The sequence below is a fragment of the Capricornis sumatraensis genome, chromosome 11 (genome assembly GCF_032405125.1).
Source record: "Capricornis sumatraensis isolate serow.1 chromosome 11, serow.2, whole genome shotgun sequence".
NCBI lineage: Eukaryota > Metazoa > Chordata > Mammalia > Artiodactyla > Bovidae > Capricornis > Capricornis sumatraensis.
In genome coordinates, this window is record NC_091079.1 from 24,150,599 (window position 1) to 24,294,777 (window position 144,179).

Sequence of the window (144,179 nt, forward strand, 5' to 3'; positions counted from 1 at the left end):
AGCAGACCATTCAATGGAACAGAATGGAAACCCCAGAAACAGAATATCAGAGTTAAAAAGTGGTATTTTAAACTACATGAGAAAAGATGGATTATTTCAGATACGTGAATGATCATTTTTTTTTTTTAAGTTCTCAAGTGTTACACTATGCTCCAAAATAAATCTTGGGTTTGTTAGCTAGTTAGAATAGAGGAAAGGAGCCCAAAATGGTGGTGGCTAAAAGACAACGGAAAAGCCCGGGAAAATAGAACAGAGGAAGGTCAAAGGAAGGTCCGAGGACCGGGGTGAGGACTTCAGGTAGAACAGCACTCCTGACTAAGCCCAATTTGCATAGGGCAGGCCCAGGGGGAAGAAAAAAACAAAAACAGCCAAGGGCAGAGAGCTGTGACACTAAGGGGGCCTTAATGTCCCTCACTCCAAACCTTTATTGTGACGAGACTAAGAACCGAGGAGCATACACTCGCCTGACAGGCTGATTAAAGATTTGGGGAAAATTAAAGCAAAAAATTAAAAATGAAGAAAATGTGTAGATTGAGGCTGGGCCACCGGAGGATCAGAGGGATGCGGAAATGCGGTTTCGTTTCGCCTGGAGAACCTGAGTTGGTTTCCCCTCAATTTGCACTTGATCATACCTGTTACCACAATTTCTGGAACCATGAAAACAGTTTTCTGTAGTTACACTTGCTAAATTTCGCTGGTTCAAGAATAGAGGAATAAGCTGAGGGATAAGTAGATTTAGAGTTGTTGTTGTTTAGAAGAGCCCTAAAAAAGCTCTGGGGGACAGGCTTTCAGCATCCTGAAGCTCCTCGCTGCTCCAGCAAAGATGCCTTTCTCACCTGCTCTAGCTTTTGTTAAGCATCTGGTAACGCTTAGCCAACTGGCACAGTTGATTGAAATGTGCCTAGCACCGCCCACAGTCAATAGCACAGGCATACTGGGCAGTATGGCCCGACAAGTCTCTGTGCTTACACGCGAGAACGCCCGCTTCCGAGGGGCGCAGGCGCACTGTGTTTAGCGGCGTCGCTTAGCGATGACTCTTCCAGGCTGAAAGATTGGAAAACCGCGGAGCTTCCCAACTGGGATATTGTGGGGGAACTGCTTAGGCTTATCTGTAGCATTAGTGTTGGGTTTCGGGGACAGTGAAGAGCCGAGGGAGAGGTGAGGTGTGTTTGAAGCCCATGGGCTCTGTGATGAAGATTTTTGGCTTCCGGAATAAGAAAGGCGAGTCGCCCTTAGGCTCCTCCATCAGTCTGGGGAGAGATGGCGGCCGTAGAATCCACTTCCAGCCCGGGTATCGCATCCAAGACAAGGACCTCAGAAAGATCCACAAAGCTGCCATTGTAGGGAACGTAGCCAAAGTGCAGCACATTCTGTTGCTGGGAAAGAATGGCCTGAACGACAGGGACAAGATGAACAGGTAAGCGGGGTGGAAGGGCCTGGCAGAGGTCCCTCCTGTGAGTTTCCTCTCCAAGGCTCGCAGACACCTTCCTGGGATCCAGCGCTCTGCAGACTTTATAGGCAGCAAAAAGCCTTAGCTCATTTCGGACCCACTTATAATTTCCATTATACAGCACTTTACTGATAAGTTTTGAAGTCATTTAACTGAATGTCGGGAATACATTTTGGCTCCTTCTTCTGCCCACTTTGAAAGGTACCACCTCAGAGCTGAGTTAAATTAGCTAGTTCATTTGAGAATTTAGGTTTAAAATAAAACTAAGGCGCTAGCATTTATATTTTATGATATTTCTTGAGAAATTTTTACTTTCTCTGCAGTGATTAAAATAGTTGTGAATTGAAGGTGTCAGAATTAGATGAAGAGTTATGGACAGTTACTTGCTCCTTTCTTGAAAAAAAACAAAAACAACTAAACTAAAACTAAAAATTATCTGTCTTAAAAAAAAAACAAAACATGTTCGGTTGCGCTGGATCTTTGTTGCCATGAGGGCTCTTCTCTAGCAATGGCAAGCAAGGGCTCCTCTTTGCTGTCGTGCACAGGCTTCTTACTGCAGTAGCTTCCCTTGTGGCAGAGCACAGGCTCTGAGCACATGGGCTTCAGTAGTTGTGGGTTGTGGGCTCACTAGTTTTGGCACACGGGCTTAGGTGATCTGCAGCTTGTGGAATCTTCCTGGACCAGGGATTGAACCAATATTCCTGCTTTGGCAGATGGATTCCTATCCACTGGGCCACCAGGGAAGTCCTCTCTGCTTTTTCTGTGTGAAGGTGAGTATCCTGCTTTCTCTCCGTGAAGGTGAGTATCCTGCTTTCTCTCCTATGCAGGGTAAATAAATCATGTTACGACACAGTCTGTTTTTCCTAAGGTGATGGGTCTTCCATCTTAGACGGGGTCAGAGGAGCTTGTTTGGGTCACCTTTTTATTCCAGTTAGACTCTTGCTAATGGGAACATGTGAACCCTTCATTTGTTCTGAGACCATTATGAATGGCCCTGGACAGCGCACATTACGCAGTTTCCCTATATCACATGCTGTGTCTTAGATGGCGATGAATTCTGGGGGCACACTGATGAATTCTCATCATTTCCACTGTTGCTGCTGCTCTTCCCTAAGTCCCCAGTCAGCTCAAACAATGTGTTTACATCGTGGTTGTGAAGGGTGCATCTCCTCCTGCTCATTTTCTTGCAGCATCGCATGAATCTGGGACTCTAGGGTCAGTCCGGAGGTTAAGAAATGGAACCAGAGGAAAATCTGATGTAGGGAAACTTTTTGCGATACATACCCAGGACAGCCTGCAACTCCGACCTCAGCAGCCAAATCCTCCATTCTCTAATTCCATCCTTAGACATCCCACCCCTCCCACCTCCACCCACTGCACTTCCCCCACCCCAACCCCGCCCCTTGCTTCAGTCAGTGGAAACATAAGCTTGCTTTCAAAAGTTGCCAGGGAATCAGTAGCACTCCTAAGTGTTCAGCATCTCTCTGGTTCAGTATCATGGTGTTAATGGGGCCTCTGGGGATGTCTTTGGCAAGTTAGAGCATCCATCCCCTTATCTGGCAGGGTTCTCTCCACACCAGCCAAGAACATTTTCCTTTCCTTTTTTCTTCCCTGCTGGGAGAGTGTAACAATCAAAACAAAAGTTGGCTATTTTCTTCTCTCAGCAAGTCCCGTCCCTCGGGACTGCGACCCAGACTGACCCACACATATATCAATCCGACCTAGAGTGTCATGGGACTGACGTAAAATCTGTGGAAGACCTCCTGTCATCTTTCTTTTTTCCCTTTTTAGAGTTGGGAAGGATGGTGAGGGAGGCGCCATCCTCATCAGGCAATCAGGATTGGCTGTACCATTTTCAGAGGTGTGACCCCAGGCAGAACCCTTAATTTCCCAAAACTTCAGTTTTCTCCTTCCCTGATAGCTCAGTTGGTAAAAAAATCTGCCTACAATGCAGGAGACTCTGGTTTGATTCCTGGGTCAGGAAGATCTGCTGGAGAAGGGATAGGCTACCCACTCCAGTATTCTTGGGCTTCCCTTGTGGCTCAACTAGTAAAGAATCCCCCTGCAGTGCAAGAGACCTGGGTTCGATCCTGGGTTGGCAGATCCCCTGGAGAAGGGAAAGACTGTCCTCTACAGTATCCTGGCCTGGAGAATTCCATGAACTGTATAGTCCATGGGGTCACAAAGAGTCGGACACCACTGAGCGACTTTCACTTTCAAAACATATAAACTGTCTCAGGTTGTCCTAAGGACCCAATTAGATCATAGGTTTGAAAGCACTTTGTCAGTTGTAAAGAGTAATGGAGGGGTTTATGACTATAAATGGATAGTTAGAAAGTATGGCTTTAAAACTTAAAGATGATGCAACTTTTAAAAAGCTTCCAGTGTCTCCCCAGGGCAGTGGCAGTGGGAGAAATGGTGCCAGGGTAGGTGGTGGAGAGGGGAACAGATGATGGGTACGCTCTCATGTGTGTTGTAATTCATTCAACAGATTTTACTGGGTTCTGGTCACAGAGCACTTAAAAATTCACGTACTGAGTTATAAACCATGTTCATGTGGATTCCCAAATCTGAAAGTATAAAATGGTAGTCGGTAGAGTTTTTTTCTCCCACCTCTGACACCCATCCACCCAGTTCCCACCTACCGTCCAAACGAATAGCCACTGTTAATAGTTTTTTGTAAGCTTCCAATGAGTATTCTCCCTCAACAAAAAATCCAGTCAAGATTCACTGTCTTCTTTAAGGGCATGGCAGCCCACGCCTATATTCCTGCCTGGAGAATCCCATGGACAGAGGAGCCTGGCAGGCTTCAGTTCATGGGGTCACAAAGAGTCGGACACAACTGTGTGACTAACACACACTTTTGGTTCCAATGGCACTGCAATGTGCACACGTGGTTGTGCCTTGCTTTGTTCACAAGTGGGTACATGTAAGTAGACATGTCAGTTGCTATATCTAGACGTGTAAGTTGGTGTAAACAGCTGCGTCGTATTCCATTGTACTAATGCCTTCCTGTGTATTTAATCAAGTCCCCTGTGGATAGGTAGTTACACTGTTTCCAGTCCATGGATATTACATGGAGTGTGGACATGTATGACATTATATCAGTACACACCTCATTTTGTAGAATTGTTGAGTCCAGTCTTTAGCAAGTGACTGTTGAGTGATTGCCATGAGGCAGCTGCTATGTTAGACACCAGAGTTTCAATGTTGAGAAAAAATTTTAGAATATAATAATAATATATGTATAAAAATACAAATTTTAGAGTATAATTATTGTTAATAGTTTATCTAAAAGCTCATATCACATTTACATTTTTGCCTGGAGAATCCCATGGATGGGGGAGCCTGGTGGGCTCCCGTCTATGGGGTCGCACAGAGTCGGACATGACTGAAGTGACTTAGCAGCAGCAGCAGAGGCACTTTCTTGTTGACAAGCTTGTGACAGATATACCAATATAGCAATTTTTAACTTATAATAAACCTAGGCACTATGAGAATTTTGTGCTTAATGTTAATGACTCTTAGACATGTCTATAGTAGAGTAGTGAAAAAAAATACTAGATATTTAATATTGACTATTTCCCAGTTCACATGAATCAGAAATTCACTTAGGTCAATGTTTTCTTGTATTTCCAACTGTTTGATTTGTAAGGGCTGCCTTTTCTTGAGACCATTTAAATAGGAACTCAGAACTTGAGCATTATTATCAAAAAACAGAAGACTCGCACTGAGACATACATAAATCCAGACAGACAGACAAGGGATCTTCTAGTTTTCCGCCTGAGATTTAAAATATTTCTTTGAGCCGCTTTTTTTGAGGGGGGGGGGGCGGGGGAGGCAGGTGGCGGCAAGAATACTGGAGTGGGTTGCCATTCCCTTCTCCAGGAGATCTTCCCGACCTAGGGATTAAACCCAGGTCTCCTGCATTGTAGCCAGACGCTTTACTGTGTGAGCCACCAGGGAAATTGTTGAATTCTGTGGCAAGGATTAACTTCAAGCCTTGCCCTAGGCAGGTGTTTGTAACAAGCTAATTGTTTTTAATTGCATATGCAAAAAAACCAGCTTTTTGGTTTCCAAGAAAAAAAGAAGTTTCCTTGTAACCAATTTTGTCTGGCTCTATAGAATATCATGGCTGTCCTAGGTCAGGTCATCTTTCCTTTCTGTAGTCATAGTTTTATCCCTGAATCATAGACAGATCAGCTGATAAAAAGCTTGGATTTTGTCTGTGGGGTGGATTTGCTCGTCCTTGTGTTTCACCTGGCGGCAGTAGCGAGGCCCGCGGGCCTCTCCTGGAAGTGGGCGTGGGGGCGGGGCGCACCAGGAGCAAGTGGTGGGGGGCGGGCAGGGGACGCACCAGGAGCGCTTCAGAGGCGGGGCGTCCCAGCTGTGCTCTCAGGGGTCGCTATTGCGGCTGGGAACGCCCATTTCGTGTGCTCCTGGGTCTCCATTGATTGGCATCCAGTGAGCGGAGTGGAGGGGTGCGGGCTTCAGGTAAGGGAACTGGGACTGGGTAGAGCAGCGAACCACGTTTTCCGCACTCTCTGTTGGCACAGTCTCAGAGCCCCTTAAAGTGGCGGTTGCGGAAAGGCCTCGCCTTTGGGGTCAAGGCCTTGACCGCTTTACCCCTTCGCGTAAAGCTCAGACCTGGGCAGGTTTTCCCAAGCAGCCTAGTGCCTGCTGGAAGTCCAAGGGATTTATCCTGCCTGGTGGTTTCACCTGCAGGGACTTCATAGCCCTTACTCTGGCCGGCTGGCCCAGCCCTGCTTCTGGCACTGTGCAGCCCAGCAGGCCCTTGACCACCTGCTGGGATGGGAAAGGAAAGGGTCCACGAGTTGCACCCTAGAAACTTAGTAGGGTGCATGGATTTAAACACCTGGTGGCCACCCAGGCAGAAAAGAAGGGATGAGGGCACCTTGCTGCCCTTTCATGGTGAAATCTGTGGCTGTCCTGCTGAGAGGGGGCCTTTCCATGGGGACCCTGTGCAGTAAGTTTGGTGTTTTGGAATTGAATAATTAGAACGTGTAAAAACTTTATGTGGTGCTTTAATTTAAAAAAAAAAAAAAAAAACAAGCTCCAAGTTTTTTGCAAATTGAGCTCTAAAAATTGAAGGCCCATTTTCCTTCTGCTGTGGCATTCTATGAAGAAATGTGCATTTTTTTAAGAAAAGAGTCAGAAAAGTGAGGGAAACCGAAAGCCCAGAGGTGCCCCTGTAGTTTGGCGAAGGCCTTATGAGGTCACTTGTAAATGCTGCTGGCTGTTGGGAGGCAGTCTCTTCCTGTGGCTGATGGGCACAGAGCTCTCCAGGCTTGTCCTTTGTATGGATGTTCTTGTTGGTGGAAATCCAGCTTGGAGCCATCTCCTGATGTGTAAGAATTTCCCAGACTAGACCCCTAGGCAAATCCTGCAGGGCCAGGGGCTCCTTCCTTCATTGTGTCTGTCTGTTTGACTGAAAACCAGCAAAGACATATTTTTCTTTCAATCTGGTCTCTCATCCAGGCCTTGGAGTAATATGTCCCCTCCCCCTCAATAGGCTTGGGTTCCAGGGATGAATTACAGTCAGTTGTCCATGATTTTGCCAATGAGGAAACTGAGAGCCACAGAGGGTGGAGGACTGTCCAAGGGACGATGGGATATCCTTCCAGGAACCCTGGCTCCTGGGTTTTTCATGAGCTTCCCACCCAGCATGGTCATTAATTGGCAAGTGTTGACATTGAGAATAAACTATTTGTGGAAATGTAAAAGGCTTTTTTAAAGAAAAAGCTGTGCATCTACCAGCTGTGCATCTTACGGAGTATTTTCATTGTGCTCCCCAACCCTGGGAAAGTGCTGGGCACAGGGCAGATGCTTCATCATTCTTATTGAATAAGTTCAATTCCACATAATTATATCCATAGCATCAGCAAAACTGTGAGGTGTGTTAGAACAGTGATTGTCACAGTTGGTACTTCACAGATCAGTAACGAAAGAAAACTTTATTAGGAAGACTGTAAGAGCATTGCTAAGTTTTAAGTTTATCTCACAAGGATATTTTTATTTTTATTTTTTTTAAGGATATATTTTAAAAAATGAAACAAATCTCTCCCTTCATCACCAAGGCTATCGGAGGCCTGCTGAGGGCCCCACGCAGGGGAGGCTCTACCTCCTGGGACGCCCCTGCTTCAGGATCTCCCTAAGCCAGCAACGTGGGCCAGTCGAGTACACTTGACGTTCCTTCCTTGACCTCGGGAGTTGCTTCGGAAGACAAGCTTTTGACAGACGGGTGGGGGAAGGTTTGGGGATGTTTCCAGTGCAGTCCATTTATTGTGCCTCTATTTCTATTTCTGTTCCCTGGTGGCTCTGTTGGTAAAGAGTCTGCCTGCAGTGCGGAAGACCCGGGTTCAGTCCCTGGGTCGGGAAGATCTCCTGGAGAAGGAAATGACAGCCCACTCCAGTATTCTTGCCTGAAGAATTCAAAGGACTGAGGAGCCCGGTGGGCTACAAAGGGTTGGACATGGCTGAGTGACCGAACACTTATTTATAGTATGATTTCATCAGCTCCAGCTCAGATCCTCAGGCATTAGATCCTCGAGGTTGGGGGCCCCTGCTTTAGCTCCCTCTTTCATCTTCTACACAGCTCCAGCCTGCTTCCTCCCCTCTTCCACCTGCAGAACTACCTGCCGGGCTTCTCTGAGTGTGACTGAGTCTCCTTCCCTCACTTCCTTTCCCCTGAGTCCCTTCTCCTAACTGAGTTTCCCTCATCTCCGTTTAGGCCCTTTTGCCCCCGGTGGTGCTAGTGGTAAGGAACCTCCCTGCTGGTGCAGGAATCCGATCCCTGGGTTGGGAAGATCCCCTGGAGGAGGGCACGGCAACCCACTCCAGTGTTCTTGCCTGGAAAATTCCCATGGACAGAGGAGCCTGGCGGGCTCTGACAGTCAGACGTGACTGAAGCGACTTAACACAGCACACCAGAGGACCTTAGAACTGCAAACTCATGTGATTGTTCTGGCTCTTTGGAGTCCCTTGTCATTCCATGTGTATGTTAGGGTCAGCTTGTGTATTGGTTCCTGAAGGCCCCGAGAGGGCAACAGGCAGGAAGGCGGGGGGTCTCCAGACAGAGGGAATAGGCTGCAAGTATCAGACCTTTTCTTCTCTCTCTCTTAAGCAGCCGGAGGAACCAAACTAGTGTTACATTTTTTCCCCTTCTCGATACAAATTTCAAAGGAGGTTTCTCTGAAAATTCTGTGTTGCCATGATGACTCCTGGCTCCACCTGAACTTAAGTTTTCTCAAACCTTAAGCTAAGCAATGCATTTTTTCGTAAGGAAATGTTTGTCTTAAGCTATGTTAAATACTGTGTATTTCCGCTAGACTCTGTCTTCAGGTCAGTTCCCCCTAAAGGCTCAGAACTGACTTGACAAATCAGTATGTCTTACTCATACCTTGTTCCTAATCTATGTTAATGAAACAATATATTTGCCTGGAAATCTGCCTTTCTTCAAGATTCATGTCAATCATTTTATGGCCCAGGATGACTCACCCGCTGCCAATGTTATCTCAATGCATGTTGTGGGTGAAGGGCCTGGTGCCATTCTCTGAGACATTGCCTTTCTTTCCTTAGCAGACTGCTAGTGGCTGGATAACATCTGGCTAAGGAGATCAGCCGTGGAATTTCTTTGGAAGGAATGATGCTAAAGCTGAAACTCCAGTACTTTGGCCACCTCATGAGAAGAGCTGACTGATTGGAAAAGACTGATGCTGGGAGGGATTGGGGGCAGGAGGAGAAGGGGACGACAGAGGATGAGATGGCTGGATGGCATCCCTGACTTGATGGACGTGAGTCTGAGTGAACTCCGGGATTTGGTGATGGACAGGGAGGCCTGGTGTGCTGCGATTCATGGGGTTGCAAAGAGTCAGACACAACTGAGCAACTGAACTGAACTGAAAGACCAGCAAGGGGTACTCTTACTGCCCCTGTCTGAAGTCTATGTCAGCAGCTTTCACTATCTCTTTTATACTTTAATAAAACTTTATGACACAAAAGCTCTGAGCAATCAAGTCATATTGGATCTTCATTTCAGATTGAAATACTCTATGTGTTTTATCCAAAATGGGCCACTTCTCCTGCAGAACCAGCACATAGCCTCCAAAATCAGGAAATCATATGGTTTTTACATTATAATGTAATCCACAGCCCCACTTCCCTTTCAGCAATTGTTCAATTGTATGAATATGTCTTTTCTTCCCATGGTTTTCCTCATCCTTTTTTTTTTTTTTTTTAAGAGTGTTACTGAGATTCTCAGTTATTTGGACAAACTTGATGGATTTAAAGCAGACATGGTGAATATTGGATCTGGGTGGCCTTTTCTTTTTTTTCACTAAAGATGGTTTTCATGTTTATTCATGTTGTAATATGTATGAATCCTGCATTCTTCTTTTCCCCATAGTAAGTAAAAATAAATAACATGCCATTTACCATTTAAATATTTGTAAGCATACAGTGTTGTAGTATGAACTACCTTTACATGTTTTGCAAACCAGTTTAATAATGTGTACCTTGTGCGTGCTTTAGAGAAACTCAGGAAACCGAGTCAGTGACTGAAATGCCCCAAGATATCACCTTAGATACCATCTTCATCTAAAAACAAAAAACACGGGCTTCCTGGTGGTCCAGTGGCTAAGACTGGACACTCCCAAAGAAGGAGGCCCAGGTTCCTGGCCTCCTTCCGAGATCCGAGAACTAGATCTCCCATGCCACAATGAAGAGTTTGCATGCTGTAGCTAAATATCTGGCTTGCCTCAACGAAGGTCAACCTGGCGCAGCCAAATAAAAAAACAAGTAATATTTTTAAAATAAAACCAAAGGAAAGGAAGGGTATGGTTGTTGTACAGATTTACGTCTTAGCTTTCCCTATTGATTAAAAAAAAGAGTTTCACAAGACTGTCATCCTTCTGTCTGGTATATACCGAGGATTCCCTTGAAATGAGATTTCTCTTGTAAATGTGACTCACAGAAGAGCCGTCTTGAACTTGGGTGTCAGAGATGATCATGTGTCCTCTTAAAAAAGTTAATTAAGTTCCACTAACTCTCATGCTGAAGAGGTATATTTGGGGGTAGCATTTGCTCCCCTTCACTTTGGATGTATCCCAATTTGCTTACACAGTCATCTACCGAAGACATCCTGATATTTGAAAGTTTTTAGCTGTTACAAGTAGAACTGCTGTGTATAACTGTGTGACACTTTTTGTCTGGACACTTTTTGAAAGCTGTTTAGTAAGTGCTAGACGTGTAGTGTTCAGGTCACAGGTGAGCCTTGTTTAGCTGTGGAAAAATCCAGCTAAGTTCCTCTGGCATGTGGGATCTTCCTGGGTAAGGGATCGAACTTGAGTGTCTTGCATAGTCAGGCAGATTCTTTACCACTGAGCCTCCAGAGAAGCCCCACTCCCCCCCACCCCTGCTTTTTTGAGTTTACTGTATCTAATAGGTGTGCAGTGCTCCTTCACTCTTGTTTTAATTTGTAATTTCCTAATGATATATGATTTTGAGTATTTTTGATATGCTAACTTACTATCTGTGTCTTTTCTTTGGCCAGGCGTTCAGATTTATACATTTTAAATGAGGTTGTTTGTTCCAGATTTTTTGGTATAGTTGGAGTACAATCCTTTATCAAATATGTATTTTGTAAATATATTTTTCTGTGGCTTGTGTTTAAGTTTTGTGAATAAGGTTTTTCACAGTTTAAATTTATAATTTTTTAAAGTTCATGTTATAAATTTTAGGTCCTTTTTTGGATAGAATTTGGTGGGGTGTTTTGTTTTGGGTTTTTGTTTGTTTGTTTGCTTGTTAAATTTCATAAGCAAAACTAAGGTACTGTGGATACAGTTTTAAGCAAAGCTGAGGTACCATGGATACAGTTTTGCTTTTTGTCTGCTGAGAAGTTTGAGTGAGGTTGGTGTAAATTGTAAAATTATGTCTACATTCATTTGACTGGATATGGCTTCCAATTATTTGTAAAATTGGTTTTGGAGATATCACAGGAAGTCAGTTTCCCAAACTGGGTGGGTTCCATGAAACATGAACTGTCTTCGATTCCGGAATCACTTTCTGCTTCTTCTGGCTTTGGATTTGACTTGTTTGGATATCTCATACTAATGGAATTACAGAACGTTTGTCCTTTTTTGGTCTGGTTTATTTCACTCAATATAATGACCATAAGATTCGTCCACATTGTAGCATTGTCAGAATTACCGACTTTGAAGGGCCGAATCAGATTCCATTGTGTTCATACCAGTTTGTTTATGGACTTGGCTGTCCGTGGACACTGAGATTGCTTCTGTTTGTTGGCCAGTGTGAATCACGCTGTTGTGACTATGACTGCAGAAAGATGCATTTTTTCAGCCCCTTTTCCAAAACTTTGGCTACATAGCATGAATTGGAATTGAAATATCTGTTTATTCCGTGTGTTAGTTTTGGAGTAATTTCTGTAATGTCTCGCGCAGTGGCAGAACCATTTCAGTTTATCTTTTTGTATGGTAGAATACTGTTCAAGCTTTTGAATGTACTCTGTGTTGCATATTCATTCACCCACCGATGGACACTTGAATGGGTTCTACCTTTGGGCTATTGTGAATAAGGTCTCTATGAATATTTGTATAGTAGTTTTTGTTTGAATTATTAACAACTGCATAGTACTATATATGAAAGAAACCACAAGGACCTACTGTATAGTTTAGGAAACTGTGTTGAATATCTTATGATAACATATAATGGAACAGAATCTCAAAAGGAATGTATGAAAAGGACATAATACCACGATAATTATTGTGCTAACACTATGAGTTATCATAGCACTAGTCAACATGTATTTATACACGCCACTAAAATATTCACATCCATAAGTATATTTCACTGCTTGATTATATAAAAATAGAGAAGTCAAACAGAGAAGAAATAAACTTCCTGTCATTGCTCATCATCATTTATGCACTATTACTACCTGTAACACTCATTGTATAAGTGCTGAACTAGGAATTGACATTGGTGTAAACCAAGAGATTGTGAAGGTGTAAGGAAGTATAACTTACTGAATTTCTTAACGAAGAATTATAGAACTCTATGTACATGAAGTGAATGAAAGTCAGACGGTTTAATTGAGCCACGTTCTTACTGGAGTGATGAGCTTCCACCCCACCCAGTGTTAGCTCACAATTAAATGCTGCAGTCATCTGGCCTCAGTGTCTGCTTCCTGCCATCCAGAAAGAAAAGGTGAGGAAGTCCTGACAAAATCGTTGCTGTTTTTCCTTTTTTGATTTGTATTTTATCGCAGGGCTTGGCAAAAAGAGGGCCTAACCTGTTTTTAGAGTTGCATCCCAAGGCTTGCTCTGGTATGTTAAATATGTTGACAAACTGCTGATCATTTTCAACAAAGGACAATGCAGTATCTGTTGCTTGAGCTGGAATAGTAGGCATCCCTTTAAGTGCAGTCCTTCATGCTGAAGCAGGCATACCTGAAGCAGTAGCATAAGATGAACACGTTTATCATGTAGACATCGCATCCCATGAATTTGTAAGAATTTTTCAGGTATATCTATCATCATTGGAGGAACTGACTTGTCCCAGTAATAACTGGAGTACCCAGCATAACAGTTCCTTGACTAAATAATATGCTTATGAGTACTTCTTCCAATGTTCTTTCTCCTACTTCGGTCCTGAACAGAAGAAGCTGATGGCAGTGGTTCTTGAAATGTATATCGATTCCTAGGTGGCACAGTTGGTAAATAATCTTCTTACAATGCAGGAGATGGAAGTGATGTGGGTTTGATGCCTGGGTCGGGAAGATAACAATTCATACACTCGTTTTATGTGAACAAATTTTATACTCATGAGTGTTTTTTTTTTCTGTATACAGAATAGATAGGTGGACTATAAAGAAAGCTGAGGACAAAAGAATGGATGCTTTTGAACTGTGGTGTTGGAGAAGACTCTTGAGAGTCCCTTGGACTGCAAGGAGATCCAACCAGTCCATCCTAAAGGAAATCAGTTCTGGGTGTTCATCGGATGGACTGATGATGCTGAAGCTGAAACTCCAACATTTTGGCCACCTGATGCGAAGAGCTGACTCATTTGAAAAGACCCTGGTGTTGGGAAAGATTGAAGGCAGGAGGAGAAGGGGACGACAGAGGATGAGATGGTTAGATGGCATCACCAACTCAGTGGACATGAGTTTGAGTAAACTCTGGGAGTTGATGATGGACAGGGAGGCCTGGCGTGCTGTGGTTCAGTGGGGCCACAAAGAGTCGGACACGACCGAGTGACTGAACTGAATTGAACTGAACAGCAAAACAAATGCTGTTCAAGGACACTGAAAGAACCTTGATGTTAAAAATCAGATCTCCATTGTGAGCAATGCTTAGAAATCCCTGAGTTGAAACATAGTATTATGCCTATCATCCTTGTATTTCCCTCAGTGAAATATGTTGAGACAAGCTCTTCGTTCATGGTATAGATTCATGAAGAAGCTAAATGGCATTAATCCTTTATGTTGACAATGGTGAATTTAAATCTGTGACTCCTATGTGACAACCACACATACCAACATGATTTATTAGTATTATATAAATATTTTTAGTTCTACTCTATTTCAACTAAAAATATCAATATACAATTGTACATGAAGTCAAGACATAAAATCAGGGCAAATACAAAATATACCATCCTTGGAGAAAGGGAGTGAGAAAATAATGTGCTTTGCCTATTGCATTTTTATGTATTAGATCCTTAAGTATTTTATTCACCACACCCAACTGAATGGTTCACAAACGTTTCAGAGAGGAAAGGATCATTTCTCTTTAACAATGAGTAGTTCAACTCCTCTCAAAGCAAATACCGGACAGTAATAACTGTGAAGGACGAAGGACGAAGTTGATTATTCGTATTTATATTACTCATTCGTTAGCTGGACAGAGGTACTAGATCTTTTACCAAATTTGCCGGGGTCCAGCCCCGGTGGATCCAGGGAATTCGAAGCAGGGATGGAGTCGGCGAGGAAAAACATTTATTTAGAAATATAAAGAGAGATTAGGGAAGAATAGTGTAGTAGGAAAATTAGTGGAGAAAATAGGCTGAATAAGTTGGTTTACATGGAAAACCAATAAAGTTCCAAGACAAGGAACTTGCACCTTCTACATAGGCCACCGGCGCCTGCTCGAATAGTGGAGGGTGCCCCGCCTTGGGCTCCCTCTCCCGTGGGTCTTAGAAGCCAGGGCAAATAAGTAGACTCAGTGAGCCTCCATGCTCCAGATGGGAATTCAACCAGAAAAGGGAGAAAAGAACGACATGGGGGAGCCAAGCATCGGTGCCAGACCCAAGACCCTATTTTCAAAAGCAGCTTATACCCCAAATTGTACATAAAGAAATAATGGAACATGCAGAGTTATGCAGGGGCAGCAGTCCTGACCCTTATTGAGACCAGGCTTTCCTTTTGCATACCTTCCCGTATACAAAAGGTCTCAGGTGGTTTACATTATCTTCTGGCCAAGAGGCCTGTTAACATTTTTATGGCTCACTTCCTAGATAAATGTCTATCAACCAGAAAACCCATTTTCCCCTGAAGTGTTTTTCCTTAATCTTCATCATCCTCAAAATACTAAATAAAGTTACATTCCTGTAGAACAAAGGTGCAGTGGGTTATAACAAAGAAAGTACTTAACTCAAAGATCTAATGTTGCTAATACCAGGGCTACCACCTGTTTTTTTCTATATACCAACTATATCTACAAATAAAAGATATTAAAACTTGGCAGCAAATATTGGCTCAACAAATGAAACCTTTAATCAGTCCTATTCTAATGATTTTGACTCCTTGGAAGCCCCTACATTCCTAGGATGTTTTAAGCCTCCTGTGCCTCTCGTGGTTGGGAGGCTGCAAACAATCACATGCGCAGCCTGTAAGAGTCTGGCAGGCAGGCTAGAAAGCCATCAGAGGGGTTTTTGCATGGAAACACTCTTATTATGCCCAGGAGACTTATTATCTAAAAGTTCTAAATTAACTTTTTCCAGAAAAAGGTTGGGGGGGGGGGAACAGCCCCCTGTTAATGTTAGAAGAGTAGGTGGAAAGCATAAGACAGTAAAGCAGGCAGACTCTGGTTTTGGGGGTAGATGCTCGGGAACAGGGGTTCTCCTGAGGCTCAATCCCGCCTTTGCGTATGCCTTCCTCATGACCTTTGCCACGGGCGGAGTTCCTCACCCTGGCTCCCAGCAGTCTATTGCCTATTCAATAGACAAATGTCAACTCGGATATAGTACAATGTGTGCTAGATATTTTAAACGTAATTGATACAAGGTTCCCTCTCACCCTTGTCTTCTTCCTCTTCCAACTTCCCGCTGCGACCCTGCAGAAAAAATCCTCTTCACACCTCCACCTCCAGGACTCACAGCCAGCATTTTCTGAGCTTTCCAGAAAGGAAGCAGACTCGCTGGTGTGACAGCTGGCATCAGAGCCGGGACTTGGACTGCCTCACAGAAGACCATGGCTTCCCAAGGGTGAGTGCTGGCAGCTCTGATGGTGTCTAAAAAGAATCAGCCTTTTCTAAAAGCTCACGTGAAGAGGACTTGGTATGCAACTCACTCTCCTCGTTTGGAGTGGAAATACTGCAATGATTAGCATCCTTTTCATACAGTGCAGGGTTGCTTAATGAACCCATCTGCCAGCGTAGTCTCTGTTCGCTTCCTCTGGTGGTTCTGGATTCGTTAGCTCCTTTGTCTCCTCCTTCTGACAAATCAGCCATGAACGCTTTCTGTTTTTCCCACTGGAAGGTGGTTGTTTTTTGTTTGTTTTCCTATTAATTATATAACAGATTCAGCTTCTGGAGACTCAAGTGAATTATTGTGTGTGAAAATGAGAGGAAGCTGGTAGATACAGCACTGAAAATAGGAGCTTTGTAGACGGGGGCACCTGACTTCAAATTCTATCTCAAACCACCTTCTGCTGCAACAGACTGTGGGAGGAACATCTCGAGTCTAGCTTTCTCCTCCACGAAACATGCCCTTCCCCTGCTCTTCATTTCCCTCCTCAGAGACTGCCATTAGTCTGTTAGGACTATTGTAATGATTTTGTAGGAAGCTGGACCTTGTAGAATAAGAAGAGATTCTACCTCTCCTCCGTTTTCTGTCTTATCATCTCCTCTCTCAAGGTAATGTACTCCTTTCTTCTTCCTTTTGTCATTGTTAGAAAATTATTATTTCATCATCACTCATCACAGTTCCTTCAAGATTTCCTCCTGTTTTTCCCTTCTGCTCGCCTTAGTCTCTTCCCTCCTTCTTCCCTTTCTTCCTTCCTCCTTCCTTCTCTCTCCTTCTCCTTTGCTTCCTCCTTCCTCCTTCTGTTCCTTTTCCTTCTCCGCCTCTTGCTTTTCCACTTCTCCGAATCCTCAACCTCTAACACATTACCATTTCCTGTGATTGTCTCCATCATTTGAGAGAGAGCAGAACTATCGGTATGGATTTATTTCCATATTTATTTCCATGCTTTATTTCAAAAGAGATTAAAAAAAAAACACCCTTGGTAATCTAAAGTATTCCCTGAGAAGAAAGAAGGTACACCTAAGAACCTTCTTCAAGGTTTATATTCATCACATTCTTACAAAGGACCGTCAAAAACAAATGGACTGAGACTGTTCTTAGCAAGATTCTATGCTTCATTTGGTGATGACATAGACCTAAAATGTGTGGTGTAAGTCAGTGTAGGACAGATAAAGCTGGACCAAGGCAGTCACTCTAGATAAAGTAATAAAATTGGCTTCCCTGCAAAGCAGGCATCCTGTAATTTTATTTGAAGCAGAGGCTGAGGACTTAGAGAAGAATTAAAAAGAAGGATCTCTGCAGGGGCGGGGGGGAGGGAGAGCTCTTCTGGGGTAGGGCAGGCATTTCTTTCAAACTTGCTGAGAAAATGTTGTGTTAAAGAATTCAAATTATCACATGGGGCTTGTTTATTTTTCAGCACTTATTTATTAAATGTCTACTATGTCTGTGGTCTACTTCTAGGAGCTTGGAATGTGACTGTTAATACAAAGTCATTGTTCTCATGGAGCTTAGATTCTAGTCGGCAAGGAACAGCAAACAAAAATTGGGCATAGGTACAAGAAATAACAATGGATGGTAGGAGTTAATCCCAAGGAAAGAAAAATTAAATCAGTAAAAGGGGGGTAAAGAGTAAGGAAAGATGAGATTCTAGACAGGCTCAGTGGGAAAGCTGGTGAATAAGCAACCTTGAATAAAGAAGGGGAGTGAAACACAAAAATAGGAAGGAAAAGCACATCACAGGCCCAGAATACAGCAGATACAAAATCCTTGGTATAGCAGAGCCCTTGGCACGTGTGAAAAAGAGGAGAGGAACAACAGAAGGAAAAAAATTAGCAGGAAATCAGGTGAGAGAGGTAGCTAGGGTCCAAATGATATTGGCCCTTGAAATCTATGGCCGCAGTTTTGAATTTTATTCCAAATATGGAAAAAAAAAACCACGAAAGATTATGATTAGAGGAGTAGAAATGGGCTGACTTACATCGTGAAAGTCCCACATGGAGCACACAGGGAAGTGAGTCAGTTCTGTGTTGGCCATAGTGTCAGCAGTGCATGTGTGTCAATCCCTACTCAATGCTCTGGGGTGACTTAAATGGGAAGCAGAGCCCCCAAAGACAGGGGATATATGTAAACATGCAGCTGATTCCCTTCATCCTGCAGCAGAAACTGACAGAACATTGCAAAGCAACTTGCTGCTGTTGTTCAGTCACTCAGGCGTGTCCGACTCTGTGACCCTATGGATGGCAGTGCGCCAGGCTTCCCTGTCCTTCACTATCTCCTGGAGGTTGCTCAGATTCATGTCCATAGAGTTGGTGAAGCCATCCAACCATCCTGTCTTCTGTCATCCCCTTCTCCTCTGTACTCCAGTAAAAAATCAACTATATTCCAGTAAAAATTAATCAAAAAAAGAAGATCAATTCTAGAAGTAGGGGGACCATTTAGAAGTTATTTTACTAGCACAGGCTAGAAATGATGGTAATTTAGTCTAATTCAGATGGGGTGGATTTGAGGTTTATTTTGAATGTATGAAATGGCAGAAATTTAATTTTTTGAGTTTATATCTCAGAAAGAGGGTAGTCAAAGATAATACTAAAGATTTTAACCTAAGCACCTGGAAAATGGTATTGCCAATAAGGAAGAATTCAAGAAGAAGATTGAGCATTGCGGAAAGAAGAATCAAAATGTATGTTTTGTCCATGTTAAAGTTGAAGATGCTTCTTATATATTCAGATAGATAGTTCAAGTTAGATACAGAATCAAGAATTTATAGGAAGATATACATATATTTTATATAAATGTATATTATATATATAATGCTAGAGTAAATTACATATGTAGTTTATTAAAATCTCTACATATATAATTATAAACTATATAATTTATTTTATATATTATATAATTTATAATATAAATAATATATATTCTATATTTATAATATATTATTTATTATATATAATCTATATATAATAATAAACTACATATATAGCTTATTGAAAGTTCTACATGTAAACTATACATATGTAGTGTATTGAAAACTCTAAGGAGTTCTGCAGTAGCAAGCTGCTTTATCATTATTTGGCCCAGACTTTCTCAAGGCAGTTTGGCTGAGAAACCTTTTTGTCTTATGATACACATATATGTGCCAGGGAACTACTGTCCCACAGAACACATTTTGAGAGTTGCTGGCAGAAAGCACAGAGTAGAGACCAAATAATTATGTCTGGGAAATCCACTGCTGAATTAAAAAAGAAGAAGGAAATTGTCCTTGCTCCCCCAGAGACAGGACGCTGCAGAGTCAGTGCTCAACACATTTGTCTCCTCATTGTGCTCATCATGCTGAAAGTAGTGACTAGTCATTGTTGGAGGTAAACTATGCTTAAATCCGATTCAGGCTCAACAGTCGCTTTTTGTTGGCTACCTTATAAATATGTCACAACTCTTAAGAGCTGAGGCAATTGGTTCTGAAAATGGGGGTGGACCTAGAAGGGAGCCCTTGGCCATTGTGTTCAATCTCTCATGCTGATGGAGGTGCACAAAATATATGGGCATGGCCTTTGGCAATATTTTTTTCAAACAATGAGTAGAAAGTCGCTAGTGACTAGGATACAGTGAAGCCTGTTTAGGTTTGAAACACTATTGTTAATTTAACACAATGGAATGCTATGAGACAGAAATGGGATGAAATGGATTGAAGTAAGAATAAACAATATGAGTGTACATCCCAGTTCAGTTCAGTCGCTCAGTCGTGTCCGACTCTTTGCGACCCCATGAATTGCAGCACACCGGCCTCCCTGTCCATCACCAACTCCCGGAGTTCACTCAAACTCATGTCCATGAGTCGGTGATGCCATCTGGCCATCTCATCCTCTGTCGTCCCCTTCTCCTCCTGCCCCCAATCCCTCCCAGCATCAGAGTCTTTTCCAATGAGTCAACTCTTCGCATAAAGTGGCCAAAGTATTGGAGTTTCAGCTTTAGCATCATTCCTTCCAAAGAACACCCAGGGCTGATCTCCTTCAGAATGGACTGGTTGGATCTCTTTGCAGTCCAAGGGACTTTCAAGAGTCTTCCCCAACACCACAGTTCAAAATAATCAATTCTTTGGTGCTCAGCCTTCTTCACAGTCCAACTCTCACCTCCATACATGACCACCGGAAAAACCATAGCCTTGACTAGATGGACCTTTGTTGGCAAAATAATGTCTCTGCTTTTCAATATGCTATCTAGGTTGGTCATAACTTTCCTTCAAAGGAGTAAGCGTCTTCTAATTTCATGGCTACAATCACCATCTGCAGTGATTTTGGAGCCCAGAAAAATAAAGTCTGACATGGTTTCCACTGTTTCCCCATCTATTTCCCATGAAGTGATGGGACCAGATGCCATGATCTTTGTTTTCTGAATGTTGAGCTTTAAGCCAACTTTTTCACTCTCTTCTTTCACTTTCATCAAGAGGCTTTTTAGTTCCTCTTCACTTTCTGCCATAAGGGTGGTGTCATCTGCATATCTGAGGTTATTGAGGTTTCTCCCGGCAAACTTGATTCCAGCCTGTGTTTCTTCCAGCCCAGCGTTTCTCATGATGTACTCTACATAGAAGTTAAATAAGCAGGGTGACAATATACAGCCTTGACATACTCCTTTTCCTATTTGGAACGAGTCTGTTGTTCCATGTCCAGTTCTAACTGTTGCTTCCTGACCTGCATACAGGTTTCTCAAGAGGCAGGTTAGTGTGGTCTGGTATTCCCATCTCTTTCAGAATTTTCCACAGTTTATTGTGATCCACACAGTCAAAGGCTTTGGCATAGTCAATAAAGCAGAAATAGATGTTTTTCTGGAACTCTCTTGCCTTTTTGATGATCCAGCAGATGTTGGCAATTTGCTCTCTGGTTCCTCTGCCTTTTCTAAAACCAGCTTGAACATCTGGACGTTCACAGTTCATGTATTGCTGAAGCCTGGCTTGGAGAATTTTGAGCATGACTTTACTAGCATGTGAGATGAGTGCAATTGTGTGGTAGTTTGAGCATTCTTTGGCATTACTTTTCTTTGGGATTGGAATGAAAACTGACCTTTTCCAGTCCTGTGGCCACTGCTGAGTTTTCCAAATTTGCTGGCATATCCCAGTTGCTGCTAAGTCACTTCAGTTGTGTCCAACTCTGTGCAACCCCATTAGGAAGGTTAAATATTGTTTCCTGCCTTTGTTCAAATCTGTGTGTGCATGCCATACCTCTCTCTCTCTTTCTCTCTCTCTCTGTGTGCATGCATGCATAAACTCAGAGATTTTTGAACAATAATGTACTGATTTACAATATTCTTACAAAAAGCCATGACTAATACCTTTGAAAAATAGGAATATAGACAGATGTTTTCAACCATGACTTAAAAGATGGAAGAGATAAAAAGATTAAAGAAATCCAAATTCAAGAGGCTGTCAGTGTTTGCTTCAGGATCTCGGATCCAATTACTAAACAGTTTCAGCCATTCCTCCCCTAGTCTTATCCATCTCCTATGGTAAGCAATGTAATTGTTTAGAATGAAGTATCATGGTAACTACCTAACTGATCTTTCTTCTTCTGTACTTGCATCTTTCAATTCATTCTCCAATTAAGTTTAAAAATATAGATATCATAACATCTTCTCTCCCCACTCTCTCTCTCTCACACACAAACAACACAAACCCACACATCTTGATGAGCTACTCATCACCTTTAGAATAAAATTCAAAATACATAAACTAACACAAAATTCCAAGCTTCAGCCTCCAATTTGGATTCATTGATTTCTACTGTCTCCCTGCTCTTTCAACCTTATGTACATCTTCAGTTCAGTTCAGTCGCTCAGTCGTGTCCGACTCTGCGACCCCATGTATCGCTGCACACCAGGCTTCCCTGTCCATCACCAACTCCCGGAGTTCACTCAGACTCACTTCCATCGAGTCAATGATGTCATCCAGCCATCTCACCCTCTGTCATCCCCTTCTCCTCCTGCTCCCAAATCCCTCTCAGCATCAGGGTTTTCTCCATTGAGTCAACTCTTCACATGAGGTGGCCAAAGTATTGGAGTTTCACCTCAGCATCAGTCCTTCCAATGAACACCCAGGACTGATCTCCTATAGGATGGACTAGTTGGACCTCCTTGCAGTCCAAGGGACTCTCAAGAGTCTTCTCCAACACCACAGTTCAAAAGCAGGAATTCTTCAGCGCTCAGCTTTCTGCACAGTCCAACTCTCACATCCATACATGACCACTGGAAAAACCATAGCCTTAACTAGACGGACCTTTGTTGGCAAAATAATGTCTCTGTTTTTAATGTGCTGTCTAGGTTGGTCATAACTTTCCTTCCAGGGAGTAAGCGTCTTTTAATTTCATGGCTGCAATCACCATCTGCAGTGATTCTGGAGCCCCCCATAATAAAGTCTGACACTGTTTCCACTGTTTTCCCATCTATTTCCCATGAAGTGATGGGACTGGATGCCATGATCTTCGTTTTCTGAATGTTGAGCTTTAAGCCAACTTTTTCACTCTCCTCTTTCATTTTCATCAACAGGCTTTTTAGTTCCACTTCACTTTCTGCCATAAGGGTGGTGTCATCTGCATATCTGAGGTTATTGAGATTTCTCCTGGCAATCTTGATCTCAGCTTGTGCTTCTTCTAGCCCAGCGTTTCTCATGATGTACTCTGCATAGAAGTTAAATAAGCAGGGTGACAACATATAGCCTTGACGTACTCCTTTTCCTATTTGGAACCAGTCTGCTGTTCCATGTCCAGTTCTATCTGGTGCTTCCTGACCTGCATATAGGTTTCTCAAGAGGCAGGTCAGGTGGTCTAGTATTCCCATCTCTTTCAGAATTGTCCACAGTTTATTGTGATCCACACAGTCAAAGGCTTTGGCATAGTCAATAAAGCAGAAATACATATTTTTCTGGAACTCTTTTTCTTTTTTGGTGATTCAGCGGATGTTGGCAATTTGCTCTCTGGTTTCTCTGCCTTTTCTAAAGCCAGTTTGAACATTTGGAAGTTCATGCTTCACGTATTGCTGAAGCCTGGCTTGGAGAATTTTGAGCATTACTTTACTAGCGTGTGAGATGAGTGCAATTGTGCGGTAGTTTGAACATTCTGTAACATTGCCTTTTTTTTGAGACTGGAATGAAAACTGACCTTTTCCAGTCCTGTGGCCACTGCTGAGTTGTCCAAATTTGCTGGCATATTGAGCGCAGTACTTTCACAGCATCATCTTTTAGGATTTGAAACAGCTCAACTGGAATTCCATCACCTCCACTAGCTTTGTTCGTAGTGATGCTTCCTAGGGCCTACTTGACTTCACATTCCAGGATATCTGGCTCTAGGTGAGTGATCACACCATCGTGATTATCTGGGTCGTGAAGATCTTTTTTGTATAGTTCTTCTGTGTATTCTTGCCACCTCTTCTTAATATCTTCTGCTTCTGTTAGGTCCATACCATTTCTGTCCTTTATCGAGCCCCTCTTTGCATGAAATGTTCCCTTGGTATCTCTAATTTTCTTGAAGAGATCTCTAGTCTTTCCCATTCTGTTGTTTTCCTCTATTTCTTTGCATTGATCATTGAGGAAGGCTTTCTTATCTCTTCTTGCTATTCTTTGGAACTCTGCATTCAGATGCTTTTATCTTTCCTTTCCTCCTTTGCTTTTCACTTCTCTTCTTTTCACAGCTATTTGTAAGGCCTCCTCAGACAGCCATTTTGCTTTTTTGCATTTCTTTTTCATGGGGATGGTCTTGAACCCTGTCAAGTGTACAATGTCACGAACCTCCATCCATAGTTCATCAGGCACTCTGTCTATCAGATCTAGTCCCTTAAATCTATTTCTCACTTCCACTGTATAATCATAAGGGATTTGATTTAGGTTGTACCTGAATGGTCTAGTGCTTCTCTCCACTTTCTTCAATTTAAGTCTGAATTTCACAATAAGGAGTTCATGATCTGAACCACAGTCAGCTTCCAGTCTTGTTTTTCCTGACTGTATAGAACTTCTCCATCTTTGGCTGCAAAGAACATAATCCATCTGATTTCGATGTCAACCATCTGGTGATGTCCATGTGTAGAGTCTTCTCTTGTGTACATCTTACATGTCATCGAATGTTCTGTGATTTCCTTTGACTCTAAAATTTCTTCCATTTAATTTTGTCAATCCCTGTCTTTCAACTTTTATATTTAGATCTTTTAATTTCAAGGTGATTATTGAGAGGCAGGGTTTGAGTTTGCCATTTTATTGTCTGTTTGTAGTATGTTGTCTTTGTTTCTCATTTCTTTCTTTCCCCTTTTTTGCCTTTCTATGGGTCATGTTTTTTTTAAGAATTCTATCTTGACTAATTTATAGTATTTTAACATATTATTGGCATATTTTTATTAGTGTGTAGTGGTTATTGTAATCACATGCCCAGGTCTGCTAACCTGTTTCTATTTTACCACTTGAAAGCTCACTCTCACGTAAGATCTTTTGCTCTCTGGACCTTAAAATACAGTCACATTAAGTATTTCCTCTAGATACATTGAACACCATGTCTAATGGTGTTGTAACTTTTGCTTCAACTATTAAATAAGATTTAAGAAGCTCACAGGATGATGGTCAATTACATTTACTCACTCTGATGTATTTTTGTTTCCTTTCTTTAGTTCCAAACTTCTCTTAACATTCCTTCCTGTTCAGAGAATATTCTTTAAGGATATGCTTATTAACAAATAATTCTCCTAGTTTGCCTTCATTGGAAAATGTTCATATTTTCTTTTTTATTCTTCCTTTCTTGTGTCCATGGTTTCATATAAGCGATCTGCAGGATATAATTTATCATTTCTCCCTGACTGCTTTCAAATTTTCTTGTCTTTAATTTTCAGAAGTTTAATTATGATACATGTTGGCATGGGTTTCTTTGTGTTTGTCCAATTTAGGGTTTTCTTATATTCTTGAATCTGCAGGTTTCTTTTGCCCCTTTGGGAAGGGTGCAGTTCAGTTCAGTCGCTAAGTCGTGTCTGATTCTTTGCGACCCCATGAATCGAGCATGCCAGGCCTCCCTGTCCATCACCATCTCCTGGAGTTCACTCAGACTCATGCCCATTGAGTCCGTGATGCCATCCAGCCATCTCATCCTTGGTCATCCCCTTCTCCTCCTGCCCCCAATCCCTCCAAGCATCAGAGTCTTTTCCAATGAGTCAACTCTTCGCATGAGGTGGCCACAGTACTGGAGTTTCAGCTTTAGCATCATTCCTTCCAAAGAATTCCCAGGGTTGATCTTCTTGCAGTCCAAGGGACTCTCAAGAGTCTTCTGCAACACCACAGTTCAAAAGCAGGAATTCTTCGGTGCTCAGCCTTCTTCACAGTCCAACTCTCACCTCCATACATGACCACAGGAAAAACCATAGCCTTGACTAGATAGACCTTAGTCAGCAAAGTAATGTCTCTGCTTTTGAATATACTATCTAGGTTGGTCATAACTTTTCTTCCAAGGAGTAAGCGTCTTTTAATTTCATGGCTGCCGTCACCATCTGCAGTGATTTTGGAGCCCAAAAAATAAAGTCTGACACTGTTTCCACTGTTCCCCCATCTATTTCCCATGAAGTGATGGGACCAGATGCCATGATCTTTGTTTTCTGAACGTTAAGTTTTAAGCCAACTTTTTCACTCTCCTCTTTCACTTTCATCAAGAGGCTTTTTAGCTCCTCTTCACTTTCTGCCATAAGGGTGGTGTCATCTGCATATCTGAGGTTATTGATATTTCTCCCAGCAATCTTGATTCCAACTTGTGTTTCTTCCAGCCCAGCGTTTCTCATGATGTACTCTGCATAGAAGTTAAATAAGCAGGGTGACAATATACAGCCTTGACATACTCCTTTTCCTATTTGGAACGAGTCTGTTGTTCCATGTCCAGTTCTAACTGTTGCTTCCTGACCTGCATACAGATTTCTCAAGAGGCAGGTTAGGTGGTCTGGTATTCCCATCTCTTTCAGAATTTTCCACAGTTTATTGTGATCCACACAGTCAAAGGCTTTGGCATAGTCAATAAAGCAGAAATAGATGTTTTTCTGGAACTCTCTCGCTTTTTCCATGATCTAGCGGATGTTGTCCATTTGATCTCTGGTTCCTCTACCTTTTCTAAAACCAGCTTGAACATCAGGGAATTCATGGTTCACGTGTTGCTGAAGCCTGGCTTGGAGAATTTTGAGCATGACTTTACTAGCGTGTGAGATGAGTGCAATTGTGTGGTAGTTTGAACATTCTTTGGCATTGCCTTTCTTTGGAATTGGAATGAAAACTGACCCTTTCCAGTCCTGTGGCCACTGCTGAGTTTTCCAAACTTGCTGGCATATTGAGTGCAGCACTTTCACAGCATCATCTTTTAGGATTTGAAACAGCTCAACTGGAATTCTGTCACCTCCACTAGCTTTGTTTGTAGTGATGCTTTCTAAGGCCCACTTGACTTCACTTTCCAAGATGTCTGGCTCTAGATTAGTGATCACATCATCATGATTATGTGGGTCGTGAAGATCTTTCTTGTACAGTTCTTCTGTGTATTCTTGCCACCTCTTCTTAATATCTTCTGCTTCTGTTAGGTCCATACCATTTCTGTCCTTTATTGAACCCATCTTTGCATGAAATGTTCCCTTGGTATCTCTAATTTTCTTGAAGAGATCTCTAGTCTGTCCCATTCTGTTGTTTTCCTCTATTTCTTTGCATTGATCGCTGAAGAAGGCTTTCTTATCTCTCCTCGTTATTCTTTGGAACTCTGCATTCAGATGCTTATATCTTTCCTTTCCTCCTTTGCTTTTCTCCTCTCTTCTCTTCACAGTTATTTGTAAGGCCTCCCCAGACAGCCATTTTGCTTTTTTGTATTTCTTTTCCATGGGGATGGTCTTGATCCCTGCCTCCTGTACAATGTCACGAACCTCATTCCATAGTTCATCAGGTACTCTATCTATCAGATCTAGGCCCTTAAGTCTATTTCTCACTTCCACTGTATAATCATAAGGGATTTGATTTAGGTCATACCTGAATGGTCTAGTGGTTTTCCCTACTTTCTTCAATTTAAGTCTGAATTTGGAAATAAGGAGTTCATGATCTGAGCCACAGTCACCTCCTGGTCTTGTTTTTGTTGACTGTATAGAGCTTCTCCATTTTTGGCTGCAAAGAATATAATCAATCTGATTTTGGTGTTGACCATCTGGTGATGTCCATGTGTAGAGTCTTCTCCTGTGTTGTTGGAAGAGGGTGTTAGCTATGACCAGTACATTTTCTTGGGAAAACTCTTTAATCTTTGCCCTGCTTCATTCCACATTCCAAGGCTAAATTTGCCTGTTACTCCAGGTGTTTCTTGACTTCCTACTTTTGCATTCCAGTCCCCTATAATGAAAAGGACATCTTTTTTGGTGTTAGTTCTAAAAGGTCGTGTAGGTCTTCGTAAAACCGTTCAACTTCAGTTTCTTCAGCGTTACTGGTTGGGGCATAGACTTGGATTACCGTGATATTGAATGGTTTGCCTTGGAAACGAACAGAGATCATTCTGTCGTTTTTGAGATTGCCTCCAAGTAGTGCATTTCGGACTCTTTTGTTGACCATGATGGCTACTCCATTTCTTCTGAGGGATTTCTGCCCGCAGTAGTAGATATAATGGTCATCTGAGTTAAATTCACCCATTCCAGTCCATTTTAGTTCGCTGATTCCTAGAATGTCGACCTTCACCCTTGCCATCTCTTGTTTGACCACTTCCAATTTGTCTTGATTCATGGACCTGACATTCCTGGTTCCTATGCAATATTGCTCTTTACAGCATCGGATCTTGCTTCTATCACCAGTCACATCCACAACTGGGTATTGTTTTTGCTTTGGCTCCATCCCTTCATTCTTTCTGTGGTTATTTCTCCACTGATCTCCAGTAGCATTTTGGGCACCTACTGGCCTGGGGATTTTCTCTTTTGGTATCCTATCATTTTGCCTTTTCATACTGTTCATGGGGTTCTCAAGGCAAGAATACTGAAGTGGCTTGCCATTCCCTTCTCCAGTGGACCGCATTCTGTCAGACCTCTCCACCATGACCCGCCCGTCTTGGGTTGCCCCGCAGGCATGGCTTGGTTTCATTGAGTTAGACCAGGCTGTGGTCCTAGTGTGATTAGATTGACTAGTTTTCTGTGAGTATGGTTTCAGTGTGTCTGCCCTCTTGCAACACCTACCATCTTACTTGGGTTTCTCTTACCTTGGGCGTGGGGTATCTCTTCACAGCTGCTCCAGCAAAGCACTGCCGCTGCTCCTTACCTTGGACGAGGGGTATCTCCTTACTGCTGCCGTTCCTGACCTTCATCATGGGATAGCTCCTTAGGCCCTCCTGTGCATGTGTAGCCACCACTCCTCGGGTGCTCCTCCCGGCCGCCAGCCCTGGCCTCGGGCTTTGGGTGGCTCCTCAGGGTCACCGTCCCTGGCCTCGGGCACAAGGTGGCTTTTCCCCGCAGCCACTGACCTCGGACGCGGGGTAGCTCCTCTCAGCCGCCGCCCTGACTTCGGACCCGGGTTGTTTCCTCCCGGCAGCCACTGACCTCGGACGCGGGGTAGCTCCTCTCGGCCACCACCCCTGACCTCGGACGCAGGGTGTCTCCTCCCGGCCGCAGCCCCTGACCTCAGAGGCGGGGTAGCTCCTCGCAGAAGGGTGCAGATATTTATTTACATAAATTTTCATCCTTCTCTCTCTCTCTCCCCTATCCTTATGACACTCCAGTAATATGAATGTTAGGCCCCTTTGTTATTATTTCAAAGGTCCATGAAATTCTGTTCATTTGTTTTTCCAGTGTATTTTCTCTCCATTGTTCAAATTGAATTCCATTGATCTGTCCTTAAATTCATTCCAAATGTGTGTATAGGGTTTATCAACCACTTAAGCAGCTTTATCCACCAGATTTTATGTTATCATTTTCTTAAATATTACCTCTATTACTTTTAAGGAATATTTTCTTGTACATATTATATGTCAGATAGTGCCACATGCTTCACTCAGATATTCTTATATCCATTTCATAAAAGTGTTGGTCATACTTTTGTAGATGACTATTAACATTATTTTCAACATTTTTATAAATGCAGAAACTGATTTAGAGACTTCATATGTTTTATCTAAAGTTAACACTGTTGAATGATTGGGTCAGTTTGTCATTCAGGTGACTTACAGTTTTAAATTATAGAACCTTAATTCTGCATTATTGTCCTTTTCAATATAGAACTATTCAAAGATGCCACTAAAACTGGGGAGTTGGAAATTCTACTGGCCACAGACAGGAAACTTGGGATCCAGCCTGACTCTGCCACAGCAGTGCTGAATGTGGACAAGTTCTTGCATTAACCTGGAGCTCATACCTTATCTGCAAGAGCGAAGGTTTACATGCAATGATTTCTACCATACTTTGCATCTCAGGCCCTATGAACTAAATGCTGGTCGGTACATTTAGTAACGACTATTTTAGTTTTAATATGAGATTAGAGATACTTGCGGAGAAGGCAATGGCACCCACTCCAGTATTCTTGCCTGGAAAATCCCATGGGTGGAGGAGCCTGGTAGGCTGCAGTCCGTGGGGTCGCTAATAGTCAGACATAACTGAGTGACTTCACTTTCACTGTTTACTTTCCTGCATTGGAGAAGGAAATGGCAACCCACTCCAGTGTTCTTGCCTGGAGAATCCCAGGGCCTGGGGAGCCTGGTGGGCTTCCGTCTATGGGGTCGCACGGAGTCGGATACGACTGAAGCAACTTAGCAGCAGCAGTAGCAGCAGAGATATTTGTGTCATTGACAAAATCTATTCCAAAGAGCTAAGTGTTAGTGGGTTTCAGGAAACATTAACCCTAAAAGATGATGCACACAGGATTGGAAGTCCTGTAGTCAGTTTGATGGGAAGAAAACACATTCCCCTTTGGAAAGCAAGTGAGAGCAAAAGCCACTCAGTTATGTCTGACCCTTTGTAACCCCATGGACTATGCAGTCCATGGAATTCTCCAGGCCAGGATACTGGAGTGGGTAGCCTTTCCCTTCTCCAGGGGATCTTCCCAACCCAGGGATGGAACTGAGGTCTCCTGCATTGCAGGTGGATTCTTTACCAGCTGAGCTATCAGGAGAGTCAAAATGTGCCTTACTCCACAGCACCCTGGGAATAATAATCCTCTTTAATTTATGCTCACCTAGCATTTTTCCAAACGAGTCCATTTTCAAAACACACCCTTTTAAGCTACTTTGGGAAAACTTAGATTAGATTTATTCAGCTTGATTGCAGGGGCCCAGACTTACAACTGCTTAAATTGTATGCATCATAAGACAAGACATATCATAGACCTTACTTTATTAGGTGGAAATAAAAGGGACTGCTGTTAGATGGCTATTTCACTTTTGCCTGTTTCATTTACCAAGAGGAGAGAGGCTGTGATTTGTATAATGGATGATCATTCCTTAGGAGCTGTTTGTGAGATAGTCATTAGGACACACTTCCTTTCATTTTGATTAATGATAACCTGCTCTGTGTACCTACTACGTTTGAGCTTTCTGCTCATAAGAAAGTGAGAGGAAAAATACTCAACGCAAGAGTTTGCTGAATCATTACAGTCCACTGGCTTTCTTTTCATCCTCAGAACCAGAAGTTTTGTTCCCTATATTCTGGGAACTAATTAGGAGCTTTCACATGTACGAAAGTATGATATATTCATTCAAACTAATAGTTATAGCCTGCAGCTCTGAGTTATTGATATGGTTTGTAAGAATACCAACATCTAGGACAAATTCTCGTCTCTTTAAGTTCCAGCCCATTTGTGAAAAGTAATGTCTCCTTTCCAGTGGTCATGGTTTCACACTAAAAATACTTAGAAATGGTATATAAAGGTTAGAGAAGCAGTTTTCAGATTTTCTCCAAGTTCCTGACAATAAGGCTGTGTGTAGGTATGTGGCTGATGATGGTGGCTTGGAATAGGTGATGAAGGGGATGGAGGTGGGGAGAATGACTTTGACAGCTTCTTACCACTAGCGATTTCCTGGTGGCTCAGATGGTAAGGCATCTGCCTGTAATGCTGGAGATCAGAGTTCAATCCCTGAGTTGGGAAGACCCCCTGGAAAAGGAAATGACAACCCACTCCATTACTCTTGCCTAGAAAATTCCATGGATAGAGGAGCCTGGTGGTCTACAGTCCATGGGGTCGCAAAGAGTCAAACACGACTGAGTGACTTCACTTTCACTTTTCTTTTATCACTTGCAGCCAGAAAACCTAGTCCTAGCCCCCACCATCTATCACCAAGTTAACCGAGTTTGCCTCTTAATGGGCTTCCCGTCTGATTGCTCTGCCATCTCTTGCCCACATATGACCCAGAGGAATATCTCCTTTTGAACTTCATATTAACATATAATACAAAAAGAGTACACATACAACAAGCCCCCAGCTTGATGAAGTTTTACAAATGGAACAGCTCTTACAATTGGCTTCCAGACGAAGAAGGAGAACCTACTTCTCGGTCCTCAAACTTCTTCCTGCTCCTGCCAGACACCAGCTATTCTCCACAGCAACCAGCACCCTGACTTCTGAGAGCAAAGAAGAGTTATGCCCACTTTGAAAGAAGGAATTTAGCACTTATCCTTTGCCGCTGTGATTTTCTTCCCTGTACAATGTAGTTGTCAGATTCAGACATACTGTTGTAAGTGAAATCTTTTAAAAACATAGATCATACCACACCACTCTCCTACCCCAAACCTTTGGATGCTTTTCTGTCACGTTCAGAATGAAAATCTTACGTTGAGGCACAGAAGTCCGTTTGTTCCGTCTCCCATTCCTTTCCCACCTGGCCCTCCTTCTTTATCTAACACCTCCTCCTTGCTGCTGTCCCTGGATTTCACCAGGATGTTCCCCATGTCAGAAGCCACCGTCTGAGTGTGGGGTTCTGATGCCCAGTTGGTAAATGCCCAGTTTATCTGAGGTCCTAGCTCCTGAAAAGCCGATATGCAACCTTGAATCCACGCCTCAGTCTCCAGTGCCCCTCCCCTCCCCGCAGAGCCTGACCATCAGGACTCTGCAAACATGCCTCCCATTCTTCCTGCTACATCAGTCTCCATGGGACCTAGTGACACGATCACCCTTCATCAGCAGCCACCCTTTCCCTCAATCACTGTTTATTTCTACAGCCATATTTTACCCAGATCACTTCCTCCCCATGGAATGTAACTTCACTTCCAAACCAGTCTCACCATCTCATCTGCTCACAATTATATCTTTAGATCTGATCCATTGGCCATGGCTGGGTTGAACAAATGTAGTTTCTTTCCTATGAAATCATGGAATTTGGAGTCAAGAACTTGGATGTTAGCTTATCTCAATTTCTATCTTTAATTTGAAATGCAGACTGCTATGCAGTGAGCTTCCCTGGTGGCTCAGATGGTAAAGGGTCTGCCTGCAATGCGGGAGACCCGGGTTCGATTCCTGGGTTGGGAAGATCCCCTGGAGAAGGAAATGGCAATCCACTCCAGCACTCTTGCCTGGAAAATCCCCATGGATGGAGGAGCCTGATAGGCTACAGTCCATGGGGTCGCAGTGTCGGACACGACTGAGTGACTTCACTTTCACTTTCACTGTGCAGTGGAGACATTACTTTGCCAACAAAGGTCCATCTAGTCAAGGCTATGATTTTTCCAGTAGTTACGTATAGGTGTGACAGTTGGACCATAAAGAAGGCTGAGTGCTGAAGAATTGAAGCTTTTTAACTGTGGTGTTGGAGAAGACTCTTGAGAGTCTCTTGGACTGCAAGGAGATCAAACCAGTCAATCCTGGGGGAAATCAGTCCTGAATATTCACTGGAAGGACTAATGCTGAAGCTGAAACTCCAATACTTTGGCCACCTCATGTGAAGAACTGACTCATTTGAAGAGACCCTGATGCTAGGAACTATTGAGGGCAGGAGGAGAAGGGGATGGCAGAGGATGGGAGGGTGGGATGGCATCACCGACTCGATGGACATGAGTTTGAGTAAGTTCCAGGTGTTGGTGAAGGATAGGGAAGCCTGGTGTGCTGTAGTCCATGGGGCTGCAAAGAATCGAACATCGACTGAGCGACTGAACTGAACTGATGCAGTTGGTAGAAGCTACCATTTATTGCTGAGTGCATAGAAGTTGAATGTGAGAGTCAGACCACCTGGATTTGAAGACTAGCTTTCCCTAGGTACTCACTGTATTTTTGTGAAGATTAAATGGGTTGGTACATGCAAAGTATTTAGAAGAATGCGGGGCCAGCGCAGTGCACAGTACTTGTTGTCTGTATTATTGTGATCTGCCATCTCCTCCAGGAAGCCTCAATCACTCCTCTAAACACATTTCCCCAGTGAGTTGGAGATACTTTTCTTGAAGCTTTCCTGGCTTCTGGGCTTCTCTTTCTCTATTAGCAAGCCACAGACCTGGACTTCTCTCCCAGAAGGATTTTACTTCTTGAGGTCAGGGGGCTGTTTTTTGGTCTGTATCTTGCGTCTCTGCAGAGAGGAAGCCTTTACCTTGTTAGACTTTCTAGTCTGGAGAAAGAAAGGGAAAGTCCACAGATGCCCACGAGATGGAGCTCTGAGTCCACAATCTTGATGAACAGGGATTCCTAGAAAAGAAGAGCCAGACGAAGACCCCATTACAAATGGTCTCCAAGCCTGTCTCCTGGGGGGCTGGGGGGTTTCCCAGGTGGCACTAGTGGTAAAGATCCCGCCTGCCAATGCACGAGATGTAAGAGACGTGGGTTTGATCCGTGGGTTGGGAAGATCCCCTGGAGGAGGGCATGGCAACCCACTCCAGTATTCTTGCCTGGAGACTCCCATGGACAGAGGAGCCTGGCGGGTTCTACTGTCCATAGGCTCTTAAATTGTCAAACACAACTGAAGTGACTTAGCACGCAGCATGTAAGCCTACAGTGTGTGTTCTATCAAGCTTTCTTTTCAGATGTTAGGGGAAAATTCGAAAAGAACTCTTTTTATTGAACGACTATATGACATTTGTGCATTGATGTAATTTCATTTCATGGTCACTGAATGAATAAATCCTTACAATCACTTTGCAGAGCCTGCGCTATTATAATAAGCACACTGAGGATTCCAGAGGTCAAGTTCCTGGGCCAGGCTACCTTGCAGCACTCATTGGCTGCCAAGTCAAGATCTGATTGTTACTCCTTACAGATTTCGAGCCCACATTATTTTCAGCTCTGGTGCCCTACAATTTCAGAGAGTGATGGCATGAACTTTCATGGGTACCATTCATGGGTGTATTTGTCCCCTCTGTAGAAACGGATCCTGCTCCTATGGGGACTAGGGGATGAATTGGCCACCCATGACCTTGTCTAAAAGTTCCACAAGCTGTCATCACACGCAACATTTATTACCTAGCTTGCTGTGTTGAAATTATTAGTTTAGGCTCTAAATGATTTCCTGTGCTATGTATTATAGTGGGTCTGTCTCTTTAATAGATTTTCCAGTTTTCACTGCAGGCTAGTAAAATACAGACAGTAGAGGGGCAAGGGATTATGTTCCTGGTCTTTTATCTCCCTAATTTACTAGATGACCCCAGGGAAATCAGTTACCATCTCAGAATTTGAATTTGTATACCTCTGAGATCAGTTAGGTTGGTGAGAAAGCTCTTTTCATGGCTGTAACCGTGCTTTGATTTTTTTTCTTAAAATAATAGACCAAATTTCAGGACATCAGATGACAGAGATCAGTCCAAGAGTTTTACCCTCCTCTTTTTACAGGTCAACTGCCCAAATAGCTTTTACCCTTTGAAAAACATTTCTCTGTGCCTCTTGGCAATAAACCGAGTGGAGAGAGAGATGAACTGGGTTCCTGCTCTGTGCTCCTTAATCAGAGAGCCCCACCCCTGCATTCGGCCTCTGCCTAAAGAGGAGCGTCTGGGCTCAGTGAAGTGCATTTCAGCCCAAACCTGGTGATCACAGGCAGTTGACCAACCAGGGCTTGTCCTCAGCCAAACAGCCCAGAAACCACACATCCAACCCAGCTACTTGCAGCAGAGAGAGGGACTTCCCAGTCTCTTTTTATTACTCTTCTACGGTGTTTCCAATATCCTGCTGTAACAAATTTCTGTGAACTCAGCAGTTTGAAATGGCAAAAATCTGACAGTTGTTCAGGATTCTGTTATGGGTCTCAGCGTGACATGGCGTCAGCTGGACCGTGCTTCTTGCTGGAAGCTCTAGCGGAAGACACATTTCTTTGCCTTTTGGATCTTTTAGGGGCCACCTGCATTCCATCATTTGTGTTGCCTTTCTCCATCTTCAGCATACTTCATCTGTCACTGGTGTGTGTGTGTGTGTGTGTGCACTCAGCTGATCAGTCATATCTGACTTTTTGGCACCCCATGGACTGTAGCCCACCAGGCTCCACTGTCCATGAGATTTCCCAGACAAGCATACTGGAGTGGGTTGCCATTGTCTCCTCCAGGGGATCTTCCCAGCCCAGGGACTGAACCTGTTCCTCCTGCATTGCAGGTAGACTCACCCCTAGTGCCACATTGCAGTCGTATCTCTCTGACCACTTCCAGAACAGATTCTCAGCACTTAAGGGAAGATCATGAGGACATCAGCCCATCTGGAGAATCCAGGATAATCTTTCCATTTTAATGTTCCTTAACCACACCTGCAAAGTCCCTCTTGTCCTGTAAAATAACATCTTCATAGGTTCTGGGGATTAGAGCCAGGATATCTCTGGAGCACCAAAATTCTACCTGCTACACCGTTTCAAGGTGGGAATTGTGAGTTTATGGGAAAATCCATGTTCTACTTATTTCTGTCTTATTTGGAATCAAAGGGACACATTTCTTCTTAAACTGTATAAAAATGTGTACATCAAACAAGTTGAGAAATTAAAACAATACTCAAATTTCCTTTGTTCAGAAAGGCAAGTATTTTATGGGAAAGATGGTTGTGAATTTGGTCTGCCTTGCTTAAGAATAGTGATCTTCATTTCTTAATATCCTCTCTTCCCCCAGATAGGATGAAAAAAATCACATGATGGGAGTCAAGGCCTCTGACACACACTCAGGAGAAAAGTTATCAAGAGGGCTAGATATTTTCTTGGGTAGCTTCTGATTTCCAAGTAATAGCTCTCTGCTCCTGCATCCTCAAGAACACTGGAAATAGTTTATATATCCACTTTTATAGTATATAGGAAATGGTAATAGAAAACAAGTGAAAGTGTGAGTCGCTCAGTTGTGTCCGACATTTTACGACCCTATAAACTGCAGCCCACCGGGTTCCTCTGTCCATGGTACTCTCCAGGCAAGAATTCTGGAGAGGGTTGCCATCCCCACCTCCAGGGGATCTTTCCAACCCAGGAATTGAACCCATGTCTCCTGTATTGCAGGCAGATTCCTTGCCGTCGGAGTCAGAGGTGCTAGTTAAATGTAAGGTTTTAACATGGGAAATTTAGACAGCCCTGGGATGCAAGAGCTCTCACATATTCTTGTGTGGGGGAAGAATTTTGGTATCTTTAGACCAGATGTCTGGAGCACTCCCTCCAAGACCAAACGTCTCCAGACATTTCCCAGTGTCCCTCGGGGGCAAAACTGCTTCTTGCTGAGAGCTGAGAACACTTCTCTAGAGTGGACTTCTGTCATTCTCTCTTTTCCCTTCCCTCCCTCTCTCTTTCTGCACACACACACACACACACACACAATCTTTGAGTCCAACAGTTCTCCAGACACTAGTTACCTCTCTGCTAAATATTCTCCTCTTGTATAATACGTTTTCCACAATACTACTATCCATCCATCATCCAAAACACAACTTTGGGATTGTCTCCTAGACTCCTCCATCTACTCCTCTTTCTGTTTCTGAACCAGTTCTTCGATGGATCTTATTCCCTGAAGTCCTATTGTTAAGTGTCAGTCACTCAGTTGTATCTGATTCTGCAACCCCATGGACTGGGCTCCTTTGTTCATTGGATTCTCCAGGCAAGAATACTGGAGTGGGGTGCCATTCTCTTCTCCAGGGGATCTTCCCAACCCAGGGATCGAACTTGGGTCTCCTGCACTGCAGGAGAATTCTTTACCATCTGAGCCACCAGGGAAGTCCTATTACCACCACCCTAACCGGGCCTCACTCATCCCTTTCCTGTTCCCTACTGGCAGTTCAGCCCCTAACAAGTCTCGCTGCTCCTTTCTCCCTTCCCTTCTATCCATCAGCCATACTGCCAGCATACCAAACTTTCTAAAATGCAAATATAACACTTGGAATCTGGCCCTTGTAATCAAAGCTTTGAGCATAGCAGAGGCTCTTCAAACTCAGTCTCAGGTTGTATTTCCAGTCTTTACACTTAGAATTTCTGTGCTTGGGCCTCAATAGACATGGGCAATTCTCGGGTCAAACTTGCCTTCTGGGGACATTAGAGTTGTATTCAGGGTGATATTTTGTCTTCAATACCAGTTTGTTTCAACTCTGCATGTCAAAATTCTAAGAAATGTCCAAGGCTCAGCTCAAATGATGCATTGTTTTGAAAATTATCTCAAAACGGCAACCCACTCTGGTATTCTTGCCTAAAGAATTCCACGGACAGAGGAAACCTGGCAGGCTACAGTCCATGGGGTCGCAAAGAGTCGGATAACACTGAGCTACTAACACACATTCCCCTTCTCCAAGCCTTCTGCTTCCCTGAAGAATCAATCTGTCCCCATTTTATTTCTACATCCATTTGTTTTTATCTTTTTAAATTTCTTTTGATGTGGACCATTTTTAAAGTCTTCATTGAATTTTGTTACAATATTGCTTCTGTTGTTTATGTTTTGGTTTTTTGGCCTCCAGGCATATGGGAAATGAGCTTCCTGACCAGGGATCTAACTCGTACGCCCTGCACTGGAAGGCAAAGTCTTAACCACTAGACCACGAGGGAAGTCCTTGTACATTCATTTATGATTTTATTTGTCATATTAAGTGCTCAATAAATATTTAATTGAGTTGAGTAGTTTGGTCATCATGATTTAAACGGCACTAATTTCTTAAACAGGGTGCTCGTGGCAAAATAAATCCAATGGATGGCCAATAATGTTTAATTGCTAGATGAAAATGTAGGAATTGATGATAGATGAGAATATTATTGATAGGGACTTCTTTGAACAATCTGGGCCCAGCATCAAACAGATCTGGGTTTCATTTGCAACTCACAGTGGTTTCTGTGAGGCTGGGTAAGTCCTGTCAACTCTAATACACAAAACAGGAAATCTTATGCCTACCTAGAAATGTCAAATCTGTGTGTGTAAATACATAAATCACCATACTGACCCTCTTACTGACCATGAAAAGCTACTGATTTGTTTTTAAGCATTGGGATGTGAGTATGGAATGATGGAGCAGAATGGGTTAGGAGGAGAAACAGGCTATTGGGAATATCAGCCAAGAGTAAGCTAATGTAGGGTAAAGAGGAAAAGAGATTCCCTGGGGGGACAGACAACAGGCTTAGCTTTGAACATACTGAAGACACGGCCAGAGCATATCCACATGGAGATGTCCAGGGCTCAAGTCCCACTCAGACTTCGATGGAATAAAGGTACCAGTGACTGTCAACTCACACCATGACTGGTTCCAAGCTCCGTGTTTGGACCACAGCCTTCTTTGCTTCACGTCCCTCACTTGCACTGGATGAGTGACGCTGTTTCATTGTTCAGTTGCTAAGTTTTGTCCGACTCTTTATGACCTCGTGGACTGCAGCATGCCAGGCTTCCCTGTCCTTCATTATCTCCTGGAGCTTGCTCAAACTCATGTCCATTGAGTCGATGATGCCATCCAACCGTCTCACCCTCTGTCATCCCCTTCTCCTCCTGCCTTCAATCTTTCCCAACATCGGGGTCTTTTCCAGTGAGTCAGCTCTTCCCATCAGGTGGCTAAAGTATTGGAGCTTCAGCTTCAGCAGCTGTTCAGGGACTAAAGTTCATCGGTCTCACATGCTCTCAAGTTCCTGGAAGTCTGCCCCCAAGTTCACTGTGTAGATACCAAGTTTGTAATTCTGAAATAGCACTCCGAGAGAGGTTGTCCTTCAGTTTAATTTGATTCAATCAATACTTACCAAAGGTCAGCTGGGTTAATGCAGTTAATATAGTGGATTCCACAAAGAAGAGCACTGAAAATGAAAGGTTGAGCTTCCTGGCTTTTAATAGTTTACAATATAATTGGAGCCAAAAAATAGAGACAGCACAGAAAATAATATCTTTTAGTAGCTGCATTGTCTGTTTATGGGTCATATTTAAAAGAACACTATGCTTTATTTTATGGATTAAAAAGGTCCTTAGAAAACTTCTGTAAAATGGATCAGATTTCACTAGGGGTTTCCATTATAAAATGACAGGCATGTACCATTTGGGGAGAGGGTTCTTGCTGGAATGAGCCAAAAACCTTCAGGAAGATGGAAATTGAGGGGTTGTTTGTTACTCTGTCCTTCTGGAGGCAGCTGTCTTCGCTAGCAGTTCACCCTTGTGCCTCCTCCGGGGAACCTTCCTGCCTCTGATGGCTTTCCCCATGTGCAGTGATCCTCTCTGGGCTGCAGAAGTTTGAGATGTAGTCAGTGAGAGTCAGCACAAGCAGGTTATTAATCAGGCATACTCACAGCACAGAAGAAAACACGTGGGTGTCAGGGCACACTGTGTGCTAGGAAGCTTATGCTGGAGAGCAGAACGAACATCCCGGGGTATGGGAGGCAGGCTTTGCAATATCAGGAGGGGCAGGTGTCCCCCTTTTCTCTTAGGAGGTTCTGATTGGCTTGTTTGAATAATTCCACAGGCTGGCAGAGAACAAAGGCCTTCTACTTAGGAGTAAGCAAGAGGTGTGCCTGGTCCCTCTGATAGAGAGGACTTTTTGTCTGTGAGACGTATCCACAGGAGCAGGGGTGGGGCCATGGAACTTGCAATTAGGTCATTGAAACTCCCTTGGTTTCTCTAGATGTCAATATAACATTAAGGCATAACACTGAGACTTGATTTTAGATCTTACGCAACAATGGAGATTGTGAGTATCCATCCCCTCTCTGCTATTGACTTTATTCTCCCATTGACAAATGGCAGCTCAATTCAGTTCAGTTCAGTTCAGTTCAGTTCAGTCACTCAGTCGTGTCTGACTCTTTGTGACCCCATGAATTGCAGCACGCCAGGCCTCCCTGTCCATCACCAACTCCTGGAGTTCACACAGACTCACGTCCATCAGTCCAAGGGACTCTCAAGAGTCTTCTCCAACACCACAATTCAAAACCATCAGTTCTTCGGCGCTCAGCCTTCTTCACAGTCCAACTCTCACATCTATACACGACCACAGGAAAAACCATAGCCTTGACTACACGGACCTTAGTCGGCAAAGTAATGTCTCTGCTTTTGAATATACTATCTAGGTTGGTCATAACTTTTCTTCCAAGGAGTAAGTGTCTTTTAATTTCATGGCTGCAACCACCATCTGCAGTGATTCTGGAGCCCCCCAAAATAAAGTTTGACACTGCTTCCACTGTTTCCCCATCTATTACCCATGAAGTGATGGGACCAGATGCCATGATCTTTGTTTTCTGAATGTTGAGCTTTAAGCCAACTTTTTCACTCTCCTCTTTCACTTTCATCAAGAGGCTTTTTAGTTCCTCTTCACATTCTGCCATAAGGGTGGTGTCATCTGCATATATGAGGTTATTGATATTTCTCCCAGCAATCTTGATTCCAGCTTGTGTTTCTTCCAGCCCAGCGTTTCTCATGATGTACTCTGCATAGAAGTTAAATAAGCAGGGTGACAATATACAGCCTTGATGTACTCCTTTTCCTATTTGGAACGAGTCTGTTGTTCCATGTCCAGTTCTAACTTGCTTCCTGACCTGCATACAGGTTTCTCAAGAGGCAGGTCAGGTGGTCTTGTATTCCCATCTCTTTCAGAATTGTCCACAGTTTACATAGTTGAAGGCTTTGGCATAGTCAATAAAGCAGAAATAGATGTTTTTCTGGAACTCTCTCGCTTTTTCCATGATCCAGTGGATGGTGGCAATGTGATCTCTGGTTCCTCTGCCTTTTCAAAAACCAACTTGAACATCAGGAAGTTCACGGCCCACGTATTGCTGAAGCCTGGCTTGGAGAATTTTGAGCATGACTTTACTAGCATGTGAGATGAGTGCAATTGTGTGGTAGTTTGAGCATTCTTTGGCATTGCCTTTCTTTGGGATTGGAATGAAAACTGCCTTTTCTAGTCCTGTGGCCACTGCTGAGTTGTCCAAATTTGCTGGCATATTGAGTGCAGCACTTTCACAACATCATCTTTTAGGACTTGAAACAGCTCAATTGGAATTCCATCACCTCCACTAGCTTTGTTTGTAGTGATGCTTCCTAAGGCCCACTTGACTTCACTTTCCAAGATGTCTGGCTCTAGGTGAGTGATCACACCATTGTGATTATCTGGGTCATGAAGCTCCTTTTTGTACAGTTCTGTGTATTCTTGCCACCCCTTCTTAATATCTTCTGCTTCTGTTAGGTCCATACCATTTCTGTCCTTTATTGAGCCCATCTTTGCATGAAATGTTCCCTTGGTATCTCTAATTTTCTTGAAGAGATCTCTAGTCTTTCCCATTCTATTGTTTTCCTCTATTTCTTTGCATTGATAGCTGAGGAAGGCTTTCTTATCTCTTCTTGCTATTCTTTGGAACTCTGCATTCAGATGCTTATATCTTTCCTTTCTTCCTTTGCTTTTCGCCTCTCTTCTTTTCACAGCTATTTGTAAGGTCTCCCCAGACAGCCATTTTGCTTTTTTGCATTTCTTTTTCATGTGGATGGTCTTGATCCCTGTCTCCTGTACAATGTCACGAACCTCATTCCATAGTTCATCAGGCACTCTATCTGTCAGATCTAGGCCCTTAAATCTATTTCTCACTTCCAGTGTATAATCATAAGGGATTTGATTTAGGTCATACCTGAATGGTCTAGTGGTTTTCCCTACTTTCTTCAATTTAAGTCTAAATTTGGTAATAAGGAGTTCATGATCTGAGCCACAGTCAGCTCCTGGTCTTGTTTTTTTGACTGTATAGACCTTCTCCATCTTTGGCTGCAAAGAATATAATCAATCTGATTTTGGTGTTGACCATCTGGTGATGTCCATGTGTAGAGTCTTCTCTTGTGTTGTTGGAAGAGGGTGTTTGCTATGACCAGTGCATTTTCTTGGCAAAACTCTATTAGTCTTTGCCCTGCTTCATTCTGCATTCCAGGCCTAATTTGCCTGTTATTCCAGGTGTTTCTTGACTTCCTATTTTTGCATTCCAGTCTCCTATAATGAAAAGGACAGCTTTTGGGGGTTTAGTTCTAAAAGGTCTTGTAGGTCTTCATAAAACCGTTCAACTTCAGCTTCTTCAGCATTACTGGTTGGGGCATAGACTTGGATTACCGTGATATTGAATGTTTTGCCTTGGAAACGAACAGTGATCATTCTGTCGTTTTTGAGATTGCATCCAAATACTGCATTTTGGACTCTTTTGTTGACCATGATGGCTACTCCATTTCTTCTAAGGGATTCCTGCCCACGGTAGTAGATATAATGGTCATCTGAGATAAATTCACCCATTCCAGTCTGTTTTAGTTTGCTGATTCCTAGAATGTCGACATCCCCTCTTGCCATCTCTTGTTTGACCACTTCCAATTTGCCTTGATTCATGGACCTGACATTCCTGGTTCCTATGCAATATTGCTCTTTATAGCATTGGACCTTGCTTCTATCACCAGTCACATCCACAGGTGGGTACTGTTTTTGCTTTGGTTCCATCCCTTCATTCTTTCTGGAGTTATTTCTCCACTGATCTCCAGCAGCATGTTGGGCACCTACTGACCTGGGGAGTTCCTCTTTCAGTATCCTATCATATTGCCTTTTCATACTGTTCATGGGGTTCTCAAGGCAAGAATACTGAAGTGACTTGCCATTCCCTTCTCCAGTGGACCGCATTCTGTCAGACCTCTCCACCATGACCCGCCCATCTTGGGTTGCCCCGCAGGCATGGCTTAGTTTCATTGAGTTATGGCAATGAAACTAAGCCATGCCTGTGGGGCAACACAAGACAGGCGAGTCATGGTGGAGAGGTCTGACAGAAATGGCAGCTACTTTTTCAAAATATTCAAAGCCAGGTATTTTTGTTGTTGTTGTTGTTGTTGTATTTACTGAACCAAATTTCATTTCCTCCAAGAACCTCCACTTAGTAGCTTTTATTAAAGGCTTTTAAGGATCAGCCACCTCTTATTAAATCAACCAGCCCAGACCCATGCTGTCTTGCCTGGTTCTGTGTAAGTACTTGCTGATTGAACTACATGTGGGTTGGCGGTCCCATCACCCTCCTTTAGAAAGCTCTCAGTCTCACAAAACAGTGGCATTGATAACATCATAAATGAGATCCATAGTCTCTAATCCTATCAGGAAAGGGGGCTATCTTATTAATTTATCAGGTGATGACAGGGAATCCCAAAGCAGTTAATTAGCCTGCCCAAGGCCACATTGTTGGTGAGAGTTGGGTCTAGGATATCTCATGTTATACTTGTGTTTGTTTTTTTGTTTTTTTTCTTTTCTTAATTGGCCATGCAGTAGAACATGTGGGATCTTAGTTCCCCAACCAGGGTTCGAAGCTGATCTTCCCTGTAGAGGAAGCATGGTGTCTTAACCACTGGACCAGCCGGGAGGTGCCTCACATTACACTTGTAATTGCTGAAAAAGATTGAAGCTTATTCATTGCTTATACCCTGTCTCTCTCACTTACAATGTCTTTCCTGGTGAGAGACCATTTCATAATCCTCTTCGCATCTACCACAGTAGCTTCATGCTCAGGGCAAAAATAAATGTCTGATGAAAAGACATCGTGTTGTGCTGTAGTCAGAATGAAAGAGGAAGTTAAGAAGGAGGAATGAAGAAAGGTTGAGTTACTGAATTAGGGAAACTAAGGGGACCCTGAGCATCCGAGTGGGTCCCCTTGGGCAGGTTAGATGTCTTATCTATCTCCTCCTTCTTCTACATAAGTTGGAGGTTTGGTGATGGCTAGTGATTCAGTCTCCCTTAATCCCATAAGTCTTAGCCTGTCCTGGATTGGCTAAGGAGTCAGATCCCAATAGAAATCAAGTGGGCTGTCTGGATTTGGAGAAGGAAATGGCAACCCACTCCAGTATTCTTGCCTGGAAAACAGATTGGAGTCTGAAATCCGTTCAGACTCAGTCTCCCATGACCTTCAGTGAACCTCGACTTTGGAACGCACTTCTGGAGTGACTTGGGCTCATCTTCAGGATCTTTGCTACAGTAGGGCGGACTGCCACCTGCCCTACAGCGTGGCCATCAGAGGAAAAGAGAGCCACAGAAGTAGGATTCAAGGCTGCACTTCTTTCCGACTCAGGGAAACTGTGGAGCAGGGCCCATTTAGTGCCTGGTGCAAACTGTCCCACTAAACCCTCCCAAGGGCTGTCTTAGGAGATGACTGTCCTTCTCTGCAGTTTACAGTTCATAAGTGAATTTCGTGGCTAAATCAGGAGAGGCTGGAGCCCTTGTCTTACTGCGATACCACCAATAAGGAGTCTGCTGAGAGCTAAAGAGATATTCACTGGGCATCGCCGGATACGAGACGAAGAATGTATCAATTAGCCAAGAATGCGCCTCTTCAGGCTCCAGAATCTGATGTCGAGGCTGAGGATCCTCTCCGCCTTCCCTTACGTCTGCTTCTCGAGGCCACGGGCACCAGGAGGTGCCAAACGCCGCACTGTCAGAGCATCACAGCAGCTCGGAGACATTTGTCAGGTACGTCTCTCCCTCTGACAGTTTAATTGGGGCAAATTTTGGAAATTTCAGAAAGATTAGTGAAGAGGTTTTTAAATGTCTCCCAGAAGAACCTGTAATAGCTCTTCCAAATGGCACGGAAGTGAACAAGCAAGGTGGTCTTTCCACAGGTGACACATTCAGAATTCCCTCCTCCCCACCCCTCCACCCCACGCTTTGCTTTTTCACGTACATGACAGGCTGCAGCTTCAAAAGGAAACACTAAAACACAGCCTGCTCTAGACAGGATGCATCCCAAATTCCCTCACTGGCAGCAACTTTCCCTCCTAGTCTTTAACTGCTCACATGGCTTCATTTTTGAGGCTCACTGTTTATTCTGCTGTTGAAAGTTGCTTCATGTCCACTGTAACAAACTTGGCTTGGCTGTGTCAAGGGAGAACAGTGACAAATGGAATTTCCCTTTTAGAAAGAGAGCAGAAGAAAAAACCTCTGAGCTGGAGTTAGGAAATACCTTTTTGCAGCTGGCACTTTCTTAAGGAAAAGACAAATTAATTCCCCCTTTACCCATCCACCAGAAAAAAAGAAAGCAAGATGGTTGCTTTAAGCTCTCCTACAATTAAAAATATCTCCTCTTCTGGAGGATAAATCATACTCTGATTCTTTTGATTAGGATGAGATGGAAAATTCAGAAATTCCAGGGACAGAACCTGGCCAAAGCAATTTGCTTTCCGGAAAAAAGTAATGTTAGAAAGGACATCAACCTACCCCCCTTTCTCACCTCACCAACATCCACCCTGAGTGGCAGGTTCAGTTCAGTTCAGTTCAGTTGCTCAGTCGTGTCCGACTCTTTGCGACCCCATGAATCGCAGCACGCCAGGCCTCCCTGTCCATCACCAACTCCCGGAGTTCACTCAGACTCGCATCCATCGAGTCTGTGATGCCATCTAGCCATCTCATCCTCTGTCGTCCCCTTCTCCTCCTGCCCTCAGTCCCTCCCAGCATCAGAGTCTTTTCCAATGAGACAACTCTTCACATGAGGTGGCCAAAGTACTGGAGTTTCAGCTTCAGCATCATTCCCTCTGAAGAAATCCCAGGGCTGATCTCCTTCAGAATGGACTGGTTGGATCTCCTTGCAGTCCAAGGGATTCTCAAGAGCCTTCTCCAACACCACAGTTCAAAAGCATCAATTCTTCAGCGCTCAGTTTTCTTCACAGTCCAACTCTCACATCCATACATGACCACAGGAAAAACCATAGCCTTGACTAGACGGACCTTTGTTGGCAAAGTAATGTCTCTGCTTTTGAATATGCTATCTAGGTTGGTCATAACTTTTCTTCCAAGGAGTAAGCATCTTTTAATTTCATGGCTGCAGTCACCATCTGCAGTGATTTTGGAGCCCCCCAAAATAAAGTCTGACACTGTTTCCACTGTTTCCCCATCTATTTCCCATGAAGTGATGGGACCAGATGCCATGAGTGGCAGGTGGCTTTGTGCAAAAGCTTGGATGCTTTGTCATACACACATCCCTGAGTTCCAGGCCCTCTCTGCTTCCTCAGAGACTGGGGGTAAAAGAGAGGGAATGGTACCCAAGTTTGATGTCAAAAGGCCACAGGTTCCAGCAGGTGCACCTTTCAGCAAGCGGAAGGTGATTCTCTGGCACCTTGAAATCCTTTCATGGGACAGGAATCATGACGTGTGCTGATTTCCCCTGGAGCTCTCCTGTGCCATGCTTGTGATCTCTCTTTATCTAATCTTATTTGTGGGACAAATATGTCTACAAATGCAAACAGGTAGATGTTTATCATTAAAAAATAAATAGTGCATGGTTATTAGGAGTGAAGGTTGACAGTTTTGGCAAAACATTTAGAGATATGCATTCTGTCTTTACACAAGGGACATGGAGGCTGTGCTCACCTAACTGAGGTGTAATGGGTCCAATATTAAGTCCCATCTATTCCTATGAAAAATGAAATATGTCATTCTTCAGCTAAACCAGGTTGCATTGAGGGACTTTTCAAGGCTGCTCAAAATAATAAAGGATTGTTTTTAAAATAGATATTGCCATGTAATGGCTTGAATCGTTTACCTCTCTTCTGAGAGACAGGCAAATTATCTACACATTTCGGTCGATCCTTATTTCTAAGACAGTCACTGGCCTCATCTGTTCCACACCTGGCTGGGGAACAGTGCAAGGACCAAGGGAAATTCAATTTCTGCACTGAATGAGCAAAGTCTCTGCCCATTGTTAGGATCATTTATCTGTTTCTATCTTGAAATATGCTCTGGAACCCCCGAGGACACCTATATATTAAAAAGCTATTTTTACAAAGTCCTCAGTTCTTGTTTCCATTTTAAGCTAGAGATTGGGATTGTTCAGTCCAGCCAGGAGGTAGGCAGGGTCAGAAGGCCAGACTGGTGATGGCGATTATGAAAGGAGTCCATGTGCCGATGGAGGGTAAAATATCACCTGTCAAATGCCGCTCAGGGTCATTTTGGGCACTAAATTCATGTAAACTGTCTTGAGAGAAATTGGAAAATATACATGAAAGTGGCTACAAAAGTTCTTGACACATAGTAAGCACTCCGAGTTGGTTAGTAACCTCTCTCTAGGGTGGCCCCGGGAATTTCACAGGTAGGTTTTGCTTACAAACCTAGACATCTAGAATTCACCGAAGAGCCTCACTTGCTGGGTTTTTGTTCATATAGCATTTTGAAGACAACTCTGGCCACGTTGATGTAATTTTCTGGTGGCCCATCACATGTTGTCACACTCCCAGGACACGCTAATGGGCTGATGTAGACTTCCTGTGTATACGCTATCTATGGCCATCGTAATGCTGTGTAAGAAACAGCTTCAGATTCTCAGGGCATTCAACCGGAGGCTTTTTTTGCTCTTGTGTCTGGGTTTCCCTGGATGACTCTTGATTCTGGTGCTGCTTACTTACCAGTACAGGGTTGGCTGGCGGTCCCCTGTCCTCTGAGCTCAGTTGTGCTTATCTGCGGCAGCAACTCTGGCTCAATCTGCCTCTCTTCTCACTCATCCTCCATCAGACTGCTCCATTATGCCCTCACGGAAATGACAGTGACCTCAAATGGCCATGCCCATTTGAGCATCTTCCTTGAGTTTGCTAGTATCACATCTAAGAACATCCCTTTGGCCAAAGTTAATCAAGTGATCAAACACAGGGGCCGGGAATCACACTCTGCAAAGATCAACCTAGCTCTGATATTTGAAAGGACACCAGATTCCAGAGGGAATATTCAAGTGAGACCTTTCATTTCAAGGCAGAGGATATGGTGCAGTGAGATAAGGGGAATGGAGCGAAGCATCAGGAATCAAAGCCACCCCCTGCACATCCCATGGGTCTGGGGAGGGACTTCTATCCTCCCAGCAAACACCCAGTTATTCCAGTGCCGCTGGTACCAGCTGTAGGTTAATTGATGGATTGCTAGAATGGGGATGTCAGTTCCAAAGGTACCTGAGACTGAAGATGAGAACCCAAATTAGGGCCAGGTGAGAAAACTAAAAATCATTTTGTTGTCATTGTTGTTCAATTGATAAGTCCTGTCTGACTCTTTGTGACCGCATGGACTGCAGCGCACCAGGCTCCTCTGTCCTGCACTGTCTCCCAGAGTTTGTTCAAACTCATGTCCATTGAGTTGGTGTTGCCATCCAGCCATCTCATTCTCTGTCGTCCCCTTCTCCTCCGGCCTTCGATCTTTCCCAGCATCAGGGTCTTTTCCAATGAGTTGGCTCTTCACATCAGGTAGCCAAAAGATTGGAGTTTCAGCTTCAGCATCAGTCCTTCTGATAAATATTCAAGATTGATTTCCTTTAGGATTGACTGGTTTTATCTCCTTGCAGTCCAAGTGACTCTCAAGAGTATTTTCCAACACCACAGTTTGAAAATACCAGTTCTTTGGTACTCAGCCTTCTTTATGGACCAACTCTCACATCTGTACTTGACTAAAGAAAAACCATAGCTTTGACTAGATGGACCTTTGTAGGCAAAGTAATGTCTCTGCTTTTTCATACACTGAGTTTGTCATAGCTTTCCTTCCAAGAAAAAAATGTCTTTTAATTTCATGGCTGCAGTCACCACGAAAAAATCACTAGTGCCTGATTACTATAAGGATGGCAGTGTTTCTACACTGTTTGGGATTACAGCCTTCTGTAAGCTTTGAAGTTATGTCACCTGCAAAATGTATATATTTACACAAATACATAATTTTAAATACAATTTTTTAGAATTTCTGAAGTCCTGATGCCAATCTAGAGACTCTCCGTGGTATCCATTCATCTCAAATGATGAATTGCTGATGGAGAATGTAGTTCAGAACACTAGGAGAAGGAGGCATCATTGACTGGCATAGGGTGTTAGTTTCAGGCAGTTTTCTTTAGATTACAATCAAGATACACACCTTTCCACTTTTGCAGAAGCTGCAAACCCTAGTGAAGACCTTGGGAAAATCATTTATATTTTCAGAGGGTTCAAACCATTGGTTTATTTGTGTTTTTCTCACCAAGCATGAGAACATGGGAATTTTTGCATTCCTGCAGAAATTTGCTGCGGCAGCTCTTTCTTTCTATACCCGGTACAGGAGAAAGAACGGGTCTTGTTTTCACTTTCCATCTGATTTGTAAGAGAAAAAAAAATCCTTTTATACCTCACCATGTGAGCTCCAAATTAGTTATATATATATATATATATTACCAACCCCACTCTTGCACCTCTCTGCTGATTTCTGTGAGTTCCATTGTACCAGGCATACACCTCTCCCTGGCGTCTCAGTGAAACTATTCCATCCTCCTTTGTTTGGCCCATGCACTGTCATGGGATGTGATCTATCCTTGGAATCTGGATGCGTCCACAGAAATAAGAACAAAAACTCTGTTGTTTGGCTAAGGCACAGGGCGGGGGACGGGGGTGGGGTGGTTCTGTAGTTACTTGTCACAGCCAACGTGACAGTACCTGGTCTTCGTCAAGAGGGGTGGCCAGCAATTCTAGTGCCAAGGCTCAGGAAATTAAACTGCTTATAAAAAGAACTTTGTTCTGTAATGTCTGAGGATGAAGCTATTTATAGGGATTTAGTGAAAAGAATTGGGCAAAGTAGAGTACATACCCTGATTAAGTTTATGATTGTTGTGGTTGAATAATTTTGCTGGGCTCTGAGCGATAAGAATGGTCCAATTGTCTGGTAGCTGGCCCGAGGGTGATTTAGGGGAGGGGAAATTCTGAATCAGTGTGTGACAGTTTGACAAGTAGGTGGTTAGGTGTGTGGGTTCTGAACTGGATGTTTTTTATATCAATGGTATGCTCTCAAGACATCTTTTGCAATCTCTAGGGATTTGCTAACCCTGGGAGGGGCAGTCTCTCCAGGATCATGTTGACAAATGTCAGAGGATCAATAATACAGAAAATAAGAAGATGTAGTCAATACAGGAGTCCTGGTTCTGGTACAAAGCTTGGCTTTAGTTCTTGCTGAAACAGAATTTTAAGCAGACTTTTAAGCAGACAAGTATTGAAACAAAATCTAATTGACTGGATTTCATCTACTCATATGTTTACATTGGTTTTATAATCATCCATAATTTTATGTATTATTTCTGCCGGTTCGATTCTGTATGCCATTGACTGTAAGACACCTCTCATGTGAGAGATGTCACAACATGGAAAAAATGCGTTTCCTGGAATTTTAAATACAATATATTTTTCAAAGCATATTCTGTACTTTTTTAGAAAAAAGGATGGGGGTACTTTTCAAAAGTAAAGTCAGGAAGAGTTAGCATATATTGCTTTATTGACCCAGGGAAACATACTAGTGTTGGTCTAGAATGTGGGTCGCTTTTGACCCCTCTTGTGGTAGATGGGTTAATGGCACAGCTGCCAATTTTACTACGAGATATTTTGGTTGAGCAGAATAAACACAATAATAAAATTGTCAGAGTAGACTCAGAGCAGCCTATGATGAGTCTGACACAAGCCAGGGTGGGACTCACCTGCCGAGAAAACCATACATGTTCTCAGTTGTCTAAGAAACAGGTGGTTCCCATTTGGGTCTTTCTGACTTTTCTATGTCTCATGTATTTGTCTTTCACTTTTAACATGACCTAAGTCAGGGTCTCTTTTTACCCACCTTCACATATGTCCCTGTACTATTTATAGATTTTTCTTTCAAATCATTGACCCAAATTTAAGAGTACATGCAATGACTAATTCAACTGTTCAATTTTCTTTAAAATTAGCAACAACTCAAGTTTTGACTCTGGGAATTTTAGTCAATTTCATGGACATAGAAATGAGCAAAGAACTATGCAACTAGAACATAGGAGAGAAGTCCACACTCTTTCTAAATTAATTCATCTGGTATTTGACATATTACTTGCCAAAAATATTGGGGTGGTGTGCTATGAATAAAAGACACCAATATCCTCTGATGACCCAGATGGTAAAGAATCTGCTGCAAGGCAGGAGCCCTGGGTTTGATCCCAGGGTGGGGAAGATCCCCTGGAGAAGGGAATAGCAACCCACTCCAGTGTTCTTGCCTGGAGAATCCCACAGACAGAGGAGCCTGGTGGGCCACAGTCAATGGGGTCACAAATAATCAGACACAACTGAGCGACTAATACTTCCACTTTTTTTTTTTTTTTCATTTCAGGTTGTAACAAACTTAATTGTTCATATATATTTCCAGAGACTAAAAGTTTCCCCAATTGCTTATCAAGTTTATTCCTTTAAAATAAGATTTTACCCCCAGAATATGTTCTCAGGCTCTTGATTGGGGCTAAGAACCTCAACTCTCCTTTTGCTCTTGTTTAGTTGCTCAGTCCTGTCTGACTCTTTGTGACCCTATGGACTGTAGCCTGCAGGCTCCTCTGTCCATGGGATTTCCCAGGCAAGAATACTGGAGTGGGTTGCCATTTCCTTCCCAGGGGAATCTTTCCAACCCAGGGATTGAACTCATGTTTCCTGCATGGGCAGGAAGATTCTTTACCCCGAGCTACGAGGGAAATCCAACTCTTCTTTATTCTAGTTGAATAAAATAAAATCAAGTGATGTAGTGTGAAAGTGATGTGTGAAATCTAATGAAGATGACAGAGAAAAGGCAATTTCAAAGGGTGGCCCTGTTCTTTAGAGGTATGTCTCAGAAGAGAATTAGTAGTGACTGAACACCAACTCTTTGGAAAATAATTATTATTACATTTATCGTTTAATTTTGACAACAAAATTATGAAATAATCCTCACAATGCCAGTTTTACAACTGTGCAGGTGGAGGCTCAGAGAAGCAAACTGGTTTTCCCTGTCTCACTGAGAATAAATGATAGCAGTGAGATTGAGAACTTTGTCTGGGGAAATCCCAGGTCTCTGAGTTCCTTCTAAGATATCTTACCATTCTCCTTATGATATATATATCTCATACATTCAGTTCTGGACTGACTTGTATCTACCCCCAAGTTCATAGGTGTAAGCTCTAACCTTCAATGTAGTTATATTTGGAGACAGAACCTTCAAGGAGATAGTTAAGGCTAAATGAGGTCATGTTTAACCTTATTCCAACAGGACTAATGTCCTTGACACAACGGAGAAAAAGTCCACATGAGCAGACAGTAAAAAGGCTGGTCAGGAACTGGGGCTTTACTGGAAACCAACTCTGTTGGCACCTTGATCATAAAATTCCGGCCTCCAGCACTGTGAGCAAGTCAGTGTCTGTTGTTTAAGCCACCCAATCTGGGGTATTTTACTATGGAGGCCCTAAGAAGCTAATCCACATATGAGACTCTATTCCCAACGCAAGAGTTGCTAAAAGATTACTTGAATTACTCCTTTAAAGACTAGGGGGTATGTAATTACTAATATTATTTGTAAAATCAATAGCTGTATTATCACTTCAGCTAAATAAATATGATTTTTTTTCAGTGATCTTCCGTTCTGTGTCCAGACCAAAAGGGAAAAAAGTGAATTCATTGAACAGCTCCACAAGGTGCTATCCTGATACATTTGTCATTTGATTCTTGACACAGCCATAATAATTAGCTAAACGCTATCTCCATTTTGCAGGTTTGCTAGCTGAGGTTTACAGAAGTTAAATTACTTGCCCAGTGGTCCCTGACTCCAAGTCCCCACATCGTTACAGCTCATGGCTTCCTGTACACAACTTCTCTCCAGACTTGGGATCACACTCAATGTTTCTTTCAGGCCTATAATGAGGCTGACTGAAAGGATCAGTTTCCTGAATGGTTGGATGACTTCCTGTTCCACCAGCTCTTAACCTCTTGTTCAGCTACAGGTATTTGCTGTTGGCACCACTTTTTTCTGCCACTCCCTGTCCCACTTTTGTTCTCTGAAAATTAATATTCTGCTCCAAGAAATTTTTTCAGGTAACATTAAATTCTTTTTCTTTTTCCAGTCATGCTGCCTGGCATTCAAGACCTTAGTTCCCAAACCATGGATTAAAGTGCGGACTCCTACCCACTGAACCGCCAGGGGATCCCCCAACATTAAATTCCTAACACTGAACTTCTGATCATTTTTTTTTTTTACACTTTCTACTTGTAAGTTTAATAATACATGGTACAATTTTACTAATGACAACTCTTTTCTACGCTGTTGTTACTTAGTTTCTAAGTCATGTCGGGGTTTTTTGTGACCCCATGGACTGTACCCACCAGGCTCTTCTGTCCATGGGATTTTCCAAGCAAGCATACTGGAGTGGACTCCATTTTCTTCTCTGGGGATCTTCCAGACCCAGGGATCTGTGTCTCCTGCACTGGCAGGCAGATTTTTTACCACTGAGCCACCTGAGAAGTCCTTATTCTATGCTAGAATAAGAATAGGAAGCACATAGGAAGCATCTTCCATGGATCAAATCTTGGACAATGGCCTACTGATGCTTAGCTATTAATATATGAGTAGGTATATTTATTTATAAATATGCATAGGTTGCTGGTATGATGCCTATTAAAAATAATTACAGTGAGTATATTCAGGTTTAGTTCTGACATTGCTTCATGATGGTGGAATTGACATAAATTTATATTTTATCTTTATATCTGTCATATAATTCATGACATAGAGTTCACAATTAATAATGTCTTCATGGAACTTAACTTTTAATCTGTAAGATGAGAATGATGAAAGCTGCAAAGTTTGGGGATTGAAGTAAAACATATGCAAAATGTAAGCTTCTTTTAATTCTTAGAGATGTTTAAAATTGTTTTCCTTAAAATAGGTAATGGTATTAAAGTTAAATAGGAGGAAGTAAGAATCTTATTGAAAACAAAAAGGAAGATCTTTCTCTACCTGGTATTGGACCACAGGGCATCAGGGCTCAAAGTTATCACTACATAATGAACAAGATGGGTGTTAAAGGGAACCTCAGTTTATAACTGGTTCATAGGCACGAAAACTAGGCGTGATGTACAAACCATCCACATACAGGATACACGATCCTTTAGGAAACATCAGACTTGGAGAACAGCTTGATGAGGTTCACTGTGGTCAGGGACTGATGTTGCAGTTCAAGGAAAATCAGGGGAAGATTCAGAGCGGAAATATGGTGGCTTCATTTCCTATCCTCCAGCTTCTCTTTAGAAAGGAAAAATATCCATCATATTTTCCCCTATATCAGACCCCGATTGAAAAAATTGCAGATGGTGTGAGAAGAGCGAGTGCAAAATACATGGTGTTTTGATGAGAATCTGGAGCAGATTGAAAGCACTTAAGGATGAGGGCAGGGAAAGTGGACTTCAGAATGAAGGATGGTCCAGGAGGAGATTGGAAAGGCACAGAAGATATTGACTCTCTCCAGGAAGGAGATTGGAACTCTCTCAATGGAACTGCTACAGTGGGTCTCCTAAAGATATTCCATGCATCTAAGTTATCTTTGGATCAGCACTTTTTGTGGGTTGTTTTGAATTAATTACAGGATGCTTGTAGGATTCTGAAAGGCTCTTCAGGCACAGAGAGTACAATTTCTTATATCCGAGGCACTGTGGGATGCTGCACGTACTCTCTAAGGCCCTGTGGGATGCTGCATATTGGTGATTTGGAAACATTTTACTTCAAGGTCACTTTCCAGATTCATCTGTCTTGCAGGGTCCCAGGTGGCCCTGGAAGAAGCATGGGTGTGCCCAGCGGTACAGAGCTGTGTACGATGACAGGGTTAAGGTGACGGGACCATGTAGAGAGGACCCGATGTGATGCATCCAGATGGTGAGCGGGGACAGCTCCACCTTCGCTCCCAAGACTGATGGACTGTTAAGCTGCAACTTGACCAGGTGCCCCCAGCTCAGGGAGGACAATGCTTCCCACCACTGAAGGATGCTGGATTGAAAGAATAGCTCACAGCATGGCAAAATGCTCAGATAGTGTGAAAAAATTAGTATCCATGGTTTTCTATTCGAAGGAGGCATTTTGATGTCCATTTCTTTGAAAATGAATCCAGGCTTGATAAAAGTCTCCTTCAGATTGTTCAGTCTTCTAAACAGAAGGTAGTACTATGCCTACACTCCACAAGTTGTGATGTTGTATGCCATCTACCTAATTATATCAAGTGGTTTCTGGGCATTTAGGATAACATTTTATTCACTTTTGTGCTGTTTTGGTTATTCTGTAACTTTTTTGGTTTTCCAAGTGCCATTTTAGAATCATATTTTGATTGTGATAGTATTTAATCTATAGATCAGTTTAGGAAGAATGAAATCCTAGTATTAATAGTATTGAAACTTCAGATTCATTTATATGGTATATCTCATTTGTTTAGATTTTCCTTGATTTCTCAGCAACGCTTTGTTCTTTTCAGTGTACTAGTTTTTCACATATTGATCAGATTCACCCTTACCTATTTCACATTTTTATGTAATCACTAATATTTTAATATAAATTTCCAGTTGTTCATTGGTAGCATATAGAAATACAATGAGTTTTCCTATATGGTTCTCCTATGCTGAAAAATTAATAAATTAATTTATAGTTCTCAAGTTTGTACATTTGATCAGATTTTATGCACAGTGTTCATGTTCTCTATAAAAGAGTTTTGAATTTCCCTTTTCTAGCTAAATGTCCTTTATTTCTTTCTACAGAACAGGTAGGGGGTGGGCATAAGAGAGCGATAAGTGAAACGCTTTGGATCAGGTCATATATTTTCCTCTTTAATGAACTTCCTCTAGTTTCTCAGTGGACTTAGGGTAAGAGGAGACAGGCTATCAACCTTGGAGACTGTCTGGCCAGGATCTAGTGTGATTTTCCCTTATCTCTCCAAATTCTTAGCTTGGAATATCCTTCTCCTTTTATATTTAGTTGCCTTCTATATATCTTTCAGATATCACCTGAAAAATCAAAGAAAGTTTCCTTTTTTAGTTTTATGCAAAAATGAAAAATAATGGATTACATGTTGAATTTTTTTCTTTCCAGCACCATGTCTGAGGATAAGTTTTCTTTAATATTGCCCTGGCCACATCTCCCAGGTCCTGTTTTACTTACTACTCACTGGACATTCATGTCTAATGGTTTATGATTTGTCTGAATTTCTTCTTCCTTCCACGTTATGTGCGTGCGTGCTCAGTCCCTCAGTGGTGTTGACTCTTTGCATTTCCATAGAGTGTAGCCTTCCAGGTCCCTCTGTCCGTGGAATTTTCCAGGCAAGAATACTGGAGTGGTCTGCCATTTCCTACTCCATGTTTAAATGGTGTGTGCGTGCTAAGTGGCTTCAGTCGTGTCTGACTCTTTGTGACCCTATGGACTGTAGCCCGCTAGACTCCTCTGTGCATGGTATTTTCCAGGTAAGAATATTGGAGTGGGTTGCCATTGCTCTCTCCAGTGGATCTTTCCAATCCAGGGATTGAACCCATGCCTCTTATGTCTCCTGCATTTGCAGGTGTGTTCTTTTACCCCTAGCACCACCTGGGAAGCATTTATGCAGTAGAAAACTTTTCATGCAGGTTTAAGTTTAACTTTTAAGGCATGGAAACCATTTCTCCTCACATCTAGGTATATTAATTTGTGCTATTATTAAAGTTGAATATTTCAGTGTTTGATAAATGTGTATTGCTTTATTTTGTAAATTCTCTATTCATGCCCTTGTACACTTGTCCCCTGGAGACTCTGTATTATTTTGGATATGAAAGCTTGAGCTTTTTGTATAATAAAGCTCTCAACTGTTGGGAAATTATTTACTGAAAATACCAGGACATATTTGCCTTTTTAATTTAAATTACTTTTTTTTCGAAAATGCATTTAAAGTTTTACGTATTCCAGTCTGTCCATTTTTCCTTTTTGATTTATCTTTCTTCTAGAATTTAAAAAGCTGAACCTTTCCCCAGCGATTTAGTAAATTTTCAATGCTATTTTGTTTTTCTATGAGGACTATTTAAATTTTTAACTCTGATTGTTGAGGGATTTATTGTCATTCAAGTGGCGAGGTGAGACCCAGAGTACTTCCTCTAAATAGCTAAATATTTTCCCCAATACCTTCCTTGGAATATCTGTCATTTGCTTTGTCATATTAAATTCTTTTCTATGGAAAAGATGTTATCTGTTTTATATTGTAATAGTCTCTCTTACTTAAAGAAGGATCTTCTTCACAATTTCATTTTTTAAACAGACATCAGAATTCACTAGAAAACGCTAAATTTTGACAACCTCTACAGTTACCTGTTTATAAAATACTCTTATTAAGATGTCTAATTAGGCTACAATTAGTAAGCTTTAAACACATATTATTAGATCACTGTCTAGTCAAAGCTTTGCTTTTTTTCAGTAGTCATGTATGGATGTGAGAGTTGGATTATAAAGAAGGCTGAGTGGTGAAGAATTGATGCTTTTGAAGTGTGGTGTTGGAGAAGACTCTTGAGAGGCCCTTAGACAGCGAGGAGATCCAACCAGTCCATTCTAAAGGAAATCAATCCTGAATAGTCATTGGAAGGACTGATGCTGAAGCTGAAACTCCAATCCTTTGGCCATCTGATGCAAAGAATTGACTCATTGGAAAAGTCCCTGATGATGGGAAAGATTGAAGGCAGGAGGAGAAGGGGATGACAGAGGATGAGATGGTTGGATGGCATCACTGACTCGATGGACATGAGTTTGAGTAAGCTCTGGGAGTTGGTGATGGATAGGGAAGCCTGACGTGCTGCAGTCCATGGGGTCACAAAGACTGAGCAACTGAACTGAAATGAAGTGATTAGACCAGCAATGCATGGTTTTTCTCTGTATAACCATAGAAGTTTAACAACTGAGGCAGAGCATCAGAATATTTCAAGATGCATAAAGACAGGCCTGGATTAAAACAAACTTGCCTCCTGGTTTTTAATCTCACATGAAATTGGATTGGGCAAATGTGAATGGGCCTAAAAGGAGATGTTTTAAGATAACAGTTTGGTCAAAATGGAGAACTATCAAGGATTCTTCAACACTGTTTGGGTGATTCTTGTATACCACAGAGTAGGCTTGAAAACTGATAGATGTTCACATGTCTGCTAATGATTTAGATTCCCAATCCTCCAGTCCTTGCAGGGTTATGGCCACTGTTTTGTTTTATTTTTTTTTTCTTTTAATTTCCTATTTGTGAACGTTCATTACCATGTTCTACACTGAGGAGAGACATGACTGGTTCTGGCCCTGTTTTCATTGAAGACAGGCCTGAAAGCTTTGTGAGGGTCTCTAGAGGCTCTGTCAGTAAAGAATTCACCTACAATACAGGAGATGCAAGTTCAATCCCTGGTTCAGGAAGGTCCCCTGAAGAAGGAAATGGCAACCCACTCCAGCATTCTTGCCTGGGAAATCCCATAGATAGAGGAGCCTGTGCAAGCTACAGTCCATGGGGTCACAAAGAATTGGACATGACTTAGCAACTAAACCACCACCTAGCTTGTAATTATACTTATAATCCCTGGTGAATTGGATGCTGTAGTTACTGTAGGATGAAGCCAGCTGTGAGAGTTGGACTGTGAAGAAAGCTGAGCACCAAAGAGTTGATGCTTTTGTGGTGTTGGAGAAGACTCTTGAGAGTCCCGTGGGCTGCAAGGAGATCCAACCAGTCCATTCTGAAGGATATCAACCCTGGGTGTTCTTTGGAAGGAATGATGCTGAAGCTGAAACTCCAGTACTTTGGCCACCTCATGTGAAGAGTTGACTCATTGGAAAAGACTCTGATGCTGGGAGGGATTGGGGGCAGGAGGAGAAGGGGATGACAGAGGATGAGGGCGGGATGGCATCACCAACTCGATGGATGTGGGTTTGGGTGAACTCTGGGAGTTGGTGATGGACAGGGAGGCCTGGCGTGCTGCAATTCATGGGGTCGCAAAGAGTCGGACACGACTGAGCGACTGAAGTGAACTGAACTGAACTGAACTGAATCCAGGTGACCAGCTATCTATGATCCTTCTGTGTATCTCTCTATATATCATCAGTTTATCTCTCTCATTTACCAATCTACCTAACTTTTTATTTATTTGTGGGGGATTTTGCAACCTAAAATATTGATATTGCCAATACCCATCCCAGGCTTCAAGGAGGAGGATGGTACTTAGAACCCAGAGATGAGTGGGTTCCAGGATTTGCATGCACTCTTGGTCTGTGCTTTAAATTCTATCAAGCCTTTTAGGTATTTTTAGAATTATCAGTTAATTGGTTACTTGCGGATTCCTTGGTGACTTAGTGGTGAAGAACCTGCCTGCAATGCAGGAGACCCAGGAATCAGAGTCGCCAGTTTGATCCCTGGGTTGAGAGGATCCCCTGGAGGAGGGCATGGCAACCCACTCCAGTATTCTTGCCTGGAGAATCCCATGGACAGAGACGCCTGGGGGTCTATAGTCTAATTGGTCACAGAAAGTCAGAATTGACTGGGGTGACTGAGCAAAGAGTAGCTGAATCAAAAAAAAAAAAAAAAAAAAAAAGGAACAAAATGGGTTATAGAGAGTACGAAATGGGCTGGGACCTGAAGGTGAATCACAGGAAACTCCCTAGGAAGCTTTACCATTTCTTTACAATTGGGAAGTGGTTTCCTTAGGTCATTGTTGTTGTTTAGTCCCTAACTTCTGTCTGACTCTTTGTGACCCCATGGACTGCAGCATGCCAGGCTTCCCCATCCTTCACGATCTCCTGGAGTTTGCTCAAACTCATATCCATTAAGTTGGTGATGCTAACCAACCATCCTTTAGGTTAGGGAATACTGAAATACCCACTTTTCCACTAAAATAGCCAAGGTAGCTAATTTTGGTTAATGCACACCTATATTGAGTCAGGCCTGGTGCAAAACATTGTCAGTAACATCTACCTAATTATTGCTTATATTCTTGTTTTCTGACATTAGCTCAGTTGATGACTGAGGATTCTCAGTTGTGATACACTTGCCCAAGTTCATGTACCAACAGTCCTGGGGTTGGGATTTGAACCCAGGGAATTTCTTTTTAAATTATATTTATGTATTTATTTTTGGATGCACTGGGTCTCTGTTGCTCTGCCGGGCTTTCTCCGGTTGTGCCGAGTGGAGACTACTCTTGCAGTGCACGGGCCTCTCACTGTTGCAAGCACAAACTCTAGAGGGTGGGTTTAGTAGTCGTGGTACATGGGCCGAGTTGCTCCACAACATGTGAGATCTTCCTGGACCAAGGATCAAACCCATGTCCCCTTCATTGGCAGGCGGAGGCCAGCCACAAAGTCCCAAGCATTTCTAGGTTGAAAGCATAATTTCCTAATACCTTCTGCCTCTGAGCAGGAAGAGTCTGGAAGCTCTATTCCATACCAGAACTGGGGCTTCTATGATTCCTACATATGTGTTCCATCTGCTTAATTCCCTTTAGGTTTCATATGATTATTGCTTTTTCTTTGCTTGCTTTCTTTCTTTTTTCTTTAGTCCAGACGTTCTTAGCAGTGCCAAGTTGAACCAAAAGATGAGAATTTCTTTTTAATCAACCTGTGGAGGACCTTCTGTAGTATTAATAAATGCAACCCCCCTGTAACTCTTATTTAGCATATGAAGCAAAGATTAACTGATATTTTAAAATATATGCAGCAAAATTTGTCCCCTGCCAGAGATACAAATGGACTTCCACATCTTTTATGATAGAAGTGCCAGAGAGCTAGAGTTCTTTGCTGGTGCTGCTAAGTCGCTTCAGTCATGTCCGACACTGTGCAACCCCATAGACGGCAGCCCACCAGGCTCCCCTGTCCCTGGGATTCTCCAGGCAAGAACACTGCAGTGGGTTGCCATTTCCTTCTCCAATGCATGAAAGTGAAAAGTGAAAGTGAAGTCACTCAGTCGTGTCTGACTTTTAGCAACCCCATGGACTGCAGCCCACCAGGCTCCTCCATCCATGGGATTTTCCAGGCAAGAGTACTGGAGTTGGGGTGCCATTGCTTTCTCCAATAACCCAGAGCACTGGTTCTCAAAGTGTGGTCCCCAAATCATCAGGATAAGTATCACCTGAAAACATAAATTCCAATCTTGGGCACTACCCCAAACATTCTGAATCAGAAACTCCAGAAGTAGGGCCCTAACAATTTTAACAAAATTTCCAGATGACTCTTACACACCCTAAAGCTTGAGAATTACTACTCAAGAGACACAATTACGATACAATTTTAGTGCTGTGATAGCAGTTACACCTGGCACCCTATGACAAATGGACTTGAGAAATGATGACATAACTAACAACTGGCCTGTAGTTTTGACATGAATCGTTCTTTGACCTCTCATTAGCTTATATATTATATACTCATAATTAGCTTGTGTATTATATAATAAATATTTGCATTATTAATGTTAACCCTTCATATGACCAGAGCCAGATCAGAAACTCTTTGAGGGCAAGAGTCTGTTTACTTGAATCCCTGATGTTTAAAAAGAGTTCTTTAGGACCCATTTAAACTCTCAGATGCTGTGCAGGATGAGAAAAGTTTACTGAGTAAAAACCTCATAGTGGAAGGAATTAAATATTTTTGGGGGAGGGTAGTAGAGAAAAGTGTACAAAATCAAGAAACTTTTGTACTGGATCTTAAAGGATGAGTGGGAATTTTAAGACAGGGATCAGTTCAGTTCAGTTGCTCTGTTGTGTTCGCTTCTTTGTGACCCATGAACTGCAGCAAGCCAGGCTTCCCTGTCCATCACAACTCCCGGAGCCTACCCAAACTCATGTCCATTGAGTTGGTGATGCCATCTGACCATCTTATCCTCTGTCATCCCCTTCACCTCTTGCCCTCAATCTTTCCCAGCATCAGGGTCTTTTCCAATGAGCCAGTTCTTCCCATCAGGTGGCCAAAGGATTGGAGTTCCAGCTTCAGCATCAGTCCTTCCAATGAACACCCAGGACTGTTTTCCTTTAGAATGGACTGGTTGGATCTCCTTGCAGTCCAAGGGACTCTCAAGAGCCTTCTCCAGCACCACAGTTCAAAAGCATCAATTCTTCAGCACTCAGCTTTCTTTATAGTCCAACTCTCACATCCATACATGACCACTGGAAAAACCATAGCCTTGACTAGATGGACCTTTGTTGGCAAAGTAATGTCTCTGCTTTTTATTATGCTGTCTAGGTTGGTCATAACTTTCCTTCCAAGGAGTAAGCTTATTTTAATTTCATGGCTGCAGTCACCATCTCCAGTGATTTTGGAGCCCCCCAAAATAAAGTCTGACACAGTTTCCACTGTTTCTCCATCTATTTGCCATGGAGTGATGGGACCAGATGATATGATCTTAGTTTTCTAAATGTTGAGCTTTAAGCCAACTTTTTCACTCTTCTCTTTCACTTTCATCAAGAAGCTCTTTACTTCTTCTTCACTTCCTGCTGTAAGGATGGTGTCATCTGCATATCTGAGGTTATTGGTATTTCTCCTGGCAATCTTGATTCCAGCTTGTGCTTCATCCAGCCTGGCGTTTTGCATGATGTACTCTGCACAGAAATTAAATAAGCAGGGTGACAATATACAGCTTTGATATACTCCTTTTCCTATTTGGAACCAGTCTATTGTTCCATGTCCAGTTCCAGCTGTTGCTTCCTGACTTGAATACAGACTTCTCAAGAGGCAGGTCAGGTGGTCTTGTATTTCCATCTCTTTTAGAATTTTCCACAGTTTACTGTGATCCACATAGTTGAAGGCTTTGGCATAGTCAATAAAGCAGAAGTAGTTGTTTTTCTGGAACTCTCTTACTTTTTCAATGATCCAAAGGATGTTTGCAATTTGATTTCTGGTTCCGCTGCCTTTTCTCAAACCAGCTTGAACGTCTGGAGGTTCATGGTTCATGTATTGTTGAAGCCTGGCTTGGAGAATTTTGAGCATTACTTTACTAGTGTGTGAGATGAGGGCAATTGTGTGGTAGTTTGAACATTCTTTGGCATTGCCTTTCTTTAGGATTGGAATGAAAACGGACCTTTTCCAGTCCTGTGGCCACTGCTGAGTTTTCCAAATTTGCTGGCATATTGAGTGCAGCACTTTCACAGCATCATCTTTTAGGATCTGAAATAGCTCAGCTGGAATTCCATCGCCTCCACTAGCTTTGTTGGTAGTGATGCTTCCTAAGGCCCACATGACTTCACTCCAGGATGTCTAACTCTAGCTGAGTGATCAAACCATCATGGTTATCTGAGCCCTGAGATCTTTTTTCGACAGTTCTGTGTATTCTTGCCATCTCTTTTTAATATCTTCTGCTTCTGTTATGTCCATATCATTTCTGTCCTTTATTGAGCCCATCTTTGCATGAAATGCTCCCTTGGTATCTCTCATTTTCTTGAAGATAGGGATAGGGAAAGATTTTTGAGTTAAAGAGTGACTATGAAAGTATAAAATGAGAATGGTGTGGAGGTTTCATAGAATATTTGAAATTCACTGTGGTTGCAGCTTATTCTTCATGATGCCCCACATCAAGGAGCCAAAGTTTATCCTCTAAGTTGCAAGAACCTAACAATGGCTTTTCTACTAGGCTTTAGAACCAATCATACTTATTAAATGCTCACTTTGCACCAAGAACTATTTTAAGCAATTTACATAAACTAACCCATTTAGTTAGCACAGTGAGAGATGCTTTTATTGTCTCTACTTCTTTATAGTTAAAGAAATTGATGTCCAAAATACTAAATTTTTGTTGTCATTTATTTACTGAGTGTCTGACTCTTTTGTGACCCCATGGACTATAGCCCACCAGGCTCCTCTGTCTATGCAATTCTCCAGGCAGAGAATGCTGGAATGGGTTGTCATTTCCTTCTCCAGAGGATCTTTCCAACCTCCAGGGATCGGACCTGCATCTCTGCCTTGGCAGGCAGATTCTTTACCACTAAGCCACCAGGGAAGCCCAGAAGAATAAATAATCCATCTCACTCAAAGTTTCACTGTATTAAGTGGCAGAAACAGGATTTGGACCCTGAGAGTCTGGCTCTGAAGCCGTAGGCCCTTAATGATGTGTCTTTCTTCCTTGCTGGTGTCAATGTTCCTCTTGCTTTCCCTGATTTGGGGAGCAGGAGCGTGGGGAGGCAGAGATGAAGGGTAACGCGGCAGCAGTCACTGCGGCTCCAAATTGATTTGAACTGTAATGATGGAGAATGCGGTCTTTGTACACTCGGATTCCAAAGCACATCAATCAGGCTACCCAGGACGGGTGCAAGTGACCAAAAGCTAATTTCTTCCAGACAGTTCATTTTCCTTTCCTGTCTTTCCTCTAAGTTCTCCTGGTGTTTTTTGGAAAATCATTTGTGCAATGGTAAATAGTATTCTGTCTATGAGGGTCTAGGCATTTCCCTTCTGTCATCTCAGATTTCCATCACATCCACTGCTACCTTGATCTATAAGAACGGGTGAGATTTGAAAAATGTTAACTCTAGAAAAATGATGGTTTCCTACCTGCTGTTTTGGCCCATTTATGACAAATAGCCAGACAGGGAGGCTGTGGAGGGTCTGTGGGAAATAATACACAGTTCCACCCAAACAGGAACACCTCCTTTGCAGGTCCCTGCCCGGAGATCAGGTGCTGGTGGGGTCTTCACTGTTTCCTCTCCACGTCTAGGTCAGCAGTTTCTAAGTCATTGTACTTTCTTACCTTCTACTCCTTCCAAAGGCTCCCTGGGTTCCCAAACTTGCCAAGAACTTTTTTGCACATCTTTTGAAAACCATGTTCATATTTTTCACCTCTACCTAGACATTGTTGCATGCATGTCTTGTTATCTGCAGGCTTTTATATATTTTTTTGCAGGTAGAGCCGAAGCTGAAGTCCAGAGTTGACAAACTACACCCGCAGGAAAATCCTACCTACCGCTTGTTGTGTGCTTCACAGGTGAGATTTCACATTTTTTAATGACTGGGAAAAAAATAAAGTTAAAAGAATCATGCACTTTAGGACATGTGAAAATTATGTAAAATTCAAATTTCAGTGTTGATAAACCTTTCCGGGAGTGTGGCCGCATACTGTCATTTACGTATTGTCTGTGACTGCTCCCAGGCTGCCACGGTGGACTTGAGTAGTTGTAACAGGTATCTCAGAGCTCACAGCGCCTGATATATTTGCCATCTGACACTTTATAGGGAAAGAAGTATTCCCACTGTTGGTCCAAATCTCTGTTTTGCCTCTCAAGACTCACAGTTGCATGGAGGAAACAGAAGTGTATTTTGCAATAAATTTTGTAGAAGCTTCTGTGTTGCAGGCATAGATGTCTTTTCCTTTCCAGCTCCACCAGGACCCTCCCTCATTCCTTACAGAGTAGCTTCTGGCTGGTGCATGTGTGCTAAGTCAACTTCAGTGGTGTCTGACTCTTGGTGACCCCATGGATTGTAGCCTGCCAGGCTTCTCTGTCCATGGAATTCTCCAGGCGAGAATACTGGAGAGGGTTGCCATACCCTCCTTCAGGGGACCTTCCCAACCCAGAGACCGAGCCAGCGTTTCCTGTCTCCCACATTGGCAGGCAGGCTCTTTACCACTAGAGCCATCTGTCTCATTAGTCCTAATTCTTTGTGGATTTTGCATTATGCACATGGCCCCTCAGATACCCTGCTCACCACACAGGAACTTGTCCATCTCTGGTCCCCCAGCTGACCCCCGATGTCCACTGCCATCATCCAGCTTGCCAGGGACCCAAAGGAAGCCTATGGAAGGGAAAAGAGGCACCTTCTTTCCCCATTTGCTTTCTCTCCCTGACTTCGCTTCCTGTTCTAGCAACATAACCCAAGCAATACTTGTTCATTCAGGCAGTGGCAGTTCCTTCCCATAGGAGCCTGTTATTCCAAAATGCACATACAGATCCAGCTGCTAACTTTATCATGTTTCCTGAGACATCCCGACCAGCTGGCCGCTGTCACTTCTTTGGAAGTCCAGGACCCAGCGCCATCAAGCCCCTCGTCTGAGTTTAGAGATGCCAGCATCAGCTCAGCAGTGCCCTCTCCTGGAATGCCTGAGTTTCATCTCCTTGAGTCCCCTCCTGTTCAGTTCTTAGTCATGTCTGACTCTGCCACCCCATGGACTAGATAGCCCATCAGGCTCCTCTGTCCATGGAATTTCCCAGGCCAAGTTTTGTCCTTTCTCACTGATTGCTCAGAAATGTTCTCCATGTGTATATTTTTCTTCACTTGCTATGATGCAGTTTCCCTGAAGGCACTGAATTTACATTTCTCTTCCATGTCTCATAGCATCATGCAAATATTATTTGATTGATTTAACAAAAAAGCAGAAGTGACAGGCTTCCAGAGATGTATTATGTGATTAACTATTCTGCACAAGCACCATGCTCTCCTGATGTGCGTGTAGGTACACGTGTGTGTGTGTGTGTGTGTGTGTGTGTGTGGCGGGCATGTGTGCTGTATATGTGATGTGTGTACAATATGTGTGATGGGCCTGCTGCGTGGTGTGTATGACTGTGCCTGCACTGAGGTGTGCCTCAAAGAGCAGAAGGCAGAGGGCACTTTAATGTGGGGCCCCGACATTTCTGCTTCCATTGTTCGCTCTCACTGCCGCAGGTTCATGGTATAATGTTGGCCAAAATGGGCATTAGGAATTGAGAATACTGTTTCTAAATGTGTAATTGAAGTGAAGCATATTGTTTACTGAGACTAATGGGATACTGAGGTGGCTCAGAACAGGGTGTGATTGCAGTGTGCGAGGAGGGAGGGTAAGCTTGCCAGTGGAAAGTGGAGGCGAGCAGGGTTGTGGCAGGTGCAGGCAATGTAGGGTGAATAATGAAACAATAGACCGTGTAATTGGATGATGCACTGTCCTGGTTGCTGGAGATTATTGCTGCAGCCCAACAATGCACCATGCTGAGCCTGCCTGCCGCAGGGTACCCCCAGGTAGAGAGAACATAGAGCGGGCCGCAGGATGGAGTTTCAGGGGTCCTGGAAGCAGCTTCCCTTCTCCCACATGCCTACCATAGTCTCTTACTTGAAAAGCTCTTCTTCCCATCTTTCTACTTTGGATTATAAAGATTATAAATGGGAGGCAAACTTCTTGAAGTAACTATAAAAGGTAAATGAGTATGTTTGTTAGGGCTCATTTTTTTTCATTCATTTGAAATGTGTTATATTTTATTTTATATTGGAATTTTATTTAATATTGGAGTTTTATTTATTTTATATAGCCAGTTAACAATATTGGGATAATTTCAGGTGGACAGCCAAGGGACTCAGCCATACGTATACATGTACCCATTCTCCCTCTAACTCCCCTCCCATCCAGGCTGCCATATAACATTGAGCAGAGGGGCCCATGCTGTTCAGTAGGTCCTTGTTGGTTATCCATTTTAAAAGCAGCAGTGTGTGCATGTTCATCCCAAACTCCCTATCCCTTTCCCTCATCCTTCCCACCCCCCGCCCCGGTAACCATAAGTTTGTTCTCAAAGTCTGTGAGTCTGTTCCTGTTGTGTATGTATGTATATACACATATAAAGTAGAAGAAACAACAGGAACCAGCTTAAGCCCAGAAGAGACTCATTTGTGGTGTATTCAGGGTTTGCAAATGAACCAAGAATGGGCATGCAGGTGGTTTCAGGAATCAACTGAAACCAGGGGCTTGAATTTATCCAAAGGCTTTGTCGTCTTCTCTTTTCCTCTCTTTTTGAATTCTTCGCTATGTCTCTCTTGAACAGCTTCCTCCAAGGGCCAAGTCAATTTTGGATAATCATGGCTGTCAGCAGTACCTGAGTTTTGCACATTCCAGCTTTAGGCAGCCGATGAATGAGTCGAGCTTAGCTTTAGTTTCAAAATCATGAGGTAAAGAAAAGTAGAGGGCCTCACTGTGTCACATACACATGAGTGCTGAATCAAGAGTGGCCAGTGTTGTGTCATGCTGGACAGACACTAGTTTCTAGAGGAACCATGTGACTGGTGGGTGGAGGGAGTTCCAAGAAAACAAATATACAGTTTACCCGATATTAGCATACCACTTCAGGCTTAGACTTTTTCTGTGCTTGGTATATATTTTCTGTCCAATTGCTTGGAGCATATTGTGTCTTTACATATAAAATCTTTGAAAGAGGAGATGCTAGTCTATGTTCTGAAAAGATGAAACATTAGCTGTCCACTGAAGTGATATATGCACACTGTATGCTGTGAATGGCAATTTGGAAAATGTGTCAGTGGGTTATGATGCCTGCCCTGATCATTGGAAATCAATAATCCATTCAACAGTCATTGTGGAGTACTTTCACTATATGGACTATAAGCGGACTCTTGGGCTTCCCTGGCAGCTCAGCTGGTGAAGAATCTGCCTGCAATGCAGGAGACCTGGGTTTGATCCCTGGGTTGGGAAGGTCCCCTGGAGAAGGCAACGGCTACCCACTCCAGTATTCTGGCCTGGAGAATTCCATGGACTGTATAGTCTGTGGGGTCGCAAAGAGTTGAACACGACAGAGAGATGTTCACACAAGTAGAATCTCTCCCCTTAGGAAGCTTGTGACTTGGTCAGGAGACTATTCCAAGCCAAACACTCTCTTTTGTAGGTTCTCATTAGTGTGTATTTTATAGCGAGTAGTGTGTGTATGTCAATCTCAATCTCCCAATTCATCTCATCCCACCTTTCCCCCTTGGTGTCCATGTTTGTTCTCTACATCTGTGTCTCTGTTTCTGCCCTGCAAATAGGTTTATCTGTACCGTTTTTCTAGATTCCGCGTATATGTATGAATATACGATACTTGTTTTTCTCTGAGTCTCTAGGTCCATCCACGTCTCTGCGAATGGCACAGTTTCATTCCTTTCGTGATGAAGCCAAGATTCTTAAATAAGACTCAGCCTCAGAAGTCTAAGTCTTCTCTTTTGTCACATCTGTTCAGTTCAGTTCAGTCCAATCGCTCAGTCGTGTCCAACTCTTTGTGACCCCATGAATCGCAGCACGCCAGGCCTCCCTGTCCATCACCAACTCCCGGAGTTCACTCAAACTCCTGTCCATCGAGTCGGTGATGCCATCCAGCCATCTCATCCTCGGTTGTCCCCTTCTCCTCCTGCCCCCAATCCCTCCCAGCATCAGAGTCTTTTCCAATGACTCAACTCTTCGCATGAGGTGGCCAAAGTAGTGGAGTTTCAGCTTCAGCATCAGTTCTTCCAAAAATCACCCAGGACTGATCTCCTTTAGAATGGACTGGTTGGATCTCCTTGCAGTCCAATGGACTCTCAAGAGTCTTCTCCAACACCACAGTTCAAAAGCATCAATTCTTTGGCATGCAGCTTTCTTCACAGTCCAACTCTCACATCCATACATGGCTACTGGAAAAACCATAGCCTTGACTAGATGGACCTTTGTTGGCAAAGTTATGTCTTTCGTCACATAGGAAGGGTGATAATATCGCCCCCCTGCCTGACTCACAAAGCTTTTATTTTTCATTTCTTAATATTTCCAATTTTGAAATATATTTCACTTGATATCAACATACAACTTTAGGCTTACACGTTCTCTGTGCTTGGCGTATATCTTCTGTCAAATTTCTTGGAGCATACTGTGTCTTCACATATAAAGTCTGAAAGAGGTGATGCTAGTCCAGAGGAGCCCCCAAATTTGGCGCTACCAGACCCGCTTGTATTATCGCAGGCTCTGCTGGGAGCATGGCAGTAGACAAAATGCAGCCAGATCTGGGGCAGGTAAGTGCCCACTTGTGGGCATTTCTGGGCATGAAAACACATCAAACTTGACTGAGATTACAGAGACTGGATGTCAGGATCAGGGGAAAGGTGGTTGAAGGGAATCAAGAGAGAGAAGAATGAATTAGAGCTTCTGGAAAATCAAGAACTGTGTGCCATTCCACGTAGAATGGAATCAAAATGGAGAGTGAAGAGGGGATGGAAGCATGAGGGCGTGCAGATACAAGGACCCAAAGAGAATCTGCAGGGAAGTTGGTGTGCCTTCAACTACCTTTTATTTCTGCCTATTTCATGTTTGAATAACTCCAGGCTTTCTGACTGGAGGCAAAAAATCTTCTATTTTGGAACTTGCCCATGCAGAGCTGCTGTAAAGAAGAGGTCTGAATACATAAAGAAATTAGTTACAGGCATGGGATGTAACTGTGGATGTTTTATTCATTCCTGAGCCAACACTTACAGAACATGGGAACGAACTATTCCATAAAGAAAGGTAAGGCTCACAGCCGGTGGCTCACAGCAAGGACTGCGCTCTCTCAGATACTCTGTCTGCAATTAAAGAATTCATTCATTTGAGACATAACATCCAACACCTAGCATATGTTAAGCCCTTGCTAGGTACTATGAATATACTGTTAAATAGGAAAGACATTAACTCTGCCCTGTAAGGACCCATGAAATGGCACCCCACTCCAGTACTCTTGCCTGGAGAATCCTATGGATGGAGGAGCCTGGTGGGCTGCAGTCCACGGGGTTGCTAAGAGTCGGACACGACTGAGCGACTTCACTTTCACTTTTCACTTTCATGCATTGGAGAAGGAAATGGCAACCCACTCCAGTGTTTTTGCCTGGAGAATCCCAGGGACGAGGAAGCCTGGTGGGCTGCTGTCTATGGGGTTGCACAGAGTTGGACACAACTGAAGTGACTTAGCATTGAACCTTAAATACCTGAAAGTTATGACATATAGAAACTTCAAGTTCAATGATGCTATGATTAGGGGAAACAACGTGGTTTGTGTGAGGGATTTCTTAAACAAATTGAGTGGTAGACAGACATTGAAGGGGCCTCTCTGATCTCACTTCCTGGTAGTCATACCTTGGTGTAATCCCAGGATGGGGCTATTGACTTGATTCTAACCAACAGATTGCACAGAGATGACAAGGCACCACTCTCGTGATTATGCTGTGTTATGTAAGACTGCGGTTTGTCCCCTCACCACTTCTATTCAACATAGCATTGGAAGTCTTAGCTACAGCAATCAGATAAGGAAAAGAAATAAAAGGTATCCGAATTAGACTATGACTTGTTACCCGGTTCTCTCTGGAGTCTTTTTTTCCTTGACAGCTTTGAGGGGAAAAAAGTGATCTTTTTTCTCTTATGACATCCATAAGTCTTACAGATATAAGGAAATTAATTCTGCCAACAACCCCATGGTGAGGGGTGGGATTAGAAGTAAGTGCCCCTCCAGCGGAGGCTTTGATGAGTCACCAGCTCTAGATAATAGCTTGGGAGACTCAAAACAGAGGATATAACTCCCTGCCTACACCTTTCACCCTCGGTCACTGAGATTATGTATGTTATTTTAAGCTGTAAAGTTTGTGCTAATCTGTTATGGACCAATAGAAAACAAAACAACAGAAATATTAATATGTTAAATGTCAAACTCTGTTCTCAACCCTGCACTTGGGACATGAATGAGTGATAAAGAATTCAAGAATCCCCACCAACCACACCTAGCTATGCTTGTGGGTCACAGTCCAGTCGGGGACATATGCTTGTAAAGGCAATGACAAACCCTGTGAGAAGCAGCCATGGTTTTGTGGTCATTCAGAGAAGCAAGCTTCCAGCTCTGCCTTGTGGGAATCAGCGAAGATCATGCTCTAGAAAAGAGGGGAGCTGAATCTTGGACAGTGAGAAGATGGTCACTGGCCAGAAATGCCAGGACCAGCCTTATGGGCACTGAACAGATGGCAGGGCATTCGCTAAGGCTCAGAGCTGTCAAAGATCACACATACCATCAGCTCTTCTCATCACTTTAAGGCGAGAAGAAACCCTTGAGATCTCAGAGAAAGAAGAGGAAACACGGCCTCTGTTTATTGAACAACTGTTAATCAAACAGAACTACTTGATTATTCTCCATTCCAGCTTCTCCCCCTTCCCTGAGTTACACACCTCTTGCCAATTTATGACATGTCGACAGAGTTATTATCTAGCGAAAATTACCACCACCCATGATGGGAATTTCTGCTGTTATAAAACAAAAGCAAACGCCAAATCGGGAGGAGAAAGTGTGCATATGAAAGAGGGCCTTTTGCATCTCTTTTCTGGCAATGTTCTTTTTATGCTAATATCTCATAGTTTCCTACCTTAATGACTCCATTAAATGGCATGAGAGTATTTGCAGGAGAAAAGTGCTACCTGGAGATGAAGACGTAAAGTTACTAAGTGTGTTTTGAGGAACAGAGAAGATTTCTCAGTAAAGGAGTTAATGTTCCAAAGAAAGCTTTGTTTATCCGACAGACTTTATGACTGTGCTGTTTCCTTCACTCAGCACCTTAATTCTCAACCACCATAAGGCTGTCCAGATGTTTAAAATAAAAAGCCCATTTGGGTATTATCAGAGATTACTGGGAAGAGATAGACAGACATGATGTTTAGCTATGCAACATAAATTCCCCACGTATGTGTCAGACAGCACACTCTGTATTCTCACCCCGCTGGAAGACTGAACCGATAAATCACAAGAACGAGACACAAGGCCCCGAACACAATTTACCTCTAGACAGCTGCCATTGCTGGGAAGGAGCAGGAGGGGCAGAAATGAAGAATGGGAGCAGGCCTGGTGCCCAGGGCTTCTTACTCTGCCTAACTTGGAGAATCTGTGTTCTTCTCCCGACCTCCCTCGTCAGATGTAGCATCAGCCTTGTGAGATGCATATTCTATTGGAAGCAGCCTTGTCAATTTGTCAATAGCTTGCCAGCTCCCTTTTCTCATTCTTCAGCTTTGATTTATTTCATTCCTTCTGCCTGCTGTGCCTGTCCTTTTTATCTCTGCCAATTAACATTCTCCTTCTCCTTCAAGGTCTTGCTTGAGACCTCAAGTGTCTTGACACCTCTAGAATCATACTAACCAAAGTGAGTCTTGCTCATGTTTGCGCGTTCATTAGTCTGTCACCTCTAAGGCGTTCAGCATGCTGCTCCTTGAGTACGTGGGCATCCAACCCCTCTACAAGACTAAACGTCTTGAGAACAAGAAGTGTGTGTTTTATTTTGTGTAGTTCTAATGATAGCAACAATTCTGTATTCATCTTTGTAGCACAGTACTGCCCTGCAGTCTGTGCGAAATATTTGCCCCATCGGTGCATTTAGAGACCATCTGTGATACTGCGATTATCACTGTGATTCCAAGAGGTAAGAGCCATTGGTTTTGCTTTCTAGATAGGGAGAATGAAACCTGTACGTGGGGAGTGTTTTCCTCAAGGTCACATAGCAGGGACTTGAGCCAAAGATGTGACTGACTGCACTTCCGTTATATCAGATTTCCCCAAGCCAAGCACATAGTGGGTGGTCAAAAAAAAAAATTTATGAAATGAATGAGAACGCAAGGCAAACATGAATGAATACGTATGTGGAAACTTTATTTACTCTCCTTTGGGGCTGTAAAACTCACCATCGATTATTTTGTCTTTGCATGTTTTTATCTTTTTTTTATCACTGTTTACATGCCTTGTTTGTGCTGATAAGTGAGTGGCTTAGTTGACCATATTCTGACTTTGTTATTACCTTGGGCAAGACCCTTAACTCCTTTTTGCTAGTCAGGAAGCTAGGGACATCAATCACTGGCTTACCTGACAATCGGTACACATTGATGCCAATCATAATGGTATGCCAATGACCTTAAAAAAAGCTAGATAAGATCCAAGAGAGGAAAAACAAGATACTATTTTAATTTTTTAAGAGGAAAAATAAGATAAATAAGGGGCATTGACCTTGACCTTCATTGAAAAGGAACACTGTTCTCAGAGCAGAACAGAGGGACTTATTTTTCAGTACAGTGATGCTCTTCTCCAGAAACAACAGTGGACAGGTCTTCTCCTTAATCCTTAGTTCACCCACTCACAAGGCTGGCTGCTTACTCACCTGTCAGTCATTTACTGCACATGCCCAGAAGGGCAGAGATCTCTTTGGACACTTTAAAAGGAATAGTTCTAGAAAGAAAATAATTGCGTGTAGGTTGGCTGACAAATCAGGGTTCTAGCCCAGGTCTATTATGAACTATTAATAGTTGTGTGACTTTTTAATTCCTGAGCCAACATTCATTTTTCTAAGCAGTGAGGGTGTCCCTTCAACTCTCATATTCCATGTGTGTGTATGTACACTCACAGGCATTCCTGGGAATTTTGCTCCTGCTATTTCCTTACAAACAGATGGCCAATAATGAGGATGCTCCTGTCCCTCACCTGTAATTCCTAATTACACAGCATAAATACAAATTTAGTTTTAATTCAATTAACTGGTAATGAGGTGAGGACATAATACTTGAATATAGGATATCAGTTTGGGAGTGGTAAGCCATGGACAACAATATTTGTGTTCCATTATATTCTCTGTGGTATTTTCAAAATCTTTTAAAATGCCCTCAAAATACTCTGGCTGGAATAGCCATAGAAGCAGGAAAAATGTTACTGGAGAAAAACAAATATATACATGTTAGAGACCTAAATTTAAGTCACTGTATCAATTACCTCTTGAGGGATTTTCCCAGAAGTCCAGTGGTTAAGACTTTGCCTTCCAATGAAGGGGCTGCTTGTTAGAGCCCTGTTTGGGGAGCGAAGATCCCACATGACTTGGGGCCAAAAAATCAAAACGTAAAACAGAAGCAATATTGCAGACAATTCAGTAAAGACTTTAAAAATGGTCAGCCTCAAAAAAGAATCCTTGCAAAACTCCAAATCCACAATTACTTTCTGAGCCCCTATGAAGAGCAAGACTCGAAGAATAGTATATATTCTTCACATCTTCAAGGCCATGTCCCAAGCGGTGTTAAAGCGTGTCACGCAGCTCACGGGTTCAACTCTGTTCCTGACTTCCAACCGCAGTGAAGGAGACTCCCCTTTGTTTGGGCCACCTTCTCCCCCTTGGACCTTAAAGTCTGCGGTCATCTAGCACTACTATTACTGGAATGTTAAACCAGTCTCCCTCCCTCCCTTTGTCTGCCCTGGCCCTCCCCTCCCTCCTCACCCACGACGCCTGCGCTGAGACACCCAGGCCGGCCGCGTCACATCACCTCCTCCTGGACGCCTGGCTCCTTCCTCCCTCGCCTGAAGCCCAGGGCTGCCCATCTGCAGTCTTTTCCTATTAGCTCTTTTCACTTCCTTAGCTTCAGGGGCTTTCTGGCTTAGCTACCCTGAAAAATTCCAAACACAGATCAGTGGATCAGAACACCTTTTCTTCCTGTGTATTTGCCCTCGAAAATAATGAAATTCTGGATGCTGATGTCAATCACAGCATGTATTATATCTTAGCACAATCCACAACCATGCATATTTGAATGGGTTCCTATTCTCCGTACAGATTCTTAATAAAGCTTTGCTACACTTATTTTGAGATGAGCAGAGATCATCTGATCACAGCGAATAAAGTGAGTATTTCCTGGTTCTTTTTCTCCTTCTCTCATAACCAGTCTCTCAGCAAACTCTTGAATTCCTTCATTTATCTTTGCGTAACAACACTGTGTTTTCTAAACCACCATGACCTCCTGCTGGAATACTATAATATCCTGCCAACTAATTGCCCTGTTTCTACTCTTACCTACCTAAAACCCATTACACCCCTACAGCTGTAAGAGTGGCTCTGAAACAAAATAACACAAGGTCACTCCTCTGGCTCCGCTATACTCCATTGGTTTTCTATTATGCTATTTTTTCCCCATAAAAGTGCTTTTTCTCTGACCTAAAAAGCAATACATTTCTATGTGATTGGTTCCCAATGTATTCCTTAAACAACTTTTCCCCCCCATTAACTCCTTTGTTTACTTTGTTCCAAACCCCTTATTTTAATTAAATATGACTATATTTCTCATTTTTGGAACATTATTGTTGCCATCCCTTGGTATAAATCCCAGTTCCTTACCCTTGGTATCACCTGTTCTTTCTTGTATTGTAAGTTTCAGTTCCCATGTTATTTTCCAGAGAGGGGTCTTCCCAGACTACCCTGTATAAAGCGTCTCTCAGACTGATATTCTCTATCTGAACTTCTTCTGTGCATTTTTAAAATAGTTATTTCGTGGCATTTATCTCTTCATCTGTTTTAGTTTCCTAACCTAGTAGAATGTAAACTTCTGAAATAATACGGAGAAGGGTAATTCTTATTGCCTTTGTTTAGGGCACTGCTTGGCACACAGTAGGATTTTGATGTACATTTGATGAGTGAATAAAAGAAGAGGGAGAGAGGACAGGGAGAAGGAGCAGAAGGAGCAAGAGGAGGGGAGGGTGAGGAGGAGGAGAAAGGGGAGTGGGCGGCCGGGAAGGAGGGAGGAGAGGAGGACAAAGACCTCTGCCCTGTGCAGGAAGACGTTTGGAGACAGAGAGATGAGATGACTTATTTCCAGGACAGGCGAGAGACTCATGGTCTTTACGCCACTGGTGTTTCAGATCTTGGATGTTTGAGACAGGAAATCTTCAGACAACTTGACTTGTATTTGTCTACATGGCTCATACAAGACAATGAGAACATCTCTGACTGTAGTGAGGTGATTTTCCCAGACCCTTCCCCTTGCCCCTGATGACCTCAGGCCGTAACGCGTAACAAGGTGGGAGAAATGGAGCCTGACTCCAAAAGCATGCCTTTGTCTCAGCATCTTCTCTCACCAGTGATGCATGAGGCCAGGGCCAGAGTCTGTCTGGATGCCCTTTCCCTCAGAATCTCTGCTCTTCCAAGACTGTGCCCATGAAGCATCCTGCTTGTGTCCTGCTCCCTACCTTTCCCCTACCTAAGGGTCGCCTTTTTAAATTTTCTGTTTTTTGCCAGGACTTCCTTGGTGGCTCAGTAAAGAATCCACCTGCCAATGCAGGAGACTCAGGTTTGATCCCTGGTTCGGGAAGATCTCCTGGAGAAGAAAATGGCAGCTCACTCCAGTATTCTTGCCTGGGAAGTCCCATGGACCAAGGAACCTGGCAGGCTGCAGCCCATGGGGTCGGAAAGGGTTGGACACGGCCTAGAGACTAAGCAACATTTTTGGTCTATATGAGGCAACACCACGACAAAACCTGGGCTTCAGGTGTTCGTGTGTTTGGCACATAACCCCAGCACTGTTCTAGATGCTGGGACATAGAGTGGTCCAGCCTCATGCTGCTGCCACTTCTTGACTTCTTCACCCGAGTGGAGGGCCTTGGGATGCCTTCTTTTAGATAACACTGGGCTTTCACAAAAGAATCCAAGTAGGCAGCTTGCTGCCTTATGAAGTTAGCTTTATTAGCTATTAGTCTCGCCATATGTCAAGACAGAAGGATTGTTTGTACAGGATTGCTATCGAGTTCGCTGTCACTAGAATAAATCACTATTGACCTTTCCACTTTTAAGAGTTTAATGAACTTAGGAATGGAAATTACCCCCAGAAGTAACAACTGTAACCTTGGCTTCTATAATGAAGACCCATTGTCATTAATGTGAACTCTTTGACATGTCGGGGGTCACTGCTGTTAATACTAATGAATCAGACCAAGGTAGAAAAACTGACAGAAAATCGAAATGGTCCCAATTCAAAGTCAAACAAGAGATTCTAAATGAAGATTCTATGTAGATAGGAAATGCAAAAAGACATGGAATCATATGGCTTGTGGACAGTCAACTAACATGTATTGCACAATGATTGCTCTTTAGGCACTATATATACTGTATACGGGCTTCCCTGGTGAAGAATTCTCCTGCCAAAGCAGGAGACACAAGCTTGGTCCCTGGGTCGGATGATTTCCTGGAGAAGGAAATGACAACCCATTCCGGTATTCTTGCCTGGAAATCCCATGGACAAGAGAGCCTGGCAGGCCACAGTCCATGCAGTTGCAAAAGAGCTGGACATGACTTAGAGACTAAGCAACAGTAACAACAAATACTGTATATAATCTACTTTAATCATTATTGTATATCTGTGAGTCAGCAGTCATTATCTCTAACTTCAAATTATTGTCATGACTTCTTCATGCTACAGATGACTTAAAGATAAGGAGACTAAAGCTCAGAAGCAAATAATAATAATAATAATATTCTAAAATAATTTATTCATTTAACAGTATGCATTTCGACTCCTTTATCGAAAGTCTTCAATATTCTAGGAGTCAAACATACAGAGACACCTAAGATGGACTTCCTGGCTCATCATTCTAGAAAAATAACATGCAGCTTTTCTTCTTTTTCATTTTTTTAGCCAGGCCAGGCAGCATGTGGGGTTTTATTTCCCTAACCAGGGATCAAATTTGCACCTTGCCCTCCTGCATTGGAAGCATGGTGTCTTAACCGCTGACTGCCAGTGAAGTCCACATGACTTTTCAGTGATATAGGTTGAACTTTTGCTAATTTGCATTGAGCTAGCAAAGCCATCCAGCTGTACTCCTACCTGCCAATCCAGGTTTCTGGTGCAATCTCATCGTCACCTGTTGAATCCCCTGAAATGCAATCTATCATTTATAATAATGAGACCATAGTTTATCTGGACATTTCACCACTAAGATAGTTTACCATTTAGACAAGTAAGGTCTTTTGATTAACTTGTGGACATTGAGTTGAAAGCTCACTCTGACATGCTAACATGGTTATTGGATAATCTGGGGTTGGATTCCAGGTATGACTGGTTCTGAAGCTGATTATTTTCTGTATGTTAGTTCCCTTTCTCAGACACAAAGCATTTAATGTGTTTTTGAGAGACAGATAACTCCATTTCAAATCCAAGTAAGCCAAGACTAGTATAGAACCCTGATTAAGTTATTCATCCTTTGTGAAATTTAATTGTTTCAAACTTTTAAAAATTAATTTATTTGTAAATGAAACAAAAATAAATAGTTCAATGATAAAAGGTACAATTCACAAAGAAGAGAGATATCATAAACCACTGGACACCTAACAAGTAAGAAACTAAGGTACATAAAGCAAAAATCAGAAGAACTATAAGGGAAAATAAAAAAGAAACATAGTCATAGTGAGACATAGTAACATTCCTCTGAGCTTCTTTTATCAAGTGCAGAAAAAATAAGAATAGGAACATCTTGAATGACATCATTAATAATTTAAGCATAATATATATTTATACTAATCTTATATCCTACACAAATATATTTAAAATTTTCTATCTCATACATCTTTATTAGATGTCCATAGGACATTTAGGAAAACTGGCAAAAAGATAAACAATACTAAATTTCAAAAAATAGAATTTTTTTGATTCAGTTATACATATATACATATATTATTTTTGAAATTATTTTCCATTATAAGTTATTATAAGATATTGACTATAGTTCCCTGTACTACACAGTAAACCTTTGTGGCTTCTTACATACATATTTTTAAAAATTAAAACTCTAGTATTCTACTCACACCAAGTCAAACAAATGGAATCAAAATGTTATCAGTTTCTTAGTTAGACAAAAATTCATGTTTTCTAATATATATATATATTATACATATTGATAATATGTATGGATATTTGTATTAATGTTTATATTAATATGTGTATTAAGACTTGATAAATTCTTAAGAGAGAACATCAAAAAATAAAAGAAGAGATAGAGAAACTGGAAAACATAAATTAAATGAAATGGGAGCACTGAATACGAAATAGAAAAAGTGAAACAAACCAGATAAAAGTAAAAGATCCTCATATACTCCAGTTCAGTTCAGTTCAGTTCAGTCGCTCAGTCGTGTCCGACTCTTTGTGACCCCATGAATCGCAGCATGCCAGGCCTCCCTGTCCATCACCAACTCCCGGAGTTCACTCAGACTCACATCCATTGAGTCAGTGATGCCATCCAGCCATCTCATCCTCTGTCGTCCCCTTCTCCTCCTGCCCCCAATCCCTCCCAGCATCAGAGTCTTTTCCAGTAAGTCAACTCTTCCCATGAGGTGGCCAAAGTACTGGAGTTTCAGCTTCAGCATCATTCCTTCCAAAGAACACCCAGGGCTGATCTCCTTTAGAATGGACTGGTTGGATCTCCTTGCAGTCCAAGGGACTCTCAAGAGTCTTCTCCAACACCACAGTTCAAAAGCAACAATTCTTCGGTGCTCAGCGTTCTTCACAGTCCAACTCTCCCATCCATACATGACCACAGGAAAAACCATAGCCTTGACTAGACAGACCTTTGTTGGCAAAGTAATGTCTCTGCTTTTGGATATGCAATCTAGGTTGGTCATAACTTTCCTTCCAAGGAGTAAGAGTCTTTTAATTTCATGGCTGCAGTCACCATCTGCAGTGATTTTGGAGCCCCCAAAAATAAAGTCTGACACTGTTTCCACTGTTTCCCCATCTATTTCCCATGAAGTGATGGGACCAGATGCCATGATCTTAGTCATATACTCCAGTTGTTTTTAAACATGGCTGTTCATTAGAAACATATCTGGAGCTCTGGTGAAAAAAACACAATACCTGGACATTCATATTTTTCAAAAAATTCCAAGATAGTTCTGATATACATCTGGATTTGAAAAAGTAATTGCAGGCTTTTCTATTCAATGTTAGTTTTGGTGATATAGAATTCTATTATTTTTCCTTAGTGTTTTTCAAATTATTCTACTTGCATAAAATTTTTTTAGTGTCTTAGTTATCTAATGCTATATAACAAAGCATCCTGAAATGTTTCATCTTATAAGAGCCATTTAACTTGTGCAAATCAGTTTAGCAGTTTGGGATGGGTGCACCCGGGCAGAGTGTTTACTGGCCTTGCCTGGCAGCACTCATTTGCTTGTAACCATCTGATGGCTCAGCCTCAAGTTCATGTTGAGTGTTTGGTGTCGGCTGTTGGTTGCGGTATCTCTGTCCTCATTCAGATGGCCTCTCCAGCAGGTTAGCTCAGACGTGTTCCCACAACAGTCTTGGGGCAGCACAGAACCAAGCAGAGAGGCTGTCAGGACCTCTGAGATCTTGGCGTGGAACTCCTTCCATGGCCTTGCCACTGCAAGTCTTTTGAAGCAAATTATAAGGCCAGAACAGATTCAAATATTGAAGAAATGGAAACATCTCTTGATGAGAGGAGCCACAATATCACATCTCAAAGGCAGGGGGAGGGCATATTGAAATAAGAGGAATTTGTGGTCATTTTTTGAAATCTACCAGAATCTGTGCTATGGTTACAAAATATTCACATTTTCCCGTAATCAATTTAAGTGTATCTCAATCTCAGGACCTTCAAAATTGTCCTCCCAACTAGATCAGTCAGTCAGTCAGTTCAGCCGCTCAGTTGTGTCCTACTCTTTGTGACCCCATGAATTGCAGCACGCCAGGCCTCCCTGTCTATCACCAGAGATCCAGGCTTAAAACCTAGTCTGTCATGATCTGTGTTAGCTCTAAATGAGGATGGGGCTTCTCATAATTGGAATAAGGTTAATGAACACCTTAGTCCTGAAAGTGAGTATTGCTCTGCACCATCTCCAAGAGATCCATTCTCTGCTGAGCCTTCTTGTGATCCGAGTTATATAAAGGTATGTGCCCACCCCCATCATATAACCATGCAGAGGGATAAAATATAAGCACTCCTATTAAAACAGCGAGGGATGGGAGGTACTTAGCACTTGTAAGGCCACAGCAATTCTGAAGTCCAGATGGTCCATGTGATCATATTTCCATATTCTGAGGCCAGGGAAATATTCCTGATTAGGGCCCAGTTCTGCTCCCAGACATTTGTTGAATGGATTTTTAGTACGTTGTTATTTTTGACTCTTGGCTCCACTCTCTGAGCTCTGAGCTCTATTTTCTGGGCACTTGGCTCCTCCCTTTGATTTCTCTCTTCTTTTTCATAAGAAATACCTCATTTTGCAGCCGAGAGGCTTTCCTGCCTGTAAACAGTGGACAATCCCAAAGCCTCTTTTCATTTTTAACTCTAGCAGTCCTTTGAATACAAGCTGCCAGTGTTTTTACCTATTAAATTTTCTTTGAAAACTCTGAATTTCCTATAATAATAGTGATAGTAATATTTGCTCGCTCAGCCATGTACAACTGTTCGTGACCCCATGGACTATAGCCCACTAGGCTCCTCTGCCCATGGTATTTTCCTGGCACTACCAAATTATTCTTGCCCTGCTGGGTTTTAGATTTGTTTTAGATCAGTGACTCTTTTATTCCTTCTAGCATCTCCCTTTTGGAATTGGAATTCTGTCCTATGCCTGTTCCACCATTATATCTTGGAAGCAGATAACTTGTTTTGTAATCTCACAGGTCTACAGATGGAGAGAAATTTTGCCCATGAATGGGTTACTTTGCAGGATGGTATGTCTCAGGCCAGTTTTGATGTGGACAGGAATTAACTTGATGGAATATTTAGTGAGAATACCAAGGTAAGTGACTTGCTAGAGGTACATTAGGGTGCCAGAGTCTCATTTATATACCTTATTTAGATGATTTAGATGATGAGATTTGGAACATTTTGAGTTGATGATATTTAGATGAGATTTTGAGTTTAGCATTAATACTGGAATCCATTAGGAGTTTGGTGATGTTGGAATGGGGTGAGTGTATTTTGCATCTGGGATGGACATGAATTTTCAAGGGGCCAGATGGTGAACTATACTCAATTGATTAGTGTCCTTGAAAAATTCATGTTCAGCCAGAATCTTAGAATGTGACTCTATTTGGAAATAGAATCTCTGCAGATGTGCTTAATTAAGAGGAAGTTATACTGGATTGTAGTGTATCCTAAACCCAAAGACTGGTGTTCTTCTAAGAAGAAGAAGAACACACAGAGATACACACAGAGGAAAGAAGTCCATTTAAAAGTGGAAGCAGACGGAGGGAAGGATGGGGAGGAGGGAGAGGTAGGGAGTTTGAGATTGTGTAGACACGGCTGTATTTAAAATGGATAATCAGCAAGGACCTAATCTATAGCACAGGGAACTCTGCTCAATGTTATGTGGCAGCCTGGATGGGAGGGGAGTTGGAGGGAGAATGGATACATGTATATGTATGGCTGAGACCCTTCTTTGCTTGCATGAAACTATCAGAACAGTGTGTGCTTTTTTTTCTTTCCCCAAGTGTGGGTTTTTCACAAGAGACAACAATGCCTTCCCATATATAAGTATTTACAAAACACAACTGAACTGATTCACCAAGCTACAATGCTGTTAATCAGCTATATCGTAATAGAAAATTAAAAGTTTAAATATAAAAAAAAATGAAACAAAGTGAAAGCAGAGATGAGTGACCTATCTACAAACCAAGAAACACCAAGGATTGCCAAGAGTCGCCAGAAGGTAGGAAGAAGCATAGAGCAGTCCTCTTCTAGGACTTTCGGAGGGAGGAAGGCTCTTTTGAAAACCTTGCTCTTGGATTTCTAGTCTCTAGATCTGTAAGATAATACATTTTTTAATTGTTTGAAGCCACAAAGTTTGTGGTCATTTGTTATGGCCACTCATAGGAGACTCATACATGGGTAAGTGCCCTCACGGCTCTAAGGATTATGCAGTCTCTGAGTAGAATGACCTTGCCCGTCCCCTTGTCATCTATCCATCCAAACTCTAGCTTTGCTTGGCTCTAGTGAAGCCATCTAGGAATGTGGCTTTCATCTGGCCCTCTCATCTCTCTCCCGTCAGTCATCTCTGGTTGAAAAACCATCCCTTTCTGGAATGCCCTTTCTTCTGTTTGTTTTGCTAAGTGCCCTTCTGTGTATGACTCAGCAAAGTAGATCCTTCTAAGAAAGTCTTCACTGACTCCTGCTCTCCAGGCTGTGTTAGGACCCTGGCTCTGCACTTGGGGCAGTCTCTCCTATGATCTCTGTGAAACTGCACTACAGATGTCTAGCCACCTGCCTCCCCTCCACCACTTCCAGCTTGAGAACATCTGGGGAGAACTGAAAACTCTGGTGCACCTTCTTATCTCCAACACTTGCTCAGGAGTCTGGTCCATTGTGGGTGCAAATAATAATTGCAATATTATTCAGACATATGTTCAGGAAGGATGAGCAGCAAGAAGGAGGAGAAAAAAAAGGAAGAAAGGGGAGAATAAAAGAACAAAAAACGAGAAGGAAAAATAGGACAAAGAAAGACAACACAGAAGAAACGTATAAAAATGAAAAAGAAGGAGAAGCATCCTTAGAGAAATGTGGATTGTCTGACAGGGCAGTAGGAAAAGATGGTGAAATATCAGTGTCAAAGTGTATTACAGAGAAATGGAGAGGGTGGTTTGCTGTGTGCGCACAGAATGTGAGGCATGATTGTAGAACTGGGGGTTTCAGAGACAAGAGATACTTCCTCACTCTTCCCCAAGAGCCCACAGATTCTAGTAGAATCAAATAAGGAAAACTGAACCATGTCTTTTTTTTTTTTAATTCCTTTTTTGCAGTTCAGATTGATATAACAGGATATCCTAGAGAGTGTGCTTATAAATGAAATATAGGCTGGAAAGTCCAAGATCAAGGCGTAGGCAGATTCATTGTCTAGTGAGGGCTCACTTCCTGGTTCACTGTCTTGCCGTGTCCTCACAGGCCAGAGGCGGGAGCTTTCTGGGTCCTTTTTTAAGAGTACTAATCCCATTCGCATGGACTCTAGCTTCACCTGACCCCCATTGTCTGATCACCTCCCTAAGACCCCACTTTCAGATACCATCACACTGGGGATTAGGTTTCTGCGTATGGACTCTGAGGGGACATAGACGTTCCGTCTAAAGCAGCTTTGATAAAAGCATTGTACATAATGTGATAAAAGCCGTGCTTACAAGAAATAACAGCACTATTGACCTGTGGAGGATGGAACATAAAGGAGTGTTCTGCTGAACCCAAGACAGCAAGGGGATGCCTTCAGATCAAGGTGAAAACCTTGTTAAGCCTGAATGGATAAGTAGGTGTTAATTAAGTAAAGGACAGGGTATAGCAGCATATGGGAGACAATAGTAAATACAAAGTATATCAAAAAAAGAGAGACCTGTAATGGGAACGTAGAAAAGTCTGTATGATTGAAGGGTGGTGTTAGCCAGACCCCAGATACCTAAGGGGGTCCTGCCCTAAAGGAAGTGTGGCCACTGGAAGAATTTGGGAATCATGGAAAGATTTTAAAATGGAAAGTAGACTGGGTTTATGCTTTAGACAAATCATTCAGACAATATTTTGAAGGATAGAATGATCAAGATGACAGAAAGCAGAACAGGTTAAGAGACTTAAAATAATCAGATAAGGAACAGTGATTTGAGGTGAGTGAGATCAATAATTATTTTTTTCATTACTTTTAAGCAACATGAAAAGCACTTACATACTGAAATAAATTTCATCTGAACACTGACGCTGCAATCGGAAAACAGTCAGTTCTCATACAAGATCACTGTTCTATCGTATCACACATGACCAGTTCAGGTAAGAAGGCAGCGTTACAAAGATGACACCTAGGGTTGCACATTGTCAATTCTCAGAAATATTTGTTGGCTTGTGTAGTGTTTGAGAGTGTGGGCCCTGGAATCAGACATACCTTCTTCTACCTCCTAACATCCAACTTCAGAAAATATCCTTAACTTTTCTCGTGATATCACCACAATATGAAGGCAATAATAGTATCTACCCTACAGCACTCTTGGGAGGATTAAATAATTTACTATATGTAAAGCATTTAGCACAATGCCTGGCAGATGGTAAATATTCCATAAATGTTAGATGCTTTATAATAAATGGATACATTGATGAATTAATAATTCTGGAGAGGGCTAGGAACATGTAGCCATGTGGTACAGTATTTTGGAACACATTTGAAGAGTTGAGGTGAGTGAAATGAGGTTGGTCCATATGCCCCTTGGGGTAAATTGCCCAGAATGGATGCACAAGTATCTAAACGGTGACTGGTCAGGAGATCGTAGTGAATTTGCAAATGAAGATCACCACACACCTGCACCTGGAAGCTGGCTCCATTCCAAAAGAGAAGTTGCAAATCACTTGTTTTTCAAGGTGAAGGTAACACTTCTGTCCATTTTGTTGAATTCTGGGTCTTCTGAAAAGAAGGAGATTTCTGTGTAATATATGAAGCAACAGGCTCCAGGAGTTCAATGATCTGACGTAAGGTGACAGCTCAATTGAAGCACTGTTCTCCACAGCAAATTTGGCTTAAGCTCTGGTGCTTGGAGCAGTGGAAATAGGTTAACCCCAGCTTACAGCATTGCAGACACCCACACCCCCCTTAGTAAAAAGGGGCTGAATCCTCCAGAGGTTGTTGGCTGCTGACTCCCTTTCACTACTGGCAAAGCTTGATTTTATTTGCAAATATCTCTGAGCATCTTCTATGTAGCAAGTAGTGAGGATTGCAAAATAAATGATTTATATGCTTTCCTCCCTTGAAGAACTCATAAGCTAGAATGGAGACAACCATAAATCCAACTGGCTTTAGTGTGGTGGGAGAAATGCCTTAAAAAGGTGTAAATATTGATGCTCACTGGGGCAGAAGAAAGGAAGAGGTCCACTGTCTGTTTCACAAAAGGGGTTTAAAGGTTTTAAAACTCAATTGCTGAGGGTCTGGGCTGTGATAGATCTCACACCTTGTTGTGGGGATTAGGCATGGGCAGACTTCAGAGAATGAATCGGTGGCATGAATCATGAGATTCAAACATATGTGCACTTGGATGCCAGCTTTCTTCTTTTAAGCAACTATACCTGATGTGGACACACACATGTACACAGAGATATGCACAGCTACTTCTCTACAAAGAACTTGATTCTAGTGATTAAATAAAAAGCTAAAGGTAATATAAATCTAATAGATATTTATTACTAAATTACAGAACAGGTTAAAGTGATCTGTTATGTAGCAGATGCGGGTTTGATCCCTGGGTCTGGGAGATCCCCTGAAGAAATGGCAATCCACTACAGTATTCTTGCCTGAGAAATCCCATCAATGGAAGAGCCTGGAGGGCTACAGCGCATGGGGTCACAAGGAGTCAGACATGACTGAGTGACTAACACACACACAATAGAATAAATGAGGGCTCAGCGGTAAAGAATCTGTCTGCAATGCAGGAGACGCCGTTTCAACCCCTGGTTTGGGAAGATCCCCTGGAGGAGGGCATGGCAAGCCACTCCAGTATTACTGCCTGGAGAATGTTATGGGCAGAGGAGCCTGGTGGGCTACAGTCCGTGGGGTCACAAGAGTCAGATGTGATTGAAGCAACTGGGCACACAAACACACACAATAGAATAAATGAAACCATCAGACAATGCTCATCTATGTTGACAAGTGATTAAAAGGAACATTGCTGCTGCTGCTGCTGCTAAGTCTCTTCAATCGTGTCCGACTCTGTGTGACCCCATAGATGGCAACCCTCCAGGCTCCCCCGTCCCTGGGAACATTACGAAGCAGTAAACAGAGGGCAATCTAATGTTCAGAAGACATTTTATTCCTAGATGAAAATATACCAAAATTTTGTATAGGACAGAAGGAAGGAGGTTAGGAAAGGAACTAAAGGTCGGTCAAGTTTCACTTAGGTTTGGAAGGGTGTTTGGGATTTGAAGCATATCTGGACGTTGAAGGGTATTTGGGATTTGAAAATGAAAAACTGACAAAGCTCAACATGTGGGACACAAGCTCCTGATTTTTAATACCAAGATATTCAGTGACTTTGGCGTGATGGCTAGGGAATCAGGAAAAAGTTAAGTTGGAGTTCCAGCAGGGACCTTCAGTTGCTGTGTCATTCGGGAAAGTCATTTCAACTCTTCGACCTTTCAGATCAGGCGTACGCTGTTTATCTCTGATGTCTGGTATGACCAGCTGTCAGAGTTCATATAGAGTCCATCATAACAGTTACTAGCACAGAACAGTGGGCAGAAGTACAGGTCGTGGGGCCTGAATGCCTCGTGCAGTTTCTGACTTCTCAGTTTCCTAGCTGTGACCTTGGCGCAGTCCGCTAACCTCAGTGTCTTTGTCTGTAAAATGGCGATAATAAATAACATCTAAATCTATTTAGTTGTTCAGAGATAAACTGAAATGATGCAGGTAAATGCCCAGAACGTGGCACTAATGAGTGCTTCATCTGCACATTGTATGCAACGCATAGTGCAAACTCACTGTGTTCCTTTCCTTTGATTTGAATAAAAAAAGGGTAATGATAACCCTGTATGCGAGACAGCAAAAGAGACACAGATGTAAAGAATAGACTTTTGGACTCTGTGGGAGAGGGAGAGGGTAGGATGATTTGGGAGAATGGCATTGAAACATGTATACTATCATGTAAGAAACGAATCGCCAGTCTAGGTTCAGTACAGGATACAGGATGCTTGGGGCTGGTGCACTGGGATGACCCAGAGAGATGATATGGGGAGAGTGGTGGGAGGGGGGTTCAGGGTTGGGAACTCATGTACACCTGTGGTGGATTCATGTCAATGTATGGCAAAACCAATACGGTATTGTAAAGTAAAAAAAGAAAAAAAAAAGCTAATCTTAAAAAAAATAGATACTATGTGGTTTGTAGATGAATGAGAAAAATAAACAAAATGAATATCTTGCATGGCTAATAGTGTGGTTCTATTACAATCACAGAGTAGGGGATCTTTAACTGTTGCCCTATTTGATAATGTATTGCTTTTATATTAATCTATTTTATATTATTTATATTAATGGTAAAATTTAATTTAAAATTCATAAAATCATCTTGTTTGTGCAAAATTATTTAACTTTGTCAAAATATTATTTTAGGAACTTTCCTGGAGGTCCAGTGATTAAGACTTCACCCTCCAGTGCAGGGGGTACACATGTTTCACAACCAAAAAAAAGAAAAAACATTAAGCAGAAACAATGTTATAACAAATTCAGTAGAGACTTAAAAAATGGTCTACATCAAAAAATCATTATTTCAATTTTTTAAATTTATCTAATTACTCAGAAAACTTGTGCTGATGTCTGTTATGTTCCCTGCTCCAGAGAATTGAAAAGAGAAGGTAAATAAGTGAGCACCACCCCAGAACTCTGCCTCGCACACAGTAGGTGCTGATGAACCCTTGTTGAATGATCGACTGAGTGAATTAATTAATGGTGGACACTTGACCCTTTCAACGATCAAAAGCCGTGGAATTAAATGACACGTCTGATGTCTGCTTCATGGTAGAGCTGGGTAAAATTCTACATTTCCTAAGAATACTCTCAGTTTTCTTTGTACACCATTATGCTGCTTGCTCATGCAAATACAAGCAAGTAGAGACTCTATAAATACTATTTATCAAAGCTAGGAAACAATGGGAAGGCCTTCGCAGCAGATGCGCATCTTGATGTGGAGATTTCAAGCAGACCTCTGATGGGACTGGAGTCAGTGATGCTGAGAGAAGCACAGTGTAAGAGGACATGTGGCATCAATCAATGACGCAACCTTTCCTTAGTATCCAGATGCCAACTGCAAGCCATCCTTGCAAAGACAGGGCATAGGTTTTCTCAAAGTTCCTGGCAGGGAGGGGTACTGAGCAGCACCCGGGCAGAGCAAGGACCTGGGTCAGAACCGCTGGGTTCAGCTCTCAGACCTGCTACTTACTGATGATAAAGCTCAGGCAATCCTGTCACTCTGTAGGGGTCCCAGGCCCATGGATGTCCCTGTGAATTAGTTACTACAGCCCCCTGTGCTTTGAGTGCCTTCCCTGTGTGGAACTGGCTGTCCTTTTCACCTCTGTCTTCATCCATTCTAAAGGGCTTTGGGAAAGTTGCAAAGAAAAATGGATCATTCAGAGGGCCAGGAACTCAACTCTACCAGTTTGTCTGAAATAAGAATAAGGGGAGTCTTAGAGGTATTGAAAGGGACCAAGTGTGGGTCTCACACGGGGCTTCCTCTGTGTGAGGTGCTAGAGGCATGACTTCTGCCCTGATGTTGAAAGAATTTAATCAGAGTGTGGTTGGGTGCCAATGTCATGTTAGTTTCAGGTGTACAGCAAAGTGAACCACACACACACACACACACACACACACACACACACACACACACACACAGATGTGTGTGTGCTCAGCCGCTCAATCATGTCTGACTCTTTGTGACCCCATGGACTGTATTGCAGCCTACTAGGCTTCTCTGTCCATGGAATTTGCCAGGCAAGAATATTGGAGTGGGTTGCCATTTCCTACACCAGGGGATCTTTCCAACCCAGGTATCGAACCCATGTCTCCTGTGCCTTGTGCGTTGGCAGACAGATTACCTCTGACTCATCTGGGAAGACTATATATATACATATATACACACACACACACCCACGTCAATCAAGCAGAGTTCTTCCCAGGTTGGTTATAAACCTAACAGATTTTTTCCCTCTTGTGGATTAGTTAAATAGTTCAAAGAAGTCAACAAAAATAACCCTAAACATATAAACAATGAATAAGACATTACAAAAAAAGTTGGCAAAACTGCTCAGAACTATCTCATTAGTTAAGGGTACTCTTAAGTTTTCAAACCTTTTCAAAAGTGACAAAAGAAGACCATTTAGAACCATGAGAGTTACTGAGGAAGCATGAAAATTAGTATAGCTAAAGAATGTCCAAGAGCCAAAGTGTCTGGCACACACCTTCTAGTGATTTAGTATCTGTGTGTCTCAGAGTGAGACATCGAGGTCTAGTTCTGTGTTCACTTACAAGGGGCAATATCGTTAGCTCAAAGCTGGTTGAACCCCATTCATTTCCACAGAGTAAGTAAGAAGACTTTTATGTTGCACATTCTTGAGAAAGAAATGAAGTCTCTCTCTTTTAACATCTGCTTCCTTCCCATAAATTATCCGCCCTGCTCTCAGGCCCAGTGTTAGCAGGTAACCAGCTGCGGTGCTCTGCAGTAACTCATTCCCTTGGAAGTGTTTCTGGAGATGGTGAGATTTACATGCTGTTAAAGTTTCCTGTAAGACAGGGAAGAATGCACTTGATTAATGGTGGTTTCCTTCCCAGTTTTGAGGGTCTGAGAACACAGAGTGCATTTAACCTGTGCTCCATCCTGGAGTGCAGACTAGGTGCTCAGTTCTTGTTAATAGATTGGGGAATGGAATGCTCTTCCTCTTCTTCACTTGCTCTGTGTTTCTCATTCTATTCCACTGAATACAGAGCTTTGGTCTTCACCAGCACGTCTTCCTGACTCCTGAAACACTAGGTAAGTTCCCCACTCAGTTTAGTTCAGTTCAGTCGCGTCTGACTTTTTGCAACCCCATGGGCTGCAGCACGCCAGACCTCCCTGTCCATCACCAACTCCCAGAGCTTACTCAAACTCATCTCCATTGAGTCAGTGATGCCATCCAACCATCTCCTTCTCTGTCATTCCCTTCTCCTCCTGCCTTCAATCTTTCTCAGCATCAGGGTCTCTTCAAATAAGTCAGTTCTTCACAGCAGGTAGCCAAAGTATTGGAGTTTGATCAGTTCTTCCAGTGAATATTCAGGACTGATTTCCTTTAAGATGAACTGGTTGGATCTCCTTACAGTCCAAGGGACTCTCAAGAGTCTTATCCAACACCATAGTTCAAAAGCATCAATTCTTCAGTGGTCAACTTTGTTTATAGTCCAACTCTTACATCAATACATGACTACTGGAAAAATCATAGCTTTGACTAGATAGACCTTTGTTGGCAAAATTTCCCACTAGTTCCCCACTAGTCCCTGCTGAATCAAATGTAACTTCCCTAGTCTCTGCTTCCTTCACTAACTCTCAGATCTAGCACACTGATGGTCATGTAACCTCTACCAATTCAGATAACCACGTATGGTAGATGACTAGAACGTGGTGCTCAGCTTTCTCATCTATCGTATGGGTTATTCTGAATAATATGTCAGTATTTCACTTGAGAAATATGTTATGTGCCTAACAGTCAAAGCCCCAACTGGATACAGGAAATATAAGACTAACTAAAGCACAAGGGGCTTAAAGTCTGGTCGACCACTGTCATTATGAGACGACAACGTGGTTTCACAATTAGCCTATGTTTTCAGAAGACTTCGAACCAAAACTTATTTGTGTCTGCAGAACTTCTAGTTAAGTTTCAGAAGAGTGAATCATAACCAAGTTCCAAGAAACAGCGGGGCTGGTTGCCATAAACAACCTCATGTGTGAAACTGGGAATGGATATTCCCTGATATTTTTCAAATGTCGAGGTGAGAAATGAAGATGGCAGTTCTGAATGTGGGGGCTGATCCAGAGAAATAAAAGACTGAAATGAAAAGTAAAACCAAAACACCTTTTTTTTTTCTTGAGGTAGAATTGACTGTGTGGCTGAGTTTTTCAGCAAAAAGGTGACAGTAATGAAGAAATGAGTGTCATTTCTCTTCCAGATTTTCATGGTGCAAATTCACAAATATATAGGACTTTTCCAATTTTTTAGAATTTAAACTTTGTAATAATTACCACTATTTTGAGTGCCTATTCTACATATGTATATATGGATATGTCTGTTATTTCTGGGCATCTTTCCCTGTTTAATAATGATCATTTAAAATAAGGAAACCGACGTTCAGAGACTAAAAATGGAGAGCAATTGCCTTGCCTTCATTTAGCATATCTTATCATTTCTGAGCTGATTAGAATAATATATTAGAAGAGATGCCTATGACCCAAGGGGAGATAATAAGCCTGAACCATCTTTAGAGAGCAAAGAAGAATTGGTGATGAATGCTGTTTTGTTAATAGCACAGCTCGTGGGCTCCACAGAGGTGGTGGAAGATGAATGTGACAGCACAGCTAGAATAAAGCTCTTGTCTGTAATTACAGTGAGGTCACATTTTCTGTGCATTAAACAGTTGACTTACTGAAGTAGATTGGAAGGAAACACTGGTGTCCTTTCCTCTTTCTTTCCTCCTTTATCCATTAAGACTGATGCTCCTTGGGAGCCAGGCATCTAAGACACTGAAGGGAAACTTCCAGCAAGAATCTGAGATGTAGCTCAGCATTCAAGGCTTCATATGCTTAGCTTCCTGCTTGACTCTCTCAGCCACGTGCTCAACTGGTTTTCAGCATCGAGACTCTGCCGTGATTTTCCCCGGGTGCCATGCCGTTGCTAGCTTCATGGGTTTACTCATGCTGTGCTCCCCTCCTGGAATATCTTTGAGTGAGGTTCATTAGCTCACTGGGCTTCCCTAGCGGTAAAGAATCTGCCTGACGATGCAGGAGACCCAGGTTCGATCCTTGGGTTGGGAAGATCCCCTGGAGAAGAGAATGGTAACCCACTCAAGTATTCTTGCCTGGAGAATCCCATGGACAGAGGAGCCTGGCGGGCTACAGTCCGTGGGGTCACAAAGAGTCAAACAAGGCTGAGCATCAAACACTTTCATTTTGTTGGATCAAAACCTAATTATCCCTGCAGACTCAGGCACTTGAGGTCACCCTCTTCATTACCTTTGGCATGCCATTTCAGACCTGAGAGAGCCACTTAGGTTTTCCAATCTGCTTATGATTGTCCCCTAAAGTCCTCTGTCACACCAACAAGATCCTAACTCCTTGAACACGGATTTTGCCTTATTCATCTCTTTATCTCCGGCATCTGGCATATAAAGCACTTTCAGGAAAGATGTCCTGAATGAACAAGTATTGTGTAATGTTTTTCCTTTAAAATCCGATGCTTTGATTCTGTTAATAACATCTCTGTCAGTTGCTTTCCAGTCTCTCATAGATACTCCACACTGATTGATAACTCCCCAATATCAGAGCTCCCCCACTTCCTCTTTGTTGTGGTTTACTTTTTCCTCGTTGTTACTGGCACATCTTGAAAGGTAGGATGTACTCACGAAGAGCACATAGGTCTCCAAATTATAAAATCTAGGACATCATTCTGTGGACCTTCTACATACTTATCTAGGCTTGAATGTGTGATAAGTAGCTTTAGTCGTGTCTGACTCTGTGGACTGTAGCCTGCCAGGCTCCTCTGTCCATGAGATTCTGTAGGAGAAAATACTGGAGAGGGTTGTGATTTCCTCCTCCAGGAGATCTTCCCAACCCGGGATTGAATCCGTGTCTCCTGTATCTCTTGCACTGTAAGCTGATTCTTTACCACTAGATATGGCTCTAGTCATATCTTTACCTCTTAGATATGACTAATCTCTAGTTCTGCGATATTAAAGCCACTTCATCCATTTGGCAGTGTTTTTGTAAAAGGACCAAGTAAGGAAATATATTTAAAAGAATTACCTAAGTTATAAAACTATTTTGCAGTTACGAATTATAATTTTCATGATATATTTTGTTCCCTGGAGTCAGACAGGATGAAGTACCATTTTAGGTGGACTCAATTTATTTTTAAAATCATGTTAGATATTGTGCCAGAAAAGATACCTAATGAGGTGAATCATTAATGCTCTCAGTACTTTTTGTTTGATGATTTTGAAAAATTAATGTTGTCTAATTGGCTAGTAGAGTAATACTTGTAAGATATGATTGTCTTGCCTGTGCCTGGATAGTAATGATAATGAGGACCAACGTTTATGAGGCTCTGGTCAGCAAAGTACATCTGGATTAATTACAAAAACAGCAGCCGCACGGGAGCACTTGTAAGTGCCATGCACTGTTAGGTTGTTTATGTACAGAACCTCAGATCTTCACAACAAGTCTTGTAAGTGTTCACTACAAGTCTCTTTTCACACATATAGAGACTGTGGATCAAAAAGATCTGATGCTTGGGCGCACATTTTGCAGGAAGCTCCTGACGTAGTATTTTAAACCCCTGTGGATGGCACTGCCCTTCTGATCTGCAGCATTTGCAACCACAATTAACAGGATCTCATCTGATCCTGACAATGACTGTGGGAATGAGGCTTTATCAGGTTTCCACTTACAGGGTCACGGAGATCCAGCAATATTAATAAGTTATTTAAGAGCCCAAAGCTAGGCAGATTTAAAAAAAAAAACTTTCAATAGCCATTAGTCAATTTCTAAGCATCTTTCAACCAGAGCTATGCGGCTGGTCGAAATTCAGCTGACGTGGCAGCCATAGAGGCATGTCTTCTGTAACAAGACCACTGACACAGGGTGATCTTATCATCACTGTATACATAGTGACGTCCTTCCAGTCAGTTCAGTGCAGTTGCTCAGTAGTGTCTGACTCTTTGCGACCCCATGGACTGCAGCATGCCACGCTTCCATGTCCATCACCAACTCCCTAAGCTTGCTCAAACTCATGTCCATTGAATCGGTGATGCCATCCAACCATCTCATCCTCTGTCATCCCCTTCTCCTCCTGCCTTCAATCTTTCCCAGCATCAAGGTCTTTTCCAGTAGGTCAGCTCTTCGCATCAGGTGGCCAGAGTATTGGAGTTTCAGCTTCAGCATCAGTCCTTCCAATGAATATTTAGGACTGATTTCCTTTCAGATTGACTGGTTGGATCTCCTTGCAGTCCAAGGGACTTTCAAGAGTCTTCTCCAACACCACAGTTCAAAAGCATCAATTTTTTAATCCTTTAATCTCTCATTATTTTAAACAACAAAATTCATTATTTTCTTGCCATACCACATAGGGCAAAAATAGCGACAGACTCTTCAAGTGTCCCTTGCATCCTGATCCCCTCAGTGTAGCCCCCACCACACTTCATTTTCAAAAGAGCATTACATTAGGAACCTGAGGTTTTTGTTTGGTCAGAATCAGCTCTTTCCAAATGCTTTTTACAAGTGGTAGATGATGTGATGTCCTCTAAGGCAAGGGTGCCAATCAGAGAACTACGTGGCATTTTGCAAGATATGATGAGTGTCAGAAAAGTCGGATTTGCAGGTCCAATTTCTTCCTTTGACAACCAGTGACCTCTCTAAGCCCAAGGCACATGGAGTGGTGACATGGAAATGGTAATATTACCTATCTCCCAGGGCTGCAGAGAATGGTACATTAGAGTGTGTGAAATCCCTTGCATGCAAACGTTGAGTCCTCTTTATTTTTTTCAGTTTTGTCCAAAGTTAGTTTGCAGAATGTTTTTGCTGTTATTTGTTTGTTTGATTTATTTTTGAGAGATCCTACGAATCTTTGGATTTAATTCACTTATTTGTTGAGATTTCATTTAGGTCAAGTTGACTGATGGGTAAAGGTCATCAATGTGCACACATTAAGAGAAAACTCAAGGGGCTTCCTCTGTGGCCCAGTGGTTAAGAATCTGCCTTGAAATGCGGGGGGACACAGTTTCCATCTCTGGTCGGGGAACTAAGATCCCAAATGCTGCAGAGCAACTAAGCCTAGGTGCTGAAATTACTGAGCCCATGCAGTGCAATGAAAGATCTCACCCGCCACAGAAATGGCTCCGCCGACTAAATAAATTAAAAAAGAGAAGATTCAAACCCTTGAGTCATGTTTACCTGCATTCCTAATCTAGCTTCACCCTCCCATATCTCTGAGACATCCACCATCCTTGACATGGCCCCTCCCATCTCTGTGCTGGGCCCCATGTGGAGGCTCCTGTATGACCAGTTGCGTCAGAAAGAGGGAAGGAAGACGTCTGGGTTGATATTGAAGTTTCTGACTCAGCTCCGACAGCTCAGTGTTCTCTGCATTGAGAACATGGAGGAGGAATGTATTTGGGGAAAAAGTTTTAGGGGGCTATGGCATGTGTCTGCTTGCTAAACAAGACTGATGCCAAGACTCAGCTCCCCCAGAAACCTCCTCTGATCCCTACACACACGTCAGCCCCAGGCTACATGATGTACACTCTGCTCCGCTTTTGCACCATTTTTTAAAGGTTTTTTTTTTTTTTAATGTGACCATTTTATTTATTTTTTTCTTTATTTTTAATTGAAGCATAATTGTTTTACAGTATTGTGTTTGTTTCTGCCATACATCAACTTGAATCAACCACAGATGTAAAAAATTGTTACTTCTTGGAAGAAAAGCTATGGCAAACCTAGACAGCATATTGAAAAGCAGAGACATCACATTGCCAAAAGAGGTCCATATTGTCAAAGCTATGGCTTTTCCAGTAGTCATGTACAAATGTGAGAGCTGGACCATAAAGAAGGCTGAGCACCGAAGAATTGATGCTTTCGAACTGTGGTGCTGGAGAAGACTCTCAAGAGTCCCTTGGACAGCAAGATCAAACCAGTCAATCCCAAAGGAAATCAACCCTGAATATTTATTGGAAGATCTGATGCTGAAGCTCCAATACTTTGGCCACCTGATGTGAAGAGCCAACTCATTGGAAAAGAAACAACCCTGATGCTGGGAAAGATTGAGGGCAGGAGGAGAAGAGGACAACAGAGGATGGGATGGTTGGATGGCATCACTGACTCAGTGGACCTGAGTTTGAGGAAATTCTGGGAGATAGTGAAGGACAGGGAAGCCTGGTGTGCTACAGTTCATGGGGTCAGACACGACTTAACAACTGAACAACAGCATGTACGTCCCCTCTCTCTTGAGCCTCTCCCGCTTCCCACTCCATCCCATCCCACTAGGTCGTCATAGAGCCACAGTTTGTGTTCCCTGAGTCATACAGCAAATTCCCACTGGCTGTCTATTTTGCATATGGGATTTTATGTGTTTCATGCTACTCTCTAATGTGGACCATTTTACTAAAAAATTTTTTATTTATTTATTTTTTTTAATTGTAGGTTAATTACTTTCCAAGATTGTATTGGTTTTGCCATACATCAACATGAATCCGCAGTCATTATTGAACTTGTTATTGCTTCTGTTTTATGTTCTGGTTTGTTGGCCTCAGGGCCTGTGAGATCTTAGCTCTCTGACTGGGGATCCAATCTGCTCCCTCTGAATTGAAAGGTGAAGGCTTAACCCCTGGACCACCAGAGAAGTCGCTTTTATACCATTCTGACCTCCTTAAATGATTATACCTCTTAAGATATACTCAAGAAGTATGTTTTAGAATTTGTTTCCCGAGGGACTCTGAATCTTGTTCACCATGGACCTAGTTAATTTATGCTGTGCTTGCACTACAATGCCTGTGCATATTAAGCCCTCAATAAAGGTTTGGTGAATGCATAAAATAATTAATGAATCCATTGCTTACGTCATCAAGGTTATTGTGCTTATAAAGGTAGCACCATCTTTCAAGATGCCCCTACTTCCTGCCAGGCTCCATCTACTATGATTAATTCCACAGGGAAAAATCCCATGCTCAGTCACGGAGGTGTGGGTATGGGGTTGCATGTTTGGTGAATCAGAGGAGAGGGCCCCAGCACAGCTGTGGGTGTCTCGCCCACCTTACTTTTGCAGTTGCCTCCAGCTCACCTCCCCCTCCTGCTCTCCCACCCTCTCAGCACTGTCCAGACACCCAGCATCCTTTCCCAGCCTCATCTTTGATGCCAAATTGACAGCCGGAGAAACCCTCAGCTCCTGGCTGTATTTTTCCAGTTGTGTTATTCTGTTTCTATCTTCATTTTATGATTTCTCACCTCGAGGGAAAAACAGAAAGAGCTATTTTTTTCCCCCCTCTGCCCTGCAGGGGGTTGAGCAGATTCTGAACAGTATGAAATGATCTTGCCAGGGGCTGAAGGCGTTCTCAGGTCCTAACCATCTCTCCGTGCATTTGGGGGGCTGGATGGGTTAAGTATTTAATTTCCTGTCAGCAGAATCCTGTCTTATTTAGGTTCCATGGGAGAAGGAAAAAAAGAAAATATAAAATGTCAGAAATGAGGGGAAGGTATATGTCCAAGGATCATTTTTTTTGCAGTCATTCAAAACACTGACACATACTTTCTTGACCAGAGCTGTGCATAGTTGAAGAATTCCCTTAACCTCGCTCCACTTTTCTCTTATAATAGATCCTTCTATTTGCATAATCCTTTACATTTTGCACAGTGGTGCTGCGTCTGTCAGCTCATCTTGCTCTTTAAAGAAATTCATAGGGTAAAAATGATCTCCAGGGTTAACCCTTGAGGAAATGGAGGCTGGTAGAAGACACCATGCTTCAAAGATTGATCACAGGCTCATCACCAGTGGATAACAACCTGGACGGAGAACTTTGTTTTGCCCAAACCCTCCCCTCTGTTCCTTCTCCCTGCAACATATGACCTTCTCAAGTGCACAACTAACAGAGACTTTGTCTATGTGAATCATTTATTTGATTGTAATTAACAGAACAAATATTATCCAAAACACATTTTTTATTTCCTGACTTTAAAATTCATTTTATTTTTAACGTTTAAGTTCTCTTTTCTAAAGGACTATAAAGTGGACTATTTCATTCTTGATGAGAATTATGATAGTTAATCTTCAGGATTAAGAACTTCCAGTTGTTCCTTACTATCTTCCGTGGGTCATCATGCCGCTGTCTCTGAAGCTTGACTTTCACTGAGTTCCAGTTCCATTTCAGTCGCTCAGTCGTGTCCGACTCTTTGCAACTCCATGAATCACAGCATGCTAGGCCTCCCTGTCCATCACCAACTCCCAGAGTCTACCCAAACCCATGTCCATCGAGTCAGTGATGCCATCCAGCCATCTCATCCTCTGTTGTCCCCTTCTCCTCCTGCCCCCAATCCCTTCCAGCATCAGAGTCTTTTCCAATGAGTCAACTCTTCGTATGAGGTGGCCAAAGTACTGGAGCTTCAGCTTTAGCATCATTCCTTCCAAAGAAATCCCAGGGCTGATCTCCTTTAGGATGGACTGGTTGGATCTCCTTGCAGTCCGAGGGACTCTCAAGAATCTTCCCTAACACCACAGTTCAAAAGCATCAATTCTTTGGCGCTCAGCTTTCTTTATAGTCCAACTCTCACAACCATACATGACTACTGGAAAAACCGTAGCCTTGACTAGACAGATCTTTGTTGATGTAATGTCCCTGCATTTTAATATGCTGTCTAGGTTGGTCATAACTTTCCTTCAAAGGAGTAAGCTTATTTTAATTTCATGGCTACAATCACCATCTGCAGTGATTTTGGAGCCCAGAAAAATAAAGTCAGCCACTGTTTCCACTGTTTTCCAATCTATTTGCCATGAAGTGATGGAACTAGATGCCATGATCTTAGTTTCTGAATGTTGAGCTTTAAGCCAACTTTTTCACTTTCCTCTTTGACTTTAATCAAGAGGCTCTTTAGTTCTTCACTTTCTACCATAAGAGTTGTGTCATCTGCATATCTGAAGTTATTGATATTTCTCCTGGCAATCTGGATTCCAGATTGTGCTTCATCCTGACCAGCATTTCTCATGATGTACTCTGCTTATAATATAAATAAGCAGGGTGACAATATCCAGCCTTGATGTACTCCTTTTCCTATTTGGAACCAGTCTGTTGTTCCATGTCCAGTTCTAACTGTTGCTTCCTGACCTGCATACAGCTTTCTCAAGAGGCAGGTCAGGTGGTCTTATATTCCCATCTCTTTCAGAATTTTCCACAGTTTATTGTGATCCACATAGTCAATATAGTTACTGTTCCCAAATTTCAAAGTTAAGAGTTTGAAAAAAACTTTTAATCCATGGAATATCAGGAAGAGGACCTCAAATCTTTGTCTTAGTACAAAATTAGGGTGTAAAGTTAGCCCTAGACTCAATGATGTTCTTGTCTACATTCAAAGGCTTTGGCATAGTCAATAAAGCAGAAATAGATGTTTTTCTGGAACTCTCTTGCTTTTTCAATGATCCAGCAGATGTTGGCAATTTGATTTCTGTTTCCTCTGCCTTTTCTAACACCAGCTTGAACATCTAGAAGTTCCCGGTTTACGTATTGCTGAAGCCTGGGTTGGAGAATTTTGAACATTACTTTACTAGCATGGGAGATGAGTGCAATTGTGCCGTAGTTTGAGCATTCTTTAACATTGCCTTTCTTTGGATTGGAATGAAAACTGACCTTTGTCAGTCTTGTGGCCACTGCTGAGTTTTCACTGAGTGCCTTCTCATTATTCACATCCAGACACATCTTGAAAATACGTTTATAACATGCCTACCACTGAACTTCCCAGATGGCTCAGTGATAAAGAATCTGCCTGCCAATGCAGGATGCCTGGATCAGGAAGATCCCCTGGAGAAGGAAATGGCAACCCACTCCAATATTCTTGCCTGGAAAATTCCACGTGCAGAGGAGCCTGGCGAGCTACAGTCCGTGGGGTCACAAAGAGTCAGACAAGACTTAGCGACTAAACAGCAAGAACCATATGTTGCTGCTGCTGCTGCTAAATCGCTTCAGTCGTGTCTACTCTGTGCGACCTCATAGACGGCAGCCCACCAGGCTCCCCCATCCCTGGGATTCTCCAGGCAAGAACACTGGAGTGGGTTGCCATTTCCTTCTCCAGTGCTCCAGTGCATGAAAGTGAAAAGTGAAAGTGAAGTCGTTCAGTTGTATCTGACTCTTCGTGACCCCATGGACTGTAGCCTACCAGGCTCCTCCATCCTTGGGATTTTCCAGGCAAGCATATTGGAGTGGAGTGCCATTTCCTTCTCCAACCATATGTTAAGTTTACATATACAAGTATATAAGAATCTGATGTTTATCGCACTAGGGATAATAATAGTAGCATCACTTAGAGAGCATCCAAGAGTCCCAGCATCCTCATGGGTACATTGGGAGATGCAGCAAAGGACACTTGAAACTAATCTTGATATGGCAGACAGCAGTGGTGAGGTTCTGAATGCTGGTGGAAGGACAGGAGGGTGGGAGTCCTATCAGGTACATGGAGCTCATGCAATTACACTTGACCCTTTCCAGAGGAGTATTAAGAAGCTGTGTTAGGGATTCCATGGTGGCTCAGTGGTAAAGAATTTGCCTGCCAATGCAGAAGACATGGGTTCAATTCCTGATCAGGGAAGATCCCATATGTTGCAGAACAGCTAAGCCCATGCTCCACAACTGCCGAGCCTGTGCTCTAGAGCCCATGCTCCATAACAAGAGAAGCCACCGCAATTAGAAACGTGCCCTGCAACGAGAACGTAGCCCACGCTCTTCACAACTGGAGAAAGTTGGAGCAGCAACCAAGATCCAGGACAGACAGAAAAAAAAAGCTGTGTTAACAGAGTCTACAGTATCTCTGAACTCACGGAAAACAGCGATAGAGGTCTTTTCTCAGCATCATCACTGTTAGCATCCTCATCAGTTTTATTAACCCCATTAATTGAAGCATGCACTGCACTTGACCCAGAATACTGGAGTGGCTAGCCTTTCCCTTCTCCAGGGGATCTTCCCAACCCAGGGATTGAACCCAGGTCTCCCGCATTGCAGGCAGATTCTTAACCAGGTGAGCCACCAAGGAAGCCTGACCCAGACTTCCCATATTTCAGAATTCACATCTTCCAAAATAAAAATATGGATATCTGGGGAAACCTAAGTTATAAAACTCATTGTTGTGCTTTGGAAGAGCAACCTCTCCCACATCAAAGAATATCTTTCAAATGAGGATGAATATAGTATAGAAAACCCAAACCATGAAGGTGATTGTAATCCAGAAAGCTGTGTAATCAATGCACTATAACAAACAATTTAAAAAAAAAATAGGAGAAGGAGAGCAAGAAATCACAGACTCTAGAAAAGTGGGAAAATGACAAAGAAAAATCACTCACCAGTGGGGATTCAGCACCATCCATAGGTTTGCTCCTGTTTCCTGGCTCCAGCTCACTTTCATTGCTCTGAACCCAGGCTCCTGGCCAAACGACCTTATGATGACCCCGTAGTTTTATTCATAGGCAATCCGACAGGGCAGAAGAAACTGATCAGCTTGTGTAGCAGTCTTGTGGGCCTGCTGCCATTTTTTTTTTTAATTTATAAAAAAACCTGCTGTCATTTTTATTTTTCAGTTTAAACATTAAACTGACATCTGATTTCTCCTTCTGTTGCATGTAAATTTGGTCACTGCAAGTCAGTCTTCCTGAGACTAATCGCCTTTGCATGTTTTTAAAAATGGAGATTGAATACCCACAGAGCCAAAGGGAAAACTTCAGAACCAGTAGGATTTAGTTGAAGTGGTTTTGAAAGAGAGGCTTCCTCCTAGACATTTGACAATGTCTGTGGACGTTCTAGGTTGTCACGACTAGGGAGGTGCTACTGGCGGCTAGCAGACAAGGACAAGGGATGATGCTAAGCTTAAAATTAAGGTGAAATTCCTATGATCTTAATCCTGCAATTCACAGGACACCCCCACCCCATCCCCATCAAAGAATCATCTGGTCCGAAATGTCAATAACACCAAGATTCATAAAGTCTGAGCTACAGCAATGCCATCCTTGGGTCTTGGTATGAACCACTCCAGGCCATTTTCTCTGAATTCACTTTGACACTAATACAAACAAGAGCTCTTGTGTGTTCTGATTTATTTTATCTTCACTGGCATCTGGTGTATAAGAAACACTTGCCATCTCCATTTCGCAGATGTATCAACCTTGGAAGAGATGCTATAGAGTTTGTTAATACTTCTTGTAGAGATTAATAATTGCTTCACAGACTAGAACTCAATTTTTAGTTCCCCTTATCTGTTATTTTGCTTTGCTGCTTGGCACCTTGAAACAATAACCCTTGACTTTTTGTTCTAGAGTTATATCTGAATGAACTATCTAGTTTTTGGTGACTGTATTGATTAAACACATTATTATTTGTAAAACACATCAAATGTTTACTGTCAATGCCATACATGGCAAAGGAAAAACAAACAAAAAAGGAACATTCACTTTATGTCTCAGAATATACTGCAGTTTATGTGAGCTGAAGTCCCATTTGCATATAATTTGATACTTATCTTGTGGTGCAAAAATGTTAGTCTCTTAGATCTGCAATGATACAGTTGAGGAGTCTGAGCCATCTGCTGAAAAATTCCCTTGTTTTCTTCTTTTACCTCTGATTTATTTAATGTGAAAGAGGCAATGCTGCCAGTTGGATGGAGGGTGAGGGAACACCAGTGGAAATGTCAGATGTACAAATCACAGGGAAATGTGGGATGCTCTTCCCTAATGCAAAATGAAGATAGCTTATCAGCCTGTGGATCTGAAGTACAGAGGTGGGATTCCTAGTCTCAGTAACAATTCTTCCTGAATGCATACTACTCACAGAGCTGAACTTTGGAATCAGTCATGTGACTAATAATTGCTGGAGCTGGGAATAAAACAAGAATCCTCTCTACCAGACTCATAATTACAGAACATTAGAGATGGGAAGTTTTTAAAGGGTTATCTGGGATGTGGAAACATTTGTAAACATGATCTAAATTATTTTCTGAATGAATGAATGGGCACATGGTAAAAAGTTTGTGAAACCTGATGCAGGAAGAAATTATAATCCTAAAGGGACGCTTAGAGCAGGAGGAAGAATGAAGAATTCCATTAGAGATGTGATCTCAGAGTTGATATGTGTGTGTGTACGGGCCTGTGGTGAGGCAGGAAATTTGTATGCAGAGGGTTGAGATCTAGTTAGAAGGAAAGTTTTTTGTAATAAATATAAAAGATATAGAAAGAATATAAAGAGGCAAATATGTCAGATGGCTGGAGGGCAGGAGAGTTGAGAGAGATGGACTAGGGCCTCAAACAGTTTTTGGTGCCATTGGGCACTCTCTATGGCACCCAGCATGAGTATTAGCTCTGGTGACAGAGGGAGTCTCAAATAGCAGTTTCAAAGAACTGTGATGAATCAAACAGTCGGGACAGTTTATTACTTGACATTATGAGTATGCCTCAGTTCTTTAACAAAAGAAAAATAGGAAAACATATTCGTTAGTTGTTGTTTGTTTTTTTTTAAATTTGTCTCTGGGAGGATAAACATGTACTGATCCATGATACATTTGCAATAATGAATAGCTATTACTTTTATCTGTTGTTAATAAAGTACAAGGGGTAAGATTAAGCAGGAAATACTGAGAAGATAATGCATTTTCAATGGCCTTAAACATAGTAGGAAGTCAGTAAAGCTTTCTTCCTTCCTTGTGGACATGAATTTGAGCGAACTCCGGGAGACAGCGAAGGACAGGGAAGCCTGGTGTGATATGCTGCAGTCTATGGGGTTGCAAAGAGGTGGACGTGACTGAACAACAATGGTTTTGTGATTTACATGGTAATTGTTTGGTGCACACCAGCTTTCCCAATGGCTTGAAATTCTTGGGGGAGGATACACAGAAGTCCTCCGAGCAGGTCTATCCCTTAGCTGGTTCCACACATACTCAGTGTTTTCCCTTCTGCCCTCTCTCTCTCTGCTTAAAGCAAAAATATGTGCAAAATGAGTGCCAGGGAAGACAAGGGAATTATGACCGTGGTGATGGTAATCGAATGCCTTTCTTGTTAAATGTTCATTATTCAAGCCCGTGGGCATCTTCTTGGGAGGCTCTGGGTACAGTTTAATTTTTATTTGAGACTCTCCTGGTTGAGAACTCCTGGGGTAAAGTCCAGCCAGCAATGGGTCTCATTAACATATCCATCCCCACATGCAAATATCTACAGCTCCCCTGTGTTGGACTCCAAAGGGAATCTTTATTACTGGGATGAGCTATATCGAGGGTGACAATCTTTCTAGTGTCATTAGGGTAAATGAGGTGGTAATGGAAGTGCAGATTATAGCGACTTCAATCATTTATTTCACACTCCCCCATCAGGGTAGCTTTTACAAACAGCCAGCGTCCTTAATTGAAATGTAAATGAATGGTAAATTATAAAAAAATGTATTATGAAAAGGAAAACATGGCCCAAATAAAAGATCAGAAATAAAAGTTTTTATCAAGTTGAGAAAACGAGTCTGAAATGTTAATTGCTTGGCAGGGAATAGTTCACAGAGTCAGGGCATGGGAGAAGGAGGGAAGAGGAACATCTCACATCCTTGTCTTCTCTGGAGGATGTTTGTGCAGCTGGAGCCCTGCCAACTTCCCCTCCTGGAGAGAGAGGTCAAGGAAAAGAAAAGGAAGGAGAATTAATGTCAAGGGAGGCTGTTGGAGGAATCGGTGAGGGTGCTGCCAAGCCTTCCAGGACATGGTGTCCTCTTTGTATGATCAATCCTTTGGATGAATAAAATTACCTAGCGCTAGAACAGTAGCCAGCAGCACGTTTGAAAGTTTGATTGGCCCACGTGGTCCACTTCATCATAGACTGTAGGAATGTCTTTGTCCAAACAGGAGTTAGAAAGGAGTGCACAGTGTGTAAAAGATGACGTGCCATCATATCACCGCACAAGTGATCTCTTGAACCTGTAACCCAGCAGGACCCAGGGGCCTTCCCAGACAGCCCTCCCCAACAGCCTCTGCTCCAGCCCCTCTCTGAAGGACCCACATTTCCTGAGTAGTTGAGTTGTTCTCAGATGTGAAAACCCCCCACCAAATGAAAGACTTAAACGACTTAATACCTTGAGCACACAGCCCCAGGCCTCCTGGAGCTTAATGACTGATAGGGTAACCCGGGACACCGCCCCCTGTGACCCTCCTTTCTCACTTGGCTTTAAAAAGAGCTTTGCCAAGGCTTCAGGATCTAGGGGCTTTTTAGGACATGAGCCACCTGTCTTCTTGCACAGCCCTGCAATGAATCTTTCTCTGCTCCAAATTCCAACATCTCAGTTTGTTTGGCCTCACTGTGTGTTGGGCCCATGAACTTGTGTTAACAGTCCCATCTCTTTCTTCCATTCCAGGAGGGGCTCCACATAAGGGAAGGGATGGAGCTGGGTTCTGCGCTGTGATGGAGTTGGTGTTACTCTACTTGGAATCCCATGGTTTACAACTCCTGCATTAGGGACACCAGTAGCTTTGATAAGAAAGTGCATTATCTTCCTTTGCTACTCTAACAAATTCCTACCAGCTTAGTGACTGAACACCCACAAAAATGTATTATCGTAGAATTCTGGAGGTCATCTGTCCAGAATCAGTCTGAGGGAGCTGAAGTTAATTCATCAACAAGGCTGATTTCCCCTCAAGGTCTAGAAAACAATCTGATTCCTTGCCTTTTTCACCTTCTTGAGGCTCTGTGCTTATGGCCCCTTTCTCAGATCCCTCCAATCTGTTTTCATCTTTGCATCCCTTCTCTCTGACCCTAACCTTCCTGCTTCTCTCTTATAAGCAGCTTTCTGACTATCTGCGGTTACCAGGATAATTCAGGATAGTATGAATCTCAATATCCTTAACTTAATCACATTCACAAAGTTCCTTTTAACATCTCAACTGACACAGTCACTGTTTCTAGGAGTTAGGACATGAACATCATTGGGTGTCTTTGTTTAGCCTACCATAGGAAGCTATTTAGATATTACTCATCAGTGGGACTGACTGTTAGGGAGATGCTAAAGTAGCTGTGTTTATCTCAAACAATTGCCTGACGTGGAGTAAAAGGAAAGGAAGGTAATTATGCAAAAACACACCATTCCAGACCTCTCCAAGATCATGGCCCAGGAGAGGATTCTAAAGTGCGTGCTTGTCTGAGTCATGCAAACTGAGCATCAACAGCAAGTATCTGCAGGTCCTTTTCTTCTCTGAATATGAACCAGGAAATAAAGAGATGAGTCAGAATGGTCCCTTCCTTCAAGAAACTTAATGTCAAGTGAAGTTAGAGATTAAATCAATGCCTTCAGTGTTTCATGACAAGTGTTAATATATTATTAATATATATCTGTGAAGAGGAGCCTGAGGCCAGATCAACTGTGTCTCTTCCTGGAAGGGTTGGTGGGGAGATCAAAAAAGATCCAGAGTAATGATGGTTTCATCTCAGTGGAAATGGAAGAGTTTGCCAGCCAGCAATGAAGGGGAAGAATGTTAAAAGTTGCTTACTGTCTACTCCACAAACCTCCCTCTAAAGATTTCAGTGGACACACATTACATTTGGTCTCCATGCTATAGTCCACCTGAGTAAGAAACAGGTGGTATTCATTAAGCAGAATGTCCAAGAAAAGAATTATGGTCTGGTCTGTGTTCTTTGCTGAGTCTGTTGGTTTTTAATTCTACATGGTCTGCATGGAGATATTCCTCACCTTGCTTCACAGCTCTTTGTTACTAAATGCAGAAATAAAGGCTTAAATTCCGATCCCTATGTTCTAAGGCTGGATCACTTGGGTTTCTGATGAAGTTGTTGCCAGTAAACAAGATGTTCTTGATAATTAAAAAAAATACAATAATTTGGAGGCAGGTGATGGCTGATTTCCTTGCTGTGAAATGGAATTATTTGGAGGAGAACGTAGTACTGAGACTAATTTTCACATACACTAAACCACAAAATGGGCTTCCCAGGTGGCGCTAGTGGTAAAGAACCCACCTGCCAATGCTGGAGATGTGAGAGAAACAGGTTTGATCCCTGGGTGGGGATTGTTACAAGAAGTATGTGCTTTTGAGATCCAATAAAAGCAAAACAATGACTGAGCAAAATTAGAGAATGACAGACTTCCAGCAGGATAGAAGTACAAAACCTTGATGAAGAGCCTGGAGGTGTCTGTTATTACGGAGACTGATACACTGAACAGGACCTTCCTATGGGGTTCCTGGGCATAAAACCCTTTCTGTATCACACATTTCTTGATTACAGGAAATAGGTTCCATGCAGCCTCTATGACCTTCCCTGAGTTCCACCAGGCAACTTCAAAGAGTTGTTAAGTAGGGAAGTGAGGGGATGCATAGACAAGGGAGGAGCAGTTAAAAAAAACAACAACAGTGCATCATTAGGGCACAGTCCTGGTTCCCCCTTATGGGATACACATAACAATACCTTTGAGCTGTTTTGCACATATTGAAACCCCCACCAGAAAGAAGTTAACACTATGCTACCTACAAGCACAGAGACCCCAGACTTGACTTTGGAATCAGAAAGTTCATGATGTTGACCTCCATTTACCTAACAATCGACCCATCAGAAGAATGTCCACAAACTGATCACACCCTTTTTGAACCATTACTATAAAATTCCTCACTACTCTCTTCAAGTGGAGACACATATTTGTGAGGGTGTTAGCCTGGTATAGCCCCCATTGCCTCAGTTCAGTTCAGTTCATTCGCTCAGTCATGTCTGACTCTTTGTGACCCCATGGACTACAGCACACCAGGCCTCCCTGTCCATCACCAACTCCCGGAGTCCACCCAAACCCATGTCCATTGAGTCCATGATGCCATCCAGCCATCTTATCCTCTGTCGTCCCCTTCTCCTCCTGCCCTCAATCTTTCCCAGCATCAGGGTCTTTTCTAATGAGTCAGTTTTTCGAATCAGGTGGCCAAAGCACTGGAGTTTCAGCTTCAACATCAGTCCTTCCAATGAACAGCCAAGACTGATCTCCTTTAGGATGGACTGGTTGGATCTCCTTGCAGTCCAAGGGACTCTCAAGAGTCTTCTCCAGCACCACAGTTCAAAAGCATCATTTCTTTGGCACTCAGCTTTCTTTATAGTCCAACTCTCACATCCATACATGACCACTGGAAAAACCATAGCCTTGACTGGAGAGACATTTGTTGTCAAAGTAATGTCTCTGCTTTTTAATATGCTGTCTAGGTTAGTCATAACTCTCCTGCCAAGGAGTAAGCATTGTTTAATTTCATGGCTGCAATCACCATCTGCAGTGATTTTGGCGCCCCCCAAAATAAAGTCTGACACTGTTTCCACTGTTTCCCCATCTATTTCCCATGAAGTGATGGGACCAGATGCCATGATCTTGGTTTTCTATTTCTCCTGGCAATCTTGATTCCAGCTTGTGCTTCATCTAGCCCGGCATTGCTCATGATGTACTCTCTGTATAAGTTAAATAAGCAGGGTGGCAATATACAGCCTTGACGTACTCCTTTCTGGATTTGGAAACAGTCTGTTGTTCCCATGTCCAGTTCTAACTGTTGCTTCCTGACCTGCATACAGATTTCTCAAGAGGCAGGTCAGGTGGTCTGCTATTCCCGTCTCTTTCAGAATTGTCCACAGTTTACTGTGATCCACACAGTCAAAGGCTTTGGCATAGTCAATAAAGCAGAAATAGAAGTTTTCTTGAACTCTCTTGCTTTTTTGATGATCCAGCAGATGTTGGCAATTTGATCTCTGTTCCCTCTGCCTTTTCTAAACCCAGCTTGAACATCTGGAAGTTCACAATTCATGTATTGGTGAAGCCTGGCTTAGAGAATTTTGAGTATTATGTTATTAGCGTGTGAGATGAGTGTAATTGTGCATTAGTTTGAGCATTCTTTGGCATTGCCTTTCTTTGGATTGGAATGAAAACTGACCTTTTCCAGTCCTGTGGCCACTGCTGATAAAACTTTGAGGAGAAATCAACCCTTCTATATGATTCAGGTTACAATTTTCAGATCACTTTCTTAGATTTTGTTTGGTACCCTTTGCTTTAGACAGGGTCCTGCATAGAATTTATTTTCTGGACTCTGTTACTAAAGTTTTAAATGTGAACACTCACTCAGCAATGCATGATTATTGTGGATGCGAGATCTATCAGTTACCTTTTACTGAGTAACAGATCATCCCAAAACACAGTAGCTTTGTGTGTGTGTTAGTCACTCAGTCGTGTCTGACTCTATGAGACCCCATGGGCTGCAGCATGCCAGGCTTCCCTGTCCATCACCAACTCCTGGAACTGACTCAAACTCATGTCCATCACGTCGGTAATGCCATCCAACCATCTCATCCTCCGTCGTCCCCTTCTCCTCCCGCCTTCAATCTTTCCCATCATCAGGATCTTTTCCAATGAGTCAGCCCTTTGCATTAGGTGGCCAAAGTACTGGAGTTTCAGCTTCAGCATCAGTCCTTCCAATGAAATTCAGGACCGATTTCCTTTAGGATGGACTGGTTGTATCTCCTTGCAGTCCAAGGGACTCTCAAGAGTCTTCTCCAACACCACAGTTCAAAAGCATCAATCCTTCAGCACTCAGCTTTCTTCACAGTCCAACTCTCACATCCACACATGACTACCATAAAAAACATATCTTTGACTAGATGGACCTTTGTTGGCAAAGTAATGTCTCTGCTTTTTAATATGCTGTCTAGGCTGGTCATAGCCTTTCTTCCAGGGAGCAAGAGTCTTTTAATTTCATGGCTGCAGTCACCATTTGCAGTGATTTTGGAACCCCCTCCAAATAAAGTCTCTCACTGTTTCTATTGTTTTCCCATCTATTTTTTTTCAAAAGTCATTATTTTTGCAAAAGTCAATATTATAAAAGCATTACAATATTTCTTTTGTTTTATGATTTGATTATTTTGTTGTTGTTTTTTTGGCTGTGAAGCATATAGGAGCTTAGCTTCCTGACCAGGGATTGAACCAGCACCCCCTGCATGGCAAGGTCAAGTGTTAACCACTGAACCACCAGGGAAGTCCCAACTTGATGGTTTAAGATGACGTCACTTAAACCTCAGTCATTTGCTGCTGGCTATTAACTGGCTTTTCTCTTATCATTAAGCTCATCAGCTCAAGCTAAATTAATGAATTAAGGAAACAAGAGAATGTGAGTGGAAGTTGCAAGAAATTCCTTAGGCTTAGGGAATGCAACAATGTTGCTTTTTCCACCTTGGCCAACTGATCTTTAGCACGTGGTCTGGAAGAGCCAATGGCAGATTTCTACAGGGAATGACACTGGACTTGACTTGTATAGATGAGCAGGAAATTGAATATTCTTAATAGATTCTGAGTGCTGACTATACATTAGACATGATTCTAAGATTGACATATATTGTCTCAGTTAATGCTCAGAATAACCATAGGGAGTAGACATTATAATTTATTCTTGTTTATTAGACAAAGCTATCTAGGCACAAAGAAATTAAAGTATCTTTTCAGAGGTCAGACGTCCTCTAGATGGAAAGACTAAGGTTTGCATAATTCAAAAGACACATGCCACCCAGTGTTCATTCACTATTAGCACTATTTACAATAGCCAGGACATGGAAGCAACCTAGGTATCCACTGAGAGATGAGTGGATAAAGAAGATGTCATACGTGTTTACAATGGAATATTACTCAGCCGTAAGAAGGAACAAAACTGGGTCATTTGCAGTGATGTGGAAGAATCTAGGGTCTGTTATACAGAGTAATGTAGGTCAGAAACAGGAAAACAAATATCATGCATTACCACATCTGTATGGAGTCTAGACAAATGGTACCGATGAACCTATCTGCAGGGCAGGAATAGAAATGAAGAAGTAAAGAACAGACTTGTGGACATTGGTAGGGAGAAAGGGTGGGACAAATTGAGAGAAGAGCATTGACATATGTACATTGCTGTGCTAAGATAGACACCGAGTAGGAAGCTGCTTTATAGCACAGGGAACTTAGTTCCAGGTTCAGAAGGGAGTGAGGCTCATGAGGGAGGAGATATACACATACTTCATGTTGATTCACATTGTTGTACGGCAGAAACTAACACAGCATTGTAAAGCAATTATCTTCCAGTTAAAAAAAATATGACAGTTTACTTCAGTCACTCTTTGTGATCCCATGGACTGCAGCACACCAGGCTTCGCTGTCCATCGCCAACTCCCAGAGCTTGCTCAAATTCATGCCCATAAAAAAAAAAAAAAAAAAGATACTCCAACCCAAAAAATAGAAAAGAAAAAAAAAAGGCAAAAAAACCCTAAGGTTTGTTTCCAAGTCATCAGACTTTGGAGTCATTTCTTACAACATTCTGTAAGGATCATAGTGATTCAATAGAGAGTCGGAGAGACTGTCATTCATTCCAGTGAAAGGAAGCAGCCTGTCCAGACTGCCTGGGGCCAAGAGGCAAGGCATGGAGAAAGGGCACTGAAGGAAAATGGAGATAAGAAGCAGATGGAGACGCATGAAACACATATCCTGGTTAGAACTGGAAGGATCGCGGGTACCGCGTGGAGGAGTTTGCTTTTCTACCTCAGTCATCAAAAAGTAAATTCAGAAAGGAGAAGGGTCCATGTTTAGTCACCATGGTGATTTTTCAGTGTCTGGGTATTTGCCATTCAATCTCATACTCTGGACACTGTAGTTGCAGCATCCTTTGCCTTCCAGGTTGACTGGACTAAGCCATGCGGTGATCTACTGTTGTTTCTTGTATTTCTTTTGTATTTCCTTGTGTTCTCATTGATAAACTAAGGTTACTTCAAGTTACCCTTTTGCAGCAATGGCCGTATTCTTACTGACAGTCTGCTTCTGTCTTGCTTGCATCATCTTATTCACAAATAACTTTTCTTGGGACACATTTTTCCAATCAGAAATTTAACATTTAGAAAAATGTCACGGGTCACGAGTTGGAAGTGGTATTGAAACATCCATTAGGCATCTGAACACAGTCATCTCTCAGGTGAAAAACAAAACAAAACAGCACAGTAAGAAACAAATAAAAAAGCTGGTGATGACTCTTGAGTAGGCAGGAGCCCAACCAGGATGTGACCTATTTTAAGCATTCAAAAGTCAGTAGAAGAATAGCTTCCTTAAGGAAAATTGTTCAAGTTCCCAGGGAGACAAAAAAAAAATACAAGAGTAAAAATTACCCACCAAGTATTTGTTAGTGGAAGGCTGTCCTCTTTTGAAAACATTGAAAGCCAATGTAATGTAAAATATATCTAGTCATGCTATTCAGAACAGTAGCCTGATTGCTGGGATGCCCTCTTTCTGGAATTTCCAAGCTTATGGGAACCATACTTCAATTACTGTCTCCTTTCCTAACATGTGACTCTAAATTCAAAGATGAGTACATGAAGAATTGAAGGAGGTTATATATCCAATGGTGATCAAAGTTGGTTCTGCTTTACTATGATCGAGGTCAGAAGAACTGTTTGGGCAAATTATGTTTTACAAAACCTCCCTTGAGTCAAAAAGTTATGAAGGAATAATTATCCCTAGCAAAGGATGAGGGCTTCCCTGATAGCCCAGTTGGTAAAGAATCTGCCTGCAATGCAGGAGACCCCAGTTCGATTCCTGGGTCAGGAAGATCCCCTGGAGAAGGGATAGGCTACCCATTCCAGTATTCATGGGCTTTCCTTGTGGCTCAGCTGGTAAAGAATCCACCTGCAAAGCGGGAGACTTGGGTTCAATCCCTGGGTTGGGGAAATGCCCACTCCAGTATTCTGGCCTAGAGAATTCCAAGGGCTACATAGTCTATGGAGTCATAAAGGATAAACAGAGGGCACAGGAAGGAAGGGACATGGATTAAGCTGGTGGGTCCTTTATCAAACCAGCAGAGAGCTTTGTAGCCATGTGTAAGTCACTTTTTCCCTCAGAGCCTCTGTTTACTTTTGGAAGCCAGGGACTAATGGTATTTTGCATTGTTGTCAGGATTTGGTGGTGGGGAGCGGGAGTGTATAAAATGTTGATTAATGCTGAGTGCTGAGTAGATGTTTTTATAATGTGAATGTTTACCATGTGTGTAAAAGAGGAAAATGAAATCCATTGGTCGCGGTTGTGGATATTCTGTAAGAGGATTCTATAAAACATAATTCTATCAGATATGGAAAAGCTTTGTGAGCTGGAAAATCCAATTTCCATGTCAGGGAAGTGTTTATGGGTTGAACTGTGTCCCCTAAAAGTTGAAATCCAAATCCTCAGTCACTCAGAATGGGAGCTTACTAAGAAACAACTTCTCCGCAGATATAATCAACTTAAAATGAGGTCATGAGGGTGAACGCTGTGCTGTATGACTGGTGTTCTTATAAGGAGAAGAGGGTACTAGTATTCTTATTTGTTATTCAAATGAGGAAATATAAATAGTTGCTTAATGCATATTAACAGTGCCTGCCTCCAGTCAGATTGTTAGAGTGTACTTAGTGATCCAAGAATTCTTCCCCAGATGTTTCTGACTCCAAAGCCTGCACTCTTTTTACCATTTGAAGGAGAGTCACCTGGTACCAAGAGATGTACATAGAAATGAGAGGAGAACACGGAGAATAACTTGACCATGTCTTGTCCGCTCTTTAGATGATGCTAACAGGTGCACCAAACTAAAGCAACGTATCTTCCATCTTCCTTTCCAATCAGTCTCGGATCAATGCTGCCTTCTTGTATGAATATCATTTATCTTTGTCATTTTCTCTGGAGTAATTATTATGATTTGTCTCCTCAAAAAAAAGCTATTAATGTCAGTCTATCACAAAAAAAAATTAAATAGAAACATTTCAAAGAAATGTCACAACTGATTATAGTTCTAATTGTGCTTGTTCCCAAGTACGACACTGCATATTACTGGGTAGAAACAAACCATAAATTATTGTATTTATGGCATGCATTGCAGCACAGAATTGCAAGACAAATTCTTATGACAGGCATAAAAGAATTATTCAGAAATACTTCTCTGTTTGGTGCCAAATTTAGTCATAATTTATAGCTGTCTGAATTTCTACACCTGCTGCAAATTCCTTCAGATCCTCAACTTTGAGTGATTCCCCAGTGGTGGAATTTGAAGAGCCTTTTTTTTTTTTTTTTTAACCTGTGGGGAAATTGTGACTCTTGCTGTGTACTTGAGTACAAAAATCTAGAAATCTAGACATTCAGCCCTTGCCAAGACTTGCCTATGGCTGGGCCAAAATAACTCCTGTTATCCTACATTCTGGCAGGCAGCTGAGGTACCTGGTCTGAAGGCCAGCTTCCTCACTCTATTACTGTAGAGGGTAGTTTAAAGGAAACCAGGGATGCACAAAGAGAAACTTGGGATCCAGTCTGTACCTGAGTGGACACAACCAGTGTCCTTACAGAGATGGATTGAGTTAAAAATAATATGGCCATTTATTTATTATTATTATTATAAGAATGCTGGTTATAAGGCAGAGTAAGAGAAATATCATATAATATTGCTTATCTGCAGAATCTAAAAAGAAATAATACAAATGAACTTGTTTACAAAACAGAAACAGACTCACAGACTTAGAGAACGAACTTAGGGTACCAAGAAGTAGAAGCGGGAAGGGATAGTTAGGGAGTTTGGGATGGACACATACACACTGCTATATTTAAAACAGATAATCAACAAGGTCCTACTGTATAGCACAGGGAACTCTGCTCAATATTATGTAGCAACCTAAATGGGAAAATTTTTTGAAAAAGAATAGATACATGTATTTATATAACTGAACCTCTTTGCTGTACACTTGAGACTATCACAGCATTGTTAATTAACTATATTCCAATAGAGAATAAAAAGTTAAAATAAAGAAGCTATTTATCCATAAACTCAGTAATTGGGATCTTTGATTTCTCATTTATAATATAATTATACTTATGATAACAATCCGAGTTTCCCTGGTGGCCCATTGATAAAGAATTCACCTGTGACACAGGAGACAGGGGTTCAAACCGTGGGTCGGGAAGATCCCCTGGATGAGGGTGCTACCCTCTCTAGTATTCTTCCCTAGAGAATCCCATGGATTGAGGGGCCTGGTGGGCTACAGTCCATGGGATTCCAGAGAGTCAGACATGACTGAAGCGACTGAGCATGCATGCACATTATGACAGTAATTCATTTTTTCTATAAAACTTAACCACTAATTTCTGTAATATGCACCTACTCCATTACAGACTTTTTTCTAGTACATCTAATACCATCATTGCTATTCGGGGATCTGGTAGCATTGGTTACATTATAAGGAGGGGAAAACCAAAGCTCAGTAAGATTATGAAGGCCCGTAGATGATGAAAAAAAGCTAACATTGAGTGCCCTCAATATGTCAGGATGACTCTAAGCATTCAAAGTTTAGGCATCCTTTCCTCAGTCTCAGAGATAATTACTGTCATTCCCCTGTTTTACAAACAAGAGTCCTGGGGCATATAATAGTAACAGGAATTATCACAAACTTCACAGGTGTGAGTCTGTATCTTTGGGAGTTGTCTCATAAGATCTTATATTAATCTTTAATATTTTTGCACGAATTGGAAGCTACAACATACAGAGAATACCACTTTGTCCTGCCCAGCCTTCAGGACCATGGTGTTGAATGTCAGCTCTCTGATTTTCCTTTGAGAGGACATGCCTGTGGCCTTGTAAAGCAGTATTGGCAAGTTGGCCAGGCAAGGGGTCCCATCCTGCCCCTCCAGGGTGTGGAATCATAATCTAAGCTGAGGCAGAGCTGCCTTAGGGTTTGTATCTTGATTCAGGTAATACAAAGACAGGGTGATTACGATGCATGCATCCAAATCGTGGTGACACAGATAAAACCTTCTATAACCTCTGCTCTGCCAAGAGCCTTATAGCTGCCTGGACTCCAGTCTTTCATTATTATTCAGTTCAGTTCAGTTTAGTTCAGTCGCTCAGTCGTGTCTGACTCTTTGTAACCCCATGAATCCCAGCATACCAGGCCTCCCTGTCCATCACCAGCTCCTGGAGTTTACCCGAACTCATGTCCATCGAGTAGGTGACACCATCCAGCCATCTCATCCTCTGTTGTCCCCTTTTCCTCCTTCCCCCAATCCCTCCCAGCATCAGGGTCTATTCAAGTGAGTCAACTCTTCCCATGAGGTAGCCAAAGTACTGGAGTTTCAGCTTTAGCATCAGTCCTTCCAATGAACACCCAGGACTGATCTCCTTTAGGATGGACTGGTTGGATCTCCTTGCAGTCCAAGGGGCTCTCAAGAGTCTTCTCCAACACCACAGTTCAAAAGCATCAATTCTTCTGCACTCAGCTTTCTTCACAGTCCTACTCTCACATCCATACATGACCACTGGAAAAACCATAGCCTTGACTAGATAGACTTTTGTTGGCAAAGTAATGTCTCTGCTTTTTAATATGCTATCTGAGTTGGTCATAACTTTCCTGCCAAGGAGTAAGCATCTTTTAATTTCATGGATGCAATCACCATCTGCAGTGATTCTGGAGCCCCCAAAAATAATGTCTGACACTGTTTGCACTGTTTTCCATGAAGTGATGGGACCAGATGCCATGATCTTAGTTTTCTGAATGTTGAGCTTCAAGCCAACTTTTTCACTCTCCTCTTTCACTTACATCAAGAGGCTCTTTAGTTCTTCTTCACTTTCTGCCGTAAAGGTGGTGTCACCTGCATATCTGAGGTTATTGATATTTCTCCCGGAAATCTTGATTCCATTCTGCGCTTCTTCCAGCCCAGGGTTTCTCATGATGTACTCTGCATAGAAGTTAAATAAGCATTATTATTATTATTTATTAAAATTTCTGTAGTGCAAACCATTTGTCAGGCACTATTTGAAATGGTATACATATGCAAACTCATTTAATTCTCATGTCGTGCATTCCTTTCTGAGGTCTGCCTTCAATTTTTGAACTCACCCTTCTCCTCCCAGTAGTGCCCCCATAAACTTTTTTCCCTTACATTTGCCAGATTTGGTCTTTGTTACTAGCACCTAAAGATTCCTGCTTCAAAGTAAAATAAGCAAATAGGCAAATTAAACAATAGAAACTGATTAATGAGTGTTAGTGTCCCTTTCTTTATTCCTACCACTCAAAGAGCCATGGAACATAAACACAAAGAATACAAAGAAAATGAGATGGTGCCAAAATAGGAGAATCACAGATTTCTGGAGCTGGCCAAGGGTTCAAAGCCCACCTGAGCACACTCCGCATTTTATGTCAGGGTCGGGTCTAGATGGAAGAAATGAGCACACCACAGTTACTACCTTACTCCAGGGGGTGCAGTGGGTCTGTATGGGGTGTGGAGCGTAGATCTGATTAGTTACAGTTGGTGCTTCATCTGGTTTGATTAAATTTTGCTCAGATGGGGTTGGGGAGTGGGGCTTAGCTTAATGAGATCATTAATGGGATGAAACATTGGTTTGAGGGTGCGCATGACAGTGGAAAGAGGATTGAACTAGTCCTGGACCTTGGTTCTGACTCTAGGACTAACTTGTGAGCTGATTTGAGGTAAGCCACTTCATCTTGCATTTCAGTTCCTTCATCACCAAAATGAAAAATATTTGGCCTGATCATCTCTGAGAGATCTCACCCTCTAATCTCTAATATTATGATTTCATGGTTTTTATTTCAAGAAGTAGCAGGTACATCCGAGAAATGGGGATCATGGTGATTTACTGTGAATCTGGCAATTCATATAGCACTGTGCATTTTACAAATCCCTCCTACATAAACTTCATTATTAGAGCCATATTACCCTTGTGAGTTTTATCCTTTCCCTTTTAAAGGGATATGGAGTGAATTTAATAAGAGCCCACCACGTGCTATCCAATCAACACAGGATTTGAGTCAGATCTTTTCGGCTCTCCTCTTAGCTCAGGCAGTTCACAGCTTTGCTCTCACTTTCCCTTTGGGATCTGCAGTAAACAGGGTGATCACACACGTGGCAAAGGGTTGTTGAGAGTATATGGAAGAGGCATGAGTTCATCTAGCACAGGACCTGTCACACGTGTTCACCCTGCGGGGGTACATGTTTAACATTCTTGTCTTTAAACAAGGTGATTGCTGTCTATGAAGTCATAGACCTTCATAAAGCTTCAGGGTTGGTATATTTGCTTTTAAATACACAGTATCTAAGAGAAAAAAAGGAGGTCTGGGGAAGAAGAGTGTAGTAGTAGGGCATAAAGAGTGGGCGCCGAGTGTGTGCACCTGTATCTTTCACACTGACGCCCACTGGGAGCCTGTGGCATAGAAGAGGCACCAGAACATCTAGTGGGTGGGAGGAGTTGGCCACCTCTGCCCTTAGCAAGCCCAGGCCTTACGTAGGCCTCGTACATAAGTAGCCATGGTGTCAGGAACGAACACTGTGCAACCATCAGCCTGGGTGTCCTCTTGCTATGGCTGATCTACCTACATCTGCTGATAAATTATTCATCTCTCAGAAAGAGATCAATGCTGATCCCAAGATATGGTACAATCACTACAAAAGATCAATAAGCTGTGTGGATCACAAGAAACTGTGGAAAATTCTGAAAGAGGTAGGAATACCAGACCACCTACCTGCCTCTTGAGAAATCTGTATGCAGGTCAGAAAGCAACAGTTAGAACTGGACATGGAACAACAGACTGGTTCCAAATAGGAAAAGGAGTACGTCAAGGCTGTATATTGTCACCCTGCTTATTTAACTTCTATGCAGAGTACATCATGAGAAACGCTGGTCAGGATGAAGCACAAGCTGGAATCAAGATTGCCAGGAGAAATATCAATAATCTCAGATATGCAGGTGACACCACCCTTATGGCAGAAAGTGAAGAAGAACTAAAGAGCCTCTTGATGAAAATGAAAGAGGAGAGTGAAATAGTTGGCTTAAAGCTCAACATTCAGAAAACGAAGATCATGGCATCTGGTCCCATCACTTCATGGGAAATAGATGGGGAAACAGTGTCAGACTTTATTTATTTAGGCTCCAAAATCACTGCAGATGGTGACTGCAGCCATGAAATTAAAAGACGCTTACTCCTTGGAAGAAAAGTTATGACCAACCTAGATAGCATATTCAAAAGCAGAGACATTGCTTTGCCGACTAAGGTCTGTCTAGTCAAGGCTATGGTTTTTCCAGTTGTCATATATGGATGTGAGAGTTGGACTGTGAAGAAAGCTGAGTGCTGATGAATTGATGCTTTTGAACTGTGGTGTTGGAGAAGACTCTTGAGAGTCCCTTGGACTGCAAGGAGATCCAAACAGTTCATCCTAAAGGAGATCAGTCCTGGGTGTTCATTGGAAGGACTGATGTTGAAGCTGAAACTTTAATACTTTGGCCACCTGATGGGAAGAGCTGACTCGTTTGAAAAGACTCTGATGCTGGGAAAGATTGAAGGTGGGAGAAGAAGGGGATGACAGAGGATGAGATGGTTGGATGGCATCACCGACTCAATGGAGATGAGTTTGAGTAAACTCCAGGAGTTGGTGAAGGATAGGGAGGCCTGGTGTGCTGCAGTCCATGGGGTCTCTAAGAGTCAGACATGACTGAGCAACTGAACTGAACTGAACTGAGCAAGCTGGTTACATAGGTCTTATAGACCATTACAAAAAGTTTACTCTATATAGAGTAAAATAAGCCTTTGGAGGTTTGTAGCAGAGAGGCATAATAATCTAACATAGGTTTTACAAGAATGACTTCTAGGTTTGGTGGCTATAGACAATAAAGAATATGTTTGAATAAACAAAAACGGTGAAAATATCATTGAAATAATTTCGGTAGAGATTTGGACTAGGATTTTATATAGGATTTTTATAGTGGAAATAATGAGAAATGTTCATATTCTGGATATATTTTTAAGGTAATAGGTATGTGTTGATGGTTTAGCATTACAATTTGAGAGTAAGAGATAAATTTGAACGATCCAAATATTTTCATTTGTTTCCAGGCAGTAGAAGACTTTAAAAAAAGAAGAAGAAGAAGAAGAAGGCAAGGGAAAAAAGTTATCATGGTAAAGATCATCTCAGTGTGTGGTTGTAAAAACCATTGTAAAGATTTCAGAAAAAATTATGGAAACTTTTAACAGTGCCCCCTGAACTATGCAAAAATGGCTTTTAAGAAAGTTAAGGCTATTTTTCTTATAGAATCTTGATTCTGATTTAAAGCCAAGGAGAGAATTATCTCAAAAAGAGCTGTTTGTATAACTGTTTTCTAATATTAAAAGATGCTTGCTTCTTGGAAGAAAAGTTATGACCAACCTAGATAGCATATTCAAAAGCAGAGACATTACTTTGCCGACTAAGGTCCGTCTAGTCAAGGCTATGGTTTTTCCTGTGGTCATGTATGGATGTGAGAGTTGGACTGTGAAGAAGGCTGAGTGCCGAAGAATTGATGCTTTTGAACTGTGGTGTTGGAGAAGACTCTTGAGAGTCCCTTGGACTGCAAGGAGATCCAACCAGTCCATTCTGAAGGAGATCAGCCCTGGGATTTCTTTGGAAGGAATGATGCTAAAGCTGAAACTCCAGTACTTTGGCCACCTCATGTGAAGAGTTGACCCATTGGAAAAGACTCTGATGCTGGGAGGGACTGGGGGCAGGAGGAGAAGTGGACGACTGAGGATGAGATCCCTGGATGGCATCACTGACTCGATGGACGTGAGTCTGAGTGAACTCTGGGAGATGGTGATGGACAGGGAGGCCTGGAGTGCTGTGATTCATGGGGTCGCAAAGAGTCGGACATGACTGAGCGACTGAACTGAACTGAAACCTCAGTAAAATACATTACAAACACATAATGTGCACAAGACATTGATTTAGTTAGTTATTGTCACTATTATTATTGTTTTATCAGAAACATTGTCTGCTTGGACCAAAACATACAGAAACAGTTCAAAATGGAAAGGATCCTCTTAAAAGTGGACCTCAGGCATCTTCTGGGCAAGGCGCAGGCAGAGGCGACTATAAGGAGGCTCCTTCTTGTGAGAACTGGATGGATGACTCAGACCGGGGACAAGAACCACTGAGAACCAGCAACCCACGGTGCAGGGCTGGTCTCGAGTCAAATCCCTGGGAACAAAAGCCCGAATGGATTTCAGAATCACTAGAGACGAGTAATTTCTGTGTGCTTCCGATTTTCATCCTTTTAACAGGAATGTCTACTGAAGTCATTCTTCTCCCTAATGTATATTTGATGGGTGTAGAGTGGATGATTTGATCTTTAGCTCACAATCCCGCAGATGGAGATAAACTGTACTCAAGATGCTGATTCAAAGAATTGCTCCTTGGAAAACCTCCATCTCTGGATCTGATTTAGCTGATGAGAGCCTGGCTTTGAGCTGATGCTATCCTGGGGTGAGTTGAGCTCCTGGATTCCTCGGGGGCATGGTAAGGACCATTTGCAAGTGGGAGATACGTGAATCGCTGTGGGAGATACGTGAATCGCTGTAGAAGATTGTGTGGTCTCAATATGGCCCAGCAACACCTTCCATCCACTTACCCTTCTGCTCTGTGGCCGTGCCAGCCTCCTGGTGGGAGGTAAAGCTGACCCCTCCACTCTGTTGAATCTGGCGTTATGACTGGCGCCATGACGCCTTTGACCAATACAATTATGTGCAAATACTTTGCCTGTGTTAGTCATTGTCTTTATTCAGCCCAGGAGCTTCTATTTTCTCTCTCACAGAGTGCTCACTCTCGGGACGAGATCTCTCCAAGCCCAGACATCATGGGTTCAGAGAGACCCCTTGGGTCTGGAGAAGTACACGCCACATCCAGGGACCACGCGTGGACACCCTGCTGATGGCTCCATCTGAGCTCTGCAACACCCGACACCAATCTTGGAACTCAGCCTAGGGGACTCGTTCCACGGCTACTGTCTCTCTGGAACTGCATCACCCATAGCTGAGCCCGGTCAACTCAGATAATGGTAACGATCGCCTTCATTCCGTCTCGGTGATGGCTAATGAACCAGCAGTGTAAAACAGCTAGCACAATACTTTGACACTAGCAGGCAATTAATACATGTTCTTTCCTTTTCGGTTCACATAAAGTTGACATAAAACCGAGTATGATGTTGGCAGCACCTGAAATTACTCACATGTCTTAGTATCTAGCTGCTGCCTGTGGCCAAGTGAAACTTCCTTCCCCAAACTAGAATATAATTCCCCAACTTTCCTTCAAATTGTAATGCCACATGATTCTGTGATTCAGTCGTGGGATCACTGTCACTTATGAGCGGTTCCTTAATAAGGTTTTCAGGAAGCATACTGTTAGAGCAACTTTCAGGACACATGGCAGCAAATGTCATCACCAAGGGCAAAAAAGAAACACTGAGACAAAATGAAACATACTTTATAACACAAAGGCGATTTTTCAGTCCTGCGAAATATATTTAGCAGTTTGGATTGAGTTTTCACTCTCTTGTTGTAAGAAGGATTTATTTATGGAATATAAAGGTCTACTGAACCCTGTATGACAACTCAGCATGAATTTCAAATTCAAATTTCAATTCCCTTCAGCGGAGTAGCAACACACTTTTGACACCACAACACTCAATACACAATTTACCATCCCTACAATCATCAGAAGAGCAAAATGCAAGTTCTAAAAGCAAGAGTCTGAAGAACAGAATTCCCTTTGATTTCTAATTCTGTCTTGGTCAAGCCTAGAAAATGGAACCCTCAGTGTACACGCTAAAGCTGAAGCTTATTTGAATCAGGTTCTATGTATAAGAAAATCCTCAATACTTCCCCAGTCAAACTCAGTGCCCCACACCTTCCCTGCAGTGGTGCCTGAAGTTACCACGTTGCAGAAACCCTGCAGTGAAAGGACTGAAGCTTCCCTCTTTCTGTGAATGACTGCATTTGCAGATTGAATGCCCAAGTCGGGTTATTTGGATGCTCCCTGGCAAATGGTGCCACAAGGGGGCAGCAGAGGGCTGTGTTCCTGAACCCGGGCAGCCTGTCCGTGGGTCCTTCAGCGTCTCACCTGTCTGAGTCCCTCCGGACCTCTGACTGGAAAATTCACTTGTCTGACACAGTCCAGAGAGCCGTCTTGATTCTACTCCTTGATTCTATTTCCAGTTAGTCCATTTTCTCGGGGGCTTGATGAGTGTTACTTGCGCTTTCCTACACGTATTCGCTCCATCCTCCAACAGACCCTTGGTTTCTCTTTTCTGGGCACTGTTCTGATCGCTGAGCCTACAAAACACAGCTGACTGTTTAGCCAAGACCTTTTCCTCCTGGTAGTCCTGCCAGCCTGGTGGGGGTAGAGTGACTCGGTGGAAATGGTACCCGTCGAGGACCAAAGCTACCTGGATCCAGCCCTGCCTGCCCGCCCCACTTGCTCAGCTGCAAACCACCCCTGGGTTCTCGGCGCCCCCGGGCTCATCTGCTTCCTCACTCCCCCCTGCCATCACACCTGCATTTCCTCTGCTCAGAGGCTGTAACCATGACCCCTGTCAAGTTTCTGAAACCATCACGAGGTGAGGGTGTTTGAGTGTTTACTGTGCTCCGTTACTTAGTGTAAGAGCTCAGTCCATGCCTTTAATCAGCAGGCATGGGGATCCATTTTAATTCCTTTCTCCATTCGTTCTTCCATTTCTTAATTTTACTAATTTTTCTTACAATATAGTTACTTTACAAGATTGCATTAACTTCTACTTCATAGCAAAATGAATCAGCCGTGGGTAGAGTAGGTATTTTTTTCAGTACCTTTGTGTGCTGGATACAGACCTTGATGGTGAAGCTGGAATCAGGCAGACAGAGGACCCGCCCTGATGGTAATTATGCCCTAGGATGAGGTGGGGAGCAAGTCGACAAATACCATAAGTACAGAATTTGTCACATGGTGACTTGTGCTAAGCATGGGGAGTGAAGCTGAGCCAGGCAGAGAGAAGGAAAATCATTACCGTTGTTGTTATGGCTGTAATACAGCTTTGGGAGGTTATCGACATAATCAATTGCAATCAATAGAAGTGGGAGATGCGGACTTCCCTGGGAGCCCTAAAATCAGAGTGACTGTGGGATTCTCCCCAGGCCAGAAGACAGCATTCAGGTGGGCTGGCGGTGTCGACACAGGGTTTGAACGTGCCCTTGAAGCAATGAATGGGAATTAGCTATCCAGGAAATGAAGCAGAGGCTGGAGTCTGAGACAAGAAAAGAGCAGGTGGGAAGAAGGGGAGGGGAGCGAGGTGGGTGTGCAGAGCTGTGAGCACTGGCTAAGGTCTGCTGAGGCGTGGATGAGCCACTCAGGGAGAGGTCACGGCTGGTCCCAGGATTTTGGGCTCCCAGTGCCCGCGGGCACTGTGCTGGGTGAGTTTCATGCATCGACACATTGAAGGCTCACCCTGGTGTAACAAGGTGGGTATTGATAGCCTTATTTTCAGGCAGATTTGACCTTTGGCCTATATACAATAAAAGTAAAAGCTAGCATGTGTACACAATGCCTCCTTTTTAAAAAAATATTTATTTATTTGGTTGCACTGGGCTCCTCCTTGATGTGTGCCGGCTTCTCTAGTTGTGCTGCACAGGCTCTCTAGTTGCGGTGTGTGGACTTAATTGCCCTGTGGCATTTGGGATCGGAGTTTCCTGATTGGGGACTGAACCTACGCCCCCTGTGTTAGAAGGTGGATTCTTAATCACTCATCATCAGGAAAGTCCCCACAATGCCTCCTTAGTAGGAAAATATATTTGTGTGCGTGGTTATGTTTGCAGGGCACCCAGTCTGTCCAAAGCCACTCATGGTGCCCAGCTAATGGCTCCCTGTGTGGCCTGGCTGGTGTTCCTAGAGGAATTCCTAGAGGGCTTGTGCCAGCTGGTGTTGATGGCCTCTTAGATCAGGCTGGGGCACAGTTTCATTAATTTCCAGCCAGGCCTTCTTGGTACCGTGGCAGACTCCTCTGGGAAGTCCAGGAACTCACTCCTGCCTTGCTTGCACCTGATCTTCAAAGCAGCTTGTGATGCTGTGATGGCAAAGAGAATTTTAAGCAAGGAGCAGCCTTGGTCTTCTCGCATGGGGTGGGGGTGGGGGAGGGGGAGGATGCTTTCGAGGAAACCACAAGAGGATAGCCCGTGGGGCAAGGAGTGGGGGAAGACGAGCATCCTGCCACCGGGACTGGACACGGGAAATCGGGAGAGGCTGGGCTATACCGCGTCGCGAATGGTTAATTGATTCTTGATCCATTTGTTTACTTGCTCCTGTGTGCCCTCTTCTATTAAGTGTTATTTGTCTTAGGCCCAGGGACGCTGAGAAAAAGAGACACGTTTTGTCCAAGACTTCAGAGTTGACTAGAAAAACAGATGGGTAAACAGTAATATCTGCTTGAGAACAATTTTTGCAAAATTTAACTGTACTTCCCAGGTGGTTCAGTGGTAAATAATCCGCCTGCCAGTGCAGGAGATGCAGGACACTTGGGTTCCATCCCTGGGTCAGGAAGATCCCCTGGAGTAGGAAATGGCAACCCACTCCAGCACTGATGCCTGGAAAATTCCACAGGGAGTGGAGCCTGGTGGGGGTCACAAAAGTGTCGGACATGACTCAGTGACTAAGCATGCATGCAACCTTTATAAATTTAACATCTTTGTGCCTCCACAAAATAGGGGTGAATAATAGTGGGTCTCTCAATGATCGATTATGAATATGGAACAAGATAATACCAAGGCAGCATTGGGCTTATTTGTGACAAAGAATATAGGCTACAATAATTATAGTCATTCTTATTGTTCATTGACACAGCAAAGAATAGAATCAGAGAAGAAATTAAATACAGTGACCTCATGAAATCCATTTCCTCTAAGGGTGGAGGAAGGGAAATAGACTTAGGGAAGGATACAAAGAAATAATATACCTGTAATATTGATTTATCAAATGCATTTATTTTAAAAAATCTGGAGCAAATGAGACAGAATGTTAACATCTGTTAATTCGGCATGCTGTGCACAAGGATGTTTATTGAATTGTTACATCTTTACTCTTTTGTATGTTTGACATTTTTTAAGTTAAAAAAACTTAAGAAACAGTGAGAATAGGATGCTGTAAATGGAGTGATGCATGGCTGTGTCAGCCTGGGTTAGAGCAGGATTTGGGGTTTGGAATCAGGATCCAACTGGGAAAACCTCCCAGAAGTGTGCAGATATAGGGAATTTGGGGTCTGGAAGAGGGATAAATCACGTGTTAAAACCCCTACTCTGTGCTAAGCACTGCACTAGATTCTCTTTGGTTTGAATTCACTTTAAGGGGAAATGTAGCAACTGTGAAGAATTCCAAGGGGCTCTACTGTGGTCTTGTTGCCACTGACATCACAGCTCAACTTCTGCTTCCCTCCATTCCTCCCTCCAAGTTAGGGCTCCCAAGAGCAACTTCCTTCCTTCAAACACTGTCACTCGGGAAACTTGCAAGAGATCATGGAAGCAGACAGGAAAATGGGCTTTTGGAACTGGTCACCGTCTGTGGCTGGCAACACACCTCCTGTCTCCGGGGAGTAAGGCAGCCCCAGGAGGTTGCACAGCTTCTGTCTGTGGTGGCCTGGTGGGGACATAGTGCAGCAGATGGGGGATCCCAGGCTTTGGAGAGATTCATGGGGTAGGATGATGAGAGGATTCTAGAACAGAATAATTAAATGTATGTGGCTCAAGGCAAAAAGGCAATCAAGGGCTGGGGATGATGAATCACTGATTGAAATTCAACTTTGAAAGTCAGAAGGCCTCCTTGGAAAAATGCACAGACACTTTCACTTGCTCCAAGCCATAGGTTGAAAAAGGAAAGAACCCAGGAATTAACTGTACAGGTCTCTGTCTTCCAAAGGCAGTTGAATTATGAATTTCAGCAAATTGGCTAGGTCAAAGTCAGAGCCCCAAATGAGAACGAGAAGGACTCTGGGACTTGGAGTTAGGACCTTTGAATCAACACAAGAAAAACAGGTAGATCCTCAGATTTCAGGGAACTCTCATCCTACAGACATAGCGCTCTTTCTGTTAAAAAACTAGTTCTTCCTTCTTGAGACGATGTAAAAGCTCTGACTTAAAGACAGCACTTACCTCTCAGGATATAGTTCTGTCTCCTTCTTGGAGTCCAGACCAGAGCAGGAGGTGAGGCATAACACAACCCACCTAGGAAAGGGCTGCATGCAGTAGGAGGTGAAAGAGACGAAGAGCTGCAGGACAGAACCAGCATGTCCTGGTGACTGGACCCTGGCTAGGCTGGACAGAGTGGGGAAGAACCCAAGGTTTGACCAGGGAGGCTTTGGTAATATGGGGACATTCTCTATGGTACAGAATCCTCATTGCCCTCAAGGAACCACAGAGACAGTCCCAAGAAATGTCAAAGCTGCCACAACAGAGATGCCTGTTGAACTCCTAGCGTGGTACCCTGCTTTGAGGACACCAACCAGCCAGAAGCAAGCTGATTTCACTGAACTCATCCATTTTCAAAGGTGTTCTGGTTGCCATCTCTGGGAAGCAGATACTCAGGAGATTTTGAAGGGCAACAGGTTTATTGTGTAACAGTGGGAGGAAAAGGGTAAGAGCAGGTTGGGGAGGGACAGCCATCCGAGGGACACCACTGATGCAGGGACAGCTGCTGGGATTGCTGGCTGCTACCCACTCTCAAATGGGAATCCCAGACCACCTGACCTGCCTCTTGAGAAATCTGTATGCAGGTCAGGAAGCAACAGTTAGAACAGGACATGGAACAACAGACTGGTCCCAAATAGGAAAAGTAGTGCGTCAGGGCTGTATATTGTCACCCTGCTTATTTAACTTCTATGCAGAGTACATCATGAGAAATGCTGGTCAGGATGAAGCACTAGCTGGAATCCAGATTGCTGGGAGAAATATCAATAACCTCAGATATGCAGATGACACTACCCTTATGGCAGAAAGTGAAGAAGTAAAGAGTCTCTTGATGAAAGTGAAAGAAGAGAGTGAAATAGTTGGCTTAAAGCTCAACATTCAGAAAACTAAGATCATGGCATCTGGTCCCATCACGTCATGGCTAATAGATTGGAAAACAGTGAAAACAGTGAGAGACTTTATTTTGGGGGGCTCCAAAATCACTGCAGATAGTGACTGCAGCCATGAAATTAAAAGACACTTGCTCCTTGGAAGAAAAGTTATGACCACCCCAGACAGCATATTAAAAAGCAGAGACATTACTTTGCCAACAAAGGTCCATCTAGTCAAGGCTATGGTTTTTCCAGTTGTCATATATGGATATGAGAGTCAGACTGTAAAGAAAGCTGAGTGCCAAAGAATTGATGCTTTTGAACTGTGGTGTTGGAGAAGATTCTTGAGAGTCCCTTGGACTGCAAGGAGATCCAACCAGTCCATCCTAAAGGAGATCAGTCCTGGATGTTCATTGGAAGGACTGATGTTGAAGCTGAAGCTCCAATACTTTGGCCACCTGATGTGAAGAGCTGACTCATTTGAAAAGACTCTGATGCTGGGAAAGATTGAGGGCAGGAGGAGAAGGGGACAACAGAGGATGAGATGGTTGGATGGCATCACTGACTCAATGGACATGAGTTTGAGTAGGCTCCAGGAGTTGGTGTTGGACAGGGCAGCCTGGGGTGCTGTAGTCCATGGAGTCGCAAAGAGTCAGACACATCTGAGTGACTAAGCTGAGCTGAACGGAACCCTCTCTCAGCTGAAGGATTCCTGGGCATGGCCTCAGCTGAAGGGCACTGAGTCAGGCTGAGTCTTCTTTAGAGTGCTTGCACTCAGGGACTGATCACTCAGTACAATAAATCCCAGTACAGAGGAGCCTAGAGGGCGCCAGTCCATGGTGTCACAAGAGTCAGACAGGACGCAGTGACTAAACCACCAACCATGGATCCTTAGGTTTCCTTTTCTTAACTTGGGATGACTTGGAAGAGGGATCCCAGCTCCCAAGCTCCCCAGGGGATCTGCTGAAGTTTTTTGATGATTAAATCTCAGCTGGACATTTCCTTTCACCCAACCTTGCTTCCTTGAGTCCTTGATGGGTATTGATCTTGAAAGCACTTCCCAAGTTTCCTGCTGCACATCAGCCTCCACTGCAGAGAAGCTGACCTAGATGTGTGGTTAAGCATGTAGAGTCTAGATCAGCCTGCCTGGGTCCAGATTCATCTCTGTCACTGATTAGCTGCATGATCTTGGGTGAGTTATTTAAGCTCCGATGCCTCCTTTTCCTCATCTGCTACATGGAGATGATAACACCTATTGTGTTGTTGTGTGAAAATTAAATAGGATGAAAGTGAAGGAGCTAGCACCCTGTCTGCTACACTCTAAGGACTATGGAGTTCTCCATTATTACCGTGGTGGTTATGGCTGTAGAGTATGTTTGTTAAGAATGGAGTGATGCAGACAGACTGGGTTTGACTGTGGGTTTTTCTACATATGAGCTTTGTGATCTTGACTCTATCTGTCTGTGTCTGAATTGCCTTCACTGCACAGTGGAGGTAATAATGGTGCTCATAGGATACAGTTGTTATGGTGACAATTCATTGAGTAGTCTTCACAGAAAACAAAAAAAATCACTTAGCTCGCTGCCTAATCCATACTAAGTCCTCAGTAATTAGTGGTTATAATCAGGGAACAGATGAAAACTAACATACATGAAAAAGTTATTGTATGTCAAGCACTATGTATTTCACTGAATTCCATAACATTATTTGACAAATAATTTGTCCCAAACTTTTAAAGTTGCATGGATGAGATTAAAACCCAGAAAGTGTCAAAACAATTGCATAATTAGTGCTATAATATCCCACTTTAAGGAATTCTCCGTTGATAGATGCCTCCTGTCCCCACCAACTCCCCAGCATATAGTGGAATAAGTTTCATCCATGACACCTGTACTACCCAAGTCATTAGCCTTCTCACTCTTAATTTTCATTGGGTTTTTTAAATATAAATTTATTTATTTTAATTGGAGGCTAATTACTTTACAATATTGTATTGGCTTTGCCATACATTAGCATGAATCTGCCGGAGATGTACGCATGTTCCCCATCCTGAAACCCCTCCCACCTCCCTCCCCATACCATCCCTCTGGGTCATCCCGGTGCACCAGCCCCAAGCATCTTGTATCCTGAATCGAACCTGGACTGGCGATTCATTCCACATATGATAATATACATGTTTCAATGCCATTCTCCCAAGTCACCCCACCCTTGCCCTCTCCCTCAGAGTCCAAAACACTGTTCTATACATCTGTGTCTCTTTTGCTGTCTCGCATACAGGGTTACCGTTACCATCTTTCTAAATTCCATATATATGTGTTAGTATACTATATTGGTGTTTTTCTTTCGTGCTTACTTCACTCTGTATAATAGGCTCTGGTTTCATTCACCTCATTAGAACTGATTCAAATGTATTCTTTTTAATGGCTGAGTAATATTCCATTGTGTATATGTACCACAGCTTTCATCTGCTGATGGACATCTAGGTTGCTTCCAGGCCTTGGCTGTTATAAACATTGCTGCGGTGAACATTGGGGTACACATGTCTCTTTCAATTCTGGTTTCCTCGGTGTGTATGACCAGCAGTGGGATTGCTGGGTCATAAGGCAGGTCTATTTCCAGTTTTTTAAGGAAATCTCCACACTGTTTTTGATAGTGGCTGTACTAGTTTGCATTCCCAACAACAGTATAAGAGGGTTCCCTTTTCTCCACACCTTCTCCAGCATTTATTGCTTGTAGACTTTTGGATAGCAGGCATTCTGACTGGCGTGAAATGGTACCTCATTGTGGTTTGATTTTCATTTCTCTGATAATGAGTGATGTTGAGCATCTTTTATATGTTTTTTAGCCATCTGTATGTCTTTGGAGAAATTTCTGTTTATGTCTTTGGCCCATTTTTTGATTGGGTCGTTTATTTTTCTGGAATTGAGCTGCAGGGGTTGCTTGTATATTTTTGAGATTAATTCTTTGTCAGTTTCTTCACATTTTCTCCCAATCTGAAGGCTGTCTTTTCATCTTGCTTATAGTTTCCTTTGATGTGCAGAAGCTTTTAATTTTAATTAGGTCCCATTTGTTTATTTTTGCTTTTATTTCCAGAATTCTGGGAGGTGGATCATAGATGATCCTGCTGTGATTTATGTCAGAGAGTGTTTTGCCTATGTTCTCCTCTAGGAGTTTTATAGTTTCTGGTCTTACATTTAGATCTTTAATCCATTTTGAGTTTACTTTTGTGTGTGGTGTTACAAAGTGTTTTAGTTTCATTCTTTTACAAGTGGTTGACCAGTTTTCCCAGCACCACTTGTTAAAGAGATTGTCTTTAATCCATTGTATATTCTTGCCTCCTTTGTCAAAGATAAGGTGTTCATAGGTGCATGGATTTATCTCTGGGCTTTCTATTTTGTTCCATTGATCTATATTTCTGTCTTTGTGCCAGTACCATACTGTCTTGATGACTGTGGCTTTGTAGCAGAGCCTGAAGTCAGGTAGGTTGATTCCTCCAGTTCCATTCTTCTTTCTCAAGATTTCTTTGGCTATTCAAGGTTTTTTATATTTCCATACAAATTGTGAAATTATTTGTTTTAGCTTTGTGAAAAATACTATTGGTAGCTTGATAGGGTTTGCATTGAATCTATAGATTGCTTTGGGTATTATACTCATTTTCACTATATTGATTCTTCTGATCCATGAACACAGCATATTTCTCCATCTATTGGTGTCCTCTTTGATTTCTTTCACCGTGTTTTATAGTTTTCTATATATAGGTCTTTTGTTTCTTTAGGTAGATATATTCCTAAGTATTTATTCTTTTCGTTGCAATAGTGAATGAAGTTGTTTCCTTAATTTCTCCTTCTGTTTTCTCACTATTAGTGTATAGGAATGCAAGGGATTTCTGTGTGTTGATTTTATATCCTGCAACTTTACTATATTCATTGATTAGTAATTTTCTGGTGGAGTCTTTAGGGTTTTCTATGTAGAGGATCATGTCATCTGCAAACAGTGAGAGTTTTACTTCTTTTCCAATTTGGATTCCTTTTATTTCTTTTTCTGCTCTGATTGCTGTGGCCAAAACCTCCAAAACTACGTTGTGGATTGTGATTGCTAGAATTTTGTTAAGCATTTTTGCATCTATGTTCATCAGTGATATTGGCCTATAGTTTTCTTTTTTTGTGGCATCTTTGTCAGGTTTTGGTATTAGGGTGATGATGGCCTCATAGAATGAGTTTGGAAGTTTACTTTCCTCTGCAATTTTCTGGAAGAGTTTGAGTAGGATAAGTGTTATCTCTTCTATAAATTTTTGGTAGAATTCATCTGTGAAGCCGTCTGGACCTGAGCTTTTGTTTGCTGGAAGATTTCTGATTACAGTTTCAATTTCCATGCTTGTGATGGTCTGTTAAGATTTTCTTTTTCTTCCTGGTTCAGTTTTGGAAAGTTGTACTTTTCTAAGAATTTGTCCATTTCTTCTAAGTTGTCCATTTTATTGGCATATAATTGCTGATAGTAGTCTCCTTTGATCCTTTGTATTTCTGTGTTGTCTGTTGTGATCTCTCCATTTTCATTTCTAATTTTACTGATTTGATTTTTCACCCTTTGTTTCTTGATGAGTCTGGCAAATGGTTTGTAAATTTTTTTTTTATCCTCTCAAAGAACCAGCTTTGGACTGTGTTGATTTTTGCTATGGTCTCTTTCATTTGTTTTTCACTTATATCTGCCCTAATTTTTAAGATTTCTTTCCTTCTAGTAACCCTGCGGTTCTCCAATTCTTTCTTTCCTAGTTGCTTTAGGTGTAGAGTTAGGTTATTTATTTGACTTTTTTCTTGTTTCTTGAGGTATGCCTGTATTGCTATGAACCTTCCCTTTAGCACTGCTTTTACAGTGTCCCACAGGTTTTGGGTTATTGTATTTTCATTTTCATTCATTTCTATGCATATTTTGATTTCTTTTTTGATTTCTTCTGTTATTTGTTGGTTATTCAGCAGTGTGTTGTTCAGCCTCCATATTTTGGAATTTTTAATAGTTCCACTCCTGTAACTGAGATCTAATCTCACTGCATTGTGGTCAGAAAAGATACTTGGAATGATTTCAATTTTTTTGAATTTATCAAGGCTAGATTTATGGCCCAGGATGTGGTCTATCCTGGAGAAGGTTCCGTGTGCACTTGAGAAAAAGGTGAAATTCATTGTTTTGGGGTGAAATGTCCTATAGATATCAATTAGGTCTAACTGGTCTATTGTATCATTTAAAGTTTCCTTGTTAATTTTCTATTTAGCTGATCTATCCATAGGTGTGAGTGGGGTATTAAAGTCTCCCACTATTATTGTGTTATTGTTAATTTCCCCATTCATACTTGTTAGCATTTGTCTTACATATTGCGATGCTCCTCCATATATACTTATAACTGTTATACCTTCTTCTTGGGTTGATCCTTTGATCATTATGTAGTGTCCTTCTTTGTCTCTTTTCACAGCCTTTGTTTTAAACTCTATTTTATCTGATATGAGTATTGCCACCCCTGCTTTCTTTTGGTCTCTATTTGTGTGGAATATCTTTTTCCAGCCCTTCACTTTCAGTCTGTATGTGTCCCTTGTTTCAGGGTGGGTCTCTGGTAGACAACATATATAGGGGTCTTGTTTTTGTATCCATTCAGCCAGTCTTTGTCTTTTGGTTGGGGCACTCAACCCATTTACATTTAAGGTAATTATTGATAAGTATGATCCCATTGCCATTTACTTTATTGTTTTGGGTTCAAGGTTATACACCCTTTCTGTGTTTCCTGTCTAGAGAAGATCCTTTAGCATTTGTTGGAGAGCTGGTTTTGTGGTGCTGAATTCTCTCGGCTTTTGCTTGTCTGTAAAACTTTTGATTTTTCCTTCATATTTGAATGAGATCCTTGCTGGGTACAGGATCCTTGCTGGCTGTAGGTTATTTTCTTTCATCACTTTAAGTATGTCCTGCCATTCCTTCCTGGCCTGAAGAGTTTCTATTGAAAGATCAGCTGTTATCCTTATGAGAATCCCCTTGTGTGTTATTTGTTATTTTTCCCTTGCTGCTTTTAATATTTGTTCTTTGTGTTTGATCTTTGTTAATTTGATTAATATGTGTCTTGGGGTGTTTCGCCTTGGGTTTATCCTGTTTGGAACTCTCTGGGTTTCTTGGACTTGGGTGATTATTTCCTTCCCCTTTTAGGGAAGTTTTCAACTATTATCTCCTCAAGTATTTTCTCATGGTCTTTCTTTCTGTCTTCTGCTGGGACTCCTATGATTCGAATGTTGGGGCATTTAACATTGTCCCAGAGGTCTCTGAGATTGCCCTCAGTTCTTTTAACTAGTTTTTCTTTTTTCCTCTCTGTTTCATTTATTTCTACCATTCTATCTTCTATCTCACTTATCCTATCTTCTGCCTCCGTTATTCTACTGTTGGTTCCCTCCAGAGTGTTTTTGATCTCATTTATTGCATTATTCATTACATATTGACTCTTTTTTATTTCTTCTAGGTCCTTGTTAAACCTTTCTTGCATCTTCTCAATCCTTGTCTCCAGGCTATTTATCTGTATCTCCATTTTGTTTTCAAGATTTTGGATCATTTTCATTATAATTATTTGGAATTCTTTGTCAGGTAGATTCCCTATCTCTTCCTCTTTTGTTGGATTTTTGTGGGCATTTATCCTGTTCCTTTACCTGCTGGGTATTCCTCTGTCTCTTCATCTTGTTTATATTGCTGCATTTGGGGTGGCCTTTCTGTATTCTGGCAGTTTGTGGAGTTCTCTTTATTGTGGAATTTCCTCGCTGTGGGTGGGGTTGTACAGGTGGCTTGTCAAGGTTTCCTGGTTAGGGAAGTTTGTGTCAGTGTTCTGGTGGGTGGAGCTGGATTTCTTTTCTCTGGAGTGCAGTGAAGTGTCCAGTAGTGAGTTATGAGATGTTAATGGGTTTGGAGTGACTTTGGGCAGCCTGTATATTGAAGCTCAGGGCTATGTTCCTGTGTTGCTGGAGAATTTGTGTGGTATGTCTTGCTCTGGAACTTGTTGGCCCTTGGGTGGTGCTTGGTTTCAGTGTAGGAATGGAGGCATTTGATAAGCTCCTATCGATTAATGTTCCCTGGAGTCAGGAGTTCTCTGGTGTTCTCAGGATTTGGACTTAAGCCTCCTGCCTCTAGTTTTCAGTCTTATTCTCACAGTAGCCTCAATACTTCTCCATCTATACAGCACCAGTGATAAAACATCTAGGTTAAAGATGAAAAGTTTCTCCACAGTGAGGGACACCCAGAGAAGTTCACAGAGTTACACGGAGAAGAGAAGAGGGAGGAGGGAGATAGAAGTGACCAGGAGGAGAAGAGGGGGAATCAAAAGAGGAGAGAGCAAGCTAGCCAGTAATCACTTCCTTATGTGCACGCCACAGTTGGGACTGCTCAGAGATGTTCACAGAGTTACACAGAGAAGAGAATAGAAGAGGGAGGAAGGAGACAGGGGTGTCTAGGAGGATAAAGGGGGGAATCAAAAGGAGAGAGACTGATCCAGCCAGTAATCAGTCCCCTACGTGTTCTCCACCATCCAGAACACACAAAGAGATTCACAGAGTTGGGTAGAGAAGAGAAGGGGGAGGGAGGAGATAGAGGTGACCTGGTGGAGAAAAAGGAGAGTCCAAAGGGGGAGAGAGCAGTTAATCTCACTCCCAAGTAAAAATGGGTACTGAAGATTGGGTTCTTAGAGGTACAAAATTGATAACAAATACCAAAAAGCAAAGATTAAAAATCTAGAGTAGAGGTTGGATTCTCAAAAATAAAGTATTAAAGAAAAAAAAAAAAAAACAAAGTCACAAAAATTAAAAAAAAAAATATATATATGAAGTTTGCTTTAAAAAATAGGGTCTTTTTTTTTTTGCAAAGTAGGTTATAAAAATGAAAATTAAAGGAGTAATAGAGGACTCAAAAATTTTTTTTAAAGAATGATAATAGTAAAAATATATCTAGGACTTTCTCTGGTGTTGTTGTGGACAGTGTGGGGTCAGTTAATTTTCAGATAGTTCCTTGATACAGTTTATACTTCTCAAGGTGTATAGGCCCCTTCCTATGTAGTCGGTGCTAACTACAGGGTTTTAATCTATTGCCCCTGTCACTTCCAAGGTGGTTCCCTCTGTTTTAGCTTCTGTTTGCTGGTCTCTTCAGTGTCTGATTTCTGCCCTGACACAAGGGGGCGGTGGTGGACACTTTTTTAGGCTCACTTGTTCAGTCGCGCTGTGGGGAGGGAGGGACGCTGCAAACAAATAACACTGGTGTGTGCTCGCAGTGTCTCAGCCACACTGGGCCTGCCCCCACTCACGGCGTGTGTGCTTTCTCTGTCTATGCTGAATGGGCTCTAGGTTGCTCTGCTGAGAACTGTCCGAGGCCAGCCCTGAGCTGCATGCACCTCCCAGGTCTAAGCCATTCAGGTTCAGGCACTCTGGTGGCCCTCAGAGGCACAGACTCAGTTGGGCCTGCGTTTTGTGCCCTTCCTAGGTCTGAGCAGCTCAGGTGACCAGGTGTTTGGCGAGCACGGTAGCTGTGACTTATTGTCTCCCCTGTCCCTGACGCTCAGTTTTCTGGGTGTATAACCAGCACATCTTCTCAGGCAGATGTTGACCGTCCAGAATCCCAAGAAGTCTTGGTTAGCAACAAAGCCTGCTTGCAGTTTGGCAGATGATGCCTCTCTGGGGCCGCAATTGCCCCCTTCTGGCTCTGGCTGCCCTCACCTGCCTGTCACTGGAGGGGGATGGTCTGCAGTGGGCTAGCTCTGCTCAGTCCTTTGTTCTGTGAGTGGGCCTGGTGGTGTCTTAGGTTAGGGCTTTTCGCGGGGTAGCTATCCCATAGTCTGGTTTGCTATCTCAAGTTAGTTCCCTCAGATTGCCCTCGGGGCATTCAGGCTGGTCCCTACTCAAGCAATGCAGCCCGCACCTCCCACTCAGCCCCTGCTTGCTAGTGGCGGATGCAGGCATCTGTGCTGCTTCTCCGCTGGGAGTTAACCGTTGGGCATGTAATCTGTGGGGTTTAATTATTTATTTATTTTTCTTCCCGGTTATGTTGCCCTCTGAGGTTCCAAGGCTCGCCACAGACTTGCCAGTGAGAGTGTTTCCTGGTGTTTGGAAAGTTCTCTCTTTTTTAAGACTCCCTTCCTGGGACGGATCTCCATCCCTATCTCTTTTTTATCTCTTTTTATCTTTTATATTGTTCCTACCTCCTTTAGAAGATAATGGGCTGCTTTTCTGGGTGCCTGATGTTCTCTGCTGGCATTCAGAAGTTGTTCTGTGGAATTTACTCAGCGTTCAAATGTTCTTTTGATGAATTTGTGAGGGAGAAAGTGGTCTGCCCATCCTATTCCTCTGCCATCTTAGGACCACGCCCTTCACTGGGTTTTTAATCTCAGTTGTCTTGCTGAGGGCAGGAATTCTGTCTTTACTGCTGACTCCCTAGTTCTAGGTCTAGCCCCTGATGCAGAGCCAACATTTTACAAAATTTGTCAACCAACAATGAATTCAGTGAAATTGCATATTGTCACCCACATGTAAACTTATTTCATGTTCTGGGTGCACTTTGGGGTTCTCTTTCCAGTGCCCTGTTGAGTTTTCTTCCTTGTTGGAGTTTCACTCATGGCAACACCCTCTCCTCCCTTGTTATTAGCTATTAAGATTCCTAAAACAGACGTTAAGAGGCTAGGATCCCTGTCCAGCCCCTTCCCCACCCAACACCTAACTCAGAAGCATGTCCTTTGAATTTGGGAGACAGACTGTCTCCAATGCACCTTCCAGGAGGGTTTCCATAGCAACCGCTGCCACTTCAAAGGTGCCAGAACATCTCCATCTTACATCTGACTTTCTCCCTCCCTGTGCGTGTGCTGTTCAGGTAACACCAGGCGGTTGAAATGAGCCTCAGGTCACCTTACCAAATGTTTCACAGCTGGCAGGAGCAGGTGTACCTATTAAATAAATTACATGAGGCTGGGGCGTCATCTTCCTGCCACTCCAGAGAGAAGGCTGCTTTCATCAGATCTGCTGCCGGTCAGGAATCCCTGGTCTTAAAGGGCTCAGTGTCTCGGTGCTCTGCGATCTTCTAGATGGTGGGGTGGGTTGGGGGTGGGGGGAAGTGTATATGTATACACGTGGCTCATTCCCTTCATTGTACAGCACAAACTAACACAACATTGTAGAGCAATTACACTACAGTTAAAAAAAAGTGACTCAGTGTAGTTTTTTTCTTCTTTTTCCCATTACTCATGCTTGCTTTTGAATGTTCCCCATCCTTGTTTTGGAAGTCAAATGAAGGGGAAGGCAGCAATAGTAACATAGTTTGAGGGGATGAGGCTTCAGACCGGGTGTCTCATTTTTGTCAGGAAGCCACTCACACCTAGAATCCTCACTCTTCTAATAAGAAGATTTTGAGTTGTGTTCCCAGGGTCTACCCAAACTCAGCTGTGCACAGCACTTTTCAGTAACATGGTTTATGTTTACTTATTTATTACTTGATTTAGCAAATATTGGCTGGGTTTACATGTAATCTCAAATCCTTTCAGAGTCAAGAAAATTTTATTTATTTAGAAATCATTCTTGTATAGTTTGTAATGTGACATTTATATTATGATGCATGATGCTTCATGTTTAATTTTCTTTCCTTTTTATTTCACTGAGCTGGGGAGGGTGTGGCTGGGAATGTGATTATCTGATGCTTATAATGTGCTTATGAAAAGGCTTCTAGCTGTTGAATTCACCCCATGGCAAAGCTTGTGTTATAAGGGGAATTGTACCAGGAAGAGAAAGATGGAAAAAAAAAAAAAAAAAGAAACCAGAGGATGATAAGAAGTGTTTGCTGATCTTTATGTGAATAGAATTCTGCATATAAAATAGAAAATATATCTATTTCACAAAATGTATTTGGATGAATTTTGGGACATATATACATAAAAAATGCACACAACCTGTTACTTAAACCACTAGATGTAGACTGTCCTCTGCTGTGTCAGCGTGTGTAGAGCTAATGGATAGGATATGTAATAGCTACATCACCTTAGAAATGCAACATTTCCAGTTAAAATTGATGATTTGATACTGATTTCTACTATCATTCTATACATCACGTCATTGATGCCCAGTGTCAAGACTGCTGATTTTGAAGAGCCAGGAGTCTTATAGTGTGGTTACCTGGCTTAGAGAGGACTTTGAAGTGTCACATTTTCATAGGTGGCTTCAATCAAAACAGAAATTCTTATTAAGGTAATGATGTATTTCATTTGTTACAAATCTTAATTTCAACTCAGATAGTGTATGATTTAGAGAAAGAATTGTGTGCATGCTCAGTCATGTCTGATTGTGACCTCATGGACTGTAGCCTGTCAGGCTCCTCTGTCCATGGGATTTCCAGGCAAGAATACTGGAGTGGGTTGCCATTTCCTTCTCCAGGGAATCTTCCTGACCCAGGGGTCAGACCCACATCTCCTGCCTTGGCAGGCAGATTCTCTACCACTGAGTCATCTGGGAAAGTAAATAATAAAATACCTAGACTCTTCTCTCATGAAACGTTCTAATTCTAATCTAACTCTATTTTTTCCAAATTAATTCTACTTTGAATCTTTTAACTTGGAGGTAGAGTGTTCCAACCCATCAAGCCATTTCCATAGGGACTTGAGAAATTAAAGCTCCCTTCCCTGGTGGCTCAGATGGTAAAGAATCCACCTGTGATTCAGGGGACCTGGGTTAGATCCCTGGGCTGGGAAGATCCCCTGGAGGAGGGAACAGCTACCCACTCCAGTATTCTTGCCTGGAGAATCCCATGGACAGAGGAGCCTGGCAGGTTACAGTCCATGGGGTTGCACAGAGTCGGACTGAGTGACTAAGCACAGCATAGGTTACTGTGTTAAGGGAAAGTCAGGATTCAGAAAATAAGACTGTGTGTCCCAGGATCATCTGTATAGCAGGGTAATTTCTTCTTTTTGCAGTAAACTTGTTTCTACTCATGGAAATACAATAGAATGATTAACAAGATGTTTTCTGAAATCTTGGGTACAGAAACATCTGTTTTGTTTTATGACCTTTGAAGCCTCTAAAGCTAGGTCTCTCCCCTAATTTTCCATCTCTGTTAGCTCGTTATATTTGTTCTATTCATGTAATTTTTGTTTATTAGAACAAAGGTACAGCTGGTTTGATGGAATATATTTTTGAGAAAGTAGCTTGCCTATAAATTCATTTGCTTCACAATAATTAATTTGAACAAACTCCAAAAATATGCTTTAATAACTTCTCAGATCCCAATTAGGGCCAAATTAATGGCTTCCATTTATGGCAGAGCCAATCTGATTAGGTCTCTTGTTTGGTTGTGCTGCAAGCATTATCCACCCTGAGGGGCACCAAGCTAAATCCAAATCTTCAGATTGATTTAACCACAAATGTGTATTTATAAATTGCAACCGACTTTTCTAATTAATTTTGCATCATGCTAATGATTTTTCTTTGTAACCACTGATTATATCAGGAGGGATCCCAGCCAGATCTGGAGCCATTTGCAGTCACTGTTAGTGTGGAGAGAAATGAGAGGAAGCAATAAAGAAAGCAGCTTCCAGGGACCTAACTCCTGGAAGGTAATTACTGATTTCACCAAATGTCTAGAGAAGCAATGCAATCAACAGCATCAGTTAGTACTGCTACTGCTGCTGCTAAGTCACTTCAGTCATGTCTGACTCTGTGCGACCCCATAGATGGCAGACCACCAGGCTCCCCCATCCCTGGGATTCTCCAGGCAAGAACACTGGAGTGGGTTGCCATTTCCTTCTCCAATGCATGAAAGTGAAAAGTAAAGTGAAGTTGTTCAGTTGTGTCTGACTCTTCGCGACCCCACGGACTGTAGCCTACCAGGCTCCTCCATCCATGGGATTTTCCAGGCAAGAGTACTGGAGTGGGGTGCCATTGCCTTCTCTGGCATCAGCTAGTAAGACCCACCCTATTATCCATTTTACAGCTAGGTTTACTTGTAACTGAATTTTTTTTCTTTTTTTGCTGAAGAAAATGTTTAAATGATTATTGAAAAGTCTGTGTCAAGGTTAGACATCAAAGAAGATGAAATGGCTTCCAATTATGGGAAGGAAAAGTCATGAGGACAGATTAACCAGAAATATAAGGTGTCAGGACAGGGCTCTAGACTAAGGAGGAGGAGACCTGGATGTTAGGGTACTTTTGCTTCTTAATAAGAGTCATTTCCAGTTGGCCAGCTGGTGGTATTGATATGAGTACAAGAAAAAAAAAAAATGAGATGGGGCTGGCATGAGAGAATAGAATATGCCAGATGGAAGAAGTGTGGTTGAGCCTTAGCAAAGCTAAAACAAACTAAACAGAGCTGAGTCAAAACACAACTATCAGAAACTATCACAACATTGTAAATCAAGTATACTTCAATTAAAAAAAACAAAGAAAATAATGGTAATAAATTTAAGTCCTACTGGAAATAAGGGAGTAGAGATATGAATGGAGAAGGATGAAGCAACTCAGAGTGTCCTATTAGAGTCTTGGGCTTCCACGTGGCTCAAGTGGTAAAGAATCCAACTGCCAAGTAGAAGCCTCAGGGGACTCAGGTTCAGTCCCTGGGTCAGGAAGACCCACTGCAGTAGGAAATGGCAACCATCTCAATATTCTCACTGGGGTAATCCCATAGACAGAGGGGCTTGGTGAACTCCATGGAGTTGCAAAGAGTTGGATTTGACTGAGCACACACCTGCACACATATTAGGGTCTACTAGAACCTACTAGCTTTGTTTGTAGTGATGCTTTCTAAGGCCCACTTGACTTCACATTCCAGGATGTCTGGCTCTAGATGAGTGGTCACAGCATCGTGATTATCCGGGTTGTGAAGATCTTTTTTGTACAGTTCTTCTGTGTATTCTTGCCACCTCTTCTTAATATCTTCTGCTTCTGTGAGGTCCATACCATTTCTGTCCTTTATCGAGCCCCTCTTTGCATGAAATGTTCCCTTGGTGTCTCTAATTTTCTTAAAGAGTTCTCTAGTCTTTCCCATTCTGTTCTTTACCTCTATTTCTTTGCATTGATCGCTGAAGAAGGCTTTCTTATCTCTTCTTGCTATTCTATGGAACTCTGCATTCAGATGCTTATATCTTTCCTTTTCTCCTTTGCTTTTCACCTCTCTTCTTTTCACAGCTATTTGTAAGGCCTCCCCAGACAGCCATTTTGCTTTTTTGCATTTCTTTTCCATGGGGATGGTCTTGATTCCTGTCTCCTGTACAATGTCATGAATCTCATTCCATAGTTCATCAGGCACTCTATCTATCAGATCTAGCCCTTAAATCTATTTCTCACTTCCACTCTATAATCATAAGGGATTTGATATAGGTCATACCTGAATGGTCTAGCGGTTTTCCCTACTTTCTTCAGTTTAAGTCTGAATTTGGTAATAAGGAGTTCATGATCTGAGCCATAATCAGCTCCTGGTCTTGTTTTCGTTGACTGTATAGAGCTTCTCCATCTTTGGCTGCAAAGAATATATTCAATCTGATTTCGGTGTTGACCATCTGGTGATGTCCTTGTGTAGAGTCTTCTCTTGTGTTGTTAGGAGAGGATGTTTGCTATGACCAGTGCATTTTCTTGGGCAAACTCTATTAGTCTTTGCCCTGCTTCATTCCACATTCCAAGGCTAAATTTGCCTGTTACTCCAGGTGTTTCTTGACTTCCTACTTTTGCATTCCAGTCCCCTATAATGAAAAGGACATCTTCTTTGGGTGTTAGTTCTAAAAGGTCTTGTAGGTCTTCATAGAACTGTTCAACTTCAGCTTCTTCAGCATTACTGGTTGGGGCATAGACTTGGATTACTGTGATATTGAATGGTTTGCCTTGGAGATGAACAGAGATCATTCTGTTGTTTTTGAGATTGCATCCAAGTACTGTATTTCGGACTCTTTTGTTGACCATGATGGCTACTCCATTTCTTCCAAGGGATTCCTGCCTGCAGCAGTAGATATAATGGTCATCTGAGTTAAATTCACCCATTCCAGTCCATTTTAGTTCCTGATTCCTGGAATTGCCAGGCTTCAGCAATAGGTGAACCGTGAACTTCCTGATGTTCAAGCTGGTTTTAGAAAAGGCAAAGGAGCCAGAAATCAAATTGCCAACATCTGCTGGATCATGGAAAAAGCAAGAGAGTTCCAGAAAAACAGCTATTTCTGCTTTATTGACTATGCCAAAGCTTTGACTGTGTGGATCACAATAAACTGTGGAAAATTCTTCAAGAGATGGGAATACCAGACCACTTAACCTTTCTCTTGAGAAATC